This window comes from Sciurus vulgaris, assembly GCF_902686455.1.
Source record: "Sciurus vulgaris genome assembly, chromosome: 3".
NCBI lineage: Eukaryota > Metazoa > Chordata > Mammalia > Rodentia > Sciuridae > Sciurus > Sciurus vulgaris.
The window spans coordinates 128823736-128967914 of NC_136463.1; the positions used below are offsets into that span (position 1 = coordinate 128823736).

Below are 144179 nucleotides of genomic sequence, written 5' to 3' on the forward strand. Positions count from 1 at the left end.
TTCTTCATTTAGCTCATACCCCTTGTCATATACAATTGACACTCTCTTTAAAAGGTCAGCTTCAGGAAGGCAGGAATTTTTGGTTTTGCTTGCTGGGGTATGTAAGACCCACCACCTGTCACTTGTGGCACTAAAACATTCACTGAGCAAAACAATGTGGTAGGAGATGAGGTCAGAGATGTAATAGGATGTGATATAGGAACTGACAGTCTAGGCCCTTGTAGGCCATTCTCAGGACTTGTGGAATGACTTGGGATTCTGAGCAGAGAAGGGATGAAACCTGACAGGTTTTAAAAGCATCACTTTGGTTGCTGTACTGGGGATAAGCAGTGGTGGTTGGGAATGGAAATGAAGGGACATTTTTAAGGCAACTATAGCAAATGAGGGCAAGATCAGGGTGATAGCAACATAAATGGTGAGAAGTGGCTGCATTCTATTTGGAAGTTAAGGTAAACCTTGAATAAGAACTGGGAGAGAGGGGCATCAAGGATGACAATGACAATAATGTTTTGGCTAAGCAACTGGAAGAACTGCATAGTCATCAACTGATTTATTAAAAGATTATGAGAGGAGTACATTTGAGGGTAGGGTGAGGGAAGGTTAGTTCAGTGTTGGATATGATCTATTTAAGATGTTTTGTTAGGTGGTGAGCAGGTGGGTTGGTGGCTCAAGTTCAGGGAGTGTCCCAGGTTGGAGACATAAATAAAAGGATCATTGTATATGAATGGAGCTTAAGGCGAATGCATAAAAGAGGAACAAGGTCTGAGCACCCTGAAGTTGAAAGGTCTTCAAGTATGAATAATTTTATCATAAAAGTGGAAAGAATCTCAGGTTCTTCTCAGGAAGTTAAGTGTCCTGAAGGAAAAAAAAAGACTTATTAGGTGATGTTGCTTTGTGAAAGACAGGTAAAAACAAGCAAATTATGAACATAATTTAAAGATAGAATTTATTCTCTGACGGTTTACTCATGCAAACTGCACATAAAAGAAAATAGTACAGTTTGTGTAACATTGCAAATATAAGGACTCGAAATGCTAGGTACAGAAGTAGTGTGACATCCTGGAAGTCAAAATGGAATTTGTGTACAACTAATAATGATTTTTATTTGCTGAGTACAGACTGATTTACAATGAAAAGTTTTGCTAACCTTGGTAAGCTCATTAACCGTTTACATGACTTCTTACATCTATGTAGTTTTATTTTACAGTTGCAAGAATTGATACCAAAAACCTTAACTTGCATAAATAAGATGAAAGAAAAAATCGCACTGACTTTAGAAAGTGAAAAATTGAGGCTTTTCCTAACCCATCCAAACTACAATAAAAAATAGCCTTCTTGTAGAATTCATATTTTGTGCCTTTGAGATCAACTCCTTAGCAAACTATGACAAAATCATGATTAGAAATTGATTACTTTAAAATTATGAAATTAGTTAAAAATAAGAAATTTTAGAAGTACAATTGTCAACCAAAATGCTCTCATTTTAAATAAGTCAAACAATAAAATTCCTATTATCTTCATACTTAGAAGTCCTGAAATGTCGTTTGTATAATTTGCATGTTTCCCAGTTTGGAACTTAGGCAGGTGGGATACTCCCTTGAATCATCAAGGATATTCCATATAGGCTCTTAAAATGTCAGTCTCATAAGGAGATGTCACAGAGACTTTATCAAGTAGTGTAGTATGGATGCAGAACAAACTACACAACTTATTATTAATGCATTAAAGATATTTACATAATGGAATCCTGCTTGAATGCCAGAAGTTGGTACTGGGTAGGACTCATAACTATTTTACAAAGGTTTCTTACACACATCTACTACTTTTTAATTTTTATTGTTTAACAATTGAGTCTATTTAAAATATTGTACTGTATTTTGAACATAAGTGAAGAATAAAAATAGATAATGGCACATTAGAAAATTCAGTATCCCACAGATGATTGGATAATGAGAAGTGTACCTACAATCATCTCATCAGAAACAAGCTACATCATGGAATGTTAGTTATCCAAGCCTGCACAGTAATGACATTTTAAACTGCAATCATCTATAGGCCAGCATCACACTGAAGGCATCGTTAAACATTCAAGCAAAGATTGCTGGCATAAACTATTGAAAGATACATACACACACACATACATACACACACACACACACACACACACACACACACACACACAGTCTCTTTCTCTCTCTCACTCACTCACAATTCCCACATTATAATTACATTGTTCTAAAGATAGATACTGATTTTTTTCCACGAGAAACATTATCAAAATTTGCTACTAAAAGATGACAGTGCTTTCACAAGAATAAGTACAAGTTAGCTCGCAAGTACAAGACAATGGGGGTAAACAGTCTTAAATTTTCTAAGTAGTAATTTTAGGCTTTTCTGGCAACCATACCATACTTGATTATGCATAAACTTCTGTCTATAACCTGAAACCTGGAAAAAAAAAAAAAAAAGAAAGAAAAAAAGAAAACCAAACAAGAGCTAATTAAAAAAATTACTAGATATCTGATAACCCTGTATCGTATATTATATAATTTCATACTTTTCAGCCTCAAAACATAGTTTTAAAATACTGAAGTTCAGACTTAAAAAATAAAGTCATTTTTTTATGTTGAAGATTCCAAAATTTTTGTCTACTTAAAATCTTAAAAAAGAAAATTTATTATTATTAACTTGATTTAGTTTAACAATGTGCATATAAAAGCACAGTATGTCTGTTATCATGTTTTCTCTTACTTAAAAAAACCCAGTGTTCTCCAATATTCTTCCTTTTGCAGAATGTGCAAAATAAAAGGCAAAAAGATTAAAAAGCAAATTTCTACCTTTCTCTTGCCTAGTACTTTATGACTTTGTTCACATTACAAAGTCAATAGGGACTACGCAGAACTTTGGTATAAATGATAACAAGACTACCATCACAGTTGAGGGTTGAGGGGTGGGCAAAAGAAATGGAAGTGGGAAGAGAGATTCAGTAACACCCCCATTTATTAAAACACCACCAAATTAAGAAATAAACCACAATGAATTATAATACAATTTACACATTGAGCACAGAAAAATTAATAAATCTAACAATATTTATAAAAAAAGCAAAATCAGTCTTTCCAGAGACTAAAAACTGTTGTTCAGTCTTATCATCAACTGCTGCTACACCAACTCTAGAGCCAAATTTAATTTCAAGTAAAAAAAAAAAAAAAAAAATTTACAACCACAGATTTCGCATAAATGGAAACTGGTCTTTCCTTGATTTCCCTTTGAAGTCACTAATAAGTATCTAAAACTGTTGAACTGCAGGTTTTTAATCAACTTCCTGAGGGCTGTGACTGGGAGGAAGGAGCCATGACAATCTGGGAAAGCGCAGGCTCCATACTCTGGTCCGCCATCTGGGTGAGGACTGAAGTGGCTACAGCTTCTGCCTTTGATGTTGAACTGACTCCATTGGATGTGCTGACAGAACTATGCTGTATAGCTTCTGTATGTGGACTACTTGGCACCGAAAGGTCTTCTGAACTATCATCTTTATCAGTAGCTGAATGGGAAAAAAAAAAAAAAAGAAAAATTAATCATTCCCTTCTTAAAGTACATGTAAAAGTATCAGGCCAACTCAACATACAGAATAAAAAGTTAGAAAGTATTTTACAACTGATTATTTAGACAAGTCAGTATGACAAATTAAGTAACTGAAAGGAAATGGCTGTAAGTCATGAAGCAGGTAATTTTACCCATAACAGGTCAAATGAAGACAACCATGCATATGGGAACATCTGGGTGCCCAGTGCTTCACAGAACAGAGCTGAAGAGATATTTGCTAAATAGTGTTTAAGAAAATGAGGTAGGAGTTTGGGAGCCAGCATTTCACACATATAAACACTTATCAAGTAACACATTTAACAAAACCAGTCTGTTCAACTATATTCATTCTTATTAAAAGATAAAAAAATAATTTATAACCACATGTATATACAAAATTAATCTTACACACTGATTATATTTTCAAATTATTCTCTCAGCATTTTTCAGAACTATATTCTGTCTGACTTTCCAACTCTTGCCGCCATGGATGATTACAACACCTAATTCTAATGAGGCACACACATGAGTATAAGTAATATTTAGTCTAAATGCCACCAGCTGTTATATTTGCATGAATTAATTGGGATTCAAATAAAAATCCATATAAAACTCCAGATACTGCAATTGAAAAGATGTTCAGGAAAGAATATTCTAAATTTTTATGAAAATACATCTACCAATATTAATGCCTGAACAAAAATCTCTTATATCTTCCTTAGTTTAGCAGAAAGAATCCAGCAATTTATTTTGTGAAAAATATGATGGGTGGAACGCATATTATTTATAGTATCTGTGAGTTATAAGATACAAAGATAACATGAACACCTGTGCACTCAGTCCCCAATTTCAGAGAACACTGCCAATGACACTGCTGCTTCTTGGATGCTTCTCTCCTTGCCACAGCTAATCCCTATTCTGACATTTCTTTAACCAGTCCCTTGTTTTTTTCTTTGTGGAGTTATGATATTGGTATGTATTCCTAAATAATATTCTTTAGCTTTGTTTATTTTTAGACATTAACTCTTTTGTAGAAACAGTATCATACTGGAAATACTCTTTATCTCACTTTTTAAACTTGTCATTAAAAACAATTTTTATCTAGTATTTTGAAATTTCTGTTACATCTGAGAATAAATTCTGGCCTGATGGCCAGATGCCCATTCTCAAAGTTAAGTAGTAAAAACAAGACTCTGGAACTTAGGAAGCAAGACTTATCCCATGATTTTTAATATAAATGGTGAAATGGGAGGATAACTGATAAGCACAACTTAAACTCAAAATCCTCATTTTGAAATATAGTGAAATTTACAGAATTTTGACATATCTGCCTCAAATCCGTGCAAGTTTAAAATATATTAATGAGATGAAATCCTATCTTCTTCTCTACAATATGTTAATGCAAAACTGTACCCCTAGATCAAACTTACCTCAAGATACAATAAAAGGAATAACAATTAGTAATCTTTTAAAAATTATATAAAGCATTAAGACTACTTTTCTGATCAAGCAATAATGAATGTTATAAAATATTTATAATTTTTATTTAAGTAGCCAATACAACAGTTACATGTTCAAAGAAAACACTGGCAATGACAGTTTAAACGGAAAGAATACTAAGAAGTCCTATTTATTTCACCACTATTCTTCAACAGAACAAAGCTGACCTTTCTCAGGATATAGTGGTATAAATAAATGTAAATATATACTGGAGGCAATGGCTCAGAAACAGCAAATTATAATGGAGGAGTACTGATCTCCACTAAAGGTCTGCTCTAGGTAAAGCAAACCTTCAGGCAGTTGACAAAGAATCAGTGGTCACTTATAAGGTGTGTAATTATAAACTTTGCAAAGAAAATACCTATGTCCAGTTCTGGAAGGTGAGGGGAGAAAATTACCATTACAATCACAAGCACTACAGAGATAAAGAAATATAGCTGCACTCAAAAGTCACTTTCAACTCTTTGTAAGCTAAAAGAAACCAGATGTTAAACAATTCAATTCTATAAAAAGTTCTCTATGTTTATACATATTTTCAGTAATGAAATTATTAGTACTCAATCAGGGCCCAAGAAGCTTTCCTCCCCATTTATGATTATAAAGACAATAATACAATCTTAATTTCATATGCCCAAATCTAGAGAATATGAATTCACAGCAAAAATAGCACTTCTGTGCTTATTCATGATACTTGTGTATTAAAAATGTATCATTACAAAATCTTCATCCTGCTCAGTTCCTAAGGTGAACTGTGGTTTCTGGTACTTGGTGCATCCTCCGCATTCTCATTATTATTATTATTTTTGGGGGGTTGTGGGGGACTGGACCGGGGCTTAAACCCAGTGGCTCTCCCACAGAGCTACATCCCCAGCATTTCAATTTTGAGACAGGATCTCACTCAGTTGCCTCAAACTTGCCTTGGGCTCCAGAGTTGCTGGGATTACAGGTCCATGCCATCATGCCAGCTATTAGTGCATATTAATTGTACAAAATAATGCGATTTATGGTGATGAGCTCAAAAGTGTATATATAATGTACTTTGATCATACAGTCCCTTCCTCTATTCTTCCTCTCCTCCCCTATTTTCCATAACCTCTAGGTGATCTGATCTCCTTGTAAGGTATTAGTTCTTATCAGAACTACCTCAGATTCTACCTCTAGCCAGAATTGTATTTATAACTGCCTAGTGAATTTTCTGACTTGGATGCCTTTAAAAATAAATACATAGGTAAGTAAGTAAATAAATATTATTATTATTTTCATTCTGATTTTATATTATTTAACGTTTAGTGTGACCAACAGGTGACTGAAGGGTTTCCCAGGATGTAGCATAGGACCTTCAGTGTTAAAACTGGGTAGGACAGTGCTAAAATTGAGACCTTATGACTAATGCATCCTTGTCACCTTTACCTCTAAGACAATGCCATATTCCCTAATTTCTACTAAATCTTAGTTCTCCTTCACAAATGTTTTGAAAGACTTACAGATCACCACCATTAATAATTGCAAGGTGCTACATTTGAGTGTGAAATCTGAAAATTTCTCCAAGATATATTCATTTAATCTCTATCACTCCCTTCACTATTAACCAAAAGAAACTAGATATATTTCAAAGGTTTGAAATCTGAAAAGAGAAATCACTTTAAAATTTCTACAAATGCCTCTAATTTAATTACCTAAAAAACTAGACAGGAACAAAGGTAGAGGTATTTCCAAATAATAAAAATATCTTTATTTTACTTGCATTCTCATAACCTACTACAAAAGATATTCGCAAAAATTTATTCATCTTGATTTTTAGTCACTTAATCATAAACTCACATGTCTATGCACTTGAAAATATCTTTATAAATCAATTGTTAAAATGAATAATTGCTTTACATTTGTTGAGTTTACATTGCCTAGAAGAGTTAAAACTGTTAGGATCAGCCAATAAATTACCAAGGATTAAAAAGTGAATATAATTTTGAATCAGAGAAGAGAGTTAATTTCCTTCTAATTTTATAGAATCATTTGTATATTTCCATTTAAACTACCAAAATTCAAAGGAACTTTCCTGTTTAAGAAAATCATGTATGCATATTGCTGAACTCAGAAGCTTCTACAGGAAATTATCTTGTTAAGTCAGATGGGAACCATAATGGCCTCATCCCTACAGCAATCATTGTTAATATAAATCCCAAACATACTTCTATATGGTTCCAATTTACTCTACAATGTGTTTCACTGGCCTGTGTCAAAATGACTAGATATCAAATAACTCAGATTTATATTCCTGAAACTGACAAAAATCAGTGTTCTAAGTATATATGGCAATTGAGAGTTGCTAAATCTACTGAATCTTTTAAATTAAAAAATATTGCCCATTCTGATGAAACTGCTTACAATGACTACAAGTAAAAATGGTAGCCATTAAGTTTTATTGTGAGCACCTGAGGAACTGTTTGCATCCCATACAAAACATTTCGTTCTTTTGAATTACTGACACTGGCAAATTAAAATGAAGTGGATACATATGGCTGAAACAATCTTCACATTTACAAATATCCAGAAATATCACTAAATCATAAAAATGAAAGCTGTGGGTTATATATTATGAATGTTGCCTAATGCATTTCCAACTCTGTTATTCGTTACAAATTTGTGTGCAATGGACAAAATTGGTCATTTATTCAAGAGGAACAGCTGGTTCCAACACTGTGCATCTTATCTAAAAAGGACATTACAGAAAGGAAAAAGCACAATTAACCTCTAAAATGCTGAAAACAGAAAAAAATCTCATTTTTTGGGAAAACCTTTAGGAGTGAACTTACAATCAGATAATTTAAATACTGTTCTAACATCTTGTTCTGTAACTAACAAGATGTCTCCATATAAAGGTTCACAAAACAAAAACACTGCACAATGCTGACATTATCTAAGAAAGAATAATAGTATCTAATACTGTAAATGGATATTATATATTAAGTGAAGATGGTTGATAAAAAACTAAATCTCATCATTACTGAATGGGGGGACTAGAAAGGAAGCAGTTTGATCCCGTCAATTTATGAAAAAGTATTATCCTGTGAAGATAAATAAAATATCATTAGTACTTGACAATATGTTTAAAATCTTCAGCTAACACATTTTGTTGATCTATAGTAATCCTTAGAAAAAAGCTAAAAATAGGAAATTCCAAAACATTTTAGATTCTAAAAACTATACCCCCCCACTCCATTATATAATAACCTTGCAGAAATTCTGATATTTAATCTTAAAGAACTGCAATCTCTACTTTTTTAAATAGTAGCTCTGCTCACTCTGGCAGTATTTCACTGATGTAGCCTAAGGCTGTAGGTAATGGAACATTACTCACTATGATAGCCAGATTTCTTCTGCATGGCGGTTACAGGGCAATCTTTATGAGCCAGAAGAAGCTGTTTCAGCTGTGCCACTTCATTTCTCAGCAGGGTAACTTCACTCTGGAGAAGAAACAAGTTATGTACCTTACCAGTAGTAGACTAAACACATTTTTTACTGTTCAAAATGAGTGGTTTAAGATGCAAACTGGACATCATTGGCAGAACATTAAGGCATAAAGAAAATATGCTGCTTAAATGTCTAATCGGCAAACGTCATTTTTGCTATTTTAGCGTTTATACAAAAATGGCAACTTGTATAAAAACTTAAATAAGACAACAGCACAACTAGGTAGCATATTTCAAAGTTTTTACATTATCATTTGCCTTGGGACTCTTTATATATTATAGGTTACCTATTGAAGGTATTTTTATTTACATATGTTATGTGCTCTTTTAATTATCTGAAAAATTGGGAGTTAATGAATTTTCAGATTCCATTCACTTGAAAATGAAAAATTTATCCTGGAAATTCTACTAAGCTAGTTTCTAGTTTCTCACATAAAGGTTCCATAGGGTAACTACAATAACTTAAGAATCATGGATATCTAAAATTTATTACAAGGTTCTATGTTGGGCACCAGAACCAATGAAAGTAGATGTAATATTTAAATGGCTTAGCTGCCTTTTACCCAGGCAATTTGTAAAACTGAATTTAAAACTGACGAGTCAATAGTGATTTGTCCTAATGCTTACTACTGAATAAGAACTTCAGTCTTTGTATAGAATGTATTAATCTGTAAGTTTTACATAAAAGTTCCAAATTGAGTCCAACTAAACCATTTGAGTTATCACCAAGTATTAAAAACATAAATTAGTGATCATTACCAATACTCAAGAATTAGAAATAGTATGAATTTAATAAATTGTTAACATTAAAAAAATATATTGCCAGGTGTGGTGGTGCATACCTTGTAATCACAGCGACCTGGGAAGCTGATACAGGAGGATCCTAAATTCAAGGGCAGCGTCCTTGCAACTTAGCAAGACCTTGTCTCAAAATATAAAATATAAAGGGCTGGGGATGTGGCTCAGTGGTAGAGCACCCTGGGTTTAAAACTTAATTTATTAACATCTCTAACTCATTTGAACTTAACATTAACTTTAACCATTTAGGTTTTACCCCAAAGTAAATGACAATATACAGTGAAAAAGAGTAAATAGAAGCTCAGGAGGTCTTTTTACATCCTGTCTCTTAACCAGAAAGCTCAATGTAAAATAATTTAGATTAGGGTCATTAGGCCTGCCTAAGTGGTCAATGCAGAAACATAAAAATCAAAATAACAAAAGTTAAGCAATCTAGAGACAAGTCTGTTTAATTAAATAGTTCCTTACATTCCAATAACAATGAACTGTAATACTGTACTGAAAAGCACAGAACAAAATTGAGGCTCATAATAACTCTAAACATTAATATAAAAGTCAAATTATATTTAAAATATAATTTAAGAATGATGAACAGTGATCTAAGTACAAAAGGTAAAATTTAAAAGTTTTGTTTTAGAAAAGATAAGCTGTTATTCAGAAAGCTCATTTTCATGGAATATTACAACCACTGGTGTCAATAGCACTAATTACAGCTCATTAGCAATAGCACTACTGATGAGAAATCGTGTTACAAATAATTCAATATCTACCTCACCCTGCCTTGTCAGCTTGATCTGACACTGTTGTCTACAAGTTTCTCATTAATTTCTGTGATATGAAATGGATATTTATTTTTAGCTAAAAAATATATGCTGTGACCATATTGAGTCCTGATTCTCGCTGTTCTTCTAAAATACTATGTCCTTTAACGATACCAACATACTAGTAATGTCCTCAAGTCTCTCTTATTCTTGCTGCCTTCTTATTAGTCTGAGCCATATGAAATAACCACTATCTAATTGTCATGCCTTAAAAAAAACCAGTAATCTTAAGTGAATAATATGCATTTTCTCTATATGGAAAGTCTTTCTTCTTTCCCTTGCTAATTATTTCACTCATCTTTAAGAGTCAACTGAATACAATACAAATTTGCAAAGGAAAAGAAGTCAAGTTTCCCTTTCTGGGTTCCCACAGCCATATAAACATGCATATTATTAGATTAATAGGTATCTTAACACAGTACTTATCACTCTGGATTGTAATTTTTGGTATATGTGTCTGTTACCTCTACCAGATTGGAAATTTCTTGAAGGCAGATTATATTTCTCTATGTAACCTCAGAGGACAGTGTATGGTCTGACATGGGTTGAGTAGCTATAGTTATACTTTAGTGAGGACTATAGTAATTCCAGGTAATAAAAAATACCAAAGAAGGTGAAATAAATAGCTCAAATAATAAGAAATTAGTCTGAAGTCCTAATTTAATTATTTATAACGACCATATCACCAACATAGTTATGCTGCTAATTTTCAAGTTACAAAATGAAAATTGGCATGTCTTACATCACCTCGATTATAAAATTTTAAAAATCACAACTGTTTCTCAAATATTCCATATAAACACTCATCATAAATTATACTGTGAAACAAAATGCTATATGTAATAAAATAGCTGAAAGCAGTTTTGAGTTCATTAATATAAAACAGTTGATTTAAGCAATTCTATGAGGATTAAAAATTAAAACAATATTCCTATGCACTCAAGTAAAATATTCAAATTCTTTTTAATTAGGCAGGTTTCAAACTGATGAATGAGACATCAATTTCTATATTTTAGACAGTTGGTGGTAGTATGGCTGTTGATCTAATTAGATTAGCATTAATAAACAAATGTGAAGATGCCAACAATGAATATTAAGGATGAAGGGCTAAGGCACTTGATACTTATGATTTGTATTTGTCTCACTGAATTTTCACTGGAGTTAAATTTGGAGCAAAACAGGAAAGACCAACAGAAGGAGAAATTAAAAACTCTGCATACATATATCTAAAGATACAAAAGAATGCTCTAAGTTTATTCGCCCAAACTTCAAACAACCAATTGTTTCTCCCGCACTTTTTACATGACAGAAAGCAAATTTTCCTAACGATGATCCTGAAGCTCAAAAGTGACTTTTGGGTGAGAGGTCACAAATTAGACATAGTTTGTATTATTATCATATCCAGTGATGAATTTCTTTAAAAGCTGATATAAGCACTAGTCTGAAAACAGCAAATTGGACATAGTTACTAGTAAGGAAATGGGACTAAGAGATGTATTCAAAAGTAAACACAACTGTAGTGCCCGTTAGGCACAAGAATGGCTCATGCTTTGATGGAAACAGATTTAGTTGATCATTTGCTAGTGGTCAAGACCAAGTAAAGTAGAAATTGAAAATATGAGTATTATGCAGGTAAAGGTTATATAATAAATTAGGCAGAAGAGGCTAAAGTCAAGTAATTTATAAGTCATTTATGATATAGTAAAACTCAACAAACTAATCCAAGCATTCAAGAACTGTAGTCTCATATACATAAGGAAATATTTTATTTTTAAGAATACAGATTTGACTCTATTAATATTTGGATAAAGTGGTTATATAAATTGTTAATTTTAATTTTGAAAATTTTCTATAAAGAAAGATCAGAATACTGGTGGGGGCTGTTATATAACAAATACAACATTAAGGCTTCTATACAGAGATCTTAGAAAGTAAAAAAAAAAAAAAAAGGAAGAGGATACATACACACCCAATTTGCTTAAGCCAAAATAAATCTGAGGAGATGTTAAGATACAAATAGATTTAGTATTAAATGAAAAAATAAATATTTACACATCTATCATCTACTCTGTGGATTATTTTAGAATACACTTTAATTGAATTCAGCTTCCAAAAAGCCCTTCTGGTTATACTCTCTACTATCTGTGAGTTAGTACTTGCAGAAGATTCCTGGATCATTTTGAAGATGAAATAAGGGAGATAAAAGCATTTTTAAAATGTAAAAGTCCCATTCAAATGTGAGCAGCTATTATTTTGTCAAAGTAAAACAGATTTGGGAAGAAAGAGGAAATGCTGAAAAAAATATTCTGATCTAAAATTCAGAGTCAATTATTTTGACATCCTCTATACAACTGCTTCATTCTAAGAATGTGGCTAGTCAACATTTAATTACATACTAGTGAACAAATAATTATTTTTCAACATTGTCCATCTGAAGCAGGCAAGCCTGATGAATCATGATAGGATAGTCAACTGATTAATCAATCAAAACTTTATTGATATCTAATTATGTTTTAATGGTCTGTTACTCCATAAATTTATGATATTCGACTTTTTAGTTTAGCCACTACCCCCAAACTTGAAGAAGTAATATTGGATAGTTCCTTCTTTTGGAAACTTCTCACTGCTATAAATGATTTTATTATATTCAGTTTTCACAAAAGCTATTATTAAGTACCAAGATGCTCAGGTTTGTAAGGCAATTTATCTGTTCTAAAGCTACCATGTCTGTCCTTACTCAGCACAACAAAGATACACAAATGATGTCTGCCTCACATATTAAAATTTTTAAATTATGAAATTTAATTTGGCTGAACACTATGTTTGATGTTAAAAACTTATTTCCTAAGTATTTAGAGAGACAATTACATGTGCAATATCTTTACAGATAGATTTAAGAAAGGAGCAGGGGTCTAAGACTATATAGAAAGATTCACTTTAGATTGGCCTATATTAATAAAAGTATAATTCATAAACATCAATTTCTAGTTGATGTTCATTAACTGGAGGTTAAAAAGATTTTACTGGAGAATATTCACAATGTTAAGAATGACTGAGTAAGGGGTCTTAAAATCATTATGACCGCATTAGGTTCTAAGAAATGTATTTGAGGCACACTGGTAGGGTAGTATGAAATGTCATACTGCCACTGGCCATACTGTAGCTGTTCTGTGAATAATTAGAGTCCTTTAGTTTCCAAAAATGTCAATCTGGCACCTTTCATGAGCACTATATTCACTTAAAACAAAAACAAAAAATAAAATAAAACTTGTAATTCAAATAATTAAAAAATTTAAAAGTACAAACTGCTGCTGAAGCAACTTAGTTATGATATAATCAAGAGATAAACAAGGAAAGTGAAATAAGTGATATTTTTAAATGTTAGAATTCTTTGACCTTTGTTTTACAACTTTATGAAAGTTTAAGCTAGATAGTTAAGAGAGTTGTATTTTAAGTTTCTCAATGTGTCAGTGTTGAAAATTTTACATTACTTCATCTCAGCACTCAAATAGGTCTACAAAATTATGATTTACTACAGAATCCACCTATATCCAATATTATGTCCTAAAATATCCTGATGGTCAACTAGAAAGAAACGGGGAAAAGCTATGTTAACAATTATTAAAGATAAATAAGAAAACAAAATACACATTTATGCATCATACCTGCAGTTGACCATTTAATGAACTCAAGTCTTCTGCTTTTTTTTCTAAGGACTGAACCCAGACTTTCCTTTTTTGTCGGCATCTTGAAGCTGCTGCTCTATTTCGCTCCAAAAACTTCCTCCTTTTCTCATCAGGATCTTCATTAGCAGCTCTTCTTCGACGACCACTTGTATTTTGAGTCTGTGGAGTTGTGTGAGCTGGAGAGGCCTACAGAGTACACAGAGGTGAAAACTTGATATTTATGTCTAGTGAGTGAATTGACATAACGCAGTAAAGGGTGTCAAAGGGTCAGCGTTACTAACTTTATTTTCTAAGTCTTGATGAATACGTTAGTATTTTGGAACAACATAAAAATCACCCTGTGGTTTAACTGCCCCCTTGAAGTAAATGAATCATGCTATAATGAAATTCTTACTAATGCAATGTCACAGTGATAACTTCTTTAAAGAATGCATAATATTTTCATTTGATTAGACATAAATTGAAAATATACTAATCATATGTAGATCTTGTATTTTTCCAAATGTATATTAAATTGACTTTCTTATACTATTCAGTCCTCTGAAAACTACTGATTATGAGTTACTAAGTTCAAAAACTTAACTTTCTAATTAAATTCATGATAAGAAATCATGTTTTCAAAGCTATTTTTGAAATAAAATATACCATATATTAAATCTGTCAATTTTCTTTATTAGTTTTACCAAAATTAAGGAATTGAGATAGGTATATACTTTGGGGTAGTTAGCTTTGAAATTCAGGGTCAGTCTTTTTCTAAGTGTCAGGCTCTTATAATTATTAGTGCTCATTTTCTTGGCAGGTAGATTTCCATAGGAACCCTGATTTTCATTTTTAATTGATCCCTTTTCCTCCTGATGAATCAGCTTGAACTCTGATATAAATCTTCAGTCACTAATCATACTGTGTAGTACATAGGACTAGAGAAAAATAGAAACCTCCAGTCATCTTATGAGCCCCCATATCCATGCCACAAAATAGCTGAATATGGGAGACCAGAAATGAACTGCTAGAAATTGGTGAAGAAAGAGCACTTAATGGTTATAGGTAAAGAATTCAAAGGAGAAGGCTGAAAACAATCTTTTGCCTATAATTATATTTTAAAAGTAGTGTGAATAAATACAATCTGTATACCTCTAATCAATGCAATAAGCAAAAATTTTTATATATGTGTTCAAGATAAATTCTGCAGGTAAATTGCCAAACTATTCCTAATTCTACAAACTCCAAAAAATAGTAAGTTATCATTTGATTCCTTTGTTCAAATAACTAGCAATAAAAATTAAGAGGGTTATTAAGACTGGGGATGTAGTTGAGTAACAAAAATAAATTTAAAAATAAGAGGGTCATTTCATTTCTAAAGTATTTTAATTGTAATAAAGATCAAGCATTAAATTAAATTGCTCCTTTTACCTACATATTGCAAAGTAATCTTTTAGAAACATATTTCTATGGCTGGCTTAAAGAACTGCAGCCTTGAAATATTTTTCTTCATCCTCTATCATCTTTTTTTATTGAGAACAACAGGTTTTTTCCTTTTTTTCAATTGTCTGAATAGAAAGAACACTTTTTTGATTTGTTTTTAATTGATTTAACTCATCACAGCAAAGATTAATCACAAGTACTTGTAGAACAGCAGAAATTATTACAATTCCATTCATATACTTTTATGTCTAACAAAGATTTGAGGCTGCTTAAGCATATACTACTACTCCTCTTCCCAATTCCACTGATTTGTTCATTCTATTTCATTCAGAAAATGAATTACAGGAACTATTCTGGAGTCTAGTGATATGGCAGTGAACAAATAGATAAAGTCCTTCATTCACTGGAATTCTCTTCAGTACAATAAAATCTAAAGTTATAAATCAAGGAAAAAATAGTCAGTACACAAAAATAGACTTAATACAAATAAAACATATTGTTTTCTTTCTTTTTCTCTCTTTTTTGTTCCCCAGTACTGGGGATTGAACCCAGAGGCACTTAACCATTTAACCTTTTTTATATCTTATTTAGAGACAGGGTTCTCACTAAGTTGCTGAGGCTGGCTTTGAACTTGTGATCCTCCTGCCTCAGCCTCCCAAGCCGCTGGGATTACAGGCATGCACCACTGCACCAGGCTTATTCTTTTCTTAAAAAAATTCTTTTAACTTGTTGATGGACCTTTACTTTTTATTTATTTATATGTGGTACTGAGAATAGAACCCAGTGCCTCACACATGCTAGGCAAGCACTTTACCCCTGAGCTACAACCCCAGCCCCATTTTTTTTTTTCTTTTTGCAGTGCTGGGGATTGAACCCAGGGCCCTGTGCTTGCAAGGAAAGAACTCTACCACCTAAGCTATCTCCCCAGCCCTCCATTATTTTTTTCCTTAAAAAACAAAAAACAAAACCCTTTTAAGATTGTGAAAATTATAGCTTGTAGGCCACACAAAAGCAGTCATGGACTGCAACTGGCCCATGAACCAGTTTGCTAACCCCTGGATTATATTACAACATATATAATCATTCCCTTACGTTTCTCTCTCAGCCCCTAAGTAAACTTGCTTAGTGTATGATAACTACAACTACATTCCATTTTATCTTAAGTTTTGTAAAGATAAAATGTAGCTAAGCAAATACCTATGTTTAGATGACAATCTAAAACTTGCTAACCTGTTTCTTTGACTGGAAATTTTCATGTCAATGCTAACATTGGATATAGCTCAGTGGGAGAGTGCTTGCCTAGCATGTGTGAGGCCTTGGGTTGGAGTCTCCATACTGCCAAAAGTGTGTGGGGGGATGCTTATTGTAGACACAGAGAAATATCAATCATGATAGGCAGTTAAACTAGAGATAAGTGAAAAGGGGTCCTTGGTATAAACTGCTGCCATATGGCATATTAATTCTTTTGGTGATGTTTTACAAATTTTAGTTCAAGAACAATTTGATTTGTCATGTGATTTATACATGTGTGTATGAATCTATACATTTCTCTAAAAGACCTCTCATTACCTAAAAGTAAAGTAAGAATACTTACATGAATAAATAAAAAGAAGTAATGATCAAATACTACATGCAGAAATAAGAATTGCTAAAGGAAAAAAAATGTCTGCTTCCATATCTGGAACATTAGTTAACAGACCTACACACTTCAGTGGTTAGAGACCACAGCAACTATAATATGCTAGGCAGTATAATTATGAACAATGACATTATAGGAAAAAGGAAAATCAAAGACAATTTTGAACAAGAGATCCAGAAAGATTCTTTTGTTGTTGTTGTGGGGATTGAATGCAGGGGTGCTTTACCACTGGGTTACATCCACAGCCCTTGTTATTTTTTATTTTGAGACAGGATCTTACTAAGTTGCTGAGGCTGGCCTTGAACTTGCAATCCTCCTGACTCAGCCTCCCAAGTACTGGGATTATAGGTATGTACCACTGTGTCCAGCTAGAAATAGTCTTTAGAGATCTTAGTTCTGCTACCTGAAATGTTTCCAAAGAATACGCATTCCTCAACATCAAATAAGTTGTTAATGTATAATGTTTACAGAACATAGACTATGTAATAATAATACTCAAGGGCAGTTTAGTATCAAACCTATTTGTATATATCACAGCAATGAAAATATATTGATAACTATTATTTTTAAGTCAAGTTTATAGTTCTGTGACAATAACTAAAGGAATCTCTCCATTCTCCTCAACATAAGGTTCCAATGTTTTTTTAGTTATAGGACAAATTTTCCAGAGGGAAGACACAACTCTAAAATTCCTCAATCAAGAAAGAGTGGATGAAATAAGTTTCCCAAAAGTTCTATTTAGTTTCATTGTTATAGAATCAAAAATTTAAAAAAATGTTTTTTTGGAACATTATTTCTTTAAAAACTGGGTACAGTGGTATACATCTGTAATCTCAGCTATTTGGAAGGCTGAGGGAGGAGGATTGCAAATTCAAGGCAACTTAAAATAAAAAATGAAAAGGGTTGAGCATAGAGCTCAGCGGTAGAACGCCTCTGGATTCAGTCCCTAGTGCCAAAAAACAAAAACAAAAATCCTATTGTGTCATGTTAGGTCAATAAATATAAACGCCCACAAAATTATTTACAGAGTGTCCTGAATAGTAACAACTTATCGATTATTTTTATTTATTTAATTTTGTAAAAAGACTTACATACTGACCTACCTTTAAGACTTTTGATATAGTTCTGAAATAATGACATGACAAGAAAACACTTTTTTGTTTTTTCAAAATCTGTTTAAAAAGTCAAGTAAGTTACACTATATTTGTCTTTTTACAGGTAACCAAAATGATGAATGATAAAAACAACACATACCGGAGTTTCCGTAGTGGACGTGGCTGGCTGTTGTAATGACTGTGGGCGAGATTCTTCTGACTGAGTCCTAACCAATCCACTACCATGACCTTTGCCAGTGTCACCATTAGTAACTGGAGGATGTTGTTGGGTCAAAGCAGCTTTTAATCTCTGAAATGTAAATACCATTTTAAAAACGAAGTTTCCTGCCTTATCCACAAATCTAATTCTTAACATTCCCATTAGTTATCTGAAAATACAGTATTTATTAAGGAACACATTTGGCTTTGAAATTAGTTTTCATTATATTTCACTGATTATTAGAAATATCAATATGACAAACAATAGTACATTTGGAAAGCTTCTCTTTGTCTAACTCTGAAGAGTTAAAAAAAAGTTAGCTGAAAATAACTAGCTGTGATAAATTAAAATATGCATTATAAGTTAATTATGATATATACTTTTATTCATTCTCTTCTCCCTCATTCTTGTACCTCCTCCCCACTCCCAGACTCTGCCTAGATTCTAAGACCTAATTCTCTTCTTAACCATCTTAATTCTCTTCTTAAAATCTGTTTACAGGTTTGGTACTTGGACAATGAAGAGATATTGCATTTCTTAGGCCACTAGGCTGCATGCCAGACCAAACTTCCTTCTAGAACTTACAGCTGGCTTTACTTTCTGTAGATCATTTTCTGTCTCTAGCAGGCAGGTTTATTTCTTCTACTACATTCTATTTTCTGCCAGTAAAATGAATTGGACCTAACTGACTTCCAGAACATAATGGGTCTGGTATTAGAATAAAGCCTACATTTTATGGCTACACCTCTTCATGAAGATACAATTTGAATGAAATTTATCTATCAGCAAAAGTATGTCATGTCATCCCCCAATTAGATAGTAAGCTATTCAAGAGCAGAGATTATTTTGATTTCTTCAGTGAAAATCAGCACATGTGCTCTTTAAGGTAGTTTTATGATTTGTAAGTATGTAACAATTAACACAAGATAATCATAGTACCTCAGCAATAAAAAGGACATCAAGAACCTGAGAAACCTGGGACTACTACTATTGCTAATATTGCTTTTAAAAACTGAGACATAGTTCTTGAGCCCCAAATAAATTTTATTACAAATATATATGAGTCAAAGATATATACATTTTCTTAAGATTCATACTCCGGTGCACATCTGAACAGAAGGTAGGAAGCTACCAAAAACAAGCAAACAAAAACACACAAACCTGGTGTGAGAACTATGTCATAATCTATCTAGTGTTCCCCAAAACTACCTACAAGTAAATAATTATCTGGGGTGTTAACTTTGAGGGGGGGTGATTGAACTCAGGGGCACTGAACCACTGAGCCACACCAGTCCTATTTTGTATTTTATTTAAAGACAGGGTCTCAGTTGCTTAGTGCCTTGCTTTTGCTGAGGCTGATTTTGAACTCATGATCCTCCTACCTCAGCCTCCTGGGATTATAGGCATATGCCCCTGCATCCAGCGTTGAACAAATTAATCTTTAAGTCTTAGTTTCCTCTCTGTAAAACTGGGAATAATAACTCTCTTGGGTGCTGGGGTTGTGGCTTGGTGGTAGAGCACTTGCCTAACGTGTGAGGCACTGGGTTCTATTCTCAGCACTACATATAAATAAATGAATAAAACAAAGATCTATCAATATCTAAAATTTTTTTAAAAAAACTCCCTCAGAAGAATTGAGCAAAAATTAAATATAAAACACACAACTACTTGATTCATAGAAGGATTTCTCCAATGTTAGATTATTTCTTCAAGAATAGTTATGAGCCAGGTGTGGTGACACACGCCTGTAATATAATCACATCCCAGCAATGCAGGAGGCCAAGGTAGAAGGATTCTAGGTTTGAGGCAATTCTGGGCAATTCAGCAAGACCCTGTCTCAAAATAAAAATTTTAAAAAGGCTGGGAACGTAGTTCTGAGACAGAGCATTTGTCTAGCATGCATCAAACGCTGGGTTTAATCTCTAGTACCAAAACAAAAACCCCATACAATATACTGCATCTTTCATAATACAAACAAGATTCCTAATTCCTTACTTCCCCCACTACTTTTACGATTTTTTTGTTCGAATTAGTTATACATGACAGTAGAATGCATTTTGACACATCATATGTAAATGGCATATAACTTCTCATTCTTCTGGTTGTACAAGATGTGGTGACACCAGTTGCGTAATCATGTATGTAGACAGGGTAATAATGCCTTCCTTCTTTTTTAAGCAATCAGAAACAATTCTATTTGTAGTTAGGACACAGGTAATTGGTACACTATTGACTGAGAATAATGTTGAAGTAGAAACATGAAAAATGAAATCAAATAAGTGACCTAACCAGTAACTGGCTGGAATCTCAGGAATATTTAGAAAAATGATTGACAGGAAGTGAAAGAAAGATAAAAGTTAGAAAGAGTACAGGCCACATAAACAGAACAAAGGAGAAGAGTCTGAGGAGATGCTTGGTCTGCATATTTATACCTTTTATAAACAGATCAAAATATAACAAATAGTGCCCAATTTATAGTGCTAAATTGGAGCTTTTGTTTCTGGATATAATATGTGCAAAAATACATTAGAAATAGAGCTGCAAGCCTTGGTAAATTATGTGTTGGTAAAACATTTTTAAGTCCTTAGGTAGAAAACATTATAGAATTGAAGAGCATTTAAAGTTTTATAGTGAAGAGCTTAACTCTTAGAATTAATGAAATACAGTAACTGCACATAGGGGAGTCTGAAGTACATAAACATCACTCTCTTGAATAATCTTTAGTAGGGCAAGTTACAACCTTATAGAGCACTTAAAAGCAGCATCAGTATTCATTCATTATCCTCCCTTGACTGCCCTAGGGTATACAGCACTCATCCAGTGAGGAAGCACTAATGTTTGCTCCATGCTGTTACATTGATTACAATGGGTCTGACTTGGAAAGTATGCCAGTGGGTATAAAACATAAGAAAGAGATTTTAAGGGTTAATTAGCATTGCTTTCAACTGCTGATTAATTTTTTTTACTGTGACAAGTATATATGCATGCATATGTGCACGCACATATATATACATGTGCTAAAAACTGGAATGAGGTGAAGAAAGCAGGCACTAAATATTCATAAATTTTATAATTCATATAAGGATACCTATAATTTACCCTTACATATCTGTTAGGAGTACTTTAAAAGAAGGCCAAATATATTGCTTTTAAAAGAATTAATGAAAACAAATATAAATAATGGAAATTTATTTTCTAATAGAATTTTGGAGCTAGCAGAGATAATGGAAATCAGGATACAACCATCATCTTCCATATAAAGAAACTTCTTAAAGACTGAAGTTACTGCTCAAAATCATAAAGTAACTTAGTAGCAGAAGTAAACCTTTCAATTCTGTTAAAAGTGCCCCACTACAGTTCACTTAACACATTTTAACAGAAGTTTTGCCAAAATAGAGCTTTGCCCTAACATTAAATATTCTAGTGCCTATCTGCCAAGGATATCCAGACCAGTGTCTACATCAAGCACCCTGTATCCCATGAGCAGTACCTGACGGATGGCAGCTGCAACAAGGGGTTCCTGGCCAAAGGCAACATCCTTGCTGAGAGTTACCCTTTCTTCATCAACATTCTCAGGGACAAGACTGCAAGTTGTATTGAGAAGGCTATGAGAAAATCCTTATGACTGAGGTCACCCAGATCCTCTTCTTTAACACACCCAAAAAGATGATGGACTATGCTAAGAAGCCAGGGCAGGTCCTGGGCTCCAACAACTAACAGTTTTGCCAACAAGCAGCAGAAGCCAGAAGACATCACTATACCCTTCATGAAACTGGTGAAACAGGCCATCGAGGATGCCCAGCAGCTGGAGATGACTGTCTAAGCTTGGTGGCCCTGGGGTGGGGCAGGGCAGGGCACGGTTATTTAAAAAAGACACAGTGCAGTGTCCTCCAATAAAGGTGGAATGACATTTATTCTTCCAGACCCTTGTATCCCCAGTTGAGATGGCAGAAAAACAATGATCATCTCTAGAAAACTTGGCTTATGGGGGTTGGAGATAACACTCTCCATCTAGTACAGTGACTACTGCTCCTGGTCTCAAACACAGATGCCCTGTGGCCCATGGAAAAGCACAGGCCCCAAATGGTCACACTGCAATGTTGGGTTAAGGCATTGGAATGTTTCAGCAAAGAGTGTGAAGTGTCCCATTTTTAAAATGGCAGTGAATTAAAATATTTTACAAATGAAAATAAAAAAGGATCCTAAGTATATCAGTAATCAGATGTTGGTCAGTCCATTACTAAGATCAAAGTTTCTCTCAACAGAGAAATCTAATAAGTAAATAAAAATTGAGTATTCAGAAAATAAAGAATGAGCACTCAAAGAAATTAAGTAAGATTTAAGTGATCTATAATCTCCAATATGTACAATAAATCCTAGGCATAATTTTAAGGGAAAAGTAAACACTACTTGAAAGAAAACTAAAATATTTTTTATTATGTATCCAAGAAGCAGACTAGTATTTTGATGATTAATTTTTAGCAATGTCAAGTTCAACATGTATATTAAAAGCTTTTTTCTTTGATATAGACTGTACCAATGAATTAAAGGGTGAAAAATGTGTCTGCATATTTATACCTTCATTCATTGTGATGAACAATCTGATACATTCATTTTTACATGTGATCTGATAAAGATAATTGCTATTCAAGTTCTATGTTCTTTGCTTTTGTTGTACTCTTGAAAATCAATTGTATCACATCTGTCAGAACCAGATAGGAACAAACTATTCTATCATAGCTCAAAGAAAAAAGATAATGTTCTCTAGAAACAATTTATGAAAAAGTCAGATCCATATTTCATATGTGCCACAAAAGCTCATCAGAGTAATAACCCTCCTTCTCCTGGGTGTTATCCTACCATCTGCTGCTCTATTACTTATCTTTATTTTTCAACTAATTAACAGTATAATCTTCTAAATTCAGCAAGTTAATTATCATTATTGTGGTCTTTGCAGCATCATCAGTCCTCATGAAGTCTTGTCTCTCCACCCCTAGAGAACATATGAAAATGAAGTAGGTTCGGAGAGGGTCTGTTTCTTTGGTGTGGGCTCATTAGGTGTTTGCTGATTAGCTTGGCATGCAGAGGCAGGTCAAAAGAATTCTGCTGAACATGAGGTTCCATGCAGGGCCCATCCAAGTTGATGTAGGTTTTTGAACATTTGCCAAGATGCCCTATGTCAGCTCTTGGTAGAAACCCCCTGCAGAATCCCTACTGGCTACCCCACTGTGTGAGAAGATATTTCTCAGTTTGTCACAAGTCTTAAAGGAATGATTCTGAAGGCTACCACTTAAATACTTCACTAAATCTTCCTAAACAAAGCTCCTAGATGATCAACGTCTTATTTATAAGTCAATATTTTACTACAGATATTACATAAGAAATTTTCTTCATTTTAAGAGTAATTATATGTTTAATGACAAAACCAAAACCCAAAACCTCCTAAATCTAAATTTGATGAGATCTGGTAAAATTCTGTAAAAAATAGCAGATCCTGGGACTTTTCTATAGTGTTAAAAAGTACTAGATAATCTTGTATTTGTGGACCCCTTAGCCCATTTCTTTACCACATTATTAGTTTTCTGAACACTAAGAAGTTGTTAAAATTTTTTCTTTTAAAGTTTACTTTGAAGACTTTAACAGAAAAGAACCTTATTTCAGTCTTTGTAGCAGACACAAACATGATACATAAATTTTCCTTAAGCACTGGGCATCTGAAAATCAGGTTATTACAAAAGCATCCTTGGCTATCATAGGATACAAAGTTGAGTTTCTCTTCAATTGTGGTGTGCTACATTCTTATTCTTAACTGTTCCAACTATGCCATTTCTTGTAAATTGTTTCCTTAACCATAAGTCATATGAGCAGAATCACTACTACACTAAACTATATAGCATGCCATTAACATATTGTGACCACAGGATCAAATAAGTTCTTGAGAGAGATGTAGAACCCAAAAAGAATGATTTTTAGCCAGGTGTGGTAGTGCACACTTATAATACCAGCTACCCACTGAGGTAGTAGAATTGCCAGTTCAATGCCAGTCTCAGTAACTTAGTGAGATCCTATCTTAAAATAAAAAATTAAGGGTTGGGGATGTAGCTTAGTGATAGAATGCACATGGATTTGATCTTTATTACCACAAAAGAGAATTTAAAAAAGATGTTTCCCTATTTTCAAAGAGTTGAAAACCACCACCACCACTACAACAAAGCAAAAGTCAACTGAAAAAGTAAAAGAAATAGGTTTTACTGGTGGCTGCAGTCAGAATTAACATATTAAACGACTCAGGGGATGTGAGCTGGGAACCACCTATTTGGAGATTGTGAATGCGGAGTTCTACCTTTGTTGCAGGAAAAAATCAAGGGCTGTGATCACTTATTTGGTCATTAAGAAACCTCAGTGCACTGATACGAACCCAATTTCAACATTTATCAGGGGTGGCAGAACTGTTTATTTGGTAAGTCTTTCTATCCCTTGAAGCTTACTAATAAATTTGTGACACTGACATTTTAACTTCAAATTTAGAAATCAATTTACACCTTTTTGGTACTTTATGTTCTAAAAGTGTCTAAAATAATTGGCTACACTGAGTAACATATTACCTTTGTATTTTAATTAAAAATGCTTAATCTGGAGATTAATTTAGACGTGCAATTTTAGTTTTAAGTAGTAAGATAATCCTAAGCTTCTAAATGATAAAGGTATATCTAAGAAAACCCAGCTTCATCAAATCTGCAAGTTTAAGAGTTATTAAAACACCTAGTTAAGTTTGTTACATAACTGAGGTAATAACAGAGAAAAGATAACTTTATAAAAGAAGCTTAATATATTTCAGATGCATTATATTTAAAGCCCTTTAGAGGCAATAATTGCATACTTGTATTTGTAAATTGCTTTGAAAACTTAAGAAACTAAGATTTCAAACTTAAAACTTGCTAACTTTGAAAAATATAAACATGGTTTTAAAAAGCTGTCCCCAAATAATCAGTTTGGGGCACAAAAATCACTATCAACCACATCCAAAAAACAAAACAAAGAACCAAATAACTTCACTATGATATAATTCTAACTGCTACACAGGATGGCATTTTAGAAAATGACTTTTTTTACTCTCCTGACAATCACTGGAAACATATGCAAGAAAAATCTCAAGATTTAAGATTGTGGCTGTTGGATTTCATAGTATCTGAGATAAGTTTGTTAAATAAATAGGAACCAACAGAAATAGTTGTTAAATGGTGGTGTTAAATACATGAACATGAGCTAAAAAACTACAAAATCCCAACTATTTTTGGATTATTCCCCAAGACTAGATTTGTTTTGTACATATATCATAAAATTATAGTTTATGTTGATAATGCAAGTAATGAAAATCCCTGAATTTAACAGATACTAAATATTTGCTTTATGATTCATATTAAGACAGGGGAAAAAGACTAGTAATATTAGTTAAAAATATAAAAATATAAAAACAGGGCTGAGGATATATCTCAGTGTTAGAGCATGTGCATGAGGCCCTGGGTTCAATCTCCAATACTTCACACTTTCTTAAAAACAAACAAACAAAACAAACAAAACACACACACACACACACACACACACACACACATAAATGTGAAACCATATTGAAGTGTAAAATAAAACAAGTTTTGAACAACAAAAATATTCAACTCATCAGAAGTCCCTTAGTATTACAAGCAATAGCTCTTTTAAGTTATCAGTTCATGTTACTCTGAACAGCACAGCAATATCTATCTTTTTCACAAATAAATGATCTAATAGAAAAGGGAAATATGTAACAATCAAATATACCAGAGATGGTAAGTTTCCAAGTCACAATGTAGAAAATCTGAAAAGCCCTCAAATATATAGAAATTGTATACTTCTAAATAATCCATCAGCCAAAGAAATCAATGGGAAATTAGAAAATAAATGAAAATACAGAATGTGAAAATTTTTGAATAAAGGGAAATTTATAACTTTAAATGCCTATATTCAAACACAAAAATTTTAAATTAATCTTTCTAATTTAAGAAACTAAAAAAGATATTAATGTTAACTTAGTTAACAGGAGAAAGAAAATATTAAAGATAAAAGTTGCTGTCAATAAGAGTACAAATACACCCTCTTCAGAAAATAAAGGCAAGCTACAGACTAAGAGAAAGTCAGGAACTCCAGTGGCATAATCTATTAGTGTGCAGTATTTGTTAGAGAAAATATTCATTTCATACACACACACACATAAATACATGTGTGTATATAAACATATGTATATGTTATGCACACAGAGCTAACAAAAATCATGTATCTGATATATATGCAAAGAATTCCTACAATGTAATAGTAAACCACACGACTGAAAAAATGGGCAAAAAACTTTGCAAAGTTTGGCCAAAAAGGAAATGCAAACCACAAGAAATTGCTACACTCCTAGAATGTCTATAATTAAAAAGAGAAATCAAATGTTTGGGAAGAGTGTGCAGACAAAGGGAATTCCCATATACTGCTGGAGGCAATGTAAACTCTTGGAAAAAGAAACAATTCCTTATAAGGTAAACATCCCTCTAACTCGGCAATTCTATTCCTCAGGAATTTTCCAAGAAAATAAAAATTGTGTTCGCAAAGATTATAGGAGAAATGTGCATAGGAGTGGAAGTATAAAGTGCAGATCAATAGTAGAGGGCTTGCCTAGCATGCTGAGGCCCTGCGTTTGATCTGAACAAAACAAAACAAAACAAAACAAAACAAAACTGAACTGAACTAAAATAAAAACAAAAAGGAATGTGCATAGAGCTTTACTCACAACAGCTAACCACTGGAAACCAAGTGTCCATCAGATACAGAATGGGCAAAGAAATTGTGGTTTATTCACACAATGGAATACTACTCTGCAATAAAAAGAAAAAAAACTGATACACTCAACAACATGAACAGATCTCAAAGACATTCACTGAGCTGGAGACAAGACAGTACATACTGATTTCGTTTATATGAAATTTTAGAACTATGGTGAAAAATAGAATAGCTGGGGAGGAGAAGTGATAGGGAAGGGAAATAAACTTTCTAGGTAGATGTCAATATCGTAATGGGGTGTGGGTTCCATGAATGCCTTTAATTATCAAAACCATACAGGCATAATTGGCTCAATCGGTGTATGTAAATTTTGAATTAAGACAAATAAAAATAATGGAATGGAGATAGGGAGTGGATTGAGGTAGAGAGAGAAGAATGGTAGTATCATATTGCTAGTAATATAAGCTGGGTGATGAATATATGGAAGTTTGTTATACTATCCTATTTTTGTATTTTTGAAAACTTCCATAATGAAAAGTTTAAAAAGAAAGTAGAATAATTTCCATATTTTTATTTAATAAAAAGGAGGACAATCTTATTTATTATCCCAATTAAAATAGGTAATCATGAAAACATGGCTATTTAACATTAGCAAAATTCTAGTAAGAAATTTAAGTGGAATGATCTGTGACTTTCCATGCTGTTTTTTTTTTTTTTTCTGGTACTGGGGATTGAACTCAGGGGTACTTAATCACTGAGCCACTTCCCCAGTTCATTTTTGTGTTTTTTTATTTAGAGACAGGGTTTCAGTGAGACAGAGTCTCACTGAGTTGCTTAGTGCCTCGCTAAGTTGCTTGGGCTGGCTTTGGACTCTCGATTCTCCTGCCTCAGCTTCCCAAGCCACTGGGATTATAGGTGTGTACCAGTGCCTCTGGCCAATTTTTTTTTTTTTAATATTTTTAGTTGTAGATAGGCACAGTACCTTTATTTTATTTATTTTTATGTGGTGCTAAGGATCGAACTCAGTGACTCACATATGCTAGGCAAGCACTCTACCACCAAGCCACAACCCCAACTCTATTTTTGGGTTTTCAAGCAATGATTGTTTTGCATAATGACCATTTTTCATCGATGAAAGTTAAAGCCTTGGTATTTTTTAACATATGAATGTTCAAAACACTTTCATTCTTTTAAATTTAGTTTCATAGTAACCTAAGAGAAAAGAGTTATTCAGGTTAGTGTTTAATGGCTGCTAGAAATATGGCCTACACTTGTAGCCAAAAGAATTTCTTTAAATTGGATGTTTTCCTTTTGAATAAATCTGTAGAAAAAAAAAGTTCACTAAATGTGTAAGACTATTTTTGGTGCAGTGTACAACAACAGGATCTCTTTGAATTCCATTTAAGAGTTCCCACTGCATGGAAAATTAAATTGAATTTTTCATTAATATAGTATATTTAAATAGCAAGTTTAAAAAATATCCCCAATGAATTTCTTCTGTATCAAGTTTATTTTAATATTTCAAAGGCTCTGACCCAATACACTAAGATGTGAAGAATTTTAACACACTAGCTTTTTGTTTTCATCACAAACAGTAACCAGTTAATTTTTACATTCTTCAGCTAATTGTTCATTCAAATGATGTGTTAACTTTAAAACAAAGGTTATCATGTGCAAATTTCAGATTATTTGCATTAATGATTATTTGCACTAATGGAGAAGAGCTGTGAAAAACTTGTAAGCCTTGCAACATGTAATGATTTTTATGTACACAAATTTATATCATTAATGTAGTACCTATAAATGATGCAAATAAAAGTATCTAATAACTACTTATCTATGGATTTCCTAAGAATACACTAATTAATTGACCCTAAGAATTAGTTCTGCATTGTATCAGACCATAGAAGGCAGAATTACACTGATTTTAGAATAAAGAGAAATTTCATGTCTTCTACCAGAAAATTAAAAAGTTTATGGGAATTTGGGCTGAGTAACTCCAGAAATCAAGTCTTAATTCTTGTTTAAAGATAATGAAAGTGAACCTCGGAAAGTTAAATGCTTGATTTAGGTAGTGAATAGGAGAGTTAGGATTAAAATTAAAATATATACCTCATCCCTTTAAGCAATACTAATTTCTATTTTTTTCTTGGTGTTTTAAAATTAGACATAATAGAGGGATTCATTATGCCTTATTTGTACACGCACATTACATAATTTGATTAATCATATTCCCCAGTAAAACAATACTAATCTCTTATGTCTGAAGCACAATAGAAAAAGATAAACTTTTATTTATCATGTACAATGTTTCTTAACTTGTATATTGCAGCATTCTTTTTTATACAGTCTAAAATCACTCATTCAGCATTGCCTTCAGATGATTACATCCAGTCTCAGCTGTAATACTCCTAGCCTCCACCAGGAGGAGACTTTGGTTAAAAGAGTCAAAACCAGGCAAATTACAAATGACAAGAACCTTAACTTTATTCCCAATTCATTCATTTATTTTAAAGTATCACTAACCAATTAATATGCTAATAGAAGCTTTCCTTTGCCAAAATTTCTGGTTCTTCTACAGTGTAATATAGTCTATGACTTTTAAAAATGGGACCTAAATTGTACATTTGAAGAAGGTTTTAATAAAAAAAAAATTCAAAGCGGGTTAAAAAAATGTACAATACAAACAAATTTTTGCTCACCATTTTTGCTTCTGACTGTTGTACTGGTTGAGGGGAGGAAGGACCTGGAATTCCTGGAACACTAGGCACCATGGTGACTGGTCGAACAAGCTATGCGAAAAAGATATTGAAAAATACTTTCTACAGAATACTTTCAAAATTAGAGTTATACTTTTATTTGTACGATGGCTTTTATAATTTGAAACTTTAAAATCAGAAAATTATAAAATTTATCTCTACTTGATTATATCTCTAATTCCAAATCCTGCTTTACATCTAGATTTATCCCTCAAAAGCTATCAATCTCTCTTAAGACATGAGCTTCTCTAATCTTCAATTTTCGCGACTTCTTTAATGTTTTTTTCTTATAGAGACTTATAATATTGGAAGTGATTAATGCAAAATTTTTCATGGATCTGTCACTTTCATTTTGCATTTGAAAGTAAAGAATGTCAAAACTTGTGACAACAGGCATAAGAAATAATTTGAACAATGAACTCTCCTTTCCTAAAATATGCATTTGTATATGTAAATTTTCTGAACATCAATATACTGCATAATGACAAAGAAGCTTATGCCCTCTAACAACTCAAATAACCTGGAACAGATTTACCACATTGGTTTTTGTCTGGTATTATAAAGTACACCTCTTTTATTTTCAAGTTGCTGCCATCACAGATACACTTAACAAGATAACCATATAATCTCAAACATAAGGCAAGAATGCTTTCTATCTCAAACATATTCTCAGCAAAGTGGAAGAACTTACACTTAAGAGTATTTACAAAGTCTTTCCAATAATGCATTTTGAACAAAAGTTTTGTTTGAAGAAATTATAAAATCAATGCTAATTTTGGATAATTAAGATGAGTTGGAAGAAGTATTAAGCATTTAAGGAAAGTATACACATAATATTAATCTTAGTAATATTCCTGAGGGTGTAACTGTACCCAAAGTTTCTGTTACTATAAGCAGTCTTTTAAAAATAATTCTTAAAAAGAAATATAGTAAGTGATAACATTATATTGATCAGAACATGTACCTATAAGGTAAAAGGAAAACTAACAAACTTTTTATTATATAAATGAATATCTAAGGCTTTGGGCAAGAGTTCCAGGAAACTATAGATTCAAAAACTGTTATAAATAATTTAGGTGAAAATGAAAATGATACGCTTGGAAAACTTTGTTAAATGTTTGAAATAGTGATTCTCAGGATGAAAATGTGAAATGTTGACACATTTGGAAAGTATGAACTAAACTGTTTATTAAATGTGAGAGTAGGGCAGCGTGTGATGGCCTGTAATCCCAGTGGCTTGGGAGGGTGAGGCAGGAGGACTGCCAGTTCAAAGTCAGCCTCAGCAATTTAGCCAGGTCCTAAGCAACTTAGTGAGGCCCTGTCCCAAAATAAAAAATAGAAAGGAAGGGCTGGGGATGTGACTCAGTGGTTAAGTGCCTCTGGGTTCAATCCCTGGTACAAAAAAAAAAAAAAAAAAAAGAGAGAGAGTAGGAAAAAAAGTATTATTTCTAATTTACATCATTTCGATCAATGTGTTTTTAAATACTCACTAAACTACTAAATATCAAAAGTAGTTATCTGACTATTTTGTCCATGTCTTCTGGGAAACTACTACTTTAGCACATTTAGATTTTAACATACTTGGGCCATCAAAGAATTTCTGTAAAACTAATTGGACCATAAAGGTTCACAGAGAAAGTTTTTATAAAGAATTTTTATAAATACAAATGCCATAGAATTATTTGATAGCATTCTAGTATCTTTAAAATTATAAATCTAGGGCTGAGGATATACATTCATTGGTAGAATGCTTGCCTAGCATGCTTAAGGCCCCCGAAAACATAGAAATCAGAAATATCTGAATTCTACCAATCTAGTCAGCTTGAAATGAACTGAACAAGGGGTGGTGTTCTTAGTATTAAAAAAAATAGGAAATCAAGATTTGAGTGGGAATAAAAACTGTTTTCTATTCAATTATGTTTACCTACAATAGTATATTTTATTACCACAAATAACAAGTAAATATTACCAACCACTAGTATTTTGTTTAGTTTCACAAGCCAATGAAGCAGTTTCAACTATATTTTCTAATTACTTTACCGGAACCAGTTTGCTACAATAATTAGTCTAACTTTCCAACTTACTGGGACTGCAGCTGGAACATGCACATTAGAACTTGTAATTGATGCAGGAATAGCAACAGGCATGGTTTGTCCATTAGGGAGATGTAACAGAAGAGGAAATGGGCCTGGTACAGGGCTAAGGAAAACAAAACAAAACAAAACAAAACAAAAAAAAAAACAAGGGAAAATTTAAAAAGATCCATGCCAATCACCCCTTTAAAAAACAATAGTACTCTTACTCCTATTAATTAAAAATCTTAAAAATTATTTTAAAATAAATTTTCTAATCACTGAAAAACAAATCACAAAATTATTTTTAATTGTTATCTTAAATGCACAATCTATGTAACAGTGTCAAAAAATAGAAAAGATTATGGGTTCACTTGGGACAATCTTCAATCTGTAAAATGCAAAAAATTTTCATCGAAAAGCTCTTGGGAGCTACTTGTAAGAACTGAACGAAATGTCATCTGATGATGTGGTAATTTTATTTACTTATTTTTTTGAAATAGCATGAAAATAAGAGATCATCTTAAATTCACACTGTAGGAACTAATTTTTAGATATTTATTTTCTAATCTATTAGATAACATTAACAGTAGGAAAAAAAAAATACTCAAGTTTTCCCAAAATCAAAATATGCAGATCACACACACACACACACAGAACTAAGGTCACAATTTGAATAATTAAATGTCTTAATAAAACTTGAATCACACAGTCAATGATCAGCCAAATCACTTACACAATTGGCCTGTTGGAGGATGGTGCCTGGGTGATTACAGTACTTGAGGTTGGTGAAGGTACTGCCTGCTGAATAATTACACTGGAGTCAGAACTTGTGAGCAGCACATTGGGAACCTGTAATGATGCTGGACGAACAATAGCTGACGTGGGTTGTGCTGTTTGTGCCAATGGTATTTCCTATTTAACAATGAGATAAAGAAATGGTGGTGATTAATATGCAAATCAATTTGTGTATCCTATTAGACAGAATGGAACATATTTCTAAAAGCATTCACAAGATAATACTTGGAACACCTAAAAGCAAATTAATTTATAAAATTAATTAAAAGCACATCATAGGGGCTTGGGATATAGTTCAGTGGTACAGTGGTTGTCTAGCATGCATGAAGCCCTAGGTTCAAATTGCAGCACCACAAAACAAGCAAAATTTAGAGGCAGCTGTAAAGGTTCAAATGCAGTGCTCAATAATTTAATTTTTAACAACCAGGTTTTTTCCCCCCAGTATAATTTGTGTTTCTATCAATCAATCAATCAATAAATTAGGCTTGAACAATTTGGTTATAAATCCATGAGAATAACACTAAAATATGCAAATATAATTTATTCTCAGGAATCACAGAACACAGAAACCAGAAGGGACTGCTTAGTCCTACTCCCTCATTATACTCTATAGACAGGAAACCAGTAGGGAGACTATGTCATCATTAAATAAAAATTCAGTAATAGAAATGCTCAAAAATATTTTAAAGCAATACAAATGTTTGCTAGTCTTAGATGGCCACCCCTCTAATAGCAATAATTTCTAAATATCAAAAGGCCACTATTGAATATCTTGAATGTATTAACTGGATTAAGACCTTTCTATATTAAAGGAAAGAAGAATTTATGACTCAGCCAGAACTTAAAGGTGTTCTTTCCCCCACTTTCACGAATTAGGAAACAAAGAGATTAGGGTCTTACTCACAACTCCTTAACTAGCTGGTGTAAAAATCGAGTATAGTACGTTCTTTGAATTCGTCTATACGCTGCCACTTATTGTGGAAATTTTATTAAGTACATAGAAGAAGGATAAAACTGTAGCTTCATTTATTCAATAAGATTGAGAACTTGTAACATGTCCTCAAAGACTGAGTGGAAAAAGAGATAATAAAACAAGAAAATTTCAGATTATAACAAACTTTAAGTGTTACAGAATAACAAATGCAATATAATAAATAATGGAAGATCTTACTAAGGGTTAAGTTAGAATTGGATATATTAGATAGAATACCAAGGGAAGGTAAGCTGTTTTGCAAAATGGTATCTGAACTATATAGATACGATAAGGAGGAAAACATGCTCGAAGAAGGAAGTAATATGACAAGTAATATCTTAAGGCAGGAAAAAGTTTACAGTACTTGAAGAACACAATAGAGGCAAGAGGTTGAGGATGAATGAATACAAAAGTTCAGATCACAAAGGACTTATGCTAAGGAGTATCAATGATCATAAATACAATGACAAAGCACTGAAGGATTTTTCAGCAGGGGAGCAGCATGATTTTAAAAAAAATATATTTTTTTAAGGTGCTGGGAATTGAATCCAGCAAAAACCCATTTGCTAAAGCAAATGCTCTACCCCTGAGCTATATATGGCCCTAATGTATTTTTTTTAGAAATCTCAAAACTATTATGGAAAATAGACTGGAAATGGAAGCTGGATGATCAGTAAGAAGTTAGCCAGGCATGGTGTTTGAAGCATGAACCTGTAGTCCAGCAACTTGGGAGGCTGAGGCAGGAGGATAATGTGTTTGAGGGCAGCTGGGCAACACACTGAGATATTGTCTCCTGTGAGAAAAATAAGAGAGTCTGGGGAAGTGGCTCAGTGGTAGAGTGCATGCCAGAGGTTCTGGGTTCAAGTCCCAGCACTACACAAAAAAGAATGCAAATATTAATAATAATAAAACATAATGATGGCTTGGCTTAAAGTGGTGATAATGAACACAGAAAGAAAAGATTCAGGATATATTTTGGAAATAGGTCTAATAAGATTGGCTATTGGTTTCAATGTGAAAAAGACAAAGGAATTAAGAATGATCCATAAATTCTTGGCTTGAGCATCTAGATGAGTGGAAAAACTTCACTGCAGAGGAAAACAGGCAAAAGAATTAGGGCTCTGATTTAGATATATTAAGATGCCTATTAGATATAAAAAAGGAAATATCAAGTGGAGATGGATATGAATATGGAAATATCAAGAGATATCTCAGTTGATAAATCAGAACTGATTTTTTACAACTTGACATGACTATGCCCTACCCAAGAGGAGCTAATGATTGAGGAATTCAGGAAAAGCAAACACCCTTAAAAGACAATAAAGCAGTAACAGAATAGTGAAGGAACTGGAATGTTCAGGAGAAACAATTTATCATCTTAAGGATTTAACATTTCTAATAAACATGATAATGTGGAAGCAACCTTATATCCTAAAAGAACAGGATAATTAAATAATCAAGATAATGATAAAACAAATTACAACAATTAAAAATTATGATTTTGGGAAATCTCTGATGACAAAGGAAAATGTTCATTAGTGCCGAGTATATAAAACACAATATAAGGCCAGGTGCAGGTTCACATGCTGGTAAACCCAGCTACGTGGAAGGTTGAGGTAGGGGGACCTCAAGTTCAAGGCCTATCTCAAAATAATAAATTAAAAAGGGTTGGGGATTTAGCTCAGTGGCAGTGCCCCTAGGTTCAATCCCCAGTACTGGGTAAGAGAAAAAAAACACAAGCTTCCCTTCTATGTGACTCTACAATTACATATTTGTATGTATAAATGTATGTATATACCTAGAAAAAAAGCTTCAAAGTATTAGTAATTCTTATCATTTCAATTATGGGCTAAGAGGTGGTGATTCTGGTTTTCTTTTTTGTTATTCTTAAAGTTTTTATAATGAGAATGTGTTTTTATTATCAAGAAAAGAAAATTTAAATAAAACAATCATAAAATCTAGACATTTATTCTAGGATAAAAAGTACTTTTTATGACATTATATGCTGCATAATGACATTTTGGTCAACGATAGCCTGCATAAGATTATAATAGAGCTGGAAAAAAAAATGGTATTACCCAGGAAACACATAGCTGAAGAAAAGACAAAAGGAAAGGAAACTGTATAAGAGAAAGACCCCCACCCCAAATTCACAGAGAAGTATTTAACAGAAGTGTTTGCAAATCTAAACAAGATCCTTTGGAAGTTTGAAAATTAGGATCCCAACATCAAAAAGGTTTTCATTAATTTCATTAATGGAGAGGAATATTCAGGGTGTAATGAAAAAAATTCAACAAAACACTGTGGACATTTCTGAAAAGAGTGACATCTCTTCAAGAGCCTCAGGGAGATCCTTCAGAAAAGATTCCAGAAGGAGGCATTGCTATCATAGGTAACACAGCTCCATGTGTGTTACTGTCCCTGAAGACCCTTACAGGGAGACAAAAGGTGGAAGTGGAAGACAGTGATACTGATGATTCTGATCCTATGTAGGCCTAGGCTAATGTGTATATTGGTGCCTTAGACCTTAAAAAAGTTAACAAGAAAAAGGATTTTTAAATAGAAAAACATATTATAGAATAAGGATATATAAAATATTTTTGTAGAGTTATACAATGGGTTTGTTTTTAAAACTAAATGTTCTTATAAAAAGGTCACAAAGTTGAAAAAATGTTTATGAAGTAAAAAAGTTATAGTATGCTAAATTACTGTTAAAGGAAGAATTCCAAAAATAAATTAAGTGTAGTGTACAGTATTTATAAAGTCTACAGTAGTGTACAGTAACATTCTAAGCCTTCATTCACTCAGCACTTACTCACTGACTTACACAGAGCAAATTCTAGTTCGATAAACTCCATTCATGATAAGTGTACCATTTTTTAATGTTTTATAGTGTATTTTCAACTCTATCTTTTCTACATTTAGACACACAAATACCACTGGGTTACCACTGCCTACAGTATTCAGTATAGTAACATATTGCACAGATTTATAGCTTAGAGGCAACAGGTTGTACCATGCAGCCCAAGAGTGTTAGTATGCTATACTACCCTGATTTGTGTAAGTACAAATGTCTACACAATGATGAAATTGCCTATTGATGCATTTCTCAGAACAGGTCTCTGTCATTAAGTGATATATGACTGTATTTCCTATTTCTACTTCCATCAATGTTATGGTTTTAGAATAACATTTAAAAATGACCACTGCCTCTTTATGTGTCCTACACTAAGCTACCAAATAAATACATGTTCATTCCATGTGTTTATGAATGAAAAAGTGATCAAGAAGTACCTGTAACAATGCCACTCAACATATAACTACAGCCCAGATGGCCCTAGGTTAACAAGGAATTCAAGATAGTATCATCACCATCCTATTACTGATACCCAAGATCCACTGCTGGGGAGTAACTGGTTACCATTTAAAAGCTTAAAAAACCATTGTTAAAATAATTTTTAGTTGTAAAAACTTTTAATCAACTGTTACTATGTCAAAATAGCTAAAAATAAAATAGCAAAACTCAGAAAAATTCAGTTAAATTTATAAATTTATGTTTTAAAATAATGCATTTTTCTAAAATGACTGCTATACTAGCCCATAATTTTTTAATGTATAATAAATATCTACAAAGATGGAGTCTTCTTTTCCTGAAATGTTGGCCTATTCACAAATATAAGGTGACAATGAATTTTATATAGTTTAATACAATGACACTTTGTGAAGATTAAATAATTAAACTTTATTTGGAGCACCAATTTTTTCCCCTTAGTTTGTATATCTACCACATAAACATATTCCTAACCTTTTCATCACTGGTAGTAGACTCTGGATGAGGTAAAGGACTATCCTGGTGAGTTGTTTCTACAACAGAAGGTTCCTCGATTTTGCTTCTTATGATAGGTGTTGCAAGAGGGGACAAATCTAGAGGCATCTAATGCAAACAACAAAGAAAATGTTATAAGTTCAAAAACTAAAGAAGGCAGGCAATTTATACCGTCATTACTTTTTCATCAGAAGTATTCTTTAAGTTCACAGTTAACATACTTTTTTAATGTCGTCTTCTGAAGCCTTCTTGAATTCATTCTCAAATGGACTTGCCAATTCATTAAACAAACCCACTTCTTCACAGTTTTTCAAGAATCTTGTTGGTGTTGGGGTCTGATCTGAAATAAATGTCAAGAAGTAATCACGCAGATTTAAATATCATGTTAAGACTCTAAAATATAGCTAGTAAATTAACAAATTAGCAGCACTGGTTCAATCAGTTGTTAATTCTCTCTTTGAAATCTCTTCCTTTAAAACAAAATTTGGTTATTAAGTTTTTGTTGTACTTCAAAATATTTTCTCCAACTTCATGAACCATAAAAATATGAAAGAAATCCTTTTGATTCCTTAGTCTACTCCTCTCTGAATGGAGAGGTAAAATCATACTCTACTTCCTAAACAATTATCATTATGTAACAAAGATATTAGAATTTTTAAAATTTACATTAAAATTGTTTAAATACATGCAATCTGAGAAAAAGTAGAGTGAGAGCATCTATATTTGTTTTAACTTGGCCCCTCTCCAGTTGTTTACAATTTATTCTTAGAAAGCTTAAAATAAAACATAATTTTTAATAGATGGATCAAAGTCTACAAGGAAGAAAAAGAAAGTTAAAACAAGAGTCCTAAAAACAAAGACAGCCCTCCTCACTATTGTCAACTGAAGCTAATTATCTATTTTAATGCACTTTATAAGACTGGTATGAGGAATATGTAAGAGTCAAGTATCAAAAAAAAGTTATAGTTTAATTTTTACAACTAATAATTACTTTCTTACAAGTTGAAACATTTCCATTGTACTTGAATAAGTACTCATGTGATATACATTAACATATATACTGAGTGTTTATGTATTACCTACAGAACAAATGCCAGTTAAGGTCCACAGTGAATGAAAAACAGCAAATTTAGTTTTATTATTTTCAAGGCTCTTTATTCATATAAATTAGAACTGGTAGTACACTTAAATTTCATTCACATTTTACATATTTAGGGCATCAATTTTACAGGTTATGCCAGGAATCTAGTCTAAACTAAATAAATGTACTCTACTAAGGACAACTCCCTGGTTCAAGATAAAATACTCAAAAAAATCTTTTGTGAAAGTAAAATTCACGTACTTGTTAACTTCTGTTTTCCCAAAGTGGGCATTACTATTTTATCTTTATCACCACAGGTATAATATTACATATAAATAATATTTAATATGAAAATGGTCTACTTGTCACACACATTAGATATAATATAGACCTATCTCAGACACTATTAGTAATATCAGAATTACTTCAGGGACTCTAATGTGTCATAATTTTACCTGTAGTTAAACTTTAACCTATGTCCTACTCTAACACCCAAGACTTCCAAAATCATTTTATAGTAAAGAACTTGCATACCTGCATCAGTTTAGCAATCCCTCATGACTGAATTAATAAGTCAAATGTAACTTTGACTCTTCTGTTTACAGCCAAAAGACTTGTCTGCCTAAGCTCATTAGAAGTTTCTTAATTTATGTTAAAGGGATAGAAGAGTCTTAAAAAATGCATAAGCATAAATCACTTTTATTGATTATTAGAATCATCAGACTTGAGAAAAGTCAAGATAGGCACAATTATTTAACATGCAGATTGCATATGGCTACTGATCAAATATATACCACACACAACATGCATCTTATACAGTAATGTAAACTAATATATCAACATGTCGGTAAAAAATGTTCAAATGCTATTTGTGTTTTATTTTTACACTGTATGAAGTTTAACAGACAGGAAAATAATTTCTAGAAACCAATTTCAAAACATTTTATGAATTCAGAACTTACCCAGAGAGAGAATGCTCTCAGGGAAACAAAGACATTCATGTCTAGGAGTAAACTTTCCAGGTTGTTTTGCTCTTTCTTTTTTCCCCCCTATCTCTTAATAACTCCTCTACAATATTCCAAAGTAAGGCATATCTCACTCTTCTCTTTTTTTTAATTAAAGACTAAAGAAAAATTGAAAGTTTCTCTACAAAAAATTGTTTTCAATAAATTACCCATTTTTTGTTACCTACAATTTCTTCATTACAAAAATTTTGATACTAAAAGTACAAAAAGAACCGTCTAATATTGTTTTATTATCTACCCAAAATGATATACATGACAATTTGATCTCACTACTCAGAAATAATTTAAAAATACTAATAGTATTCAGGCATAATTCCAAAATTGCAAACAGTATATAACCTAAGCTTCACAAGAGAAAAGAAGAATCTAGAGTTAATATTTGAATATTATGCAAATCTGTGATTATGACAGAAAAGGTCTAAAATGTATATGAAGTTTGATATAAAACTTGGTGCTTAGGATCTCACTGGCCCTAAGTTGCTGAAGCTGGCCTTGAACTTCTGACCTTCCTGCCTTGGACTCCCAAGTTGCTGGGATTACAGGTGTGTGCCATTGCACACAGCTAAAACTTACTCTCATCACAATACACAATTAGAAAATACACAAATGTACTGAAATTATACATAATATACATGTGTACAAATACATGACTGTGTGTGTATATACTTAAATACCAAAAGGCAGTTAGTACAGCATGCAATGACAATAAACCAATGCATGATTAGGTTTCTCTTCTCACATATAAATGAAAAATAATCTGTTGAAGTGATACTGTATGATCAACACAACAAAAAAAAGCACTCACCAAATTTGGGCTCCTTTACCAAGAATATTTTATTAATTCAAACAAAAAATTAACAAAATCCTAATGAACAAGTCTGCTAATTGCTCTTTCTCCATCAGGAGGAGCTTGATCATATTTTATCTTCATATAGACTTTTAAACTGATGTAGGAACACTAACTAAATACCATATTAGTTCAATTATCAATTAAATGTAAACTTTGTAGATGGTATGAGTATTCCAATCAACTTACATAAAATTAACATTGAAATCTACATTTGAAAACCACACAGAAAAGTGAAATGAATGGTCAGAAGAACACATGAAAATGTAATGGGTAAAATGCATGTTGCCAACATTTACTGTAAATGAAGTCATTGGAGTATCACTAGACTATAATATTTACAGAGAATACACAAAAATTGTGCACATTCCAGGTGAAATATGTATATAAGCTATTAAAAAAGCATATACTAACCAGCCACAATGACACTGTCATTACGTGCTGGACCAAATTTCAGTGTCATCTCATGTTTATGTTTATGGACAGCCAAATGATCCTCGTTGGTAAAACGCTGTGGCAAAAAGTTTTAAAATATAGTTAAGATTTTCAATTTGATCAAATAAGTAAAATGATAAGGAAATTCATTTCCACAACATGTAAAATCACTACTAACAGTGACATAGCAGTTTGTCAACTATAAAAAATCTGTTAGTATAGACAAGCATACTGTACTTCAAATAATCATAGAGAAACCCATTACCCAATGAAGAGTAATAACAATATATTGCTAAATCACATAATTCATTTGATAGCATTTAAAAATAAAAGCTAAGGCAAAGAAACTTTATATAAATTTCATTTGGATACTAAAAATAGAACATTATAATTGTTTTGTCATATCAAAGTAGAAATATATACTCCATGGTACAATGACTTTTAAAGAAAGTTCTGTATTTATTTAGACTTAAGTTTACTTACCACTTTTTAAGTGAGAAAATGTCTTTAAAAATATTACTACAGGACATATCAAAAATAAATCAGGCTTTCTGTTACCACATAAAAAAGAATGTCTTTGTTATAATCCAGTAAAGAAACAGCAACCAATACAATGATAAATCATCTTTAAATAAAATATTTAACTTACATAGCTGAAGTGATTTTTAAAATTACAAGTCATATATTAAAAGTGAAGCAAAACTATTTTTAAACCTATCATATTTTTTTTCCTATGCTCAACCTGGATAAAACATGCATGTTAAATGTGACATTTATGAGTACAACATAATAAATACACTGTTTAAATATCTCTCGTGTCTGGAAATCAACCTTTATTAAGATATTCCTTATCAAGCAATATTTATAACTACCTCTTGTTATTTCACAGCAATAACTTTTTCTTGCCCACTTCCTGGTTCAGAGCATTAATTTTAAAATGCTTAGTTAATAGATCTAAACTCACTCTTTAGTATATAGCTTTACAAATAGGGATATTAAAATTATATATATTTGAACTTGGTTTGCCCAAATCACCAAAATGGATCTCCCCCTATTAATTCACTACAACCTTTAATGTGACTAATAATAGTAGCTTTAGATTAACCCTAAAACTATGTAAAGCAATTAAATGTTTTTCCCCCATATATTTTATTCTAAAAATTTTTTAAAAGTATGCCATGGAGAACTTATATCATCACTAGCCCTCAGCCTGGAGATGTTAAAAACCCTCAGCTATGTCTATTATGCTCTGTGTAACACACTGGTTACAGCAGTTATCATAATATCATACTGATTTTTCACATCTGTCTTTTTAAATAGGCCAAGTTCCTAGTATAGTCCTCCAAATGTAGCATGCAGTAGTATACTTTAGCTATATTTTATCATTCAGTCTTTACATTACTTCACACATCAGTAGAAAATTAACTATTATTTTATAATCTTGAGACCTTCCTGTATTTCCATTAAAGGCAATCTGGTCAAAATGCAGTCATTAGGAAAAGATTAGCTAGACAGACAGATGGACAGATGTGCTTTTTCATCAAATACTTATAAAGTAACTATAAGAAAAAATATATTTTTGCAGAATCTATGTGACCTACTTTCCAGGTGTATTTTAAGAAAAATTTATAATGATACTAGAAAGTGTTCAGGTGCAACAGTACTTCCATTTCTTGCCTTGTTCATTCATTAACTATTCAGACATTTACTGAGCATCACCTTGGGGCACTCAAACAATCTACTTAGGAGCTGCTATGGTCCTATTACTTTATCATAATATGAATCCCTCTCAACTTTGTGGGAATAATAGTGGTAGCACTTTTGACAAGACAGCTAAATAACAAAGATTCCAGAGAATAAACATTATCTGCAGAATTTACTAATATTATCTTATTGCTTTTTTATACTTTGTGTAACAATTTTAAATGTATGTGTTTTATATTCTCCACTAAAAGCATATTAAAGCAAGATTGATTTTATATTCCAAAGAATGTCACGATGAGTCTTTTCCACTGAAGAAAACCATTAAATATTTGTGAATAAATTCATTTTGGTATAGGTTTCAGATTTTAAAACTGTAAAGTTGGTAAAATTAATAAGATAAGAACTTGGAAATTTTTCTCCTAGGAATTTTATTCTATTTGTATCCTCTGCTTAGATTAGATTGACCACATATATCCAAATCAAAGAACAACTGAGGGGCTGGGGTTGTGGCTCAGTGGTCGAGCTCTTGCTTAGCATGTGTAAGGCACTGGGTTTGATCTCAGTACCACGTACAAACATTTTTTAAAAAGTTATACACACACACACACACACACACACACACACACACACACGGCAACTGGGGCTAAGTGTATAGCTCAGGGACTGGGATTGTAGTTAGTGGTAGTGTTTGTCTACTATGCTCAAGGTCTTGGGTTTAATCCTCAGCACTTCAAAGAGAAATAAAGGGGAGGGTAGAAGGAGAGACAAACTACCTATAAGGTAAATAACACTGTTCTCTACAAAACACATATGATAGCACTAAGCTTTACCCTAAGTGAAAAGAAGTGAACAGAAGAGCTCTAATAAATATTTAGGATCATATGAACTAATACTAAAAGAAGGAATCCAAGGAAGATGACTTTTTTTTTTTGCTGTGCTAGGGATTGAACCCAGGGCGATCAAATTTACCTAATGTTATTTATGAAGGGATTAGTGATCATACACTGTTATTTATTATGGATATCAACACTAATAATGCGAAGGACTCAAATTGGCCCTTGATACAGGTGATTTTGACCCTGGCTATATCTGCAAACATTCACTTTTAACAAAAAAAGTCAGAGTGAAGAAGCAATTTGGTCATAATTGTGTGTGTGTGTGTGTATATATGCATACATATATTCTTTTTTCAACAAATACTTATAAAGTAACTATTACATGCTAAGATATGTATTTTTTGCAGCATCTGTGTGAACTGCTTTGAAACTAGAGGAAAATAAGTTTTGTAGAAAAATTACAATCATATTACTAGCAGTATCAACATTGAATTCATATAATTTCTTTCTTCTAGGTAATTTGAAACACAACCCCAATGCAAAATGCTATAGAAATGCACAAAAATGCAAGTATTTTGTAAAGAAACAGGAGCTTGAACCTACTGCTCAATAAACAATGGAAAAGGCAGTGAAGAATGGATTTTTTTTTTTTTTTAAACACATCCCTAACAGGATAGGTAACCATCTCTCTTAAAAGGTTAAAAAGGAAAAGTAGGGCTGGGGTTGTGGCTCAGTGGTGGAGTGCTTGCCTAGCACATGTGATACACTAGGTTCAATCCTCGGCACCACATAAAAATAAAATAAAGATATTAAAAAAAAAAAAAGGAAGGGTAACCTGGTAGATGGGAGGAAGGTCAATCAGTTGTTTCCCATAATAAATTCATGTAAGCTCTGCTGAGAAATCTGTGTTTACAAGGCTCTACCACTCTTGTCAGAATTAACTTCCTAAAAAATCAGTTATTCTATATTTATACTCACATTCATAATATATTATTATTCCTATTTAACATATTAAATATACACAAATTAAGTTTTACAGCCTTAATTAAGAGTTTGGATTGAATATAAAATCAATCTATATATACTTTGTAAAACAACGTATAATGCAGAAACATTTTATCAAAGAAAGTATTTTCAATGAGAATGTCACCAAGACAAATTCGTTAGAAATAAAACAAAAGAGTACCAAATTAAATCAATCTTTCACTAAATTATCTCTGTCTCTTACAGAATTCCATAGAACACTGCTTTAATACAGGTGAAATCTAACAGTTAATTCAGTTAATTAGGCATATAAAAAAAGATTTAACAGCAAGAATCATCAGGTAAACTCTTTGCACCAATTTCTAATGTCTTTCTCTCAGGTAACATTAGTCACAAAATACATTTTAAATTGTAAAGAGTCTCTTTGTAATTTTAAATTTAAGTCCATTAAGTGTGTTAAAACTAAAATTAAAATTAGTAATAATATCACTGCTTACTGGTAAGAAAAATAATTTGCACTACCAACACCAAACTGGTGCTTCTAAAATTAATTCTTGTTAGAACCTTCAAATTCCCAGGAATAATATTTGAATCTAAAGAGAGACTATATCATTCCTATTCTCAGAAAAATTTAACAAATGGATGTTGACAGCAGACAGGTTATATTTTGGTCAGCAACAATTACAAAATGGTATTATAACACAGAGATTATTTTAAGTATCTTTTGTTTTTCAGTGCTGGGAACTGAAACCAGGGCTTTGTATATGTATGATCCTTGTTTTTTTTTTTTTTTTTGATACTGGGGATTGAACCCAGGGGTCCTCTACCATTGAACTACATCTCCAGCCCATTTTATTTTTAATTTTGAGACAGGGTCTCACTAAGTTGCTTAAGGCTTTGCCAAGTTGCTGATGCTAACCTTGAACTTGTGATCCTTCTGAAATCAGCCTCCAGATCTAAGCCACTGGGATTAGATGAGTGAGCCAGCATGCCTGGTCTAATTTTGTTTTGAATGAGGGGCAGAATTTAGGAAATGCTTCAAAATGTTAATGAAAGTTCTCTTTGAATTTCTTTTTTCTTTTTTTGCAGTACTGGGGACTGAACCCAGGACCTCCTATACGCTGGGCAGGCACTCTACCACTGAGCTACATCCCCAGTTCTTGTTTCATTTTCTTTTGAGACAGGATCTTACTGAGTTGCCCAGGCTGGCCTCAAACCTGTTATCCTCCTGCCTTAGCCTTCTGAGTAGCTGGGACTACAGGCGTGCTCCACCACTTCTGGTTTTGCTTTGAATTATTTTATCCTTTTAAACTTGCCAATTTTCTGTGGTATTTCTATAGTTAAGAGAAAAATAATTTTTTTAAATGTCAAGAAAACATACACATATACAAAGAACAGTATTCAAGTAAGCATCTGTTGACATTTGCACATGCTATTTAGGGATGCTTCATTATATATGCAACACAGAGTATGCTTGATTCAAACCTAGCCCTAATATTTACTAATTCTGTGACTCAGAAGTTCTGCAATTTGTCAAAAGTTTGGTCCCTGCTGTAAAACGAGGCTAACAATACTCACTTCACAGGGCTATTACAAGAATTAAATGACATAATACACAAAAAGTTCTTAGTACTTAGTACTGGCTAAATCAAAAAATGCTATCATTATAAATGTTTTTATTACTAAGATAACTATTAAATAAACCTTTAATTCCTCCAATCCCTTTTGAAACAAATTGGGGCACAGATTTAAAAATACATATGGTAAACATCTGATAAATATCTGGAAGCCGTATTCTGTGGCTGATAGGTAAATTTTATGCACATGTGTATTTCAGAGTTGGAGTTATTTTTGTGGTTACTTTGTTCTCAGTTACATTTCATTTTGGAAAACCATTAAATTCACAGCAAAATGGAAAAGAATGTACAGAGATTCCTAAATACTTCTTAACCAGTTTTGGTTCCCCTAGTGTTTTCTCATTATATTACCGCAGTACACTGGTCAACACTAAGAAACCAACATTAGTACATTACTATTAACTAAATGAAGACTTCAGTAACTTTAAGCTTACCTAACATAACCCAGACTCTGGTTCCAATTGATTTTTTACTATGTAACCAAGTTTAAAACCATTTCTGAAAACTCTGACAAGGACTGCTGTCTCCCAATATCTAGTCCTCTTTTTACCTCAACAAAAACAAAATGTTTTGGATTTCAGGTGAGTATTTAGTCTCCCAGAACAAAGACTACATTTTCTAGCTTCCTCTGCAGTTGGGTAGCCACATGATTAAATTCTGGGGAAAAGGAATGATTATGTATTCATTACTTCCAGCTAATGACTCTAAAATGATGGAGATGTACTACATGCTCTGCTCTGCTTCCCTTACTGCTACTGTGAACTTAATGGCATGAGCTGGAATAGCCTCAGAGGTACAAATGGAGGCCACATGTTGAGGATGACAGAGCCAGCCTATGGACGCTGGAATTCCTACTTCTGGACTATCACATAAGAGACAAATATATACAGTAGGTTGCATCTTTGTGCTAACATATATTCTAAGTAATACAATGGGTTAAAAATTTGCCATCCCTTAGGTTATTTAAAAGAATGTGCCAAAGTCTCTAAAGGTAATTTCTTTTGTTCAATGGAACTAACAAGTGTAGTTTTTATTTTTTATGGTGACTATACTGAAGGAAATATATTTGCATGTCTTAAGTTTGGGTATGATTTATTTTCTGTATTTAAACCTTCCACACTTCTCCTCTCTTCACTCAGTTACTATGAGCAAACTATCCATGGTATTATCTAACACCAGTCCCTGCACTTCATAACTGGATCACATCCTCTCTTACCTACTCAAGGACCCCGTTCCTGCAATGGTCCCCTAACTCTGCAATAACAAACATGCTGTTACAGTCCCACTTTAAAATGCAAAACAAACGAAAAAGATTCACATTTAATTCTACATTTTTTCCAGTTATATATCATACTTTTCCCATTAAGTTACATGCCAAGAAAGAGCTCTTACAATGTCTCATTCTCTTGTTTTTCCCATTCTGTACTCTGATCAACACAGGTGTTCCTGCTGATTCACTGAAGCTACTCTCATCAAGGTCTCTAATAATCTTCACATTTCTTTCTTTCTTTTTTTTGTGGGAGATCAAACTTAGGACTTTGCACATGTTAGGCAAGCGCTCTATCACTGAGCTACAGCCTTAGCCCTAAGAATTTCTAAATCCAATAAATAATAAATTCTCATTTTATGCTATCAGCAATATGACTATATTCCCCCCACCACCCAACTTTAAAATATTTTTTACCACTTGACTTTCAGGACTCAACTTTCTTCACTGGCTGCTGTGTCTTAGTTATATACTCCATGCTATATCCCTCCCTCCTATTTTGTCTTTTAAACACTGGTGTGCCCAAATACCTTGTTTTCAACCCTTATTCTCTGTGCCATTTTAACACAGAAGTAAAACTAAGTAAATATGAGAGTTATAAGACAAAATATGTTTTATAAACCTTGACAATGTAAAAATAGTAGAATAATTATCAGATGAGCTGGAAAAGGGAAAGTGGGAAGAATAATGTCGACTTCTTGCATAGTGGAGAGTCTAATAAAAACTTAATGTTTTTCATATGTCATATGAGGTCATGTTAGAGGTCTTTGAAGAAATAAACTCTTATGATGCATATATACACATATATTCTAATATATGACACCAGTTTCTTTTTCTTCTGCTTAAGTAAATTTAAACATAATGCTTTTTATAAACAATGGCATGTATATTAGTAAGGAGACTATTAATGTATGGATGTGAGGTGTCTCATGTGTGAGACAATGCAAGAAGGTTTAGAGACATGACCGGGCTATGACAGCATTAAACTAATCAGTGAGTAAGGCCTCCTGTTGGGATTAACTCTGTGATAAATGAAGGCAGATAAGGTGTGGCTGGAAGAGATGGACCACTGGGGTATGCCTTTGGGGTATATATTTTGTATTTGTCAAGTGGAGTCTCTCTCTGCTTCCTAATCATCATGTGAGCTGCTTCCCTCCACCATGCTCTTCCACCATGATGTTCAGCCTCAACTTGAGCCCCAAGAAATGGAGTCAGCTATCTATGAACTGAAACCTCTGAAACTGCAAGCCCCTAAATAAACTCTTCCTCCACTAAAACTGTTCTTGTCAGGTCGGTCTAGTCACAGACGCAAAAAAGCTGACTAAAACACAGTCAATCATGAGATAACAGAAACCATTCTAACTATTTAAGCAGAAGAGAATAAGGGCAAGGAATTAGGTGAGTGATGATTTGAGTCTGCATTTTTAAGAACAACTGCTAGAACATGACAAAACTAGCTAAATGTTCAAAGAAAATTCTGGAAACACATTTCATTAGCTGTTGCTGTAGTCTGGATCTTGACTGTTAAAGACCTAGTTCCCAAGTTGGTGCTATTGGGAAAGTTAGAATCAATGAGAAGTGGGGCCTTATGGGAGATCTTTCAGTCACTCGCAGAGCACCCCTGAAAGAGACTGTGGAACTCTGGACCTTTCCTCTTCCTCTTGCTGGTCACATAAGTGGTTGCTTATGTGATCATGCCTCTTGCTCCTGCCATGATGTATGTGCCACCTTGTCACAGGCCCAAAGCAAGAGGGTTAACCAATCATGGACAACAACTTCTAAAACTGTGAAGCAAAATAATTTTTTTCTCCTTTTAAGTTGATTGTCTCAGGTATTTTGTTACAGTGATGGAAAGCTAATGAACAAATGTAACTATAATACAGGGATTATAGAATCATGTTGGGTTTGCACAATCCAAACAAGCAAACAGATGACTTCAATAATACCACCTCTTTCTCCATTTAACTTGGTACCAAGTCAAAGAAGTTCAAGTAAGTGTGATTTATCAGCAAGAGTAAATCTGGCTGGTAGACCCTAAAATCATACCTAGATTTCTAGTTGAAAAGGATTCTGAGAACTGTACTTTTTTTTTAAAGCTCTTAACTTTATAGGAAAATGCATATCAAATATATCTCCAAAACAGATGTCAAGTTAGTCTATTTCTATGTCTCCTTGTTACTACCTAATCAAAACCACCTAGTCCATTTCTCATCTGAATTGCTATTAGTCTCTAATCTCCCTACTTTCACTTTTACCTCAGGAATAGCTTCTTGCTGTTCTGAGAATAAACTCCAAACAGTTTGCAAAATCCTACAGGATATTTCCTCTTTTTCCTATCATTCTGACTAATCTCTGACCCTGCTTCCCATTGATCATTATATGCTCTAACTGCAAAAGAAATATATGTGCAGATTTGCTCCCACATTTTCTTCATGTCTTTGTTCAAGCACATTTCCTGACCAACTTATTTAAAATAGCATCGACCATGATATTTCCTGTCTTTACCCTACTCAACACTGACACCATGTAACTGAAATCACAAGATACCATTAACATCTTAACCAGAATTACTAAAAATTAAAAGACTAACCAAAACAATATTTAAAAGGGAGAACTAAATTGAAGAGCTTATCCTACCTGACTGGAATGCAAACTGTAAAGCTAGAGTAATCAAGAAAATGGGGAACGGGCATAAAATCTGAGACAGATGAATGAAACAAAAAAATATATAAAAGCCCAGAAACAGCCTCACCTTATATAATAATCATTTGATTTCCTATAAAGGAACCAAAGCAACTTAATGGAAAAAGAAAAATCTTTTCAACAAGTGATGATTATCTGAGAAACTATATCAGGAAAAAAAGATAAACTTCAACCTATACCTCACACTGGATACAATAATTAAATCAAGATGAAACAAGAAAACTAAATGAGAGAAAAAAAAAAAAAAGCTTTTAGAGGAAAGCAAAGAAGAATATCTTTGTGATCCAAGGCCAGGCATAAATTTCTTAGGCAAGTCACAGAGTACAAAAACATAAAAGAGTAAAAATTCTTTATCAGACTTAACTAAAATTAGAAACATCTGTTCGTCAAAAGTTATGAAACCTAAGATGCAAACCAAAGGCTTGAAGAAAATATTTGACAAAGTACAGGTATCCAGTATACATAAATGCCACAACTCAATAACTGAAAGATAACCCAAGTTTTAGAAACATAAAAAGGATATAAAATGATACCTTGCAAAAAATAAGATATACAAATGGCCGATAAACATGTTTTGGAAAAAGTGCTCATTTTTCATTAGTCAAAGAAATGCAGATTAAAACTACAATGAGACGCCAGTCTACACACATGAAGATGACTAAATTTTAAAGACTTGACAACATCAAATGTTGACAAGGAACAGGGTATAATTAAATCTCTTATAAATTGTCAATGTAAATGTAAAGTGACACATTCATTTTGGGAAGTAGTTTGGTAATTTCCTAAAAAGTTTAACATAAACCTATCATATAATTCCATCATTATACTTTTCTGGGTATTACATAAGAGAAATGAAAGCATGTAGCCAAACAAAGACTTGTATACTAATATTCACACAAACTTTTTCTGTGATAACACTGGAAATAAGTCAAATGTCTATCATAAACAGGTGAATGAATAAGTTGTGGAATGATGAAATATTATTTCTCAATGCAAAGGAATTAGTTATTGATCACAGATGTTATGATTTGGGGGTGTTCCCCAGTAATTCACGTGTTTGAAACTTAAAACCTAAAGTCATATGTTAATAGTACTTGGAGGTCTTGGGCCTTTGGAAAACAATAGGGATTAATAGGATGATGAAGCTGGGCCCCTCATGATACAATTAATGACTTTATATAAGAGAGAGCAAGCTTGCTATAAGATGCCCAAAGTGTCTAGAGATTTTATAGATTCCCCCATCAGGAAGGTCCTCACTGGTTTTGGCCTCTTGACTTTGGACTTCCCAGCCTCTACAACCATGAGCTAAATAAATCTTTCTGTCTTATAAATTACCTAGTACACAATCTATGGGATTTAGCTATAGCAAAAGAAATAGACTAATTCAGACTAATTAAAACAGGCTAAGAAATCTTAAGTTATGTGTCATGAAAGAAACCAGAAAAATGTACATACTGTATGATTGCATTTATATAAAATTTGGAAAATGAACATATCTACAGTGACAGCAGGCAGATGAGGGGTTGACAGGGGTGAGAGGAATTACAAATGGGCATGAGGAAAACTTCTGGGGTGAGGGTATGTTCGCTGTTTGTGGTGATTTTTTTTGACTTCATATATGTTAAAACTTACCAAACTGTACAATGTATTATGCAGTTTATCATATATGACTTCTATCGCAATTAACAGTAACTAAAGAAAATAAGAACTAATGAAGAACTTCAATGTTTATTATGACTTAAAGTCCATATATTTAACTATGCTGTAATTTCACTACACATTAAATTTGTTCTTTCTTCCTTAGTGTTTATATTTATTTGAAGGATAATTATAATAGAAATAGATTAACGATTTAATGGCCTATTAAAAACCTAATTTTATTATTTTCTGAAACTGCTTCCACACACATTCTATATTAAAAATGTTAGTTTAAGAACACTGATTCATTAGTGATAACATCAGAGGTAAATATCAGTTGATTTCATTAAGAGTTCAACACATAATTCTTATATAAGACAATGCATGTTTGATTTCTAATTAGGTAGTTTACCAATGATTTTTTACCAATGTTGGTCAAATTAATATACTTTAAAAATCCTAGATTTTTGTCCGGGGTTTTTGCATTTCCATTACAAGCTACTCCCCCAAACCCACGCCCCATTAGACTGTATTTTCTAAAACTTATATATATTATTGAAGAAAAGGAAGAAAAAAAAAATTTCTTTCCCAAAGTATTCTGGGTTGTTTTTACCCTAACTCTAAAACCTTATAAAACACTGTAAGACAGTTCTTTTAATGATATTGATGGTATTCTACCATCAATGTTTTAATAAATGAGAACACACAAAATGATTTAAAGTAACTGATATATATTACCTGGCCACATCCAGGGGCAGTGCATAGAAAGGGTTTGTCATCACTCATATTCCACAGGTCCTTGTATTGCCTATAATAAAACACAAGATGGTCAAACATCTATGGTATATATTTTTAAATCACAAATAGTTTAAAATATAAATCTCAAAATTTGACTTCTGCTAAACTTGTCTATTTGTTAAGTAAAACACTTATCCTGACATTTTAACTCTATTTTCCAGTTCTCATTATGAGCATAGACAAATACATATTAACATGAAGATTTTATACTATAGAAAAAGGGTAAGGAACAATGGCTATCAGGTTCTTTCATGCTCAACCATGTAAAAGTACTTATGGTGAAATGAACAGATTTCATTTATTCAAAAAAATTAAAATGAGTAACTACTATGAAGTCTTATCAGGATCATACTGCATAGTAGTAGAAATAATACTGGAAGAATTTCTATCTTCAGGGTTAGGATACAGTTCAGTGGAAGAGTGTTTGCCTAGTTTCTACGAAGCCCTGGGTTCAATACCCAGCCCCACAAAAAGAATAGGTTTTCAGTCCTACATTCTCAAAAAATATTTACTTATCGACTGAACGGGTCTATCTGAATACCCCACCGAAACAACAATTTGTCTAAAAACTTAAATTTAAATCCCATCCCCCATTTTGGGGATTGAACCCATGGGTACTTAACTACTGAACTACATTCCCAGCCCTTTGTTAAAATTTTGAGACAGGGCCTTGCCAATTTGCTGAGGTTGGGTTTGAACTTAATGATCCTCCTGTCTCAGCCTCCTAAGTCACTGGACCACAGGCATGTGCCACCATGTCCAGCTCTTAAATCCCTTCTTAAAATTATTCCTTTTTATGTGTGCAAAGTGCTAGGGAATACTCTCAAAGGGGGGAAAAAGAGAGAAAGAGGTCCCAGGCTCAAGAGATTTCTCCTCCCAGAAAAGAAAATTAAGAGAGTATAGCTCACGGGAACTGGTTTCAAGACACCTTGCAGAAAACGAAATATACAGATGCCCAAGTCCCTCACATAAAAAGGCATATTTGTATGTAACCTAAGCACATCCTCCTGTATACTTTAAATCCTCCTTAGATTACTCATAATACCTAATACAAACTAAGTACTATGTAAATAGTTATACTTTATTATTTAGGGAATGATGACTAGAAAAAAGGTCTGTACATGTACAGATATAATTTTTTTCAAATATTTTGGTTCCTGGTTGGTTGAATCAGAGGGTGTGAAAGGCTGTCTGTATTAACATAATGAAAATCGTTATTTCTAACTCTGATCTCTTTCTAAATCCTACTTTTCCAGTTCTTTGTTAGTGGTATATCTAGAATTAAAATCTAATCTTCTGAGTTGTAGTTCAAAGTTTGAAAATATTTCAAGCTCTTTCCCTCTTAAAGTATCAAAATTTTTGTCAAAGGTTTCATAGTCTTAATTTATAGGAATTCATGATGATTCTCAGTCGTCACTGTTTAATGTTTTAAGCATGCACATGACAATCACTGAAAATCTAAAGGGTTTCCAGGTAGTAATAATTAACATTTCATATAAAATTTGTAAAATGTTGTGAATGAGCTCCTGATTGCTTTATGCACTGTAATTTTCAAAAAGCCTATGGACAATTTGATACCACACTCATGCAAGGGTGTCATTTAGCAAAACACTGATTTAGATTTCTGGTTTCTAGTTCAACATGTACAGAGTTTGGAAATCATCACTCTGCCCTCAATAATGAAATGCTATGTAAATTAACTGAAAAACAAAAAAAATTAAACAAAAAGAAAATCATCAACTCATATCCATCAGAAAATTGAGATCAAAGGGTAAAGTGCTGCCTTAAAAACAGGAGTCAGGGAAGAATCACTGTTTATGAGGAATAGGAGTCTTGCTTGTAGGAACCACCACTCGTAAGAATACATAAACTATAATGGACCAATTGCCAGAAACTCAGCATAGACTAGCTTGAGAAGTAAAACTTCTGCAGCCCAGTTTTGAGTGATGGTGGTGGCTCGATTTCCTGAATTGTACCTACAGGAGCCCCACTAGAATCTCAGGGTAAAGATTTGAAGCGGGGGGAAAATTCCTCTTGCATGTAGCAAGAGGAGAGGAAAGCAACTATTCTGAAATATGCGTAGGTAGTTGATTCTTTTAAACAAAGGACTACTCTCAGAAGAAACTTAACTGATCTGAGGACAGGAAATACCCAACTCTAGCTCCCTCCATACTTTGTATCACCTAAGGGGAAGAGGTTAAAGCTGAGAACTTTCAAGGTCATGGCTTAGGGGTGCAGGTTCATTAAAGATTGTTGATCAGATCAATCAATCCAATCAATGGAAGGATTTTAGAATACTTTCACTCTTCTCAGCAATCAGGCTCCCGCACAAGAGTGGAGCACAGCTGAAAGAACTACAAAACTTAGACCTTATTTTATCAGGAGTCTCTAAGGAAACCAAAAGACAACATGGGAAGTAAAAGCAGGGATAGTAGAAGATATTTTAGATTTGGATACCTAGAGCTACAACAAATAATAAACAGAGCCCAACTCATAGCCAGATAAATACAAACCTTATGCAAAGGTGTATTAACGTCAATTCCTATAGAACAAACCCTAAAACACACAATATAACAATATTTATGATTTATAAGTCCTCAAAGGTGGCTGAAATGGGGATGGTACAGTAGTTGTCATTATTTTCCCCTAGTACTGAAAAGACTCCCTTTAGTAACAAAAAGTTTATAGCTGCACAAAATCTTGACAGGCCAAACTCAGTACTGTATCAACAATTATGACTTCAAATAGCAAACAACTTAATATAGAACAACTTCAACAGGGTAATACTGTTCATCTAATGTACTGCTTTCTTCTGACAGTTGTAAAACAACTGGGAATTCCTAACAAATAGTTAAAAAGAAATCTAATGAAAAACGTGAACTATACATCTAAAACAAACAAAAAAACCCCAAACTAAAAAATATTTCCATAAGAAATTAAAGGCCTAAATAAATGGAGGATATATACATTCACAGATGGAAGACTCGATGTTAATAAGATGACAATTCTGTCCTAGTTAATCTATTATAAATCAAGAATCTCAATCAAAATCTCAAGTTTATTGTGTATGTAACTTATCAAGTTTATTGTGGATGTAACTTGTATCTTAGGATCAAGTTATATAATCCTAAGATGTATAAGGAAATACAAAAGACCTCCTAATAAGCAAGACAATCCTGAAGAACAGTGATCAAGCTACAGTACTTACAATATCAGACATTATATTAAGATCCATTATAAAACTACAGTTAGATACTGTGGAATCAATCCAATGATAAACATAAAAGCAGTAGAAAAGAATGGAGTATAGAAATGGATTCATATATAAGGTCATCTGATTTACATAGGCCTTTAATTTGTCCTAGGAATTTCAAACAACAGTATTTGACTCAATTAATCGTGTAATATTCCCTTTACAACACAAGCTAATTAATGTTTCCCAAAGGTTTTCTATACTGATATAAATAACTATTATAGAAAAAGATCTGTTATTCCACATAAATTTGGGAAATGCTTAAGTATATGGGGCTCATCTTTACATTCAGAGGCTTTAATGCTATGTCAACTAAGGATCCATAAGTAAAAATATGACCCTTGACTCCTATTTCATATCAAACCAAAAAAGTCACCAGCAGATCAGCAATCCAAACGTGATGAACAAAGCAAAAGATTCTGGAAGAAAAAATCAGGAAATAATTTTCACGATTTTGTAATACACTAAGGTTCCTTAACAGAACCCAAAAGGCAATGTCCATAAAGGAAAGACTGATTAACATTTTACTCTATGTAGTCTATTTTATTTTATTTTCATTATATTTCAGCAAAAAGCGCACACACACACTAGCCTCTCTAACCAAACACTACAAAATAAGACAAAAATTAAGTAGATAACTTCATCTAGATACAGTGCACTTCAGGAAACCTTAGAGAAGCTTTTAGACTTGAGGAGGACACACACTAGAGAGAATATGAAAAAATGACAGAGTATGTTTTTCTAAAAATGAATGAATCTTACAGAACTCAAAGGGAGAACAGAATATTCAAATAAAGTATGGCATACAGCAATACTAATAAAGACAGGCAAATCATGGATCCCAACATCTGGAAACTGCTACGACAAGGGAAAAGATTAGCATTTATTCTGCTGTTTTGGCCAAAATTTGTATTTCAAATAACCAAATAGTTGACGAAGAAAAATTTCTTCATAAAAGAATTTCTATCAGCAAGTGCAGAAAGAATGAAATAATTAGAAAATAATTTTAACCCCCAGTGAAATGAATCTGAGCACCTGTCATCAATGTGTAATTTTTAAAACTATTAAGGTGAGTGAAACTTTATAATGGTTGGATCAGGCATATGACATCAATCAATCTTAAATTAACAACACTAAAGTTGGACCAAATACACGGTAGGTACCTCCTAGCATGATGCAACAGAAAGCAATGATGAAGTATCCTTCAAGGGGTTGAAGGTGTTATCAAACCTGAATCTAATCAAGCCTCCCTAGCTCCAACACAAGGAAATACAGGATATAAGAAAAATATATCAAACCAGGAAGCTATGAGCCAAATCCAATACATAGGAAAATTTCAAGGACAAATTACCTGGTCTCATCAACAAATGTATGACATGGGGTAAAAAAAGAAGAGCTGAGGAAGGGAGAATTATTTCAAATTTAAAAAATTTAATAAACAGACGTAATCTAAAAGCATTTTTGGATCCTGATTCAAGCAAAAAAACTACAGAGACATTTTTGAGTCAAAGATTATTTTCCAACTTTTAAATTTCCACTTAAAGTGTCCAATTATTCCTTCTATCAAACTTTCATCTTTTGTTTCTGCTTTCTTTCTAGAAATTACATATAGCATCTGTATTTCTTTCTTTCCCTTTTTTTTTTTTTTTTTTTGGGGTCTAGAGGCTGAACCCAGGGGTGCTTCACCACTGAGTTACATCCCCAGCCCATTTAATTTTTTACTTTGAGACAGGGTCTTGCTAAGTTGTTTAAGGCCTGAGTTGCTGAGGTTGGTTTCTAATATTTTTCCTTTTTCTAAAAGAAAAAAAGTTTTATTGCTTTGCAAACAAAGGGGAAACACAGGGGAATCCCTGTCCCAGGGGTTGTGATTCTGCCCATCAGTAGGAACAGGGGGCTTTTAAAGAGGCAATTCTCTGTTGGAGCTAATTCACTTGTTAACTTGGGAGATAGTCATTTCTGAGATCTCTGGTACCATCCCCAAAGTCTGAACTACTTTGTTCCTATGGTGGGTGTGTATTCAGGGACAGATAACTCTGCCTTGGATGGAAAGAAAGATAATCCTGTTTCCCCTGAGATTAGGGAGGGGGAGAGAAAGAAACACATCCATTTTAAAAATAAGTTGCAGTGGCAGAGCAACAAGGGCTATATTCAAAGTATAAAGTGGACCACTGTTACATTTCCCCACTGTCAATTTCTATATTCCCCTTCTACAGAAAAATGGGTGAAGACATCTCCAAGCTGCTGCCTGCCGAAAGAGGGTGAAAGCTGGGGGAAGTAAACTAAAATCCCTGTTCCCTATCAGGTGGGGCACGGACAGTTAAGGGCATTCAGCATCAGAACAATCCTGAGGTCAAGCAGATGGTAGGTGACTGGACAAGGCATACATAAGACACAGATCATGCTAACACAACAATAAACAAGACATCAAAGATTACTTTTTTGTAAACAATTAGCAGAAAAGCAATTAGTATTTAAGCAGTCTCTGAAAAATCATGAAAACAGTAACTCATAATAATATCAGTTAAAAAAAGTTTATCGATATAGGGGATTAGGAAGATTTTTAGGTCTATGAGATCAGGCTCAAATTAACTCAGGACAAAATTGAGGCTGTTGAGTCCCGTATGATCATTATTATTAGGCACTCATACACAAGAACTCTCCCTTTATAGCCTCCAGCTTTACTTACTTTTGATAGGTTTGACACAAATCAGCCTTAAGTTAACGTCTTAAGTTATATTAAAAAAAAAATAAATAAATAAAAACACTGTTTCTCCTTTAAAATGTTATTGTAGGACTGTGCTCAGGCTATACTCTCCTGCCAGGTATTTAAGACCAAGCTGGTCAGAACTGACCTTGTTCTTATCTACTCTTAAGAGTCAGGTGAAAAGGAAACAATCAAGAATCTGAGGAGACAGACTATAGAATGGGAGAAAATCTTTGCCACCTGCAACCCAAATAGAGCATCTCCAGGATATATAAGGAATTTAAAAATTTAACACCAAAAAAACAAAAACAAAACCCCCCCAAACAAAAAATAAAACCAAATAACCCAGTCAATAAGTGGGCAAAGGAAATGAATAGACACTTCACAGAAGAAATCAGCCAACAAATACATGAAAAAATGTTCAACATCTCTAGCAAATAGAGAATTGCAAATTAAAACTACACTGAGATTTCTCCTCACTGAAATCAGAATAGCAATTATCAAGAATACAAATAACAGCTGGGCGCTGTGACAAATGCCTGTAAACCCAGCAGTTCGGGAGGCTGAGGCAGGAGGATCACAAGTTCAAAGCCAGCCTCAGCAAAAGTGAAGCACTAAGCAACTCAGTGGGACCCTGTCTCTAAATAAAATACAAAATAGGGCTGGGGATGTGGCTCAGTGGTTGAGTGCCCCTGAGTTCAATCCCTGGTACCTCCCACCCCCCAAAAAAAGAATATAATTAACAACTAATGTTGGTGAGGATGTGGGGGAAAAGGTTCACTCATACATTGCTTGTGGGATTGCAAACTGGTGCAACCACTCTGGAAAGCAGTATGGACTTTCCTCAGAAAACCTGGAATGGAACCACCATTTGACCCAGTTATCCCACTCCTCAGTTTATACCCAAAGGACTTAACATCAGCACACTATAGTGACGAGGCCACATCAATGTTTACAGTAGCTCAATTCACAATAGCTAAATTATGGAACCAACCTAAGAACCCTTCAACAGATGAAAGGACAAAGAAAATGTGGCACGTATACATATGGAATATTACTCAGCCATAAAGAATGAAATTATGGCATTTACCTATAAATGGATGAAACCTGAGACTATCATGATAAGTGAAATAAGCCAATCCCCAAAAAAACCAAAGGCTGAATGTTCTCTCTGCTACGTGGATGCTAACTCACAATAAGTGGGTGGGGGGGGGGGTGCGGTAAGAGAACAAAAGTTCAGTGGATTAGACAAAGGGGAATGAAGGGAAGGGAGGAGGGATGGGAATAGGAAAGACAGTAGAATGAATGGACATAACTTTCCTATCTTGCTATATGAATACATCACCAGTGTAACTCTACATTATGTACAACCACAAAAAATGGGAACTTACACTCCATGTATGTATAATATCACAAAATACACTGTACTGTCATGTATAATTAAAAAGAACAAATAAAAGAAAGGTCAGCTGAAATTCTTCAGAGATCACGCTTTAGGAACATGTGTGAAGCCTCTTGGTTCCTTTAGCTTTCCTCCATCAGTGGTGTCATCTGCCAGGTCTTGCTGACCATATATGGCTTCTCTTGGCAATATCAGGGACATTTTCCTCTCAAATGACTCTCTTCTTTACAGAATGTGCACTGGTTGGCTTCCTGTTCTCTAGGGTCCTCTCAATCTCCCTGGTTAGCAGATAGGGTGACTCATCAGAGTTGCAGGGCCCAGAGAAGGTCCTGTTGTTCTGTGGGTCTTGGTTGATTTTAGGAGGCAAGGACAAAAATGTTGGCTGCTTTTTCCTTGGCCCTTTTACTTCCTTGAGTGTGGTCTCCAAGTTTTGGGTTTTAAACATCCAGCAGGTTAGTTTCACCAGTCTTCAAGTGGGAGTAACAGGTTACAGCTTCAATATCTATAATGTTACAGTTACCCCTTTCATTTAACTGGTATTAGTATTAGTACTGGAAGTCAGCATTATATACTACCTGCCCTGTAAGTAATGATTTATTATCTAAAATTAACTCAAGTTGTTTTATTAGAAGCAGTACCTCTGCAAAACACTAACAGGCACAGTTATAAAGTTTACAAGGAAAATTACAAAATGAAATTAACAGAGCAAAAATGTTCAATTTGTATCATAGCTATGAACCAAGAAAATATTTTTATGATCTTAAACCTTTACTTAGTTATGCATTATACCCCCTACTTATTTTGAAGACACAGTAATCTTTACAACAAAAATCCATCTTTTGAACATAACTTTAAATGAGTTCAAGTCTATTTTGGAGCCATTCTAACGTGGAGTAAGGTGGGAGGCACAGTCTTACCTCAGGTAAGGTGGGGTTCTTGACAAATAACAATACAACATTACACCTAAAACATGAACCAAAGAAAGGCTAAGAGAATTTTAACTTTCTTTTTGTGGAAAAAGTGGCAAAATGCCTCCATGTTTTACAATGTCACCTTTAAATAAATCAGGCTCTCCTTATTAACTTCCAAAAATACATTTAAATTCCTATTTCAGTGTGAAGACTAACATAAGAGTATATATATAATTTATTGACAACAGGTTACTTTATCCAGCTATGAAACATCAAATGACTTAAATATCAACCAAATTTATTATTTCTATACAAATACGAGACTATTGTTACAAACTAAATTTTAGTTTGTAGAACACCAACTTGGTAAAGTGTTCTCCCCTAAGCTTTACATTTAACTAAGTTTAACTTAAGTACAATTTAGAACCCATAGTGTAGAGTAACAATAATCACAAGTCCGCATGGGTTATTTAGCAGTACTAGTAAAAATAAAGGGTAGCCTTAAATCTCTTATACATTTAGGAAACAGGGTTAATGATCAGAAATTAACTTATGTCAAAGCCAAAAGATATAAGACAGGTCTTCAAAGGATACTGTGGCCCTTCTAGGTCAGAAACAATGTATAAATGAGAGCATTTATTGGTTACCTTGCCAGTAAACCTAGACAAACTTTCATTTTATAAACCTTGACATGACACTTAGACAAGGCTCAGATAGATATAGTTCTCAGATGGATACTTATATCTAGGCACATATATTTAGGGTGTCAACTATAATAATAGTTCTTTAACCAGTTATAAAGTAACCATTTAAGACCTTAAAACAGATAAAAACCCTAATTCCTTTAAGACTGAGTTTCCCTAGGTAATAGAACTAGCAGATAAAAGGAAATTTTCCTGATAAGAGATTCATGTTTCAGACTACTTCATATCAGTACATTAAAGTTCAAATAACTTTAACTGTGCTAATTATAGTCAATTTAATCACAAACACCAACTTTTTGAGATTTACCTTCCGAAAAACTTCTGTGACTTACTTAGACATTCATAGCTTGCTTACATCCTTAGTTTTGTGCTCTCTGTCATCTTAGACTTTAGCCAAAGAATATTATTTTACCAGACAGAACACTTTCTCGTCCAGAAGCATTTCTTTTACCTTCTAGTTTTTTGTACTAAAACATATTTCCATACCTCTAACTTTCTTCCTTATTATCACAATGCCATCAATTTTGAGTTCTCCACTGTCGACTGTACCCAGAGATTCCTTTTGGGCCTTTCTCTTATACTAGGCATAGTGATATGCAATGGAGGAGCCCCTTTCCAACCTTTTCTTTAGGCTTCCTTGAAGATCCCTTTGCAGAGGCTGCCTACAAAACACAGGTTGGCCTTAGTTTCTTTTTCTTTTGTGGGTGCAGCTGTTTATTCTGCCAGTCTCCCCATGCATTAGTTTGATGGGACATTGTTACAGCAAGAACTGCTTTGCCCCAGTGATGGATATCCCCTAGCCAAATGGGGTGTCCTGTCACATCATGAAAGCTGCCACATGCTTTGTGCCCAGCAGCCTCCATCTTGCAGGGGCAAAATGGGCTAGAAGGCAGGGCAAAGGCCAGGTTCTCTTTGGCCATTTTTCTACAGTCCAGGCAGCTTTTCTGGGATTTTTTTCTCCCCCAGCTTAGGGCTAGTGTCCTTGACCCAGTGAGATATATGCAGCTGCCTGAGGCTAGCTGAAATCCTTTTTAATCCTTTTTTCTGGGGTCTTGCTATACTTGCACACCAGAGGCATTGCCTTTTGGCATCTTCAATTAGTTCCCAACTGTTTGGACCCCTTATTATGCAACTGTACATACAGAATGTGTTTCACATACTTCACAGACCAACTTCAAGATTATATAATAATCCAGAAAACACATTCAAAGGCCAGGTTGTGTTATAGCAAATTGTCTTCTCTTAGATAGGCTTATACCTATAGGTGGCCCGTTCAGCCAAGATCTCTCTGTTCAAGACACTACAGGTAAGATACAGAATTTGGCCCATGTCTTAAAGGACCGGTAACAGATACAAAAAATACAGACAGATGAGAGGATTATTGAAACCAGGGCTAACACACAGACCTGCCTGTATAAAATTTCTTCCACTTCCTTTACCTTTGGCAGACCAACTCCAGCTGCAAAACTACATAATAATCCAGAAAGTTATTCAAGAGTCAGATCACGGTAGTAAAACATTGTCTTAGGCTTATATCTATAGGTGTCCCTTTCTTTAACTTACTTTACCTCTGACAGACCAACTCCAATGGCAAGGTTGTATTAAAAAGAAAGAGAAACACACAACCAGAGAGGAGCCCCAAAACCATGGCTAAAACACAAGAACCTTTAAATTGACCAGTCAAGATCTTTCCCACGAGACTACCTAAAGGATCAATGGAATATTGGCCACATCTTAAAAAGGGGTAGTAACAGATACAAATAAAACAAAAACAGACAATCAGGGAATTCCCAAACCCAAGGACGACAAACAGATGAGAACCTAGAACAGATCAGAAGGGAGTAAATATCCCTAGGTTCTCAAATCCCACCTATCCATGACTCCTAGACCAGTGGCACCACAGATTGTCTCCATGAAGAGGGACTAGATCTTCCCATGAAGAGAAACCAGATGTGTGTAATCAAGGGTCTCAGTGTGCACACAGGGGCACTAAGCAGATAGCTAAAGGTGTCATGACTTTACCAAGTTCAGTTTCCTTTCTCTCAAAGTGGACCATGATAGAGCAACCTATACCCTTCAGGGACAGAAAGCAGGAGTTCCCTGAATCAAAAGGAGTTTCGGTAGCTGCTGGGAGGGTCCCTTTACTCACAGGAATAGCTACTCTGGTTCAACCTGAGGCAAACTCACAATCTCCTAACTCTCCTGCAGTTGGCTCTCAAGTTTGCCAGCCACCTTGCATCCTCACCATGGAAGTGGGGTTCCTTGGAGAGTCAGGCCTGCCCAATAAGTTGGAGTGGGGGCTGCTATCAGGTTCCACCTGGGATACCAAATTTGTTACTGAAAGCTCAGTCCTTGTCCCTGATGACAATCTAATAACAAGGACATCATTTTGAGAAAAAGTAAAAATTTTATTGCTTTGATAGAAAGGAGAAACACAGGGGACTCCTGTCCCACAGGCTGGTTCTCTAGTCTCTAATTAGTGATCCTGTCTCAGTCTCCCAAGTTGCTGGAATTACAGGTGTGTATCACCACATCTGCTACAATGAAATATTTATCTAATAGAAACAATCTATGAAAAATTTACAAACTAAGATATGAAAAATAGATAAAAATACCAAACTTGTGCACATACCTGGCAGAATTCACATGTAACTTGAATTTCATAAGTTGAACAACTTAATCACGTTCTCTTTTTCATGGCAAGGATACTGAAAAACAAAGTGATTCCATACTATTAAAAATAGTTTTGAAACACTTTTTGAAATACAGAAAATGAAAGCACTCAAATTACACTCTGTAACACTATGAATATCCAAATATCCAGTCTCTGTTAACAAACTTTATAAACGACAGAACATTGCTCCTGAAATATGAACACCCATGTAAATGCCTTAACCATAGATATTAATATATTCAACTCTACCAAAAGGGTTTAAAGAGTATGAAATACTTAATTCAGCCCTTTGAGCTATGGGTGAAGGGCAGCTATTAAAACAGTAAAAGCTCTTACTTTTCAAGTCTGACTTGATTATTTGATATTAGCTTAAAGCCAAATATAGCATACTGAAACAAGCAAGGACAGTGGCCCATTTTTAAACTTTGTCAAAACTTTATCTTATATTCGCTGAAACTCCATCTACTGGTAAACAGAGTGTACTATATTCTTATCCAAATAAAACAATGGTAAAGGAAAATTATTTTTCATAAATTTGCTTTTAAATGGATTTTCAAGAATGTCTTGCTCAGGGGTTGGGATTATAGCTCAGTGGTAGCATACTTGCCTAGCACATGTGAGGCACTGGGTTCAATCCTCAGCACCACATAAAAATAAATGGAAAAAGGTGTTGTGTTTATCTACAACTAAATAAAAACAAGTATATTAAAATAAATAAAAAAAGAATGTCTTGCTCAGAAAAACTAGATAATCCCTGAGCAGAAATGTACAACTAGAGACACAGTTTTGAGCCCTAGGTTAAAAGTCAACCTGGTAAAGACAAAGGAAGAAGAAAGTTTCTTCCCTGGCCCCAAGCAAAACTTGAATCTGGTAGGGTTCCATTTTTCCATTCACATCCAACCATGAAGAAAGGGAAAAGAATACTAGAATAATCCAAAGGAAACCTATAATAGTCATGCTTCTGTCATTACCAGCAAATGTGAGCTCAGGAAGGGCAAGGAACTTATCTTTGGGCCATCGAAAACAGTATCTCAGTCAGTTAAGTTCAAGAAACATCTAAACATCAACTATATGCAATCATGAAAAACAACAAATAGTTGTTTCCCCACACTTGAGAAACTTTCAGTCTAGCAGAAGAAAGAGGAATACAGAAGTATAATTTCAATTAATTTGTAAGAATATAGGAAAGTTAAAATACTATGAGTTTAAAGATGGGCATGCACATCAATGTTCATAGCTGCTCAATTCACAATAGCCAGACAGTGGAACCAACCTAGATGCCCTTCAATTGATGAGTGGATAAAGAAACTGTGGTATATATATACAATGGAATATTACTCAGCCATAAAGAATGATAAAATTATGGCATTTGCAGGCAAATGGATGAAATTGGAGAATATCATGCTAAGTGAGATAAGCCAATCTCAAAAAGCCAAAGGATGAATGATATCACTAATAAGTGGAGGATGACACATAATGGGGGGGAGGGAAGGGTTAGTGTTAGGGTTAGAGTTAGCGTTAGGGAGGGGGGCAAGTATGGAGGAAGGAAGTACTGTATAGAGGGTAAAGAGGGGTGGGAGGGGTGGGGGGAAGGGAAAAAATAACAGAATGAATCAAACAACATTACTCTATGTAAATTTAATTACACAAATGGTATGCCTTTACGCCATGTACAGAGAAACAACATGTATCCCACTTGTTTACAATAAAAAAAAAAAAAAAAAAAGATGGGCATGATGGCACATGCCTATAGTCCCAGCACTCAGGAGGCTGAGGTAGGAGGATCGGTTGAGCCCAGGAATAAGGTCAGCCTGGGCAACACAGAGAGACCCAACTGAAAAAAAACAAAAACCAACAAACAACTATGAGAATGTGGAGACAGAAAAAGGATCAATTTGATAGTTCTAGAAAAGCTTCTAAGGGAGTTAACCCTTGGTACCTCTCTATTATCTCTTCTACTCTCCCATTGTAACTGTTCCTTTTATCTATAAAACAAGTTCTTTACCTATACAAGCCTATTTCCTAGAGAGTCCATACAAATTCACATTCCTTTACTGCCATTTTATAATACCTAGCTGAAGTAGCTATAAACAAACAATTCAAGTACCTGGAGATAAAAAATGGTAACAAGTCCTCTGGGACACTTAAGTGTTATCTCTGTTAATCTAAGTGAATCCCAAACTGGTAAATCCAGGCTTATCTCCTTATTACAGCAAAGATGGAAATATGTGTAAGACAGAAAGGCTGCAAGGGAGGCTTTGTTACGCTATAAATTGTTAGAGAAGTGCATGATTTCTGATAAAAAGAAATCGTTAATTGTGCCAGGGCAGTGTCACATGCTTGTAATCCCAGTGGCTTCAGAGGCTAAGGCAGGAGGACCTCAAATTCAAGACCAATCTCAGAAGCTTAGTGAAGCCCTAAGCAATTTAACAAGACCCTGCATCAAAAAATTAAAAAGGGCTGGAACTGTAAAGTGGCTCTGTGTTCAATCCTCAGTACCAAAACAAACAAAAAACAGACTATTAATTGTTCATACCGCATTCTCTGGCAGGCATCTGCAAACTTATATTTCTATTCTAGGAAATTCACTGTTATGAAAAGACACTAATTAGAGTACCCAGGAGAGTTGTAGGCAAAATTTTAAGAATGCCAATTTCTTTAGTTTTTATCAGCTCTAACTCTTCCAACATTCCTTCATCTTTCTTGATCTCATGATCTAGTGCTATCAAAGTTCCCCCTTCTATCAAAAAAATGAGTGTACTTTTGCACCTGGCATTCTCCTGGATGATACAAATGTAATAATGAAATAAAAAATGATTCCCAACTTCATGAAACTGCAAGAATAATAATGGAGCTTATATTTGCATCCAACCTTTTCCTACAATCCCAAATTAAGAATCAAAAACTACCTCTGAATGCTTTAAAGACAAATTTAATTATTCACCTAGCAAAGCTTATTAGCTTTAACCCTTCAGGGGTTTTATCTGTACCCTGAGAGATACATCTGAACTGCCTTTTATTTCTAATCTCATCTCCTGGTAAGTGATATTTCCAATACACCATGGCCCATTTAACAGCGTCAGACTGCCTGCCATCTGTTGAAGATGACCCTTAATTTGCATATTATTTTCACGGTATCTCAAACATATCCTCCCAGATGAATGTCTGTTCTCTTAGTTATTATACAATCAAGGCCCAGTTCAAATAATACTTTTTTTGTGATTCCCTTCCTATAATCCAAATTGAAATTTTCTTCAACTAAACTTTTTGTATTGTTTATTCCTTACTTACAGCACTCATATTAGGTTTTGGAATATAATAGATGTATGTTTCTTTCACTCCACCCCAACTATGCCTTGAAGCATCATAATATACTGTAGCAAAAGCAATCAAAACTGGCTCAAAACCAGGCACATGGCACACACCTGTAATCCCATCTACTTGGGAAGCTGAGATAGGAAAATCGAAAGTTTGAGGACAGCCTGGGCAACTTAGGCCCTGCCTCAAAATAAAATTAAAAGGGGGAGGTGTGAGTATTGGGCTCGGTGGTAGAGTGCTTGTCTAGCATGCATGAGTTCCTGGGTTCAATCCCTAGCACCACAAGGAAAAAAAACCATTGGCTCAAAGACAAGTTGTGCCACCTAACATTGGCAATCTTGGGCAAAGTTCTAAACTCCTTTGAGATGCAATTTCCCCCAACAATAAAGGTAGGGATAATACCACCTACTTCACAAAATTGTAAGCATTAAAAATAGTATATGTAAGCTGGATGCAGTGGCACATGCCTGTAAAATCAGTGGCTCAGGAGTCTGAGGCAAGGAAGATCAAGAGTTCAAAACCAGCCTCAGCAAAAACCAGGTGTTAAGCGACTCAGTGGGACCCTGTCTCTAAATAAAATACAAAATAGGGCTGGGGTTGTGGTTCAGTGGTCAAGGGCCCCTGAGTTCAATCCCTGGTACTCCCACCTCCTGCAAAAGTAAAGTGTCTCACACAATGCTTGGTATGAACACCTGATAAAAATGGCAGCTACAATTCTATTTTGACTTTTGCTGTTAATATTCTAAGGTTATTCTATGTATCCTTATATATGCTTAGCATCATACTTGCTTAAAGCAAGCACAGAATAAATGTTCAATTATTAATTACATCCCAAAAAACATACTTGTAAAATGAGTAGGTACACATTTACATCTTATAAAAGTATAAACATCTCCAACCTTTTCTTTCTTTTTTTTTTTTTTTTTGAGAGAGGGTCTTACTAAATTTCTGAGGCTAGCTTTGAACTTGTGATCCTCTGGCCTCAGCCTCCTGAGTTGCTGAGATTACAGCACATGCCTCGGTACCCCACATGGTGACATTGCTAAAAGCAGAGTTCACATCTGACAGTGCACTGTTTTCATAGCCTATGCTTCCACTTTATCATTGTGACATTTGGTATATGGGAATAATGATATTTATATCAGAGTTATTTTGATAGTAAATTGAAAATATTGTATAAAAAGTAAGCTAATAACTTTCTCATAGTAAGCATTCAATTAGCAGCTGTTTTTTTTTAATTACAGACAATATGAAGTAGAAATGGTTTAGATAATAACAGTGATATTACCTCCGTCATCTGAACCATCATTACCACTATATGATATTTATTTATTTTCATGTGGTGCTGAGAATCAAACCCAGTGCCTCACATGGTAGGCAAGCACTCTATCACTGAGCCACAACCTCAGGCCCCATCATTACCACTATTTAACAGAGGTTCTGATTGCCCAGAAATAACTACTAAGAAAGAGAAACTAAATAATGTAACCTCCTCCTTTGAGAATAAATAATAAAATGCAACAGGAAATCAGAAATAAGCCTATTTAAGAAAGAAATTATCTTTAATTTCATAGATAACTATGAAGCAATCACACACTACAATAAAATGTCTTAGTCCTAGAATATTTAAAATGCCTTGTGGATTAAAAAGTATTAGCAAGACTAAAATGTTGAAAACTAAAAGTCCCAAATCAGATTACCTTGCTATGCTTGATTTAAATAAAAATTTGGTCCAAAGCAAATTTTTGTACAGAATCTGTCTTGAAAACTACTGATACACATTACAATACAGATGAATCTAAAAATCATTATGCTCTGTCAAAGAAGACAGTCTAAAAAATATCAGAGTATGATTCTATTCACACAAACTCTAGAAAAGGCAAACAATCTATAGTGACAGAAAGCAGATCAGTGGTTGCCTAGGGACAGGGGTAGGAGTGGAAGATTACAAAGCGGCACAAGGGAACTTGTGATGAATAAATCATCTTGATAGTGGTGAGGGTTTGATGGATGTATACATATAGGTCAAAACTTATCAAGTTGAATACTTTAAATATGTGCAATTTATTCTGTTAGTAACACCCCAAAAAGCTGTTTTAAAAAAATCTATCTTGATTTTTCTTAAGGTTTGTGAAATAATCTGTCACAGTTACATGAACTTAATGCCAATGGCTAGTGACCATTCACAAATACTATCTGTCAAATGAGTGAAATTCACTTTACGTATTTCTTTCCTCTTATCACATCATGAGCGAGATTCTTCTTTATTTATTTTTATGTGGTGCTGCTGAGGATTGAACCCAGTACCTCACATGTGCTAGGCTAGATTCTTCATTTCATACCCTAAAAAAACTAAGAAATGCCAGGTCCAGTGGTGCACACCTGTAATCCCAGCAGCTTGGGAGGCTGAGGCAGGAAGATCTTGAGTTCAAAGCCAGCCTCAGCAACTTAGTGACACCCTACGCAACTTAGCGAGACCTTGTTTTAAATAAAATATAAAAAAGTGACTGGGGAAGTGGCTTGGTGGTTAAGTGGCCCCTGGGTTCATTCTCTGGTACCTGCTCCACCCCCCAAAACAAAAAAACGCTAAGCATCAACTTCCAGGTTTGAAATGGAAACTTACTCTCTGTCTCCCCTATGCAGATTAATAAAATGCCTCAAATACTTTCTACAAATTAAACCCAATATGAAGCTTTGCTTTCAACACTTTAAAACTATACCAGACTACAGTGTTCTTGTAGAAGCAGTATGGTACTACAAAACCATATTTTTTGGGTATAAATCCACAAAAAAAATTTTTAATATGTATGCCACATATGTTAGTTCAGAAAAAATGAGTATTCCTCCATCTGAGCTACTATCTCAAACTTCAAATGAAAAACATGACCAAAACTGCTCTAAGTTAAAGAGAAATAACAATTGCTCCTAAGATTAGACAAAGAGGTAGTGCAGAAAAATAGGGAGAAGAGTAAATTTCTAAAACTTCTAAATGAAAGAAAAATCTATATATTATGAGATAATAGACATTAGTCATTTTGATATAGGCAGAATAAACATCCTACGAATTGAAGATATTTGCTTGGTGGTCTGCTGCAGAAACTGACCAGTATGGAAGCTGAGTTTTCACTTTCTGGTTTTCAATGACAATTCTACATATAAACATGTATTCATTCCTTATATTTTCTCTATTTTACTGCTACAAAGCATTTTATTAGAACCCAAACATGTTAAAAATTATACCTTAAATTTTATTTGTGACAACATAGAGCAATTTCTATTATTTGTTATCATGCACAAATGACCAATTTTACAAAACCCTTAAAGCTGAAGATTTAATTAGGGATCCAAAGAAATTCCTTCCTGGAAATATTAGCTAAATTACTCCTACTCAACTAAGACACTGTAAGGAACTTTAAATTTGCTCTCAGAATAACAGAAGAGAAAAAAGAGTCACCCAGAATAGTACCAGAGATAACTACTATTAATACTTCAAAGTACATATTACAGTTTTGTCAATGCATAGATATATGTTTACACACACATATATAACTTTAAAAACTGTAAAAATAACATGAAAACTGACTTTAAAATACAATTATGTAAATTCTGCCACATCATTAAATAGTAATGTCATTATTAGATGTCATTTTAAATAGCTATATAGTATTACATCATCAATGAATTATCAATAAATATTTTTGGGATACAACTTTGCAATATCTATAATTTCCATAGAATGAATTTCTAGAAGTGAAATTGCAATGTCAAAATGAAGGCATATTTTGAAGGATTTGCATTGTGTTAAACTGTCCTCCAAGTAAGTAGTATGTATTTCTACTTCCCCAATATAAAAATTCACTTCTCAACACCTACACCAATGTGACATTATTCTTTAAATGTCTGTCATATTAATAAAAAGTTTAAGAGCTGTGTATCTTTTTTTTAATTTTTAATTTTTTAGTTGTCAGTGGACCTTTATTTTATTTATTTGTATGCAGTGCTGAGAATTGAACCCAGTGTGTCACACATGCTAGGTAAGTGCTTTACCACTGAGCTACAACCCCAGCCCCAGCGATGTGTATCTTGACACACTAATATGGCTGAACTTTCTTCATATATATAATGGTCATTTAGATATCTCTGTGAACTGCCTTCTTTGTCTATTTTTAAAATATATATATATACACACATTTTAGTTGTAAGGAGACACAATACCTTTATTTTTATGTGGTGCTGAGGATCCAACCCAGGGCCTCACACATGCTAGGTGGGCGTTCTACCACTGAGCCACAACCCCAGGCCCTTTTGCTTTTTTTTCTTTTTTCTTTTTGTGGTGCTAGGGATTGAATCCCCGGCCTTGGGCATGTGCGGCAGCAATATACCAACTGAGCTATATCCCCAGCCCTGTTGCTTGTGCCTATTTTTTTAAAAAATAAAATTTTAGCCCCAAATTCTCTATCTTGAATATAGATAATAGGCTTTTTCTTTTCTTTTCTTGGTTGAGGAGCCTGGGGATCGAACTCAGGGCCTAGCACATGCTAGGTAAATACTCTACCGCTGAGCTATACTCACAGCCTATAGGGTTTTTATTATGATGTGGGAATTCTGATCATATATCACATTGTGTTCTTCATGTAGTCTTAACTATTCACCCCACAAATGAGGAGACTGAGGTCGAAAGGGTAAAATTCAAGGTCAAAAACTAGGGCAAGAATATTTCTCCTGCAATACTATGCCTGCAAGCTATAATATTGTTATTTCACACCTACCAACTACAGAGAAAATTTTATGTAAATCATATTCTAAAAATAATATTACAGAAAGATTCTTTTGGAACTTCTAGAGTAATCAGATCCATTACCAAATGAAATCACATAAAAATGAAATGCCAGTAAGAGGAAAGAAACAACTAAAAAAAAAAAAAAAACCCTAAAAAAATAGAAACTAACTGGCAAAACATTTCTTCTAGGTTAAAATTAATATAAAAGTCAAGGCTCCAGAAAACAAATATAAGGGTGTCTGCATGACATAGCTTAGACAGGCTATTAGGGTTCAGCATAGTGTAGAATCTGGGTGGGGTAGGGTGAGAAAGATGTCTACAGTGAGGAGAAGGAAATGGGGATTAGCCCTACATGGGATGCTGCAGTATGAGGTGAATGAGGAAAGGTCTCAGTGCAGAGGGAGGCGCTGCCTGACTATTCTACATAAAAACATGTATTCATTCCCATTTTGTTTTATTGCCACAGGCTGCAGTATCATTCTGTTTGTTATGAACTTCACAATATGGAATGTAGTTTTTCAATTTCTTGATATATCTCATAACATGAAAATTATACACCAGAAACAAGGAGAGACTTGTTAGAGAATCAGTCTTGTACTAAAGAGGTGGTCTGATTGGCTGAACCTGGTCAGGTATCTCCCTTGATTTACCTGAGCCAGCTATGTCAGTGTCATGGACATACAGGATTGCCCCCTTTATTGCACTGTTGGTGGGCTCTCTAATGGGCGATGTGTGCTGAGGAGAGATGACTAAGTCCAGTATACTCATGTTCTCATCGCAACTGTGTTTATCTTTGTATAAAGATTATATATAGGGGCTGGGTTGTGGCACAGTGATAGAATACTTGCCTAATGTGTGAGGCACTGGGTTTGATTCTCAGCACCACATATAACTAAATGAATAAAATAAAGGTCTATCAGCATTAAGAGAGATTTTTTTAAAACAGATCATATATGTATGCATAAATAATTGAATTATCGATATTAGTTATTATTATTTTTCACTTGTTTATCTTCCTTTTTAGTCTAATTTTAAGTGCAGAATCCATATCTCTTATTTTTAACATGGATTCAAGATAGGCAATCAAATATTTTTCAAATAAGTCCATAAAATAAATGAGGAAAGATGACCAACTTCAGCACACTCATGTTCCCATAGCATCTATATAGCCTGATGTGAGATGTTAATGTCCAAGTAGGCTCAGGAGGCATCCACATGAGATAAGGGACAAGGCTGCCATTCTTCCAGAGTAGGATGTCAGGGTCAACCAGAACATCTACTTGATGGGGAAGAGAAGGTCTGGTGGCAAAAGGCAATTCATTACTTACATAACCAGGAATTGATCAAATTAAGTAAATAAATCAAGAATTTACTAAGTGAAAGTAAAATCACACTACTGGTGACTATAGGCGAAGGGAACTATAAATATAGGGTGAACCTTCCTATTAGATGAGATCTGGAGATAATGACATGAACTCATGGCTTTCAATATAAATATAAAGATACAGAAATAAAGATGTTAATATCTGTACATGTATGCATATATGTTCATAAAATTTACCTAGCTGTCTCCACTGAGAGGGCCAGGAACATGGATAAAAAGCATATATACTATTCCAGATTTCATTGTGTAAACACCATTTTCCACCAAGAGGGACTTTGGTTCCTTGAAATAGCGGTTGATTCCAGGGCTGGGGCAGGGAAAAGTACAGGGCAGACCTTGAATATCTTGCATAGAAAATAAAAACAAAACAAAAAGCTTGCAGATTTAGCCCTGAAAGTAATCGAATCTGGGACAATTTGAGAATCAAAACAAATAATGATAGTAAAGGACCAAAACAAATAATGATAGTGAAGTAAACTCTAAATAAACATGGTTCCATAAATCCATACTGATACACAAGAATAAACTGAAAGTTTGAAGAGGAATAAGGTATTTGTATCATCTCAAAGTATTTTCCTATAAAATAAAATTTAATTATCAAGGACAAAACAGTAATTTATAATACAAAAATCTGGTAAACATCACCTTAATCAAGTGATCCAAGTTAACACTGCTAGAAATAAAAAGCGGAGTTGTGTGCCCTTGTCCGAATGCAATGAGAAAGGTCATCACTTTTGTCACAATCATTCCAAAGAGCAAATCATGAAGAAATATCAGAACCTCAAACTGAGGTAAATTCTGTAGAATAGTTGGCCTTTAATCTTTGAAAGTGTCCAAGTTATTGATGTCAAGGAAAGACTGAGGAACTGTTTGTGATCAAAAAGATCAATAGGTACAACAAATAATTGTAACATGAGATACTAGATGGAATTCTTTTGCTATAAAAAATATTATTGGAAAAACTGGCAAAACTGTGATCTGCAATATTCAGGTCTAATATAGAGGATAGAAATATATCTGTTGATTTCCTGATTTTCATAGTTTTATAGTGGTTTTTGCAGAAGAATGTCTTGTGGAAAAATAAAAAATTTGGTAATAAGAGGACACTGCACTGGCAGTTTACTCTTTAAAAGTTTTGAATAAAAAAAGGAAAACATACAAAATGGGTTTAAGTTATATAAAAATAAAATGTGCTAAAATAATTCACTATATAAGCATTATTACATAATTAGCATGATGTAGTTCTTAGCAGTAGTTGTGAGAAAAATACTACAAATTGTACTGATTCTCTAACAATTCTCTCCTTTCTGGCTTACAATTTCAAGTTATAAAATACATCAAGGAATTGAAAAATACAGTCTGTATTGCAAGGTTAACAGAGAATGAAATCATACTACAGTAGAAGAATTTACCAATCTGAATGAACTTATAGGGGATACTAGATAATTATCCTAGTAGTTTCCTTTTTAAAAAATACGAAATGAGAGTTAATCTATTACACAAATAAGAAAATCCTTCAGGCTATAGTATCAATATTCCCATGCCATTTTAAATTCTACCATTTAGATGATTTAGCAAATGAAAATGTTTATTTTCCTACATCTTGATCAAAAACAGATTAGGAAAATAATTCATTTCACAAAAAACAGTGCTGGTGAATGAATTTCTAAAAACAGAAGGGGTGAATTGATTTCTGGTGCTAACTTTAGAAATTTCTATATCTTAAAATATGAATTTAACTGATCTAGTGAGTTGGTTACAGAACTATGAAATTTTATAAACTCAGAATCCACTCAAATTTAAAAGCAAATTTCTAAAACACGGATAATAGAGTCACATACAATATACAGCATTCCCAATAAAAATCATTTATTTATGAAATTTATTTGGAAAACACGTGCCTATTTTGTATCCATGTTAAAGATAAGAGGTATAGATTCTGCTATTAAAATTAGACTAAAAAGGAGGATAAACAGGTGAAATTTATTTATATACACATATAATCTTTATTTTATATAATCTTTATTTTATTTTATATGCTATGGAAACATGAGTATGCTGACCTTGGTCATCTCACCCACCTGAACCCACTACAGTGCCTGATCTGCCAAGAGTGCAACAAAGGGCAATCCTCTGTATCCACGATCCTGACATAGCTGTCTCAGGTAAACCAGGGGAGATACCTGACCAAGTTAAATCAATCAGAGTACCTCTTCAGGAGATTTGCAAAAAGGAATAGTCAAACAGAAGTCGGTAGCAGACATTCAGAGTTATACTTCAGACTGGTGGACATTTTTGGTCATATTCACAGTGACACATTTAATAAAACAGAAAGGAGAAAACAGAAAAATAAAGATAAGAAACCATACAGTCAAGAGAAAGGAAAGTAATTTCTAGGAGTGGATGCCCTGGAAGTTCCTAGTATTCATAGTATGAGGTGGCTTTTTGGTTTTTTTTTTTTAAAGCTGAAATTATCTGATTGAATTCTCTATTACCTCAGTACCTAGAAAACCTGGGAAAGGGGCCTGGAAAGGCTCTGAAAGAAGGAATACTTGAATTAAGTCTTCTCAAAGGAAAAGGTATTCGCAGCGGAGAAAACACCCTGAGGCACAATAAAGAATACACTGGCTGATCATGGAACATAAGGTTAAAGAAAAAGAAGTTAAGGTCAGGGAGGTAAGCAAATCCTGAAGGGCCTTTAATAAATACTATGGAAAGGAATTTAGATTCCACTCTCTCCCCAACCTCACTCCACCGCAAGGTTATAAAGCACAATCCTAGGCCAAACTCTTGAGCTAAAAAAGTTTCTCACAATTTTAAATGTTAGTGTAGAGAGTGGGAGAAGAAGAATATGAAACAGAGATCACATGTGGTTCCCACAAAGCCTAAAATATCTCCTATTGGTTCCCTTTAAATTAAGAAAAATTTCCCTTGCCTTGCTGTAAGAAATTGAAAAATTTAAATTTGGTTAAATCACTAACAGAAATGTGGAGGATGGATAAGAGAGCAACACTACTCAAAAAAAAGAAAAAAAAAAAAAAAACAGCAGAAGTCACTGTGAAATTGAGGAAGGAATGATGGAGTGAACTCAAGTAGTTCGAATCAAAATGAAAGGAACAGAAGGACCAGTTATGAAGAAAAGTGCTCTTAGGACAAAGCCTCATGAACTGATGACAGCCTCTCATCCTAGCCTCATACTATCCCTTAATCTCTGACTGTATTTATGGAGGCTTTTAATTAACTCCCTCCCTCAGCCTGGAAGCTCTCACTTCCCACTCATCCACCCTTTTCTCAGTTAACACTGCTCATTTCTGATCTCCCTCCAGATCCTCTACTCCACTACCCTACACCCAGGCCTCATTTGCTCAGTCATTCAGTCAGCAAAATATTATTGAGCACATGCAACGTGTAGGAATCGTGCTAGACTCCAGGGTATGATGACTCAGACATAAGTCTCTTGCCCTGATGGAATTTACAGTTTATGGAGAATACTTCTAACTAGATCATCAACTTGAACATTCAAGTTAGTGAAGTGGCTTAAAACTATTTAATGCAAGTATTAGCGTGTAAGAAAAAATTATCAAGTGTTACCACCCCTTCTTCCTTATACTTGCTTTAAATTTTTTCACCTTTTAAATACATGCACATTTTAATTATTTTCCAAATTTTTGTCAAAATTAGAGTAACTGCATTTATGCATGGCTTTTGTTTTCATTTGGACCCCTGGGTTTAGGTACAAAAGCACAGGCCAATTTGCTCATACATCTTGATATATTTGGCAAATATACTAGACCACCATATTTTGAAAGATTCTGCATGTTAAATCACTTTATTAAACTGATATTTTTCTTCCATTTATTTTATTTTAATTTAAATTTGACGGGGGGTACTAGGGATTATACCCAGGAGCACTTTACCACTTAGCTACAGCCTTTTTGTTTTCTTTTATTTTGAGACAGGGTCTCCCTAAGTTGATGACTCTGGCCTTGGTCTTGCGATCCTTCCTCCCTGGCCTCCTGAGTTTTTGGGACTGCTTTCCATTTTAAAAAGCTATATTTACAAACTATAAGTGGCTTGAGACCAAAACCCATTGTATTTCATATCTCTTAATCAATACTGTATGGCTAGCACTTAGTAGATGTTCAAAAAAGGTATACTCCAGGGACTTATATAACCTCAAATATTTCTGATCAGTATGAGATAATTATGGTAATGAACTTGGCTGATACAAATCAATACAAAAGTAATAAATATGACATTTAATTAGTTTGTATATAGAGTGTATAAACTTTTTGCTACAAATACTTCTGAAACAGAAAATACTTCATAGATTTACTACTGTTACTATTCTTATAAAATCCTAGGAGAATTGGGATGCTTATGTTGAGTCTATTTGTCCACAGATAAATTTAGGAACATCTGAATTAAACAAAACTGAACCCTTTAAAATCAATCTTAGGGAGCTGGGGTTGTGGCTCAGTGGTAGAGTGCTTGCCTAGTATGTGTGAGGCACTGGGTTCAATTCTCAGCACCATATAAATAAATAAAAATAAAAGTCCATCAATGACTAAAAAATATTTTTTTTAAAAAAAATCAGTCTTAGATGCACTTTCATATGCTGATACATGTTCTATTTCCAAAAGGACATTTCCAACTTTACTGACACTCGGAATTTTTTCTTTTCTTTTTTTTTTTTTTTTTTGAACTAAACATTATCAATATAGTAGGACTCTAACATTCTAAGTAACACTGGTTGGAAACATCTGCTAAGTTCAATAATATCTGGAGACAGTCACAAAATAAAAAGAACACTTTTGCAATAAAGCTTAATTAAGATTTCTTACCTTTCTAGCTGGTGGGCCATGAGTTTTATTCACTCTGCAGTCAGGAATCCCTCAGCTTTTACCAATAAGCACAACTTAAGTTTCCATGTAGTATCCCTAGGAAAAGAAGAGGCAGAGAAGCATGAACTCATTCTCCTAAGTGATCTGAAGAAATAGCTTCACGTACTTCAACTCCATAATGAAAACATTTCAGATGTTTCTTTCATATTTAAAAGATGCAACTGAATTTTGCCTTCCATCTATTTAATAGAAATTAAAGCTCCTTCCAAAGTCCTCAATGATCCAGGAAGATATTTATCCTGCAGCCTCCCATAATTTTTGGCACATTATCACCTACTAGAGGTATAACAGCTCAAAGGATAAAAGTAGGGCAAAAGACCCATAGTGAAAGGAGAAAATGATTTTTACCATAATAAACCTGAGGTGGTAGGGAATTGTGGATAATAAGTGAAATGGCAGCATGAAATCTAAGCAACAAAATTCTTCATATTGGAGATCAATAGTTTTTACTGTGTTAGTGCCACACCATAACATCCAAGGGATCCAGTTTATGTGCCACTTATTTGGAAACAGCTTGACTTTTTTGTTTTGTTACCAGGAATTGAATCCAGGGATGCTTGACCACTGAATCACATTCCCAGGCCCTCCTTTTTTTAAATTTAGAGATAAGGTGTCACCAAGTGACTTAGAGCCTGAGGCTGGTTTTGAACTCATGATCCTCCTTGCCTTAGCTTCCCAAGCCACTAGGTTTATAGGCATGCACCACCATAGCCAGCCAGCATGACGTTTTTATAGCTCCATGGTTGGGATTAGGTTCTGCTCTAAGGACAGAAAACTCAAACAATGGCTTAAATTATTCAGAAATTTAAGTCCAGAACCACTATCATGAGGAACCCAGCACCTCTATTTTGTTGCTCTGCCTTCCTCACTGTGGCTTCCCCTTCATTGTTTTAAAATGACTGTTCAAGCTCTAGCCATTACCTCTGGTGAACAGAAAGGAAGAGAAGAAAAGTTAAGCAACAGCTTCCCTTTAAGAAAACTTTTCAGAACTCTCATAGGAAACTTCTGTTCACATTCCATGAACCAGAACTTGGTCACACAGCCAAAGCTGACAGGAAGGCTAAGAAACATTTATTTTACCACACACTTAATTAGAAATTGCAATATCTACCACTAAACAGAAAAAAGGGAATAAATACTGGTGGACAAGCAGCTATTTATGTCCTCATACCCATTTCATTTTAAAGTGTAAGGTGGTTAGATACATCATAGAAATGAGTCCGCAGTCTACTAAAGGGAGCTTTCAAAAGTAGGTCCTGCCAATGGCAAAGACCAACCTTCTAACAATAAAAGGTCAATCTGTATGTGACAAAGGAAGAAGGGAAAAATCTGAAGACCAGAATGACAAAGAGAGAGCAAAAAAGCAACCTGAATCATTGTTTGGGAGCCCAAACTCACATAAACAACTCACAAAACACAAAAATTATTAGAACCATTATGTAAGTAATGTCATGCCAGAAGTGAGAGTGGGGAAACATGTTGCAGAAAGCTCAATTACTAGCTGCATTTGGAAAAGGTAATGAAATTGGAAGCATGATGTTCAAAGGAAAAGTATTTTCCTCTACCATTATCACAGGACTGTGTTCCCACTATCAGGCCAAGTATGAATTTGGACTTTCCTATTGCAGACTGTTGTGAAGAGGGGCTACCAATAACTAAAACAATAAAGAAAAAGCTGTAAGAATAAAAAAAAGAAGGGCTACTACGTTTTAGCTTAATAAGACTGGCTGAAACATTCTATTATATTTAAAACTTGGATGGGACATTGGAAAGACTCAATTCAAAGCTGGCAACAAAACTGTTTTAAATACAAACTGTTCCCTACAGGAAAAAGGGCTCAAATAGGATTATTTAGTTATACAAATGTAAAATGGGACTATAAATGTAACAGCAATTTAAAGGACAAATGGCACTATGGGATAACATAAATGTTCACCTATTCTAGGGGGATATGATTTTTTTTCAAATTGTTTTCTTTCAGAGAAATGTTTATTTTGTAAATTAGGCTTTAAGTCTTCCTATTTGTATAATCATATAGACTTTGATGATTAAACTACTGCCTTTTTTCTTTTTTACCTTGAAAGGCACATATGTAAGAATCTTTACCACAAAATATCCTACCTATGGTATATGCATTACTTATAATTAGATATAGCTAACCTGAGGATAGAATTTCTACCAAAAGGTGTGAATACTGCTAATTATTAAGCATCATGGTTAACAGTCAAGTACTGTGCCAGGTAATAGGCCCCCCAAAAAAGGTATTAGTGTTAGAAAGAAATCAATCCTTTCTTGGACATGAACTCAGAAGAGTCTAACATACCTAAGGGCAATTCAGTGTGGTAGAGAGAAGGTGACATTTGTCCTTTGGGAGAACAAGAGCTAGACAGGAGTGGAAAAGTCTTAGAAAGTGGCAAAGGGAGACCAGTAGAGAGGAAAGGGACCAGCAGAAGAGAGGGAAAAGGGATATCTTGAGAACTAATAAATTATATTGTTATATCATGTGCATAAAAATATGTAAAAATGTAAAATGTAAAAATGATTCCCACTATTACATATAATTATAATGCACTAAAAATATGGAAAAAAGAAATCAATGAGAAATTTTGAAGTTAAATGTGTATTTGTTATAAAGTATGACAAAAGTGACTAATAAGATATTTTTATTTGAAACATTAAAATACACTGGATTCAAATAAAATTATATTGGAGGAATGGAACAAAATAACATTTTAATAAAAAAATTTCCAACTGTTAAAAGATAATTCACATTTTTTAAAACCAATAATAGTATCAAATCATTATGGCAATTGGTATTTACAACAGTGGTTATCTATATTTAGAAAAACTAGGTGGGAGGGGTGGGGGGGAAGGAAAAAATAACGGAATGAATCAAACATCATTACTCTATGTAAATATATGAATATGCAAATGATATGCCGTTACTTCATGTACAGACAGAAACAACGTGTATCCCATTTGTTTACAATAAAAATAAATTTAAAAAAAGAAAAAAAAAAGAAAGAAAAACTAGGGATATTGATCAAATTATAATGTCGTATGCATACAACAACAAATCTCACCATTATATACAACTGTAATGCATCAATAAAAAATGCGGAGAAAAAAATAATAAAATGCATTAGAAATGGAAAAAAGGAAAGAAATTATAATTTTCTTTTTGCAGTACTGGGACTGAACCCAGGGCCCCACATTTGCTACCATGAGCTATAACCCCAATCCTTTTGTTATTTTTTGAGACAGGTTCTCACCTAATGCCCAGCCTAGCCTTGAACTTGCAATCCTCCTGTCTCTGACTCTCAAGTAGCTAGGAATGCAGGCATGAGCTACTTTTCAACTATCCACACTCAGATGAAAATTTTAGGAAGCAATTTAGTAGAAATGTACAGTGGTCTACTTTATGAAATTTCTTTTCAGAAGAATATGTGTGTAGTAGGTAGAATAGCCCCCAAGATGTCCATGCTCTAATTCCTGGAACCTCTGAACAGATTATATTACATGGCAAAGGAACTTTGTAGATATACAGATTACAGATCCTAAAACAAAGAGAAGATCCTCAGTTATCTAGGTAGGCCTGGTCTAGAACACAGAACTTTGTCCATCTGGAGTCAGACAGATACAGGCAAAAAAGAAATCAGACAATTTAGATGCATGAGAGGACCTGATCTGCCATTATTACAGGAGGACACATGAATAACATTTCAGCTTTTAGAAGCAAAGAGCAGATCTTGGTTGATAACAAGCAAGGGAAGGGGGATGACAGTCCTAAGCATTGGAATTCAGTCAACAACTTGAATGAACTTGGAAGTGGATTCTTCCCTGGAGACTCCAAAAAGGAACACAGCACTGTCGACACATTGATTTTGGTTTTGTAAGACCCTACACACAGAATGAAATTCTGTCAGTTGTGACAACATTGATGGAATTAGAGATCATTAGCAAAGTGAAATAAGACAAACTAAAAAAAAAAAAATCATGTGATTATGCTCTCATGTAAAAAAAAAAAAAAAAAAAACCGATCTCATAAGTTGAGAATGGAATGGTGGTTACCAAAGGTTGCAGATCAGAGGGGAGAGAAGGATGGGGGAAAATTGACCAATGGGTACTAAGTTACAGTGAGTGATAAGACACTCCTGTGTGGTACTGCACAGTAGAGTGACTATAGGTAAAAATTATGTACTGTGTATCTTGAAAAGCTAAAAGAGATGGGCTGGGCGTGGTGGTGCACGCCTATAATCCCAGTGGCTCAGGAGGCTAAGACAGGAAGATCTCGAGTTCAAAGCAAGCCTCAGCAAAAGTGAGGCACTAAGCAACTCAGTGGGACTCTGTTTCTAAATAAAAAAACAACAACAACAACAAAAAAACGATATAGGGCTGGGGATGTGGCTCAGTGGTTGAGTGCCTGAATTCAATCCCCAGTACCCCACCGCCAACAAAAAGGTAAAAAAAAAAAAGGAATTTGAATGTTTTCAGCAGGAAGAAAAGATAGATGACTAAGATATAGAAATGTTCCACCTGACTTAAATACTATACAATGTATACATACATCAAAATATCACATGGTACCCCGTTGTTACGCACAATTTTTGTTTTTAGGTATCAGAAAAAAATTAAATGAACCCAAACGAATGATTCAACTGACCTTACCTAGACTGCTGACCTCCAGAAAATGAGATAATAAATTTGTATATTTTTAGATGCTCAGCATGTGGTAATTTGTAAGGCAGGAACAGAAAATTAATGTAGGAAGATGTATTTGTATCCCACAACTTCAAGGACAGCAGCACCTTATAGGCACAAAGTTTTCTGCGCTTTGATTGATTGATTGTGGTGTTAGGGATTGAACCTAGGGCCTCATACATGCTAGGCAAGCACTCTACAACTGAGCTATACCCCAACTCTATAATTTCCTTCTTTTATCTTAGTTGAGTGCAAAAAATGCAAGAAATGATCCTAGAGCTCACCTTGGGAACAGCAATATGGTCATAATAGCAACTCTAAACCCAGGAGTCTGAAAACCTGTAGTCATGAGGTAGAAATATTTCACTCTTTCAAGTACCTCTGATTCCCTATACTAGGGAAATCTAAATAGAATGATTACACAACGATCCTCTTCAGTAAGAAACAACATGCACTTCAAGGTTGTCAAAAAGAATTAAAGAAAACAATATATGCAATTACAAGTTTATAGCAAGTTTTTCTGCAATATTTTTCTTTTTTTTTTTTTTCTTTCCACTTCCTTTCTTTTTTCTTTCATTACTGGGTCCTTTAAAAATAAGCTATACCCCCTGCTCCCTTTCTCTCTCTTTTTAATTTATTTTTTTGGTACCAGGAATTGAACCCAGAGGCACTTAACCACTGAACCACAGCTCCCGTCTTTTTATTTTGAGATAGAATCTTGCCAGTTGCCGAGGCTAGTCTCAAACTTGCTATCCTCCTCCTTAACCTCAGGAGTTGCTTGGATTTCAGGTGTGTGCTACCATGCCTGGTTGGTCTCCCTAAATTTTGGAGGCTGGCCTTGAGCTTTCAATCCTCCTCTCTCTGCCTCCTGGGTGACTGGGATTATAGCACACACACCACACCAAGCTTACTTTAACTTTTGATATACATTCTCCTAATGCCTAATCAACACCTAATCTTACTCTCTTACTTTTAAGGCCAAAAACTAAAAATTACATATTACAATTATAATGCACCAATTAAAAAATGTAGAAAAAAGGTCAAATATTTTTTAAAACTACATATTTAATGTCAAAATCCTCTGAAAATTAAACTAATCTTTAACCCATTGATTTATTCATAAAATTGATGTTTATTTCATTAATAGAAATAAAACTCAAACATGAGAAAAATATAAACCTAATTTTAATGAGAAAAGCAGCAGTTTTTGTTTTTCATCTACTCACAGAAGATATAACAGATGTCTTTCACATACATTGTAATTCTTAAGAGTATACTAAAGTTTTGATGAAATTCCTCAAAGCTGATGGGACACACAAAGATCACGCCAGACTTCTTTTTTTATTATTATCATTTTTTTGCAGTTGTAGATGAACAGAATGCCTTTATCTTGCTTATTTTTATGTGGTGCTAAGGACTGAACCCAGGGCCTCACACAATCTAGGCGAGCGCTCTGCCACTGAGCTACAGCCCCAGTCCCATGTCAGACTTCTTCAGACTATAGTACGAGTATGTGACTACCTCAGTATCCCAAAAATATTCTTTAATAAAAATATCAGTAGTCTAATTGTTAATTCAATTTCATTTTTAAAGTGAGTTGATCATTTTTAGTTCTCTAACCCCTGTTTTATGGACGGTAAGCAAGTTCTTGCTTTACAGTTTAAAATTACAACAGAATAACACTGAAAGTATATAAATACAAATAACTTACAGATTAAGAGTTATGCATATGAAGTGAGTGGAAGTCTTACTATAGTAAGATTTGTATATAGTTAGATTTGGTAATGGACTCAGTCATGTGTTATGATGTCCACAGCATTCTTTTACCTAAAGATAGATGAATGAAATATACCTATTGTTGCTTTTTACCCTAATAACTTAGGTTTTTTTGTAAAAGTAAAAAGAAATAGAAATTCACAGTTCACTAAGAACTACAATAATTTATAGTCATCACCACTACTAATAATACATTAAAATTTCTCATTTACAAAGAGGGCACGAACATCATTTACAAAGATAAACTATAGTTTATATGTAACTCCCCTCATAACACTAGTAAACTCACCTCTCCCCTTTTCAAAGTATGTCCAACTTCAGGTAAGTGAAAGTGCTATTACTAATGGGAAAAGCCCCCAATCCTAATCCATATTTCAACCATCATTAATATCTACTTTACCAACAACAAAAGATATCAGTGACTCTCAACAGTGTGGTTGAGAATTGATAATGTAATTACATTACTTGAATAATTACTAAGGATTAAAAAAAAAACAAACATTAGGACTGGTTATTTTATCATAATCTCTTATGGGGAAGAAATAAAAGGTCTCACTAGATTGTTTATAGTGAAACTGGCATTGAAGAAAAAGACAATGGATTTTAAGAAAATTACAGTATATTTTTATCAGCTGAAAACATGGACACACTATAATACTAAAAATCTGATATGGAAAAAGTTTAATTTGGGGAAAAGGGTCATACATGGAACAAAAAATAAGTGATACTCTCTTAAAAGGATTTATGAAAATTCTAAATTAGTAAATTCCACCACAAATAGGTTCCTAGGGAAAACCCAACTTTGTTGCCAAACCTACCAAATTGGTATATTATCTTCAAGTCACATCATAAGTATCAAGAGGCTGTGCTATATTATTTCTGAATGAACTTCAACGATTATATGAGTTCTCATTAAGTTTCTGACAGTTTTAAGCATTGTAAAAACATTATTTGAATACTTAACAAGGTTTACAGTTAAATGTTATTCTCCTTAAAGGAAACTGAGGTACAGAGAAGACATAATTTGTTCCACGACATAACACAGCTCACAAGTGGTAGACTCATAACAATCTGGCCCCTAAAAACCATCCCAAAACCCTGACTACATACTTACTATGTGCCAGAAGAAGATGTCAAAGAAACAAAACCTTAGTCAATTTGGTTATAACACACATATTCTTTATTTGAAGGATTACCTACAGGGCAATGAATTTGACATTTTGAATCTTAATAATTCAAAGTGACAAATTCATAAGACAGAAATCCTATGAAATCTATAGTTAAGTCTATAGCCCTAAAACCCTGAATATGCCTGATCTTGTCTGAAATCTACAATTCAGAAAGTAGAAAAAAATGAAATATAAAATACTTGTCCCAACTATAACATCATATGGTTGACTAAATAATCTTACAACTACTAAATAAAACAACTTAGTTCCATTAATAATTCCAAATTAAGCAATCACATCTTACTTAATAAGCACAATCCCAAAGTCGGCAAAATTATGACAAAGCTACTGCATTCATAGTCTGATGGCACCGTAAACTTGTTCAGCTCTATTTGGGGAGAAGTAAAAATTTAGCAACTGTAGAAACATTTATATCCTTTCAGCAGTAATCCCACTTGAGATTAGTATTCTATATGAACAATTCAAAAGAAAAAAAAGATACATGAACAGAGCTGCTCTATTTAATGTTATTGAGAGGAATAAAGTAAAAACAATTATTTCCCCTTGGGGCATTTAGAATTGAGGAAATTTTAGCAGTAATTTGGCTATCACTTAATCATTAAATACTACAAAAGTTAGAAAAGTAAAATAAAATTTATTTATGATATCTGTAAAAACTATAGTATGTATGTGCAAATTAGAAGAAAACAAGAATAATGCAAACAATTATTCACTGGTATGGTAAAACTGGAGTTGATCTCTAATCAAATGGTGCTCCAATAAATCTTCAATAAATAAAAGGAAATATAGTAGAGTAAGCGGTAAGTGGTAAAATTAAGAAAAAAAAAACACTAAAATTGGAAAAACAAAGCTACAAAGTTGGAATGCAAAAGATTAGGTTCTATATAGTAAACTAAGAAACATTTCAAAAATATTTATAAATTTAAGGTCAATGTTAGAGATGAAGGTAACCATGTACTAACTACCAAATAACCAAGGTTTATTTGGTTATTTTGCCAATTACAATTATTTCCACTCTTTCTTCAACAATAATTATTATACCATATACTGAGTTCTCATTAGATTCCTGACATCATTGTAAGCATTGTATAAACATTATTTGAATGCTTACAAAAAAGGCTTTTAGGGCTGGGGATATAGCTCAGATGGTAGAGTGCAGCACAAGGCCCTGGGTTCAAATTCCCAGCACCACAAAAAAAAAAAAAAAAAAAAATCACTTTATCACTTTATTTCAAATCACTTTATTACCATTGCCAAAATGCCATGTCCAGCCCGAAAAATTTGCATTTAAGTAAGGAAGACTTTACTACTTTATGTTTTCTAAGGATATTTTAATTAGAAAAACGAAGAGAAAGAAATACCAGCTTATAGATATATTTCGCATTAGGAGGAAGAGCTTGAAGAAAAAAATGAGTGGAATTAGCATGAATGATGAAATTGTTTACCTGATATAGCAATTTAATTTAGTAGCAAACAACATAAATCATTAAAACTAAAGGTTTTCAAAATACAAAAATTTAAGTTAAAAAAATTAGGTGATTTCATGAGAGTAAATGCTAGTTATAGGTAGGTTTTTGATGGATAGAAGATATTTTTTTAAACAATACCTATCCTATATAGTTTCCAAATTATGAACACCAATAAAAGCACCCCTCCAATTATTTGTTAAAGAACTGACATAACATTTCCTACTATCAATTTAGTTTAAAAATAATGCTCCAAATAAAAAAAAAAAACAGGAATTTCTGGGTTACATATTTAATAGGTAATAATATAATGCCCTTAAGACAAAATAAGCTTTTTCATTAGTTTTTTAAAAAAGAATGACAGAAAATGCAATCAGATCTACAGAAGGCATTATATACCTTAAACATACACAAAAGTTCCTGAAGATCCTTAATTGATAAATACAAAACACCTAAATTCTAAATTACTACAATATTAGATTAAAAAAATTTAAAAACTCAATGGCAGTAACACCCTCAAAGCAAGAAGAAACGTCTTAGGAAGACAGCACACACATCACTTGTAAATCTGAAAGATTCTTAGGAGTTATTTTATAAAAACTATTACACAATTATCAATAGCCTTAAAAATACATGAACTGTCTTAATTCTTTCTTTGATGTGAATAGTGACCTTTTTTTTTTTTAAACCATACTTGTCTAAAATATGACTATTACTGGCAATGGCAATAATGGTGGTTAGGAAGGTCTTCAAATACAACAAAAAGTGTGCTCAGATCCTCTGAGCAGTGTTTGTTCTGATTTCAATATACATTACATGCATGTATTGTGACTGTCTCCATAATGTATAATCCCTAAGAAATTGTTAACTTTCACATTATAATTTAGGGATTAGTCAAAAAGGTCTAAGATCCATCAGGAGTAACTCCTTTTACTCCAATATATTCATGATAGTTTTGCTCTTGGTTTCATCAGTTTTAAGACTCGCCATTAAGGAAAGACAATTTTATACTACCTAGAGGCACAAAAATAATCTCCAGCTCCTCCTCCTTTTCCTAGCTTTGGTTCAAGGAGCAAGCATGGAACACACACACACACACACACACAATCCCTCGGTCCTGGTCCCTAAGGCATTGATAAAAAGCACAGATAATTTCCCTACAGAAGCTCTGCAGTTCATCCATGCAGGTAAAAAACAGGAGACGATACTAGAGTCAATCTGCACCCACACTTCAGCCCCGCCCCACCTGGAAAAAGTGGGGGATGGCGGGAGAGTGAGGGTGGCAGAAAGGACAGAAAAGGCCGAGGGCTTCAGGTTCCAGGGTCTCCATACCATTCCTTACACCAGATTCCACCGAAATCTGGGACTCAGACCTTTTTCCAGCAGCGCCTCCCAATCTTCCCAAGCCATTACCAACACGGTCCTCAACAGCCTGGGTCCTGGGTGGGGAGACCAGAATGGGCCCTCTGCTTGCCCAATCCAAGGACTGAGGAAGGGGGTGTCCACAAGGAGACCCAGACACAGTACTGGACGGATTCGTCGTGCGCCCAGGGACCTCTCTGAAGTGACCACAAGAGGAGATGGTAAATCGGAGGGAGGGGTGTAAGAGGAGCCGTTATTCCTTTTTCCTCTTCGTTAGGAAAGCGCGCGAGAGGGAGGGGCCGAAACAACCAGCGCCAGTTACCTAGCGGTCCCGTCCCGCCGCTCAGGCTCCTGAAGCCGACGACGCGCGCAGCTGAGGTAGCGGCACTTTCACCACTGCCCTAAGGGATGGGGATCCGGGCAGCAGCGCCCCAAGGGATGGGAAGCGGGGGGGTGGGGACTACGGTGAGCGACGTCGCCATGTTAGCGCCTTCTTTCTCCGTATCCCTACAGTCTCTAGTTCTGCGGCCCTCTCCCCATCACTACTCACCTTTCCAAGTCACTAATTCATCATCCTTTCCGTCACCCGGGTGCCCAGAGCACAGCCGTGTTTACAAACTACCCCTGGAGGAAAGGGCTGAGCCGCACTTTAAAGGCCACGGGCTCCCACAGGCTTCCGTCCTCTCTCGCGAGAACGGACTGACAACCCTTCTCTCCGCCCTACTCCCGGCATCCCCGCTTTCTTCTCGCGCCCCTCCCTCCACGCACACGCCCCTTCTTGCCTTTCCTCTGAGGGAGTGCCTCCGGGTCAGGTGATTCCGTCCGGCGTAGGGAAGGGGACGGGTCCTCAGGAAGGCGGGTTTGGAGAGGGCGGGAACCAAAGAATACTTGGATGCTGACGATTGGACAAGCAGCCCGAAGGGCGGGAAGCTGCTCTGGCGCGGGCGGGACCAGAGAGCCAAAGGAGCCAAACTAGCCTCTTCATAGGCAGGGGGCTGCGGAACGCTGTGATTGGCAGCCAGCCGGAGGCGGCAGTGGTTGTTGGGCGCGGGAGCAGGTGGCGGTGGAGGGCCCGGGAGGAGGTTGGCGGTGAGGTAAAGAAAGGCGAACCCTGGAAAGGCTGCAAGTGACTGCAGTGAAGGCAGGAAGCGGCCTCCAAGCCCAGCCCCGAGAGTTGGGTGTTAACGTTTTTTGTCACTTCCCGGCCTTTTCTAGGGATATGGGTAAAATGTAAGGAGGCGCGCCTCTGACGCCCCCCTCCGCAGGCTGCCCTGAAGCCTGAGATGGGAAGCTTCTGTCAAACAGGCTTGAGAGGGCAGATTTTGCCAGTAATCCCCACACCCCTACAAACCAAAAACAAGAAAAGCCCAAACCTACACGTCTAAAGAGAAACTAGATAGGTCAATTCTAAATAGAAAAGAAAAAGCCGAGTTCTAAGTTGGTTTTGTTCAAATTTTACTATGGTAAACAGGAGATTCTTCAACCTTTCTCAGCAGCAAATGCAGTGTATGATGTTAGCAAATGGTTATGTTTGGTATCACCATAATTGAAAACAAGGCAACAACCTATTTCTGAGAAAATGCTCCATACTATAGTGTGTTCGATTGTCTTTTACTTATTATAGATAAAATATTTCAATTTCAGTAGCGATCATTTCAGTCCTTTATGATTTAAATAACCTCATATTAATGATTTAAAGAGGACCAGAAAAGAAAGTTATACCCCATTTGTGTACAATGAATCAAAAAAAATGATAATAAATAAAATAGGCACTAAATACCATCTACTTTATAGGATTCTTGTGAGAAGTAAATGATTAAATATACATTAATACATAACATGTTCAGAACACTGTGAAATACACTAAGTAGTCAATAAATATTATCTGCTATTCTAAAAAAATAAGGAGGACCAAAGAACACATTAGAATATCACACAAAAATGGCACTCTTCCAACATTATTCTACTGCTTAGTAGGTTGTTGCAATGCCTAAAAATGTCTGATAAGTTTGAAAATAACTTTTTAAAATGTATAGGGAAGACCATTTGATTAGTGTAACAGGACAAAAGGCCGTCTTCACAACTGGATTTGATACAGGTACAGTCCTAAAAGCACAGAAAGTAGAATGGAGTTGAAAATATTCCTTCTTAATATTGCTTTATGATTCTCTATACAAACTAAAGATCTCAAAGTTAATTGTAGGGATATTGGTTGTTCAATATATAGACAAGTTGAAAAATATGATCAGGAACCCTGTGAAAATTTGCAATAATTATCAAAAAAAGCAAGCTTTTCTCAATGCCTTGTTTTTTTCCATTTGTTCAAGACTGATTTCTAGTCTATAACAATTGTAATTGTCTAGTCACAAAATGTATTCTCAATCTCTCCACATCGAAGTGAAACATTGTTAGAAGAGTTTGGGGAAGAGTATGTAGGAGTTAATGAACGGGCAGTTCAATAATGATATCTGGCATGAAAGTGAAGTTCTAATGGCATTGGACCTTTTAATAGGTTTCTAGGCTGTGTACATGTATGTGAGCCAACTCAATCTTCTTTTAAAACCAATTTTAATTACCCAAGAAATATGAAAGAAGCCAAATTATTAACACTGGTTAGTTCTTAAAATGAAAGCACCAACCTATAATAGCAGTAATATTGCAGTAGTGTTAGTATAGTATAACACTAATTTTATCACCAAAACATCATCTGCTCTGTTCTTATGATGAAAATGATAAACAAAAATATGTGATTGACAGATCATAAATCATTAGATACAGAAGACATTCACGAAAATGGTGCTTCTCTCCATCTGACAAAATATCTGATGATAAAAACTATAAATGTTAAGGCATTTCAAAAGAACTTTGAGTCAATTAGAGTAGATTTTTTTAAAAACCTATTTTTCCATTTGTACATATTAAAAATTTTAAATTATTTTCTCCAGTTTATTTTCATTTTCAATTGGCAGTACCTTTTGTATTTAATTTTTTCTCCTTATTCCTCCTCCAGTTTGTAGTCAGTAGTTAATTTTGTAATGTACAAAGCTGCTCTCCCCGCCCTTTCCATTGCAGCCATTTCCCCACCTCCCAACTACTGTCAGTCTGTGAACATCCTAGCTATCCATTGGTTCATCAGTCAGCTTGCAAGTATCCTTCTCCATTATTGGTCCCCTGTTAACCCGGCAGAATTCAACTGCCTCAGGGTAGCTATCCCGCCATCTTTTTTCTCTTGTTTTTCTCTCCCCTTGACTCACTTTCTTTCTCCTCCTCGCTTTTCACACTCTTGTGCACACCCTTTCTCTTTCCTTTTCTTCTCATTTTCTCTCTTACCCTGCAGGGATACACTTTGCTTAATAAACTCCCTTATGTGATTTCCCGTGTCCTGCATGGTTTTCTTGGGATCCCTTACAAATTTATCTACACAATACCTAGATGTTGTTGATTGTTTTGGGCACTGGGCATTGAACCTAGAGGTGGTCAACCATTGAACCACATCCTCAGCCCTTTATTTTTTTAGACAGGGTCTCACTGAGTTGCTGAGGCTGGCCTTGAATCTGTGATCCTCCTGCCTCAGTCTCCCGAGTTGCTGGGATTACAGTTGTGAGCCACAACACCTGGCTGGAAAGTATTATTATTTTTGCAGTGAGGGGATTGAACCCAAGGCCTATGCATCCAAGGCAAACATGCTACCTTTAGGTTATATCCCCAGCCCTCAAGAAACATGTTGTTTTTAAAAATTCTTTTGGGAGTTCTCTTAGATAAGAGAAGAATCATTTAGTAATATGACTAGTACTCTGATCTGTTTTGAAAACTCATTTTTAGCTTTTTTTTTAAAAGAGAAGTAATGCTTAAAGTGAGAAGAAATAAAGGTGTTGGGGGGGGACATGGAAACTATGCAAGAATTATTTATTGAATTGGCAACCTGGCAGTAAGCAAAGTGACTCACTTTAACTGCATACTCCTAGCTAAATTTCTTTACTATAGTTTTTCTACAAAGACAAAAGCTAGATGAATGTAGTTGCTTTTTTCAGTTCTGATCCCATGAACCTGTACATCTCACATCCTCATAAAATTCTGTCCTTTCCAGTTTTCTTTCTTAGCTCCTCCACTTTCAATATCCCCAATAGTCCTAAAGTTCTCTAAGATCTTCTGTTTACAAATGCAAAAATCTTCTTCTGGGCCCCTTTGCCTCTCTAATGGTTCCATAAATGCATCTACCCAGTTTATTTTTAGGAGAATTAGTGAGGCTCTGGTGAATTTCCTTTAAGAACTCAGCATGAAATGATGGTCAGTGTGTACATATGTATTTCATTTTATGTCATCTACTCTTTGCTCATGTTTCCTATTTTTCTTATTTGGTGTCCTGATATAAGAGTACTAATCTGTCCAAAATATAATTATGTGAGTGCATATTGATAGCCTCTTGTGTAAGTGCCTCAGGACATTCTTTTTCTGATGGATGTTCCAGATGTCAGAGCTTACATCTATTAGTAATTGCAGACTGTATATGTAACCAACAAAAGTAAAGTTTTATAAGACAAATAAAATTCATGACTTCTGGATAAAACTAGTATCCCTTAGATACAAGAAGAGGCTAATTTAAAGAAAACTCGTTTCTATCATGAAAATGCTCACTACTGAAAGAACTCATGGTTGCCTCCAAATGCTCTCAGAACCTTCCAAATGCCATGGAATGTGCTATTTCAACCTTAGTTGGAAGTATTACAGGGCTGTTCATCCATTAATCTGTTACTAATCATTAAAATCCTACTAAAACCCTGCCAATGTACATATGGGAGGGGAAATAATTAATTTATAAAACAATCTCTGTTTATCTGTAGCTAAACAAAACACAGAATACTCCAGGGCTCTTGTGTCTGTCTAGTACAACTCGTAGTCTCAGGCTCAGGGAAACAATCTCCACATTTTTATGGTATCTTCAAGATGTAGCCCCATACAGTGGATTGGCTGGGATTCTACCAGTGGGGTCAAGACAAATGTGTATGACATGATGTGAAAGGGGTGTAGCAAGTGGGGCATGACTACTCACTTGACGCTGGAGAGATGAGATGTGGACTATGTGGTCTGAGACATTTTAGTTGACTTTTTGGTAACTTATACATCATGGCAGATTTTCTTTACTGCCCTAACAGCCCAGTATTTTCCTGCATGTTGCTGAAATTGCTGAAATGGCCTGTGTTTGTTTTTCTCAGCTCCTGGCCTTACTATGGAATTTTTATTCAGAACATTTCAAGTACAGGAATATCCACTCTTCAACCCCAATCATTTCTCAAAAAAATTTATAATGAATGAATGTGGCATTATGGAGAAAACAAAGAACTGTTTATCTTCAAATTTGACCAGTTAGCTTGTAAGACCAAAAAGGAATTTAAGAGTCTTGTTTTCATCCTCGATAAGTGTCCCCTTTCATCTCTCATCTGACTCATCTGAAAGAGGGGTTGTCATTATATTTGCTCTGCACACATTCTTAAGTTGTCACTAAAAGTAGATGGAACCATTCCTGGTGTAGTGTATTCTGGCATTCCATTGTCTACCTTCGTGGCTCTCCATAAGAAGCCTATCACTCCAAAGCCCTTGATAACAAAGCCATGAATTCCTATTGCAGAAACCAAGGGAGTCTCTCTGATCATATAGACCCTTCTTGGACTAACACACTACTCTTTTCAAGTATCTTGTCTTTGACACAACCTCTGAGGTGAACTGTCAACTGAATGTCTTTTACTCGTAAAGCATCAGTATTTATTGAGCATGAGCATTCCAGGCACAGCTCCTGGCTCTGAGGCTATAACTATAATTAAGACCAAGTTCCTTATGGAGTCTCTTATGGGGGATGATACACTAAATATATCAACAATAAGATAATTTAAATAATGTTAAGTACTATGGTGGAGATCAAGCAGGGATGTAATAATGTGCATTATAAGCTTATTCCTTTTATACAACTTCAGAGAACTTGAGAGTAGCAGACATTTTAGGTAGCTCTAGAGAGGTGGAAATCTGTGAACTCTCCTTTAAGACACAAGTCTTGAGGGCATAATACTGAGTGTCCAACAGCTGAGATACCTAGCCAACCTGTGTAGATATTTGAGGAAGCAAACCGAAGGGCTCAACTGTAAGAAATTCTGGAATATTCATAGCTGGGAAGTGCTGACTCAACACTGTTGTTGAAAAGTAGCCACTGCTAACATATGGGTCCACTCAGGAGTCTCTGCCAAGATCAGTTGTAGGATGCTAGCTCATGCTAATTGGAGGAACAACTCAAAGCCCTTGGATTAGAATACCAATACAAAATACCAAAATCTATGGGACACTATGAAGGCAGTACTAAGAGGAACATTTATTGCATTGAGCTCATTTAATAAAAGGATAAAAAGTCAACAAATAAATGACCTAACAAATCGACACCAAAAACAGTAGAAGACAGGAAATAATTAAAATCAGAGCTGAAATCAGTGAAATTGAAACAAAAGAAATGATCAAAAAAATTAACAAAACAAAAAGTTGATTCTTTGAAAAAAATCCATAAATGTGATAAACCCCTAGCCACACTAATGAAGAAAAAAAAGAGAAAACCCAAATTACTAAAATACATGACGGAAAAAGGAAATACCACAACTGAAATGCAGAAAATAAATAGAAACTATTTTGAAAATTTATACTCCAATATTGAAGACATCGACAAATTTCTAGAGATATATGAGCTACCTAAACTGAATCAGGAGGTCATATACAATTTAAACAGAACAGTTTCAAGTAATGAAATAGAAAATGTCATCAAAAGCCTACCATTAAGAAAAGCCCAGGACCAGACAGATTCTCAGCTGGGTTCTACAAGATCTTCAAAGAAGAATTACCAATACTCCTCAAATTTTATTCCATGAAATAGAAAAGGAGGAAACCCTTCCAAACTCATTCTATGAGGCTAAAATCACCCTGATACCAAAACCAGACAAAGATACATCAAGGAAAGAAAACTTCAGACCAATATTCCTGACGAACATAGATATAAATATTCTCAATAAAATTCTGGCAAATCGCATACAAAAACATATTAAAAAAATAGTGCACCATGATCAAGTGGGGTTCATCCCAGGGATGCAGGTTGGTTTAACATATGGAAATCAATAAATTAATTTATATCAATATACTTAAGAATAATATGATCATCTCAATACATGCAGAAAAAGCATTTGACAAAATACAGCACCTCTTCATGTTCAAAACACTAGAAAAACTAGGAATAGTAGGAACATATCTCAACATTGTAAAAGCCATATATGCTAAACTGAAGGCCAACACCATTCTAAGTGGAGAAAAATTGAAAGCATTCCCTCTCAAAACTGGAACAAAACAAAGATGCCCTCTGTCACCACTTTTATTCAACATTGTCCTTGAAACTCTAGCCAGAGCAATTAGAAGAAAGAAATTAAAGGTATGTAAATAGATAAAGAACTCAAACTATCACTATTTGCCAATGACATGATTCTATATTTAGAAGATCCAAAAAAATTCCACCAAAAAACTTTTAGAACTAATAAATGAATTCAGCAAAGGAGCAGGATATAAAATAAAAACCCATAAATTAAACACATTCCTATATATTAGTAATGAATCTACTGAATGAGAAATTAAGAAAACTACCCCATTCACAGTAGCCTCAAAAAATATAAAATACTTGGGAATCAATCTAACAAAAGAGGTGAAAGACCTCTAAAATGAAAACTATAGAACACGAAAGAAAAAAATTGAAGGGTTGGGGAGATAGCTCAGTTGGTAGAGTGCTTGCCTTGCAAGCATAAGGCCCTGAGTTCGATCCCCAGTACCGAAAGAAAAAAAAAAAAAAAATTGAAGAAAACCTTAGAAGATGGAAAGACCTCCCATGTTCATAGATAGTCAGAATTAATATTGTTAAAATGGCCATACTACCAAAAGTGTTACACAAATTTAATGCAATTCCTATTAAAATTCCAATCACATTCTTCACAGAAGTAGAGAAAGCAATCATAAAATTCATTTGGAAAAATAAGAGAGCCATAATAGCCAAAGCAATCCTTAGCAAGAAAAGTGAAGCAGGAGGCATACAAACTATACTACAGAGCTACAGTAATAAAAACAGCATGATATTGGCACCAAAACAGACATGTAGACCAATGGTACAGAATAGAAGACACAGAGACAAACCCATAAATACAGCTAACTCATACTGGACAAAAGTGCCAAAAACATTCACTGGAGAAAATATAGCCTATTCAACAAATGGTGCTAGGAAAAATGGAAAGCTATGTGTAACAAAATTAAATTAAACCTTTATCTCTCACCCTGCATGAATCTCAACTCAAAGTGGATCAAAGACTTAAGCACTAAAACAGAAGAAAAAGTAGGCCCAAATCTTCACCATGTCAGTCTAGGATCTGACTTCCTAACCAAGACCCCTAAAGTGCAAGAAGTTAAATCAAGAAACAATAAATAGGATAAATTAAAAGTAAAAAGCTTCTCAGCAAAAGAAACAATAATGTGAAGAGAGAGTCTACAGATTGGGAGAAAATCTTTACCACATGTACCTCAGATAAAGCATTAATCTCTAGACTATATAAGGAACTCAAAAAACTTAGCACCAAAAAAACAAACAAACAAACAAAAAAACCCAAATAATAAATGGGCTAAGGAACTACTGACAGACACTTCACAGAAGATCAACAAATATATGAAAAAATGTTCAACATCTCTAGCAATTAGAAATGCAGATCAAAACGACTCCAAGATTTCATCTTACTCCAATCAGAATTACAATTATTAGGAATATTAAAAAAATACAAGCAACAATAAATGTCAAGGATGTGGAGAAAAGGTACACTCATAAATTGCTGGTAGGAATGCAAATTGGTGCAACCATTATGGAAAGCAGTAAGGAGTTTTCTCAGAAAACTTGGAATGGAACCACCATTTGACCCAGCTATCCCACTCCTCAATTTATAGTCAAAATACTTAAAATCAGTATACTACAGTGATGCAGCCACATCAATGTTTATACACATTAGCTAAACTATGGAACCAATCTAGGTGTCCTTCAGCAGATGAATGGATAAGGAAAATGTGGCATATATATATACACACACACACACATACATACACAATGGAATATTACTCAGTTTTAAAGAAGAATGAAATTATAGCATTTGCTGGTAAATGAATGGAATTGGAGAATATCACGCTAAGTGAAATAAGCCAAACTCATAAAAATCAAAGGCCCAGTGTTTCTCTGATATGCGGATGCTAATTCACAATAAGGAGCAGGGGTGCTAGGAAAGAATAGTTACTCTAGATTAGGTAGAGGGGAGTGGAGGGAGGGGGGAGGGGAAGGGGTATGGGGGTAGAAGGGATAGTAGAGTGAAATAGACATTATTACCTGTTACATATATGACTGCATGACTGATGTAATCCTACAATATGTACAATCAGAAAAATGAAAAATTATACTCCATTTATGTATGATTTATCAAAATGTATCCTACCGTCATGTATAACTAATTAGAAAATTTTAAATTTTTTAAAAAGCCCTTGGGTTTATGAGTTCCTTTTGATTTGGGGTCAATCAATTCCTCTCTTCAATATTTTCTCCCTTGAGAAAAAAAAAAAATCTAAGTTACTAAACATCTCAGAAGAGATACATTATGTCAATCAGAATAAAAATGTATAAATTCTTGCCAGGAAACTGGGTCAATGTTTTGAGTGTAAACAGTTGATAGTTTAAAAAATATGACCTACAGAGAGGTTTACCCTCAATTTATAAAATTGACACCTCTACAGAGTTTTAAGTGCAATGACATACCAACTCTTTTCTCACTTAAAAATTAGAGCAGTGGTTCTCAAACTTTTTGGTTTGGGGACTCTGAGCTGTATAAATAGCACATTTATATAAATAATATATTTTTTAAAAAAACTACACATATTGCAGAACAAAAGTAGAAAGGCATTTTTTTCCCCATTTTTGAAAGTTGCTAGGTCATGCTTAATAGAAGACAGCTGCATTCTTGTATTTCTTTCTGCATTTGATCTGTCTGTTGTGGTATGATGTTTTGAAGTACTAACAAAAATCTAGATTCACATTTATGGAGGTAGGAAAGAGTCTTGAGACCCCACCAGAAGTTATCAGACTCCACTTTGAGAATCATCAGGTTAGCAAACATTCCAATGCAAGAGGAAAAAAGTTCCCAAATGAATGAGTTAAGTTTTAAAAGATGAGGGATCTGAGTCATGGCATACTGGGAAAGGTAGTATTCCAGTACCGTGCTTCTCAAAGTTTAGTATGTAAACAGATCTCCTGAGATCCTTGTTAAAATGCAGATTCCACTTGTAAAATTTTACCTTTTGTTTAAAATTATATAAAAATACAAAATTCATCATTTCCCCCAATAATTTTTTTCCTCGTTATCTGTAACTTAGTCACACTGCAAATCAAAGCATAAGCTCCCGAATCAAGGAAGATCTGAATTTGGATCTGCCTTTGCCACTTAATGGCTATGTAATTTGGAGAAGTAACTCGAGGAGCTCTTGATTCCTTCTGGAAGTCTAAGCATTGAATTCTATTGACACTACTTTTGCAGTCTTTAGAATACTTGATGCCAACTTCCTAGACTAGGCCCTCTTTACCTCTCAGCAAAGTTACTGTATCAACCATTGGTCATTGCTGACTCCGGTCCATCCCATACATTAGTCTTATATTAACCCTTCTAAAACAGCTCTAAACTTTCAATGGCTACCTGTGGTCATATGAATAAAATCTATACATAATTTGGCTCAAATCTACCTTTTAGTCTTATCTAACACTACTTCCCTACTATGCCAGGCAAAGCTTTTTTTTTTCCTCACATACCAATACTTTGCTGATTTACCTTTCTTTAAGCTATTCATTAGCCAAGATACCCTCTTACTCTGCCTGTCCTCATTATACGTTCCTCAAAGTTTATCTTAAATTGTAGACAAATAGCACTTTTTCATGTGATCATTTCATTGGAAAATTATTTCTTCCCCCATTTCACTTTGAATTTGTATGCATGTATAGTGTCCGTGGCTAAATAAGAGCTTTTTAGTTCAAAGACAGATTTCATGCTCAAATCTATATTTTGGATTAATCCCAAAGACATAAAAATATCAAATTTCTGCATAAAGGAAAAGAAACAAACATTACTAAATAAAAAGCATGCCTGAAAATCTGAAATGCCTTAAGGAACAACATTCTGGGTAAATATGGTTGAACTGGTCTATCACTCTAGAGTACTCTTGCCCATTGAAAGTTTTTAAATAAGCCAAATACAAAGGAAAACTATTTCATGTCTGGTTGGTGTGGAAGTAACATCTCTGTCATTCTCTATTCAGAAATAAGTTAGTAAAAAGCATTTACCATTAATATTTGTTTGCAAAGCTCAAAAAACTAAGGAGGTAGTACTTGCTATAAAAATAGTAAATAAACATTTCTGCTGACACAGCTGCTATATTCCAGTTACATACTTCCAATGTCAGAAATCTGTTACAGGAAATAAAAATAAAATGGTAAGTTAAAGGATATGTGCCAGGAAATTGGAACTTTAATGCAGTATTTTGTTTCTCCATCTAGGTAAAATAAATATGCTGTAGTTATACTTCTAAGTTATACTATTTCTAAAGACCTCCCCCCCCCACCCCCAGTAACCTGAGGACCATGCAGCCACAGCCTGGGTATTTCCTTATATACCTGGGATTCCCTCAGCTGTGGCATCTCTTCCAAAAAACCTGTTCCAAAACCAGTGTTTCAAGGTTTTTGAATAACCAAGCCAATAACAAGTTACCAAAACTGATTAATTTAAAATGAACTTGTAACAAAGGACTAAATAATCAAAGTATTTTATTTCCGTGATTTTTTAAATGTGTGATTTTTCTGTGTACTTTGTTACATAGTACTTTCTTTTGTCACTCCAAAATGAAACCTCATGTCCTTTGAGTGGTCATGCCCCACTCTCCCTTTCCTAGTCCCTAGTAACAACTAACCAGCTTTGTTTCTATGGATTGGTCTATTCTGGGTATTTTATATAAATGGTCATACATCTGTGGCTTGTTGTTTCTGGCTTCTTGCATTTAGCATTTCTGAATATTTACCCATGTTTAGCCTCTACTAGTACTTCATTCCTTTTTATGGTTGTATAATACTATATGGAAATACCACACATTCTGCATATCTGTTCATCAGGTGATAGACATTTGGTTGTTTCCACCTTTGGGCTATTGTGAACAGTGCTGCTATGAATATTGTGTAAAAAAACTTTTATTTGGTACTGGGGACCAAACCCAGGGGTACTTAACCACTGAGCCCCAGCCCCAGCCCCTTTTTAAAAAATATTTAGAGACAGTGTCTTGCTGAGTTGGTTATGGCCTCACTAAATTGCTGAGGCTACCTTTGAATTCACAATCCTCCTGCCTCAGCCTCGGAAGCTGCTGGTATTACAGGCATGTGCCACCACATCTAGCATGTAAAATTTTTTGTTTGAATACCTATTTTCAATTTTTTTGGTTACAGATTCAGGCATGGAATTATTGAATTATATAAAAATTTTATTTACATTATTGAGTTCAAATACTGGGTAATGCTGTTCAAGAAAATAGTTTGGGCTCCAAGAATTTTGTATTTGGTATAGACTACATGATTAGTCAACTAAATATGTAGTTGTAGCTCTAGCAGTGTTCACCTGTTTTTGGCAGTTCTGGGGATTCAACCCAGGGGTTTCTTTACCACTGAGATAATCCCCATCACCCTTTCCCCTCCATTTTTACGTAATTTTTTAAATTTTGAGACAGGCTTCCACCAAGTTGCAGTGGCTGATGTTGAACTTGAGATCCCTCCTAAACTGCTGGATTACAGGAGAATGCCATCAGGCCCAGCCCTACTTTATATGAAGTTGCAATATATGGATAAGTAGTGATTCTCAAACAGTATGTGCAAAAATTACCTAGGAAGTCTTTTAAAACAAGAACCCTAGTTGATTTTTACAAAGTCTTTCCACCAGGTTTCAGAAATTCTTATATCTGACTATTCTTTCTCAGTTCAGATCAAATTAGGAAGAGAAGAGTAAATGGGTAAAATGCAGCTTTCCTAACTGTCCTAAAATTTTTTTAACCTTCAAACAAACCCTGACACTCACAAATAATATGATGGGACAGTTTATTTGCTATGGGAAAACAGTCTTCCTATAGTAGCACCACTTTCTTTTAATAGGAAAAGTCCAACCAAGGAATGACATGCAGTATTAGAAGCAAGATAATGTTGAACCAGCAATCATTTCCAGGACTCCCACTATGAACATGCTAGCAACAGCAATAAGCATTCTTTAGCAACTTTTAGTTTTTAAAGATGTAACCAATTCAGTTCACTTTTTGATAGTATAGTTTTAATAAGAGTCTTGTTCAAGTAAGAAATTAGCTGCCAGTTAGATTAAGTCCCTTTCTTAGAAGACAGATGGTGATTCATTACAGACATACAATTATTTAATGTGAGATTTAATGAAAAATAAAAATCACATTCCTTCCACTTTAAGTTTTGAAATTCTAAAAAGTTGACATGACTTATTTTTAGATCCAGCTGTGTAATACCAGCCAAATCAACTTGAAAAGTGATTGTTTCCAAGTATTCTAATTCATGTTAACCCTTAAAAAGAAAACCATCAAGGAATTAACTATCCTGTTTTAATTAATCATATTTCATAGAAGCTCAAAGGACTAAAATATTTCTCATTTATATGAATAAACAAAAGGCCCATGAATTACAATGTGTAGAACACTATACAAAAGAATTCCCATAAAAATTACATTAGGCTCTTTTTAGTAACCACTGAGACGACTACTATAGCTTCCTCTGAATTGGATAGCCATCTGCCTGAATGCATCTTCTTTGTGATGATCTAAATTTAGATAAGTACAAATCACAGCAAAAATTAAAGTTTTCATCTTTAATGAAATGACTTTGGAAATAACGTACATTTCCATGACACCAACACTACAGTTTTCGGAGTCACAGTAAAATACACGGAATTACATCCATAATTACTATGAATGCCAACATTTCAAGCAGTAATTTCTGTTACATGGCAAACAAGATCAAGAAAGCGACCATCAAACAAAAGAGACCCATAGCTTCAGACAAGGCAAATCCCAGGATAGCATACGAGAACAGCTGCTGCTTCAGCGAAGGGTTTCTAAAAGAGATACAACACATATGATTGTTACTTTGAAATATTAACTTTTACATATTTGGTAAATGTTAAGAATCAAATTACTAGTGATCTTATAAACTGGAAAGTCTATCTAAAGGGTATTTGCCTAGGTCTCTTTTGCTTCTTTCTACTTTTTACGGCAATCCTAATCATAAGGCATAAAGCGAGGTAACTGTCTGTATAACAATTTATTTGTTTTTTCAATGCTTGGGATTGAACCCATGGCCATGGGCATGCAAGGCAAGTGCTCTACCACTGGGCCACATCCCTAGTCCTTCTGTATATCAGTTTACATGGTTAGTTTACATTCATTTTGAGGAGTCTTGACATTCTTCTTTTCCCTCTGATTAAGATAATGCATAAAGAGCCTCAAAATAAAAAGAAAGACACACAGCAGGCACTTAATATAAAGAGTTACTATTATTTTGCTAGCTTTCTAAGTTTCCAACTATTTCTTTTAACTTATTCAAGTACAGAAATGATTACCTGGCATAACCAATGATAAGGCTGCCGAAGACTGTTCCAATACCAGCACCAGAACCAGCCACTCCTACTGTTGCAGCACCTGCACCAATAAATTTGGCAGCAGTATCAATGTCTCTGCTGATTGCACTGGTCTGAAACTCCCTTCGGATTAGCTGACATTCACCATTCTGGGCCCCATTAAAAACTGTAGAGCCCTAGAGAACAGGAAATAAAAGCAAAAGTCAAATCAGTAATCATAGCTATTTTAATTACTGTACTGTTAAAATGATAACTACTTTATTATATTGTAGTTGAGTTTGAACAGAGTGATATGGCACAATGGAAAAATAAGACATTAGAATAATTCTAAACTTGTGGAATACTAGTAGAATACATCTATACCTTATAAAGTTGTTAAAAATTAAGAAACATATATAAATATGCTTTGTGTAGGAGGTAAGGGAGTGTACCAGGGATGGAACTCAGGTGTGCTCTACCACTGAGCTACTAGTTCTTTTTATATTTTATTTTTGAGACGGTCTTGCTAAATTGCTGAGGTTGGCCTCAAATTTATGATCTTCCTGCTTCAGCCTCCCAAGTCATTGGAATTTCAGTTGTGTGCCACCATGCCTGGCTAAACATGCTTTGTAATACAATAGGTGTTTCAATAACTGTGGCTATTACAATCTTAAATACTGGCAACTCAGAACTAGAGGCTTACATATATTTTTGGATAAAAGAGTAGAAAAAGACTGCCCTCAAACTAATCAGTAATGAGACCCTACACCACAACTGCCCACCTTCACTATAATCAAAACTGTTAGATTTGGTAGTATTATCTAATTTCTATTACTACTACTCTTACCTCTCCAGGTCTAGTCTCTGGTCGAGATAACACTGATACAGAGATTGGTCTGTATGTAACTCTGGATCCAGCTCGGATCTATTAATTAAAAAGATTCCAAGTATTAAAAATACAGCAAGACTTCAGTGATGTTTCTTGTACTATGAGTTCTAAAAAAGCATGTAGTAACAATGGATCAGATACATATCTGTATTAACTCTTATCTTGGCTGTTTGGTCATTTGCAATACAAGAAGCAATTTTAATAAAGTTTCATGCTAATAAAATTGTAAAATTTGCCCTATAATTTATAATACTTTGCAAAAATTCTAAGAACAATTAGTTAAAAAGAATGAGTATTGCTCCAAATATTTCAATTATTGTAGTGCTACAATTCAGGGAACACCCCACATTCTTCGGGACGTTTACATGGATTAACAGGTATATTAGGTAAGTTACTCTATAAATGTTGTCATTTAAAATAGCTCAACAGTTAATATAAAATCCACTATTTCCAGGGTGCCAACTAATTATAAAATTACACAAGGATTTTAAGCAATTTTACATCGGTTTAACAATCAGAGAAATCTCTCATCATAAGGACATACTCTTAGTCCAGCTTCTCTGCCCTTGAGTGTCCACCACACTAAGGTCACAGAAAATTCTTTCATAACCAAGACTTGATTCTCTAAGACAAACCCTCCAGATTTAGACTTCACCTAAAGCCTCCAAAATGGTTATGGAAATAATATCCCAGCGGCGGAAAGACTCTGGGTTCCCCCACCACCTTTCTCCACCCACGCATGGTAAGGCAAAGTCCCTCCCTCTGCAGCAGCAAGTTTGACCTACAGAGAGGCACCGGCGAGCACTGCAGCGGTGAACTAGGCCTCAGCTTCCCCCTATTTTGCACCCAGTACTCCAACCTTCGCGTTCACCACGGCCCAAGAGAGGGAGGCGGTGGGGGAGGGGGCATTCCGGGTGGAGGAGCAAGGAGGATTTGACCTACACAAAGTGGGGCCTGACAGGGAGGCCTGGGCTGCTCTCCACCGCCCTAGTGGAGGACAGCTGAGGTCTGAGACGTCCCAGGACTAGGAGGAAGGCAAGAAAAGGGCATTAGGTTAAGAGGTGAGGGGACTGCTGTTCCCAGGAGGGCGGTATGCCCCGCCCGCAGATTGCCCCATTCAATAACGTGAACTCTTCAGGCCCAGAGGCCGGGCCCTTGGTCCCCCGGCCCAGCCGGGGCTACACACCAGAGCGGGGGTGCAGGCGAGCTTGGCGCAGGCGAACATCTTAGACTCCTCGGGGCGGCGGGGTTGGAGGATGTGGGTGACAGGCGACGTGGGCTCCTCTCCCGCTTCCTCTCTGCGGAGGCAAATAGGCTTAAGGTCATGTGCTCTCCAGGGGCCTGTCCTTCCCACCCAGGCCCCGAGGGCCCCCGTGCACGCCGTCAGCTTGGGCCCCGTGCCCAGCTAGGCACCAGCAGAATGAATGGGTCCCTTCTGGGCGCTGCTCCACCCTGGCCAGGCCCAGCTTTCGCGCCCTCCACTTACCTTCCCGGGAGGTGGCGGCGGCTGCGGCGGCAGAGGTCGAAGGAGTGGGGCTGGGCGCGCAGGCGCGGTGCGGCTCTTATCCGTGCTGCAGCACCCGGATGGAGAAGGCGGAGTGTCGGGTGCACTCGCGAAGACGCTCAAGGTCACTTTGTAACAACTTTATTCGTAGCCAGCTGGGAAGGACAAAGAAAGCCTTCCGGTGATGGGCTGGCGGCCCGGGGAGATGATGATATTGAAGACTAGCTCTGAAATAGCGGACTGAACGGGTATTTGGCTTCCGATCTGGCAGGATAATAGTGGGCCTTTTTCTTTACATTCACACTTTGTGAGATTTGGTCTTTTACCAGTTGCTACTTTTGTAGAAGGTCTCCTTCCTGATCATTCTTCTCTGTGAAAATGGGAAGGGCATGGCGGAGGGATGTTCATTTACTACTTGACAAGAAATTAGTGAAGCTGTTTCTTTAAAGGAACCTGGAAAAGGGTTTCATAAGTATGGTTAATCTTGCAGCTGAAAGAAGAAATAATTCAGGGATTATATTGTTATTGCATGTAAAATTTGGACGGAAGCCACTCTATTTTAATATCTACAAGAAACGTAATTTTCCTCAGATGAATGCAAAAATATCTCAGAAAAACGACTTTTACTGAATTTCTGGTGGTGTTATTAGATCCTTGAATTATGTAAATTTAATTTCATAGTTTTAATAAATGATACCAGGAAGTGATACAAGTCCATACAAAAGTTTATATATCCAGAAACTTGGGGATGTAAAGTGGTAGAATGCTTTCCTAGCATGAGTGAGGCCCTGGGTTTTATCCCCAGCACTGCAAAAGAAACAACCAAATATCCAGGATGTACAGCTAAGGAGATGGCTGGGCACTGAAATTTGTCCACCCTAGCATGAAACAACATGAATCAAGAAGGTCAATCTATTACTAGTTAACACAAAGATGCAATATCATCTACCAGCAACACTGGGGAGAGAAATCCTTAGAACTGAAACATGAAAAATAAGTAAATCTTTACTGATCCAACTTAAGATGTAAATGTTGATAATAACATGAATACTAATATTTTAGTCTCCGTCTTTGCCCGTAAGATAGAGATAATTCATGTGTGCAGTTCAACAAGTGATTATTACTGTAGTTTCTCAAATAGTTCTAACCTGAAGTATTTGTGTTGTTCTATGGTATATACAGTAGAATTAGCAGCAAGGCCCTATACTTCAACAATAGATCCTCTAAGGAAAAATTTTTCTAGATAGATTTGTATGCCAAGTTGATTTAAGTACCATTCCTATCTCTTCAGCACAAAAGCAATAGCAGGAACTTTTGAGGAGGAGGTAGGAGAGAAGGTTGGATCCCTAACAGAGCTGCTTACAGATTACCTACAGACTAGGAAGAGACTTAGGTTCTGAAACTCAGCTCATCTGTTGTGTTGAGGGCCCTGTCCTGGCCACACCTCCACAGTGCTATTCTACATGTCAACTCAGACTTTGCTTGGTTTCGCATACTGAGACTTCCATTATGGAAGAAGAGGAGTGTATATTTGCATTGAGGAAGCTTGAAGAACAAGGCACCTTTTTGAAGGATTAAGTGAGGCCATAAGGATGAACCAGGCCCTGCTTGAGAAGTATCCAATCCTCTCTGTTTTTTCTTAGACTATGGGGACATTCATAATAAGTTTTGAGAAGTCACAGGGAAGAAAGGAATGAGGCCATAAAGTATGATAGATTAATTCCAAATGTAGCTCGGGTAATCTGTCCTATCCTTAATGATTTTTTGCAACGTGACATTGCCACTCATCAGGCAGTAAAGTCTGTTTCCCTTCTCCTTAATTCTAGGGTTGCTCTTGCTTTGAGTTAGAGAGTATACTGGAAATGACATTGGTACTTTGGGGCCTAGTGGGTCTTAAGAGATATAGCTTTCATTCTCTTCTTTGTGAAGCCAGCACAGGAAACACAGGTTAGACTGCTGAATGATAAGGCACCATATGGACAGAAAAAAGAAGGCTGCCTGAGAGAGAACTGAAGCACCAAAGACATGTGAATGAGGCCATCTTGGATTCCCTAGCTTTAGTCAAGCCTTCCCAGGGAACAGAACTGAGCCATCCCCAATGCACTTTATCCAAATTCCTAATGCAGAGTCAAGAGCAATAAAAGGGTTATTGTTTGAAGTTATTAAGCTTTAGAGTATTTTGTTACCAAGTAATAGATAACTTAGAGATACATCCCTATTCCCAGTTAAAAAATAGCAAGCTTCTCAGATTCCCTTACAGTGAATCAGGGGGTGATAGAAGAATTGAAGTTCTTTGGCTGAACCCCTAAGAGAGATTCAAATGGATCATTTCTTTGTTCCATTACCTTTTCTTTTTCCTGCTTGGAATATGGACCCAATGTTGGGAGGTGAAGCATCAATCTTGCAACAATGAAGACAAAGTCATACATTAAAGATGGGGAACCTCAAAACTAAAGGAACCTGAGTTCTTACTTTTCTAAAAAATAGCTAAAATAGCCCTTAACTGAGTATTTACAAATTCACATTACATGAAAAAAATAAATCTCTATTTGGTTAAGCCACTGAGATCAGTTTCTGTTATATATAGCTGAACACAACCCTAGCCGATATGTGATTCTATAGATTTGCATCTTTGAAGTTCTTTGGTCTTTGTACTGTGATTACAGCTGAAATGGCCTTTCTCCCACAGAATTTACATTAATTTGCATCTGTCTTTTCTTCCTTATTCAGTTGTGTATGTGTGAGGACCACCAAGTTGGAAACCATACTTGTAATTTGAACAGGGAAAATTTAGTATAAAAATTGCTAACCAGTGAGGAATTTTAACTACTAAAAGGCATAGAGTGTCTCTAGGGAGTACAGTGGTAGTAATATCGGTACAGCTACTATCCAAGTCTGACAGAGAGTGAACAGCAAGCAAGGAACGCACAAAACAGTATACCAGAAGAAAGGAGTGTTCTTTCCTCCTGCTCTGGTCTCCTGGTGTTTGTTTTTTTTTTTTTTTAAAAACTAATATTATGTGAGTTATCAAAGCAGAAATGCCTCCAGGATTCATCTCCAGAATAACAAAGCAGGGCAAAAAAGAGTAGATTTGTAAACTAAATTAATGGTAAAATTCTCAAAGGCAGGGATTATGTCTGATTCATAGTTGCGTCTTCCATGGCACTTAATAAAGAGTGTTACAAACATATATTCACTCAATAAATATTTGTTTAATTATAAACAAGATGCTCAAAAGATGCTCAAAGTCATTTGCATTAATTTTGTTCTCTAAGATTCAGTCTCTGGGTACTAATTAAGATGACCTCTAGAATTTCCTTTTATGATATTTAAAAATAGAAACATAGAGAACCCAATAAATACTTAAAAATTTTGTGGTATGAGTTTATTCAATATCCCTGAAACACACATGTACCCAAAGAATTAATTATAAAAAATATTAAAGTTCTTTGTTGATTCATTCCATGATACAATAGAATATTGGCAAGAATGAAACAAAAGTGGAAGCAGATCTAGGCCCTAAGCTGTTGTTGGCTACAATTTCCCTTTCACTTTTTTTTAATAATGTATTTGATCCACCCCAGGTTACTTACTCTCTCTGAAGGGATCTTCTTTGTCTCCTGACTATATAAGACTGTCCATGGTAGCACTTACTGAAGGCCATGTCCAGCTTCTGAATTCTTACCTATGTAAATTTATTTATTTATTTATTTATTTATTTATTATGTACGTACTAGGGATTGAACACAGGGGCACCTTACCACTGAGCTACATCCCCAGTCCTTTTTTTTTAATTTGTTTTTTTGAAACAATTTCCCTCAGTTGCTGAGACTGGCTTTGAACTTACCATCCTTCTGCCTTGGCCTCCTGAAAAGCTGGAATTACAGGCATGTGTCACCATACCTAGCTGTCTTGGTCTGCTTTTTGGCTGCTGTGACTAAATGACCTGACCAAGCCCAACTGTAGAGGAGGTAAAGTTTACTTGAAGGCTGGCTCCATTCCTTGGGGCTTGAGGTGAGGCAGAAAGTGTGGCAGAGGGAAGCAGCTCACAGGTGATTAGGAAGCAGGGAGGGGAGCGGAGGGGAGGGGAGGGGAGAGGAGGGGAGGGGAGGGGAGGAGAGAGATACAAAATATATACCTCATAGCCACGCCCCAATTCCCACCTCCCCCAGCCACACCCTACCATTTCAATTAATCCCATTAGGGATTAATTCACGGATTGGGTTAAGATTCTTATAACCCAATCATTTCTCCTCTGAACCTTCCTGCATTGTCCCACATGTGAGCTGTTGGGGGACACCTCACATCTAAACCATAACGCTAGCCGATAGAAATTTTTAACGTAAAATCTTAGTCTTAGTACTTGCTTCAGCAGCACGTACAACAAAATTGTAGCCTTATAGAGAAGACTAGCATAGTCCCTGTGCAAGGGTGATACAGATTCATCAAAGTCCATATTTGGCTGTGTGCGATGGTGCACATCTGAAATACCAGTGGCTTGGGAGGCTGAGTCAGGAAGATCACAAGTTCAAAGACAGCATCAGCAACTTAGCAAGGCTGTAAGCAATTTAGTGAGACCCTGTCTCTTAAAAAAAATTATATACATATGGGGATGTGGCTCAGTGGTTGAGAGCCCCTAGGTTCAATCCCCAATGTTAAAAAAAATTATATTTGTGTACTACACTACCATTTATTTCAGAAGCAGAGAAAGAGATATAGTTTATCTAAGAAGTGGAGAAAATTACAAAAAGTATTTCCTATATTTTAAAAAATAGGAGATTCATAAATCGCTATCTGTTTATGAGGGAAAGAATAGGTCAGAGGAAACAAGAAGAGAAGCTAGACCTCTTTGAATATACTTTGTAGATTTGAATTTGGAAACATGCAAACCATTTAACAAAGTAAAACATTTTAAATCTGTAAAATGTAACAATAATGGAGCAAATGAATATAACTGTAGGTATTTGGTCGCATAACTACACTGGGCAAACATAAAGTTTTACTAAAGGTATAAAAGGACAATCCTACTCCGCTTCCTGCACACTGATCTCCTTGCTGTTTCTCAAATGTGCCAACCACACACCACCTTCAAAAGCGGTACTTCTTGTTTCTTCAGCTTGGAATACATTTCCCTCAGATATCGGCTTGCTGTGCACCTTCACTTTATTTAGTTCTTTCCTCAAAGATCATCTCATAGGAGAGGCCTTCTTGGATCCCTCTCTTATCTTGATCTTTCTTCATAGCTCTTAGTGCTACCTGACATAATTCATTATTTGTTTGTTTATTTCTTGTATTAGACTGTTAGTCCACGGGCTTTTGTTTTGTTCATTTTTGTATCCATCAGTCCAGAAAATGCTTGGCCCATTAACAGGTGTTCAATGAATTTTTGAGAAATGTTGGAAAAGGAAGAAACTATTAACATTTTCTTTATACATCTCTGTATTATTTGATATGTTATTGTAAGCATGAATTTCTATAAAATAAAAAAGGAATGTTAGAAATGTTTTAATAATTAATAATAACTGATAAATGTATATTCTCCCCTAAATGACCTGACTAAATGACCTGACCAAGCCCAACTGTAGAGGAGGTAAAGTTTACTTGAAGGCTGGCTCCATTCCTTGGGGCTTGAGGTGAGGCACCCACCTCAAGTTGTGCTTACACTAATTAAGCCAAAGGGAAGTATGAATAAATGTTGAATTTCGGCTTGGTTATAGACTTGCATATACTTTAGACAGTAACCCTGTCATGTACTCTTTGAATTACATTCAAAATCTTTTTATTATCTTTCTTTCTTTCCTTCCTTCCTTCCTTCCTTCCTTCCTTCCTTTCTTTCTTTCTTTTTTTTTTTTTTTTTTTACCAAGGATTGAGCCCAGGGCACTCAACCACTGAGTCACATCCCCAACCCTTTTTCATATTTTTATTTAGAGACAGGGTTACTAAGTTACTGAGGCTGGCTTTAAACCTGCAATCCTCCTGCTTCAACCTCCCAAGCTGCTGGGATTATGCGCCACTGTTGCTGTGCTCAAACTCTATCTATGGTTAGGCTACCCCTGATTGAAGGCACTGTGTGTGTGCACACATGTGTATCTGTGTGTGTTTATACCTTCTTATCAGTGTATTGGCTGGTGTTTCTTATATGTAGGAAGATTTTATGTGACCTTTAGCTATTTTTTTCAAGAAAATCTGTTTTAAATATAAATCCTCATTCTTTAAAAAATTAAAGCCACCTATATTTAGTGGACACATATATTTAACTTCTGGTTAAGAGATAAGAAATTTCACAATGGTAACAAAATATTTGAGAGCTCTTGCTTACCAAATTTCTCTGCTACATTGACCCCAGTGTGGTCTTTCAGGTTCACATTCCTAGCCCAAGAATTACTTGATATATGGGACTATTACATCAATTAGGGAATTCCAGGATTTTCATATTGTATAAGTGCACCATGCTGCATAATGCTTCACTTTGGATCCACTTTTGGAGCATCATCACCTTATGGAGAAATAATGTGATTACATAGTGCTAATCATGATAATATTGGCACCTTTCTCCATTACTGATTTTAATTAATTATTCCATTAGATAGATAGTATTAAACTTTTCCTTACCCATCTCACACTTCTAAGAATTTCTATCTGTGTTCCTTGATAATTAAGTTAGCTTCCCATGTCATGGGTTAACCAGGTAACTTGGCTTAAAATAGTGAGGGCTATGTAGTAATTTTAAGGGAAATGTGGTTTTCAAAGGTGAAACATCATGGAGACACATTCTATGAAAGAAGGTCAGTAAGTGGAAGCATCAAGATTCATTTATGGTTTACATTATGTGCTTGCTGAACAACTTTCTTTTATTTGAACTAGGAGACAATATAAGCAAAAGATGCAAGTTTCAAATGTAACTTGAAGTAGAAAAAGGTCAGATGAGCACTCATGACCAATAACTACAGCAAAGCAAAGCAAAATATGAAGTAAAGACTTCAATTTAGAGGGTCATAGTCCCTTGATGAGAGCATTCCAATTTATGAAGTCACACATTGGGAAAGTGTTTGTTTTCATCTGATCACATTTTTGTTCAGTCTTGTACCATCCTACATGGCAGGTCAATCATTTCAGGAGAATGGCCATATGTTCATGGTGAGCACATATTATTTAATTGCAAATTCTATCATTTGTTCCAGGCGTTCTTTTGCCATATTCCATCTTCCTTCCTTGACTATTGAAGGAAGTCTTCTTTAGACAGGTAGACTCTTGGGGAGAGAAAAAGAAACCCTTAGTAGATGGAGACCTGGATCTATGAGCATGACCAGTCATGTTTATCCCTTTAGTTAGATGAATAAAACCTTTAGCATATGTTTTTAATGAATCAACTGGAAAAAAACCATAATCAATTTAAATGTTACCAGATTCAAAGACTTACACAATGTGCTGACAAATGTTTTTTATGGCTAGAGTATTTAACCAAAAGACATATTCTAAATCCCAAATATCAAATATTGTCATGGAATTTGATTTTCAAAGAGCTTGCTTCAGAACCTGTGCATGTCTTCCCAGGAAAAATATATATATGGTTAGAGAGTTCAACTCTGGGTGCATTACTCTGCACTCTACCTTTGGGGCGTGTTTATCCTGGTTGTCCATAAATAAATCTTCACTTGTACCTTGCTTTTCAGCAGTGAAAGTCAAGAATCTACTGAGCAGCATTGAGGTCCTATTCTTTGGAGGGAACTCCTGGAACTATTGTCTGGTGACACTCTAAACTTGATCTATCAGAGAACTCCTACTGGCCAAGAGTACAAACAGATTCTCTGAAAGAGCATAGCCTTACAGGACCAGTGAAACTTTTTAAAGCCCTCTGTTCTATAAAAACTTTTTAAAGCCCTCTGTTCTTTTTAAAAATTTTAAAATCCTTTAAAAGAATCATGTATTGTTTAGGTTATACTCTACTGTATCTGATTGAGTTAATTTAAAATGTTTTGAATTACCAATTAAGTGACTTAATTCTCTCCCCTTTTATTCTCCAGTAACATGATGTATTAGAAGTTAGATTATGTTTTCCTATGGTTTTGCTCACATCTCAGCCACCTGCCCCACCACCTTCCTACCCATTACCTACTTCAAAAGTGCATTACCTACATTACTATAGTGCATTACTATTCAAAAGTGCAAGAACTTCATGCAGTTTTAGGTGGAGTTTTTGTTAGACCTTATTATTTCTGGTCTGCTTATCCCATTGTCTCTGGTTAATAGAGGGAAAATAATATACAACAATACAGACAGCAAGTAATTCATCTTTATGAAAAATTTACTAGACTGTGGTCAAATTGTCTACAAATACTTTTCTTAAGATCTTAACAATTTAAATTTCCCTTTGCCCCATTTCCTCACTGTCTTTTGACCTCTTGGTGGAAAACATCCCACTCTTTTTTTTTTTTTTTTTTTTTTTTTTTATAATACCACATCCTTACATGTAATAAGCATCAGTTAACCTCATCTGATCACACAGTATACTGAGTTCTGGGAAACAAGGTATGAGGCAGGACCAGGTATGAGGGGGGTAAACTACAGGTCTAGCTCCCCCACCCCCCATGGAAATGCTGTGTTCCTTCAGATAAATCCTTTGAAGGGTTCTTTGACAGGCAGAATGATGTCCTGGCTCCCCTCCCCTCAAATGTCCATGTGCTAGTCCTTGGAGCCTGTGAATGTGTTTCCTTACCTCACATGGCCACACAGTCTTTGCAAATATGATAAATTTAAGATTTTGAACTGAGGTAATTAACTAGGTTTATCTGGGTGTGCACAGTGTTAATCACAAGGTTCTTAGAAGTGAAAGAAGGAGGCTGGAGGATCAGAATCAGAGGAGATGTGGTGATAGCACAGTAGAGTGGTACAGCATGAGAAAGATACTGTAATCTGTTACTGGCTTTGAAGATAAGAAAGCAGGCTACCTACCAACCAAGGATTGCAGGCAGCCTCCAGAATCTGGAAAAGCAACAAAATAGAAAGAACACAGTGTTGCCAACACCTTGATTATAGTCTGCTGAGACCCTTTTCAGACTTCTGACCTCAAAAACTATAAGATAATAAATCTGTGTTGTTTTAAACCACCAAATTTGCAGTATTTTTTTTTTTTTATAGCCACAACAGGAATCCGATACTCTTGTCATCAAACTCTTGTCTGATTCCAGGCATGGATCATTAATCTGGGGGTACAAATCAAGGAACTGGAATGGGATCTTGATTTTGGAATTCAGGCACTGGGGTGTCCCATGTGATGTGGAGTGGGTCATTCATTATGGATCTTAGTTCAGCACAAGGTCAGGGATATGAACATCAACGTCATACTCTGACAAATGATGGCATGATCTCTTAAGAGTATAGTAAGGTACACCAGCAAGTTGGCTAGATCATAGGACTGGTCTCATTTTGGGCACACTACAGCTCTCCTGCCTCAGAGTTAAAAGATAAGGTACCCAAGAAACTGGACAAAAGTATGTCAGAAGGAAAGATTATTATTTTCTGTCCCAGGCAGCTATATTTGGGAAGGTTGTTCATAATAGTGCAGCTGAAATGCACTTGAACTAGAGCAACAGAACATTTTCTGAATGACACTGACTGTTAGAAGAAGAGTTAAAAATATATTTCCAGGTTGGGCTCCTGTAGTTCTAAGTTGCTGGTAGGTTAGACAACCCTGCAAAAAGGGGTCACCTGGGGGAGAATCATCAGTGATACAGTATTGAACAGAAAAGCAATAGAAAGAGGGTCTGGAAATATGAGACAGTGTCACTTCAGTGATGGGTCAGCTGGCTTTGAACTGGCAATCCTCCTGCCTCAGCCTCCTGAGCCACTGGGATTTTGGGTATGTGCTACCACACCGGGCAGTCTACTCATTTAATCTACTTGTCTTCACCTATTTTCCTTGGATTAATATGACATTTATGTATGCAACAAGTATTTTATTCATTTATTTTATTCAAGTACAAGACTGCTCTCCTAAGATAATCCTTTGATGAAAAACAGGAAAAAAAATGTGTACCTATCAATGTAACTTAAGAGCTTTCTGGTCTATTTTGGTGCCAATATCATTGGTCTACCTGTCTGTAGGCACCAAAATAGACAGGTAGACCAATGGTACAGGATAGAAGACATGGAGACATACCCACATAAGTACAGTTATCTCATACTAGACAAAGGTGCCAAAAACTTACAATGGAGAAAAGATAGCCTCTTCAAAACTGGAAATCCATATGCAGTAGAATGAAATTAAACCCATATCTTTCACCCTGTACAAAACTCAACTCAAAATGGATCAAGGAACTAGGAATTAGTCCTGAGATCCTTCACCAAATAGAAGAAAAAGTAGGCCCAAATCTCCATCATGTTGGCTTAGGGCCAGACTTCCTTAACAAGACCCCCATAGTGCAAGAAATAAAAGCAAGAATCAATAAATGGGACGGATTCAAACTAAAAAGCTTTTTTTCAGCAAAGGAAATAATCAATAATGTGAAAAGAGAGCCTACAGAGTGGGAGAAAATCTTTTCCACACACACTTCAGACAGAGCACTAATCTCCAAAGTTTATAAAGAACTTAAAAAAAACTTGACATCCAAAATACAAAGAACCCAATCAATAAATGGACTAAGGAACTGTGCGGACATTTTACAGAAGAGGATATACGGGTGATCAACAAATATATGAAAAAGTGCTCATCATCCCTAGTAATTAGAGAAATGCAAATTAAAACCACCCTAAGATTTCATCTAACTCCAATTAGAATGGTTATTATCAAGAACACAAGCAATAATAAGCGTTGGTGTGGATGTGGGGAAAAAGGCACTCTCATACATTGCTGGTGGAGTTGCAAATTGGTGCAGCCACTCTGGAAAGCAGCATGGAGACTCCTCAAAAAACTTGGAATGGACCCACCATTTAACCCTGCTATCCCAGTCCTTGTCCTATACCCAAAGGACTTAAAATCAGCATACTACAATGATGCAGCCACAGCAATGTTCATAGCAGCTCAATTCACAATAGCTAGATTGTGGAACCAACCTAGATGCCCTTCAACTGATGAATGGATAAAGAAACTGTGGTATATATACACAATGGAATATTACTCAACCATAAAGAAGAATAAAATTATGGCATTTGCTGGTAAATGGATGAAGCTGGAAAATATCATGCTAAATGAAATAGGCCAAGCCCCCCAAACCAAAGGCCGAATGTTTTCTCTGAGAAGTGGATGATAATATATAATGAGGGGTGGTGGCGGGGAGAAGAGAAGAATGAAGGAACTTTGGATGGTGTAGAAGAAAATGGGGTCAGAGGGGGTGGGGGACAGAAAGTAGAATGAAACAGTATTACCCTTTGTATTTGTATGATTACTTGAATGGTGTGAATCTACATTGTGTACAACCATAGAAATGAAAAGTCGTACCCTATTTGTGTACAAAGAATCAAGATGCAGTCTGTAAAAATTTAAAAATTTTTAATAAAAAAAGGGAACTTAAAAAAAAAAAGGGCTTTCCTTTTTCTTTCCTGCCCATCCCCCATGTCTATTTCGTTATTGGAACTGTCTGGTCTGGCCCAAATGGTCCACTTCTCATCATCCAACCAAACATTCAACCGTCACATAAAGAACCTTTATGTAACTATTTTGCTCTAGTAAAGTTCACAAGGACCTCTGAATCTTCAGTTTACTTTCACATATATCAGCAAAACATATGCTACCCAAATGCAGCTAAGGAGTAAAAGGGGAATGAATGATATTGGAGGGGGCGGCAGTAGGGGGAAGGTTAAGAACTAAGACCAAGTTTTCTTTACTGTTTCTATTTACTGCTAATATTGGCAGATTATCTGTACAAACAGCATTACCCTTGAGATCTGCTAATTCTTTCCCACACTACAGCTCTCCTGCCTCAGAGTTTTTATTTAATTTGAATTTTTAGCCTGCCAAAATATTGACTCTTAGCCTAGTTGGCCCATGCTTTGACATCTGACCAACTTTATATTAAAACAAAGCAAAACAAACTTTAAAAAATTGCATAAGTAATGCATGAGTATGTGCTGTAAACAATTTTAAAAATATGAAATTATGTAGAGCAAAAACCAGAGCTCTGACTGGGAGTATGGAGATCAATGATAGGATGTATATTTAGCATGTACAGGTCCTGTGTTCAATCTCCAGCACCAAAACAAAAAGTCTCCAAAAAACAAAAACACAAACCACAGCTCTGTGTAATCTACTGCCCATTATTGTTTTTTTTCCCCCCCTAATGGTTATTTACAGCTTAGTATGTTCATTTCCGGATATTTCACATTTTCACATGTGAAACATGAATACAGTTTCAATTTTCTTAAATGAAAGCTTATACCTTCTTTTCAAAAACTAGTTCTAGGAAAATTGAATATCCACATGCAAAATTATAAGGATATGCAAAAATTAACTCAAAATGGATCAAAGACCTACATGTAGGATCTAAAACTATAAGTCTCTTAGAAGAAAACATAGAAGCAAATCTTCATAACACTGAATTTGGTGATGATTTCTTAGATATAACACTGAAAGCGCAGACAACAATAACAAAAGAAGATAAACTGGACTTCAGCAAAATTAAAACTTTTGCGCATCAAAGGATACTATCAAGAGAATGAAGAGATAACCCATGGCATGGAGGATAAAGGATTAATATCTAGACTATGTAAAGAGTTCCTACAATTTAATGACAATGATGAGAACAATAACAAAACAACTCAATTTTAAAATTTGCAAAGGTCTTATAGAGATGTTTCTCTAAAAGAAATATATAAGTAGCCAGGAATGCAAATGAAAAACAAAAAAAGAAAAAAAAAATAAGCATTGATGAGTACTGGAGAAAGTGGAACTCTTGTTCATTTACGGTGGGAATGTAAAATGGTGCAACCATTTTTGAAAATGGTATAGTGTGGGCTGGTGTTGTGGCTCAGTGGTAGAGCACTTACCTCACATGTGAGGTACTGGGTTTGATCCTGTGCATCACATAAAAATACATTAATAAAATAAAGGTGTTCGGTTCATCTATATTAAAAAAATATATATAAATATATTTATATGAAAAAAATATATAAAATGGTACAGTGGAGCCTTAAAAATTTAGACATGGATTTCCTCTGATTCAGCAATTCTACTTAAAAGAATTGAAAGTAGGGACTCCATGAATACTTGCATGCCAGTGCCCATAGTAGCATCATTTATAATAGCCAAAAGATAGAAACAACCCAAATATCCATCAACAAATAAATAGATTTTAAAATGTGGTATATACATACAATAGAATACTATCCAGCCTTAAAAAGGAATGAAATTCTCATACATACATGCTACAACATGAATGTGCCTTGAAAACATGATGGTAAGTGAAATAAGCCAGACTCAAAAGGTTAAATAGCCAATGATTCTACTTGTATGATATAATTCATAAAGACAGAAAGTAAAATAGGTATTACCAGGGCCTGGAGAATTGGAGGACATAGGAGTTATTGTTTAATGGGTAAAGTTTCTGTTGGGGGTGATGAAAATTTTCTGGAATGTATAGTGGTGATGGGTGTATGACACATGAATATATTTAATGCCACTGAAAGGTACACTTAAAAATGGTTAAAATAGTAAATTTTATGTTTACTGTAATAAAAGTTTTACTTTTGAGTTTTCAACTAACATATATTAGTAATATTTCAATTTCAGGAAATACCTAGTTAACTCAATCTTTTAATAATAATGTTTTCAGTTTTATAACAAATTTAAAAACGTATTCAAAAGTAAAGTAATAAATTTCCACCTATCCCCTAGCTTCAGTGGTTAACAATGCATGGTCAATCTCCCTCTTTTCCACTCCCTTTCCTCACTATCCCTTGTAATTTTGAAGCTAATTCCAGAAATAATAATATTTAAATTATGAATGTTTTTATAATCTCCATAAAGATCCTTCTCTAAAAAACATAACCATGTAACCATTATCACACCTAAAATACTATTGCTCCATATGACAAAATATCCAGCTAGTGTTCAGATATCCCTGATTGTATCATAATATTTTTTAAAGATTTTGAAATTAAGGATCTGAACAAGTATCTATTTTGTAATGACTTATCTCTCTTTTAAAAACATTTTTTTTTGACAGTGCCAGCATTCAAGCTTCAAGCATTCTAGGTAAACTCTCTGCCACTGAGTTATATCCCTAGCCCAGTTATATGTCATTAAGTCTCTTTTAATCTGTAGATCCTCCCTCCCTCTTCTTTCAAATTTATCTGTTGAAGAAACTGGGTTTTCATCATATAGTTTTCTATATTCTGGATTATCCTCATGATGTCATTCAACGTGTTCATTGACCTCTACACTTCCTGTAAGTTAGTTATATCCATAGGTGTGATCAGATTTGGGTTTTTACTTTCTTCTTGGATGCTTCCTAGATGCACCATTACGATGTACAGAATATTTGATTGTCTTTCTTTGGATGTTAAAATTGATCAGGAAGGTCAGCCAAATTTATTTGCTGTAAAGTTCCCCATCAGTTTTTCACTTAGTGATTTTAGTGGCCATTGATGGTTATTGCCTATCTTCATTATTTCATTAGAATTGGAAAATGTCAGTATCCTTCTGTCATTTCTTCCTTTATTAGCTGGAATTATTTCAGGAAGAAGAATTTTGCCTGGTTAGCAGTTTTTATTGCCTTGCATTTCAGTTAGAACAGAAAAGGTGTGAAAAACTGTTGGTTCTTTCCCTTATTTACCAGTTTTCAGAATGAGTCATATATAATTTTAAATCCTTAGGAAATGAATAAGAAGTGATTTATCCACAGAGTAATATGGGCAATATATTCTTAAGGGAATTTGAATGATTTTTCTGTCTTTGACAGAAACCTAGAGGAGTTACTCTCTAAGGTGAGAGCTTACAAATTAGATCTCTTACCAACTGAATGTTTCTCACTCTGGAAAAATATGCTTTAATTCTCATTTTTCAATAGTTAATATGCACCAATGTTCTTTAGTGAACAGTTATTACATTAAAATATAGTATACTTTATTTGCCAAAGAATTTGTAATAATTTTGTGCTTTGGCTCATAGTTCTGTGTAGTTAACTAATGTTTTCTTCAGGGACTGCTTCACTATCTTCTTGAAATTTTGTGTAAATTTTTTTAAATTTAGATTTTAAAATTTAAAATCTTTATATTTTAAACAATAAAAGGTTATAAAAAAAGTACAGAGAACTCCTGTTTGCCCTTTTCCTTCACCAATTTTTACCAATTTTTTGCACTTTATAATATTCCCCTTCTCTGCTCTCTTTCTCTCTCCCCCCCACACATATTTCCTATATACTTAGTCATCTATGGGTCCATCTATCATCTATGTATAATATATACATGTACATATTATATACATTTAAAATTATTTCTAACCATTTGAAAGGTTGCATGCATCACTCTCCTTAATATTTCTGTGCATATTTCCTAAGAAGATTCTATTACACAATCACAGTACATTTATAAAATTCAGGAAATTTAACATTGATATGCAACTTTATCTCATCTACGATCCTTATTCCAATTTTATCAAGTATTCCAGTTAAGGTCTTTTATACAAAATTTCCCTGCTAATACAGGATCCAATCCAAAATCACATACTATGTTTAGTTCTGTTTCTTTAGTCAATTATAATTGAGAACATTTCCTTAGCCTTTCTTTATATCTCATGGCATTGACATTTTTAAAGAATACAGGTCAACATCATTTATTTTCACTGCTATCATCATACAAAATGCTCATTGCTCAGTTATAAGTAATAGAAATTGTCTCTGACTAATTTAAGTAGGAAAGAAATTTATTGAAAAGATATTGGGGAGCTCCTGGAACTTTAATACATTAATATATGTCAATAAACATATTTTATTTTGAATATATTATATAAAATGATATTATTTTCAAAAATATGAGAAATGGTACTTATAATGTGTTGGAAACTGTCCTTATTACATTACAGGCATTGCTTGTCTAGCACATAACCCTATGAGGTAAATTCTTTTTCAGATACTCTTAAATTTATTTTTAAAATGAGATAACTATATTAGGGAGGTTAAGAGGATTGCCCAAAGTCACACAAGTAATAAGGTGAAAGATAGTGTTCAAAGTCAAGCTCTATCTGACAATAAATATCATTCTTTTCCTACTCCACACTTTTATATAATAGCATAACTTGAAAATTTTCCTGTAAGGTATTTACTAGAAGATAAATGACCTAAGGTAAACTGAAAAATTTTGCTTTAGTTGGTATGTATACATATATGTATAATAATCTAAATATATATGCTGAAAAAATACACGTATTAGCCTTCTCTCATCTTTAAAAACACTTACAGACATTTTACAGACATAACTTAATGCTAAAGCACTGACCAGAAAATCCTCAGCATGCACATCAAAGTGTACCCACTTGGGGGCACCCACAATGCAGCTTTTCTGCTTGTTCTCCTGCCTAGAAGCTTCAAGCCCCGCAGAGCTGGAGTTGAGCCAGCTGACAAGTTCAGTCTGCTCTGTAGGACTCAGACAGCCAGATCTGATGTCTCAAGGAAAAGCTCCCTTCTATCAAGACTGGGGAATATCTTAGTTGGTTGCCCACACAATAAATTATGTGCTACTTAAAACATTAATAATTAGTACATTTGCTACAGGCCAAATGTGCTAGATATATTGTTTGTTGGGATTTAATGACTAAGAAATAAGAAAATTTGCTGATTAAAAATGATATGTTTATTCAGAAGATTGTTTTTGGATTTATGCTATGCCAAAATTAGGAACATACTAATTTACCAGTGTGGGTAAAAAATGTGCCATAAAATCAAGTAAGTTTTAAAAATTGTTCTTGCATTGTATTCTCACCTGAAGCATGCTCTGTAATATGGGCATATGCTGGTGGTCCCTAAAGCAAAGGAGATGTATAGGTTAATTGTCTTCAGCTCCATTCTGATAGTAGAGAGTCTTCTGAAATATACTGATATCAAAATTACTAGTGGCAGGGGACTGGTGGTATAACTCAGTTGGTAGAGTGCTTGGGTTCAATAGCCAGCACCACCACCGGAAAAAAAAAAAAAATGACCACTGGCCCAGACATAGTTGCTGTGACTCTGCCTAGAAATGGGTTATTATTCTAGAGCATAAGAAGAGAAGCTATGGAAAACGGGATTGTACTGGATGTGGCTGTCACAGTGCTTCTGCTAAAGAGGCATTTGAAAGTGGCCTTGTTCTTTTTTATCATATAAATCTGCATTTCATATGGCTGATTGGAGTAAAGAGAGCCAAAATATAGATTAGAGAACAGTTTTTGGTATGATCTGACTCAAAAGGTTCTATCTACTCAAAGAGGGATGAGCTGAACCATCATCATCTCACTCATGAGAATCTAATTTGGAAAACAGAATATGAGAAGGTGAATAGTAGACACTAATATGAAAGAATGTATAAAAAGATGATAATGTAATGAGTACAGTGGTGCATATCTGTAATCCCAGTGGTTTGGGAGGTTGAGGCAGGAGGATTGCAAGTTCAAAGCCAGCCTCAGCAATTTAGGGAGGCCCCGAGCAATTCAGTGAAGCCCTGTCTCAAAATAATATTTTTTAAAATGCTGGGAATGTGGCTCAGTGATTAAGTGCCCCTTGGCACCCCCCAATAAATAAATAAATTAGATAAAATAAAAAAAATAAAAGGAGGCCAAGAGGAAACCTAGGTAATGAGCAAAACAAGCGTTGATGAAGACGAGATAATAATTAAGCAGAAGCTATGAGAAGGAGAAAAGAGAAGAGGAGGAATCCAGTTTTCAGGGGGAGGCATACAAAGAAGATATGTAAAGAAACCAAGAGAGACTGAGCTGTATTTCTGGTGGAGCACTTGAGAGAAGAGTCAGCTCTTGCTTCTGAGGCTACTTGAGGGCAGTACCAGTTTTCTTCCAACTTTGGTCCCTGCTCATTGATTGCCCTGCAATCCCTGTTTCCATCTTAAATCTTGTAATAAACAGCTTTATTTGTGGAAATGAGTGAATATCTGTTTCCTTCCAACCAAAATAACTAACTAAAGGCATGACAGAAGGGAATAGTATTACTGCTCTCTATTTCCAGAGTCTTTAAAAAATTGTGGTAAAATACACATAATGGCCTTGAATATTTCCAACACCTTATAACCTAGGGTGCTGCCCTCACTAAAAACCACTGGGTTCTTAGGACCTGGAGACACTGTGCTAAACCTAGCCTAAATCTTCACTGGTGAAGCCAACAATGCCTTGAGAATTCCCTGGACTTCACTGTGCCCTGATCTATCAGAATGGTCGAATGTCTAGTTATTTTGTAGATTAGTCAGGAGGCTAGCGGAGATAGAGACAAGGGAGAGGCTACCAGCAAATAATAGGCCCACTCAATGCCATGGTTAATTGTAATTGCTATTAATAAGTATAATGACCATTTAGAGTTTATCATGTGCTTCTATACGTTAACTCATTTTATTTTCATAATTATCCTACGAGACAGGTACTATCATTTTCCCATTTTATAAGCAGGCAAATTGAGGTTAAGCATGACCAAGTTACTTGCCAAAGGTCACATGGTTGGTAAGTGATATAACTCAAGTGACTTCCATTGCCAGAAGGTGAGTTCAGTCTCTTCACTTCTCATTTCACATGGTTTCTAATCATGTTAAGTTGAACCTCAGTAGTGTCAATAGTATTACAAAGGGCCATCACTATCATATTATAATAGTTTTGTTGACAAAAAAATTGAAGGAAATATTTATTAAATCTCATATTCCATAAAGTCATATTAAAATTTCATGTGTGTTTCAGAGTTTTTAGCAATTCAGACCCTCTCAGCATTGAATTTGGTGTATGAATTCTTGATCTTTTGCCTTCAAAGTGGCCATATGGTCCACCACCTCTCCTGTTCACTTCACTGGGTTGTACAGATATTATTTCTGCATGTGCTATGATGTGAAATGGAATGGGACTGACCAGCAAATTAGTTGATATTTCAAGTTTTCCTGTTCTTGTCTTCTTAGTCAAATACTTAAGAATATGAAATATGCTGGGTAACTGTGGTTTAAAAGAGAGTTTTTTTTTTTCCCCTTTTTGTTTTCTCAATTTAGATTGCTTGAGGTTTAAGTTTCTGATATCAGAAGTCTCCAGACTGGGAAGAAGACAAAGGTCAGTATCTGGGAGACAGAGGAGTGAGACACCAGTTCAGTAAGATTAAAGATGTACACTGAAGAGCTTGATGAGGTGTGGAGCCACATATCTGTGATCTCAACAACTCAGGAGACTGAAGCAGGAGGATCTTGAGTTCAAGGCCAGTCTGGGCAATTTAGTGAGATCCTGTCTCAAAATAAAAATATAAAGGATTGGGATGTATCTGTAGATACAAGCACTCTGTAGAAGAGTGCTTGCCTAGCATATGAAGGCCCTGGGTTCAATCCTCAGTAGCACCAAAAACTAACCAACAAAAACAATTACACCAATCAGAAGCAAACTTAAATATGATGCTATGAGAAAGGGTGAGCTCGAAGGGAAATGACTCACAAGACACACAGGGGTTTTATGAAAGCCAAAAAATGACATAAATTGCATCTTATCTAAGGGTTTAAAATAACCCATCAATCAAATAATTATTTAAGCAAAGGTCTCTACACTCTACGTAAGCACTTTTACTTAAACTTGCTTGCATTTACGAAGATTTAAACCATTCTCCTGGAACCTGTGCTAGGTATTCTCATTAGTGAGATGGGTGCTTCTCAAACTTTGCTGCACATTAGATTCATCTAGAAAGATTTTTAAATGATGTATCCTATATCAACAAAATCAGAAACTAGAGTAGAGACATAGGCATCAGTATTTTAAAATATTTCTAATGAAATTCTAATGTCTGGGAACCAGTGTTTTAGAGCAGGTTTTCAAACTTCAGTTGCATTAGAGTCACCTGGCTGCCTAGTTAAGCCACATGTTGCTGAGCCCTACCTCCAGAGTTTTTGATTTGATAGGTTAGGGGTGGGGCCTCAGAATTTGCATTTCTGGCAATTTCCAAGATCATGCTGGAACTGCTGGTCCAGGGAACAACACTTTGAGAAGCACTGATATGGATAATTATTTACATAGTGATTAATGCCATTTGAAGACATGAAAGTCATAAATTTTTGCCAGGCAGCCCAAGTAGATGCAACATCCTTGGAAAGGAATCTAACCACAGTTGTGAACTCATTGCACACACTGATTCTCTGGCAGGGTTACATTCAGGTCCATCTGTTAGGCTGGCAGCATGCCCACAGAGAATGTGCTCTGCCAATTTCAGCAAGTCATAGGTGCTAACCAAACACGGTTTTAGAAGGGTGGCTTTCATCACACAGCAAGCGCCATTTCTTGGGCCAGGCAATCCTGCTGTTTGCAAACAGCTTCAGTCTGAGGCCACATGCTTCCTTACATCTGTAGATGCTTGAGGACATGATTAAAAAATAAATAATCAACAAATGGTTGATTATATTTCTCCCTCAATCTGCCTTAGCATTGTAATTTGGCATGTAGAGAAGCACTCTCTCTTCAGTGAGCTGGAAGCCATTCTAAAGGACTATACTCTTGTAGTGCTTTAAAGCTGCAAGATTTAGGTCAGCTGCATTTGTTCCTTTGAAGATGTTGTTAAGGTTTTTTTTTTCTTTATTTATTTTTACTTAGGCTTTTGTTCTGTTTCTGAGCTAATTTCCTCCTCCATCCCCCATTTTAATCACTAGTATTCTCAAGTCTTTTCTAATTTGATTTTTAAAAAAAAAAATTTGGTTTAAATTTAGTGAGACTCTGAGCAACTTAGAGAGACTCTGCCTCAAAAGTAAAAAAACAAAAATGGGCTGGGAATGTGGCTTAGTGGTTAAGTGCCCTTAGGTTCAATCCCTGGTACTAAAAAAAAAAGCTGTGCTATATATGTTTATGTGTGTATATATAAATATATATGACATCTACATAAATATATATGACATCTACACACATATATACACATATGTGTGTATATGTGTATATACACATATATTTATGCATATATATTTTAGAGCAGTTTTAGGCTGAAAACCAGTGGAAGGTACAGACATTTCCCACTTCCTCTGTCCCTACACATGCGTAACCTCCTCTGTTATCATCATACCTCACCACTATGGCACATTTGTTACAATCAATGGACCTACATTGATACATTATTGTCACCCAAAGCCCATAGTTTACATTAGGGTATACTTTTGGTATTACCCATCCTATGAGTTTGGACAAATGAATAGTAATATATTCATCATTATAGTATCATGCAGAATAATTTTACTAACCTAAAAAACTGTGCTTTGTTCATCATTACTTTCCCCGCTTATCCTTTATTGTCTTTATGGTTTTGCCTTTTCCATAATACCATATAGTTGGAATGATATAGTATGATGGTTTTCACTTAGTAATATGTATTTTAGTTTCTTCCATATCTTTTCGAAGCTTGGTAGCTCATTTCTTTTTAGTGCTGAATAATATTCCATTGTTTGGTTGTTTGGATATACCTGAATGTACCACAGTTTATACATCTGTTCATGTACTGAAGGTCATGCCATATTAGGGTTTTTTAAAAAATAATTTTGGTGATAATAAATAAAGGTGCCATAAACATCCATGTGCAGGTGTTTGTGTGGATATAAAATAATAGTAAATATAAAATAAAATAGAAGTAAAACATGCCCCCAAAGAGAAATCCATTGATTTATTTAAAAAAACCTATTGCTTTTTAAGACTTTATAAGACAAAAATATCTCTTTTCTCTTAAGAAAGCATACTAATTATGTTGGGACTGTACATATTAAGCTGGAGCTGAGGGCTGGGGTTGTGGCTCAGTGGTAGAGTGCTTGCCAAGCATGCATGAGGACCTGGGTTTGATCTTTAGCACCATGTAAAAATGAAGTAAAAGGTATTGTGTCCACCTACAACTAAAACAAAATATATATATAAAAAAAAGCTAGAGCTGGAAGAATGGATGAGCAAGGAGAAACCTCTTTCTTAACTATGGTTGGATTTTATATTGTTTAAGTGGGATTGAAAGGAGAGTGGAGATCTGAAGCTGTATATATCCCAAATTCCAGGTAATTGAAAATATTTTTTTATCAATTATCCTTACTTGACTGGATGAGGAAAGTCATAATTAAAAGTGGATTAAGAAATGACAGTGAATCAGCTAAGATTCTTATTAGTCTCTGAAGTCCTTGAAACTATCTAGAAGTCTCCATCAGTATTTTCAGAGATGTCTCTAATGACATCTTTCTGATTTCTATATATAAGTATTTTTTCAAGGGCAACTTTTGAAGTTAAATTAAAAACTTTTATAATTGAATATTTTCATGAATAAAATTATCATGAAAAATTTTCATTTTTAAAAAAATTTCAAGGTCAGAATTAGCCTATGGTTTCATCTAATGTGTATCACATCATTGCTTTGAGAAAATATAACCCGAGTGAAATATACAGCTTAGAAATTTCAAAATGTGGAAGTTATTTGATAGTAGAACTGAAAGGTCTAAAAACCAATGGTGGTTTTTCAAAAACAGACTCATTGGGGTATAATTGACATATAATAAATCACACATATTAGTGTTAGTTGATGGGTTTTGACAGAAATATAGGCCTGAATCCATCACTATAAGCAAGATAGTAAACATATCAATTATCCTCAGAAGTTTTCAGTGTGTGTCTCTGTGTGTGTGTGTGTGTGTGTGTGTGTGTGTGTGTGTGCATGTTCATGTGGTACAGGGGTTTGAACCCAGGGCCTTGTGGTGCTTGGTAAACATTCCACCACTGAACTATACCTCTAGTCCCTCAAAAGTTTTCTTGTCCTTTGTAATCATCACTCCGCTCCCCGCCACCAACCTCACCCCTAGCAACCAATGATTTGCTCTCCGTCACGACAGATAAGTTTGGATTTTCTGGAATTTTATATCAGTGAAGTCACAGTGCACTCATTTTTGTCTGAATCTTTAATTGGCACAAGTATTTTGAGATTTATCCCCAACTGGCGGCTTTTTATCTCTGGTTTCAAATGGTCTTCAGGTAAAGTAACTTTTACATTTTTATTAAATCAACATAGAATCTCTGCAAGCAGAAGTCCAATCAATTAGAATTAGAAATTGGAATTTGTGGCAGCCAATGGAACTACCAGACAATCACTTTTACTTGTAATGTTGGACACCATATCAGTTGTTTGAGTTGTAAGCAAAGAAAATACTTATGGAAAGGGGGAATTTACTGGAAGGAGAGAAACTGTGAACAACCAGCACTTTATAGTGCAGTTTCAAGGCATATTGGAGTTTGAGGCAAAGGAAAAATCAGTAACATTGACCTTGTCCTTAAACTTTTGACACACACACACACACACACACACACACACACACACACACACACACACACACACTTTTTGGTATCTAGGATTGAACCCACGGCAATTTATCACTGAGCTAAATCTCCAGTCCTTTAAAAGAATTTTATTTTGAGACAGGGTCTCACTAAGTTGCTAAAGTTGGTGAAACTTGTGATCCTTTTGCTTCAGCCTCATGAGTCACTGAGATTATCGGCATGTGCCACTGTACCTAGCCTAAAGTTTGATATTTTGTTCATCATGAATTTTTATATCAAATTTGATTTTTAAAAAATATTGCATTAAGAATGGATAAAGAAACAGTGGTATATATACACAATGGAATATTACTCAGCCTTAAAGAGTGAAATATCATTTGCAGGTAAATGGATGGAGTTGGAGAATTTCATGGTAAGTGAAATAAGCCAATCCCCAAAAACCAAAGGCTAAATGTTTTTTCTGATATGATCCATAATGGTGGGCGGGGGGATAGAGGAACTTTGAATTGGGCAGAGGGGAGTGATGGAAGGGGAGGGTACATGTGGGTGGGAAAGATGGTGGAATGAGACAGACATCATTACCCTATGTACATGTATGATTGCATGAATGGTGTGACTGCGTTGTGTATAACCAGAGAAATGAAAAGTTGTGCTCCATTTGTGTACAATCAGTCAAAATGCATTCTGCTGTCATGTATAACTAATTAGAACAAATTTTTAAAAAAATTTCATTAAAATATTATTAACTTGATTACTGAGAGTTTTGGAGCCACCTCAAGTTTTATACTCCAGGTGGATGCCCTACTTGCCGTCGCTCTGGTCCTGGCCCTGGCTCTGCTAGATAAAAACTGGGGCAGCTTTGGATTCTAAGTAAGAGAAAACAGTGTATACTCTGTTTGGAATATGGCAGAGGCTCTGGTCAGCTCTCATCGCTTTGAATTTCATTGCTCAGAATTCAGATTCCACAGGGCAAGATGCTAGTTATCCCATTTGGATTCCAGGCCCTGTCCTTCTCTTGTTGGCAGGTTGGGTTAGGGTTGCCTTGCTTAACAGTTTTGCCAGAGTTGATTTTTTTTCAAAATCAGAAGGAGAAGAAGTCTGACAGGTAGAAATGGCAGATGTCAATTACAGATTTTAGGAAAGAAAAATAAAATTTAGGTGTTCAGCTGTAACATATTGATCAAAATCAAATCTTTGCCAGAAAAAAAATCAGAAGATGTTTGAAGAAAGTCACATGTGTGTTATACTGAAAGTAGTTGGGTAATTTGACTTCCTTTGGCATTCACATGTTGACCTCCCCTTCCTTCTTGAAATGAGCTTTTTGTACACCAGGTCTACAAGGATCCCTTGTTACGACTTCCCTTTCTCAGTGCCCTGCCTGGTTCCTGATCTTTGCCCTCTCCTGAAATGTCCATATTCCCCATTTTTCCTCATCAGTCCTGTTCTTTTTCACTTTACTTCTCTTTGAAGAGTCCCATTCATATCACTAGCTCCTCTGGTATGTATGCTAGTATACTATCAAGACAACTTAGCACAAACATCTTTCCTGAGCTTGTGATCCATATAGTTAGTTGAAAACTGACCCATGATCATCACCCACCCCATACACAGAAGGGTTTATCATTTTTTTCCCTTGTCTCCAGGAGTCATCTCAGTATGTACCCAGTGAATTCTGAAATACTAAAGTTGTTCAAGACTTCCTCATTATATCTGATTAGTTCTTATAATTGTGATATTCTTTCCTGAATATATTTTTGGGTTGCTCATTCCATGTCATAACCTTAGTTCAGGTACCTGTCTGTCATCTCTTGCTTAAATAATTTTCAGCAGGCCCTTAACTGGCCTCCCTTCTTCCATGTCACACTTTCTGATGCACCCTTTGCACTTCTCTCAGAGTGATGTTACTATAATTTGTATGTCATTCCTTTCAAAAGTTCTTCATGACCTTTGATATTACAAGTTTGTTCTTTTGCCTCAATAAAGTTTAAAGATTTGAAACCATATAAAATAGGTTCTCAGACCCCCATGGAATTAAATTAAAAATCAATAACAGAAGGAAACCTGGGAAATTCATAAATGCATGGAAATTAAATTACACACTCCTAAGCAACCAATGTCAAAGAAGAAATTACAAGGGAAATTTGAAAATACTTTGAGAAAAATGAAGATGAATACCAAAATGCATAAGATATAGCTAAGCACAGTGCTTAGTTGGAAATGTGTAGCTGTAAAAGCCTATTTTTAAAAAAGAAAGATTTCACGTCAGTAATCTAACTTTTCACTTTATGACACTGAAAAAGAAGATAAAGCTAACCCTAAAGCAAGTTGAAGGACAGACATAAGTTTAGAGTGGAAAAAAAATGCTGTAGATAAAAGAAAAACAATAGAAAAAATCAATAGACAAGAAAGTTTCTTTGAAATGATCAACAAAATTGACGTATCTTTAGCTAAAATAACCAAGAGTAGGGGGTGGGTTGGTGGGGCGGTGCATGCTTTAGCTTACTAAAATCGTGGACAAAGTTAATACTGATTTTAGAAAAAATCAAAAGAATTTACTATGAATAATCATATGCTAACAAATTATATAATAAAACAGGAAAAGAACTGAGTTCTAAAAAGATAAATTATCAACATAAACTCAAGAAGAAACAGAAAATCTGGATAGACCTATGGCAAATAATCAACAAAACTACCAAAGAATAGCCCACCAGGATCACCTATCTGGTATACAGAAAAGGAAGGAGCATTTCCCAATTCATTCTATGAGGTCTGTGTTATCCACATAAGAAAGCCAGACAATAACGTAACAAGATAACTACTGACCAATATCCTTTATAGATATAGATACAAAAATCCTCAACAAAAACACTAGCCAATTCAATTCAGCAGCATATGAAAGACTTATACCCTATGACCAAAAGCAATTCATTTCAGTATTGCAAGGTTGGTTTAATATATGAAAATCAATGAATATGATATGCCATATGAATAGAATAAAGGACAAAAATCACATGATCATCTTAAGAGATAGAAAAAAAAATTTGGCAAAATCCAACAAACTTTCATAACAAAAACACTCAACAACTCCAACCTGAAAGGGCATTTATGAAAAACCTATAATTCATGCCATACTTAGTGGGAAAAGACCAAAACCTTTCTCCCTATGATTAGGAAGAAGACAAAGATGTCTGTGTTTACCAACTTCCATTTAAAATTGTAATGAAGTTTCTAGATAAGGCAATTAGGCAAGACAAAGAAATAAAATGCATCCAGATTGAAAGAGAAGAAGTAAATGAATCTTAATTTGCAGTTGACATGATCTTATATACAGAAAATCCTAAGAGATCTACTAAAAAGCTATTAGAACTAACAAATTCAGAAAGTTGCAGGATATAAGATTGATATACATAAATCCTTTTATTTCTATATATTAGCAATGAGCAATCTGATATTAAGGAAACACTTCATTTATAATAACATCAAAAATACTTAAATTTAACAAAAGAGTGTCAGATCTGTGCATTGAAAAACACAAAACATTGTTGAAAGAAATTTTAAAAGTTTTAAATAAACAGAAAGTCATCCATGCACACAGACTGGAAGACAGTATTGTTAAGATGACAGCATTCCTCAATTTGATCTTTAGATTCAGCACAATTCCTAGAAAAATAGCATCTAGCTTTTTGTAGAATTCTAAAATTCATGAAAATTCAAGGTTCTCAGAATAGCCAAAATAATTTGAAAAATAGGAATAAAGTTGGAAGTTTCACATTTCCTGATTTGAAAGTTACAGTAATTAAGACAGCATACTACAAAAATAATACATACAGATATACAGATCGATAATATACAGATTGATAATATACAGATCGATATAACAGAATTGAGCCCAGTAACAAATCTTTACATTTTTAGTCATTTTTGTAAGTGTGCCAAGACAATTCAGAGGGGGAGGAATTTTTTTTTAACAAATGGTGCTGGGACCATTGGTTGTTCACATGCATAAGAATTCATTCGGATCCTACTTCACATCAATCACAAAATTTAACACAAAATTTAACAAAAGAATAGACCAGCGATCCATATTTAAGAGGATAATTCTTAGAAGAAAACATAAATATAAATCTTTGTGATCTTGGATTAGTCAATGGTTTCTTAGGTATGACGCCAAAAGCACAAGTAACATCATGATTCACAATAGCCAAGAAATGGGAGCAATCTAAGTGTACACTGATGAATCAGTAGATAAAATGTGGTACATAGTCACAATGGAATACTATTCAGTCACAAAAAGAATAAAATCCTGTCATTTGCAACAACCTAGAAAGAAGTAGAGACAATTTTGTTAAGTGAAATGAGTCAGACATGTATAAACCACAGGATGGTCAGGATTATTGATGACACAAGTAACCAAGAGAAAGCCATGGAACAGGTTTCACTCAGAGCTTTCAGAGAAAACATAGGCTGATACCTTGATTTAGACTTTTAGCTCCCGGTACCACAAGAAAATAATTTTTTGTTGTTTTAAGTCTCCCATGTTGTAGGTAGTAATGTTACAATAGCCCTAGGATTCAAATATACCATTTCATACCATTATAATGGTTATAATAAACATATAGACAATAACAAATGCTTTTGGGGACCCAGAGAAATTGGAACCCTCATACATTGCTGATGGAAATGTAAAATGGTGCAGATACTTTGAGAAACAGTTTGACAGTTTCTCAAAAAGTAGACACAGAGTTACCATATTACTCAGTATATATCCAAGAGAGATGAAAATGTGTTTCCACATAGAAACTTGAGCATAAATGTTTATTAATGGTATTATTAATAATGTCCACAATATGGGAATAACACACATGTTCATCAATGAATACACAGATAATTAAAATGTGGTGTAACCATACAACGGAATACTGTCTGGCAGTAAAAAGGAACAAAGTACTGATTCATGTTATAACATGGATGAATCTTGAAAATATTATGCTAAGCTGGGTGTGGTGGTGCACGCCTATAATCCCAGTGTCTCGGGAGGCTGAGGCAGGAGGATTTCAAGTTCAAAGCCAGGTTCAGCAAAAGTGAGGCACTAAGCAGTTTAGTGAGATCCTGTCTCTAAATAAAATACACAATAGGGCTGGACATGTGGCTCAGTGGTTGAGTGCCCCTGAGTTCAACCCCCCATGCCAAAAAAAAAAAAAAATATTATGCTGAATGAAAGAATACAGTTGCAAAAGATCATATAGTATATGATTCCTACAATATAAAACATCCAGAAGAGACAAATCTGTGGAGGCAGGTTTGTTAGTTAGGCAAGTCTGTTAGTGGTTGCTTAGGGCTGGGGTGGGCCATGGGGGATAACTGCTAATGGGTATGGGATTTCATTGGGAGGGGTAATGAAAATATTCTAAAATTAGATGATGATGGTGATTGTACACCTCTGCGAATATATTAAAAAACATTGATGTGTATACTTTAAAGGGGTGAATTTTATGAGTCTATTTTTCTGTGGGTGCTTCTCTTTTTAGCTATGCTGAACTCACTTTTCTGTTTCCCACCTCTGAGTGCTTATGCAGGCTATACCTGGAATACTCTTCACAACTCTGTCCACCTGGCACAGTATCATTTAGTCTTAGAACTCAGCTTACATATCCCCCCATTTGGGGAGGCTTCTGTCCTCCTGGGACACTTTTCTGTGTTGCCTCTTTCTTTGGGACTTGTTTATACAGTTGCACATTTCTTACTGCGTGGGCACTCTTTGTTTTCTCTTTGCTTAGGCCCTTGTAGATTGCGTTTTCCCGTGAGGACAAAGATTATATCTCAATGTAATTGATCTATCTCCAGTGCTCATCCCAGAGCTAGGCACAGAGCAAACACTTGGCATGTACTTGCTAAATGCAATGGAACGATTAGAAAGCATATGGAACGAAGCTTCGGAGTAAGCAGCAAAGAAAGAATGAAGGTTGTAGTCATGAACAGTATTTCCTCATAGACCATTAAGAATGGCAACATGGCATTTGAGACACCTACATTTATAAAATATCTCAAATCTATCCTGTTATCTTAGCTATATTTCTAAAAGTTTTTAAGCTTTCATTCCTACGTCCTTCCTACTTTGTATTCCTTTCTTTCTTCCTCGTCTCCTTTTTATTCCTTAGTCAACATATGCATATATTTTTCCTATTTAAAAGAAATTTCACTTCCATTTTGACATAATTTTAAGCTCATAAAAATATTACGAAGATCAAAGAATTATCATATGGCCTTCACCCAGTTCCCCAAACGTTAACATCTTACAAAAATCATAGTACAATGATCAAAATCAGAAAATTAATATTTCTATGATATTATTAACTAACCTACTGACCTTATTTAACTTTTGCCAGTTGTCCATTAATGTTCTTTTTCTGGTCCAGGATACTTTATAAGAGTCATGCCTTCTTGACCTCTTCCAGTGTTCAATCTGAAACAATTTGTCTTTCATGAACTTGACACTTTTATGGAGCATAGTACAATTGTTTTGAAGCATGTTCCTCAATTTAAAAAAAAATGTGTATCAGTAACTTCGTAGTTACTATGCTAAGCTCTGGAGTTCATTTTAGTCTAAGCTCAGACTTTGCCCCCAAGAAGTTGATTTTACCATGGAACATAGATGTGCAGACTAACAGCTAATTACAATGCAGTGTAATGAATGCTTTAATAAAGGTACATACTGAGTATTGAGAGAATATTTGAAAAGGCAACTGACTATGTCCTGCCAGAGTAGGAAAGACTTGGAAGAGATGACATCTAAACTAAGAGCAGAAGCACGAGGAGGGGTGAGCCATAGAGAGGAGTATTCCAGGCAAAAATTTAATCCATCAAGTATAGCAGAATACCGCAGTCATTTTAAGGAATAACCTAAATACCCCTTGTAAAAATCTTTATAATCAGGACCACATTTGAACATGTTGAAGAAATCTGCTTTGACCTTTTCTGTCTTGTCAGAATTCATTTAAAAACCCTTGACATTCTGACATTCATCCTTGTACTTTGGCAATTTCAAAAGTTCCGTTGATAAAATTGACTTTAAGAAGCACAATAAATGTGAAGCTAAAGAAGAAAAATAAAAAGATTTTTTTGCAGAGGTGAATTAATGCAAGTAAATTCTGAAGTACAAGAGCCTCTGAAGAGAATGATTAAGGGTGATATAAAAGGAAATTAATTTATCAGAGGGACTGTGGTCTTGGTCACTGCCAAGAAGCAATTATATAAAAGTCATCATAAAGTTAGACAAAATCTTGCAATTGTGTAACCGTTTTGCATCTTGTAATATCCAACTGATATAGTCTCCATTTGTACATAAGGGTTATCATAGGTTGTTTAAGAGGTAGTTGGTCAGACTCATTTAAATCTGAGTATCCACAGGTTGACCTATGAACTGGAAGTTTTCATTGCTCAGGTTCAAATGTTTTCAGTTAGGAAATTTTGAATAAGCTTCTCTGCTGGGACTTAGTAATAAATTAAGAATGGGACTAGAGGCAAGCTAGTTGGAGGAAACAATTTCTTCTTCCTCTTCCTTCTCCTTTTCCTCCTTCTTTACCTTTTTGTTCTCTACTTTTTCTTCTGGTAATAGCTTTTTCCTACCTTATCCCTCCTGCCAGAGTTGACCAATCAAAATCCTTCATTTCTTTGGCCAGTGAAATTGGCTTGAAGAATTGGAACAATACTTCAGCAGGGTCAATCTGAGACTTTTTCAATCCGTATCTGGAAAGAGAAGCCCCATTCCTTTCTAGTCATGAGGTTAAATGGGTAGGAGTCTAGAAGCTCTGACTAGCTGTGTATCTCCACTGTATCAAAAAAGATTTGCCACAGACATCTGACGCAAACAGAAGAGAGGTTAAGGAAAAGCCCTAATGACATGGGCTCAATCAGTCTTCATTTAAATTCCCTTTTTCTTTATTTTTTAAAACAGCTTTATTGGGATTCACTTACCACTTACCATGTAGTGCACTCATTGCAAGGGAACAATTAAATGGTTTTTATTGTATTAACAGTATCATGGAATCATCACTGCAGTCAGTTTTAGGATATTTTCACAGACCCAAAAAAAACCCCAATTAGTAGTCTTCACTTCTCCCTCACCTCCCCAGCTCCCACCAATCTGTTTTCTGTTTCTATATAGATTTGCTTGTCCTTAGCATTATATATAAATTGAATCATTGACTATCTGATTTTTCATGACTGGCTTCTTTCTCTGTAGTATAATATTTTAAATATTCATCCATCATGTAGCATGTATCAGTACTGCATTCCTTTTAATGGCTTCATATGTCATAATATGAAAGACAGTTGGATTGATACCACTTTTCAGTTATTCTGAATATGCTTTTGTGAACATCTGCGGACAAGTTTTTACATAGACATGTTTTTATTTATCTTGGAAATATACCTTGCAGTGAAATTGTAGGGTCATATGGCTGTCAATGTTTACTTTTGAGGTGCTGTCAAACTGTTTTCCAGTAGGGCTGCACCCTTTTACATTCCCACCCCCAAAACACTTGTTATTGTCTGTCTTTGAATCGTTCGTTAGCCATCCTAGTGAGTGTAAAGAGCTATCATATTTTGGTTTCGATTTACATTTTTCCAGTGGCTAACCATGTTGAACATCTTTTCAGTTGTTTATTTACCATTTTTATGTCTTTTTAAGAAAGTATCTATTCAGATAATTTGCCTACTTTTAAATTGGTCATTTTTAAATTAGTAGACTATACTTTTTAGAACAGTTTTAGATATATAGAAGAATTAAGCAGTTTTTAAAAATCATTTTACTATTATTAAGTTGTAAGAATTAGAGATTCTAGATCCAAGTAAATTATCAGTTTACTCATATAACTTACAAATATTTCCTCCCATTTTGTGGGTCATTTTGCTCACTTTCTTGATGTTCACTCTTGAAGTATTGTTTTAAATTCTAATGTTAAATTTATTTGTTTTTTATCCCCCCATAGTTGTTTAGGTTTTTGCTTTTTTATAATCCTGGCTCACAAAGATTTATTTCCCCATTTTCTTCAAGGAATCTTATTGTTTTAGCTCTTACATTTAGCTCCTTGATCCACTTAGAGTTAATTTTTGTGTATAGGATGAGAAAGGAATCATTCTTTGGCATGTAGTTACCAGTTGTCCTAGCACTATTTGTTGAAAAGACTGTTCTTTCCCAATGAATTGTCTTGGCACTCTAGTCAAAAATTGGGCTAGGTGGGTAGGTCAGGGTTAGATCATTTGCATAGCATGACCAAAGCCTTGGGTTTGACCTCTCCTCCCCCATATCAAGTGACTACAAATTTCTTTTTTATTTTTAAGCATTTATCTTTATACATATTTCTTTTTTGCCATTGTTTTCCCATCTGCTGATTTAGAATTTAGAATTCATGCCACCTATTTCCATTGGTTATCATAGATTTTATTATACATACATAAACAAAGCCTAAAGTTACAGTGTCTTATCTTAATCCGCCTTTGAATAACAGTCATTTAAACTATTTAACTTCTATCATAGCCTCTTCCCTTCTGATTAACATGCGATTGGCAAATATCTTAGTTTTGTCCTTTTTCTTTTTCTATCCTTATAACTTAGACATTATTCTTATTGTTGTTGTTATTTAAACAGACAGTAAGGACATCTTTATCATTTTATTTTCTCACAGCCCTTCTCAAATATCAGATAATAATTTTTGAGTAATTTTTATTGCTCTGGCAGCACCTCCTCTTATTACTTCAGTTTCATTCTTAAAAGATAAGTTTGCAGGGTACACAATTTTAAATTGAGGTTTTTTTTCTTAGTGTTTGAAAGAAATATTATCATCTGGCTTTCATCACTGGTATTGAGAAATCTATCAGTTTGTCATTCCTTTGAATTTTCTCTTTTCTTTTACTAGTTTTAAGGTTCTTGTCTCTGCTGTGTTGCATTTTTATATGATGTATTCAAGCCTGAAATTCTTTTTATTTATACTTCAATTCCAGAAAAATTCTAGCCACTATTTCTCCAAAAATTTCTCTCTATTTCTCTTTAATCTTCCCTCTGAGATTCCATTAAACACTGAGATACATCTTGCATGATATTCAAAAATAGTTAAAGTGAGGCTTAAATATAAAAGGTCATTTAAAAAATGGAGAATGTTTGTATGACTTCAGGACAAAGAAGTGTTTCTTGAACAGGATATAATAAAACACAAACTTAAAGAACAATAGTAATGAAATCCGATTACATTAAGGCTAGCATCTGTATAAAAATAGCATTAGACATGTAAAAAGTTTTTTTGTTTGGTGTCCTGAGTTGAGATATATGCATTAATTCTTAAATTATTCATCTGCTTCTTCAAATTGCCTTATCTTTGGTCAGTAGTTATCCCTTCAAATTAGTTCATGATCATTGTTTATGCAATTCTAACAATTTCTTATAGTTTCCTCATTTCTTGTTATGACATAATAAACTCATCCCATACATTTCCTGTTCCAGATTCAGTATCCATAGTTTAGAGGAAAAGTAGAATTTGAAACCCACAACCAGTTTCTCTTTGTGGTATTGTGGGTAACAAACTTATGATACTGAAAACTCTTAAAGGGAAAACAGCATTTATTTTACTTTCCTGTATGAACTGTACTTCAGGATACATATAGATCAACAGAGGAAGGCGTTTTTTTCTTTCTTCATTTTTTAATTGGTGTATTATATTTTAATTGTGCATTATGATGGGATTTCTTGTTACATATTTGTACATGCACACGAATAACAATATAATTTGGCTGGGTACTACTTCCCAGTTCTTACCTCTCCCTTCCTTCCTCCCACCCCCTAGTTCCTTTCTTTACTGATTTTCCTTTGATTTTCATGAGATCCCTCCCTGCCCACCACCTTTCTTCCCCATTTTCCTCTCTAGCTTCCACATATGAGAGAAAACATACAACCCTTGATCTTCTGAGTTTGACTTATTTTACTTAACATAATGGTCTCTAGTTCCATCCACTTTCCTGCAAATGGCATAATTTCATTTTTCTTTATGGCTGAATAAAACTCCATTGTATATATATACACCACATTTTCTTCATCCATTCATCCATTGATGGATACCTAGGCTGGTTCCAAAGTTTGGCTTTTGTGAATTTGGCTGCTATAAACCTGGGTATGCATGCATCCCTATAGTATGATGACTTTAATTCTTTTTGGGGGGGGTGGGTACCAGGGATTGAACTCAGGAACACTCAACCACTAAGCCACATCCCCAGCCCTATTTTGTATTTTATTTAGAGACAAGGTCTCACTGAGTTGCTTATCTTCTTGCTTTTGCTGAGACTGGCTTTGAACTTGTGATCCTCCTGCCTCAGCCACTAGAGCTACTTCTGGGATTACGGTCATGCACCACTGTGCCCAAAGTAAAGATTTTTTAATAGAAGTATTCCAGCTGACAAATGAAGATTAACTGATAGCATTAAAAGATCACCATTGTGGAACCCTAATGAATGAATGGACCCAGGCAATGATCATTAAAGGCTGCTAGCATTTCAAAAAGAGAGTTTTTGCTGATTTTACACTACACCATTAATGAGGTTTTATATATATATATATATATATATATATATATTTTACTTTTAGTTCAGTGTTTTTTTTCTTTCCACACTTTTATTGGTACATTATAGTTTTACATAATGATGGGATTTGTTTTTCTTATCCATGCATACACACAATGTAACAATAACGTTTGGCCAATATCAAACCTCAGCATTCCCTCCATTAATGAAGTAATCTTGCCAAAATAGTTGACTCTGAATCTATCCAAACATTCAAACATTTCAATTTAATTACTAGTTCATAGAAAACACAGGGGACAGAGGAACGTGATATTCTATACCACATAGATTCAAATAGCAGAATTTCAACTTTAGGAACTCTGCAAGACAAAAACTTGGCTTCATCAACAGTAAAGAAAACATTTTTAAAAAAGGGTGGAGGTGAAGAGAAAAATGAGAGAATCTATAGATTAAAATATACTTAAGAGACACATCAGCTAATTATAGTGGTTATTGGATATTGATTATTGAATATTGACAGTAATGGGTTATGTGTTATTGATTCAACTATAAAAGCATTTATAAAGCAATTGGGGAAATTTGAACAATGAGTAGATAATTCGATGATCCTAAAGCATTATTTTTTGTGTTTTTTAACATATTACTGGGTTGGTAATGGTATTAGAGTTCTGGTTTTATAAAGAGTTCTTATGGTCAGAGAATTATACTAAAATATCTATATAGGAAGTGATATGATAACTGAGAATTTTTTTCTGAATAACATAATATAGTGGGATACAGGACGGTGGAGTAGGTGAAACAAGATTGACATGAGTTGGATGATGGGTACATCGAGATTCATTATATTATTTGCTCTATTTTGTATATGCTTGAAGATTTCCATAATAAGACTTTTAAAGTGAAAAGACAATCTACCACCTGGGACATTAGATATACTAGCTATATCCAATGTTTTTCTCCCCCCATCCCAAGGGAAAGCATGAATGCAGTCCTCCCAATACCATAAATTATGCAGTCAAATTCCCCACATTTGGGGAAATTGCAGGGATCAGCACATCTGGAGTGCAATGGATAAGTCACTGGAAAAAACACCTTCATGATCCTGGTATCTCCCCTGTCAGTAAGTCTGATACATCCAATGTCTTAAACTAAAAAAGTTAACATCAAATACATACATGAGAAAGTTCTTCATATCAATAAGAAAAAGGCCAGAAATCCAATTTAAAAATTGGGCAAAGGATAGGAATAGGCAGTTGACAGAAGTTTTTATGGTTATGAAATATATTAAAAGATGTTCAGCTTTAATGCTAATGAAGAAAATGTGAATTAAAATCACATTGAGATATCTTTGTTCAACTATTAGTTTGCCAAACCTTAAAAATGCTGAATGACACACATGTTGTGGAGAAATGGGAACTGTCCTTCACTGTGGTAGGCATTAAACATTTCATATCCACTTTGGAGACAAACTTGGCAATATGTAGTAAGTCTGACAATTTGCATTGCTCCCAGCAATGAAAAATTTCAAGACACTTGCCTTCTGTAAAGATGGGATGCAGGTGTTTAATCTGGTGTGCCAAACAGATGCGCCAGCTCCAAACTTTGAATCTGAAGATGATTTTTAAAAGTAGGAAGCAAGCCGAGCCCCTGCAGTGCAGGTGGCAGCAGTGAAGGCACTTAGGTACAGTTTCTGGAGGCAGCAATAACTATATTCCAGAAACAGAAGCAGCACCCAGCATGGACCACTTCAGAAATAAAAGCTGTAGGTTTTGTGCTGGTAAGCTATGCAGCATTATCCTCATTAGGTCAATTCCGTGGTGTGGTATCAGCTGGTGCACCTTCCAAGTTAGTTCTCTACCCCTTTCTGAGATTCCATAAGCTGTCCAACATTACTTTTCTTGTTTAAGTGATCCATAGTAGCTTTCTGTTGTTTATAACTAAGAATCTTGCTGATGTGGAAAGCAATTTGTTAATATCTATTAAAATTGCAGATATGTGTATCTTTCAACTTTGAAATTCCATGTTGCATATACACTTTAGAGCAGTATTGTCCACTAGAAATTTCCCTGATGATGGCAGTGCCAACAATATGCTAGCCACTAGCTATACATGTAGCTACTAGACACTTGTAATGTGGCTAGTGTAACTGAGGAACTAAAAATTTAATTAAATCAACTAATTGCTTAAGTTGATTTTAATTAATTTAAATTTAAGCAGCCACATGTGGTTAGTGGATATTTTGTTGAACAATGCAACTCTAGCAAAACGCTTGCCCCTGGACACAAAATGCTCATTGCAGCAGTATTTGTGATAATAAAAAATCAGAAAAAGCCATATTCATACAAACAAATATCACAAAGCACTATAAATGAAAGAATTGAATATAAATTGAAAGAATTATGTTATTTAAACTCACTATATTATCAACATAATAAATTGAAAAGACAGTTTGTAGAGAAAGTGTAAGTCACTCTTATGCAGGGAAAATTTGAGACAGAAGAAAAAAGCAAGTTTAATTATTACATGATATAATACCATTTTATATAAAGTTGAAGAAAACACAAAGTTATTCCTTATATTGTTCACTGATTTGAACGATGTAGCCAAATTTTCAACAAAGTAGAAGCAAAATCTTCACACTAAATTAAGGACAGTGGTTCTCTTGTTAAGATAGGGGAGGGCATCAGAGGTCTTTGGCTGTATAAATTCTAAGATTTATTAGAGCCGGAGTGGGTCAAAACTAATTTGTTTTATTACAACTGGAATTTATACATCTGAATATTTCATATGAAATATGAAATATTTCAAAAATATGTGTATATATCCTCTTATATGTTGAGTAACAGACTAACCTGCTTCTTCAGCCTCCTTTCTTTGCAATGATCACAAGGATTATCTGCCCACTCGAATCCATCCTTCTTTTTTCCACAATAAAGGAGATTTGACTGGGTTCAGATGTTCCATTTCCCAGTCCCTGCTGCAGGACTAATTGTGTGGCTGTGTGGCTTGCCAATGGAAGGTACGTGGAAATGATGTGAGTAATTTGCCTTTTACAAATTCCTGGTCCTCGCATCTGTTGTCCTAGTGATGGGAATGGCAAGAGCCAAA

The 144179-nt window shown here is 34.8% G+C and overlaps 2 protein-coding genes across 6 annotated transcripts; both read right to left on the minus strand.

Moving 5' to 3' along the window:
* Positions 1-927: 927 nt before the first annotated feature.
* Positions 928-89698, minus strand: ATF2 (activating transcription factor 2). 4 transcript variants are annotated; one of them, XM_079133108.1, is made up of 14 exons: positions 89494-89698; positions 78389-78484; positions 64021-64096; positions 52355-52424; positions 40827-40923; positions 37681-37799; positions 37439-37567; positions 32599-32777; positions 31875-31989; positions 29734-29823; positions 18176-18325; positions 13840-14046; positions 8444-8549; positions 928-3544 (listed from the first exon to the last, which is right to left on the minus strand). In XM_079133108.1, exons 3-14 carry the CDS (start codon positions 64050-64052, stop codon positions 3318-3320), a joined length of 1521 nt encoding a protein of 506 aa, XP_078989234.1. In that variant the 5' UTR covers positions 64053-64096; positions 78389-78484; positions 89494-89698; the 3' UTR covers positions 928-3317. The 4 variants fall into 4 exon arrangements, with proteins under 4 accessions (XP_078989234.1, XP_078989236.1, XP_078989235.1 ...); XM_079133110.1 differs by lacking the exon at positions 89494-89698 and adding an exon at positions 89266-89459; XM_079133109.1 differs by lacking the exon at positions 89494-89698 and adding an exon at positions 87227-87304.
* Positions 89699-102925: 13227 nt separating this feature from the next.
* ATP5MC3 (ATP synthase membrane subunit c locus 3) lies at positions 102926-106218 on the minus strand. 2 transcript variants are annotated; one of them, XM_079133112.1, is made up of 5 exons: positions 106063-106218; positions 105763-105874; positions 104535-104612; positions 103691-103884; positions 102926-103186 (listed from the first exon to the last, which is right to left on the minus strand). In XM_079133112.1, exons 2-5 carry the CDS (start codon positions 105799-105801, stop codon positions 103072-103074), a joined length of 426 nt encoding a protein of 141 aa, XP_078989238.1. In that variant the 5' UTR covers positions 105802-105874; positions 106063-106218; the 3' UTR covers positions 102926-103071. The 2 variants fall into 2 exon arrangements, with proteins under 2 accessions (XP_078989238.1, XP_078989239.1); XM_079133113.1 differs by lacking the exon at positions 104535-104612.
* Positions 106219-144179: the final 37961 nt, after the last annotated feature.

Bases quoted from the DNA above. Each gene is read 5' to 3' on its own strand.
- ATF2 (XM_079133108.1), bottom strand. From the start codon at position 64,052: ATGAAATTCAAGTTACATGTGAATTCTGCCAG. The intron at 37,568-37,680 runs GTATGTTAACTG...TGTTTGCATTAG, and splicing joins CAGAAGACGACATTAAAAAA to ATGCCTCTAGATTTGTCCCC. The intron at 8,550-13,839 runs GTATGATGCATA...TTTCTTCTCCAG, and splicing joins CATTAAATGGTCAACTGCAG to AGTGAAGTTACCCTGCTGAG.
- ATP5MC3 (XM_079133112.1), bottom strand. From the start codon at position 105,801: ATGTTCGCCTGCGCCAAGCTCGCCTGCACCCCCGCTCTG. The intron at 104,613-105,762 runs GTGTGTAGCCCC...TTTAATTAATAG, and splicing joins TCGCCTGCACCCCCGCTCTG to ATCCGAGCTGGATCCAGAGT. The intron at 103,187-103,690 runs GTAATCATTTCT...TATCTCTTTTAG, and splicing joins CTTATCATTGGTTATGCCAG to AAACCCTTCGCTGAAGCAGC.